The sequence below is a fragment of the Larus michahellis genome, chromosome 8 (genome assembly GCF_964199755.1).
Source record: "Larus michahellis chromosome 8, bLarMic1.1, whole genome shotgun sequence".
In the NCBI taxonomy this organism is placed as follows: Eukaryota; Metazoa; Chordata; class Aves; order Charadriiformes; family Laridae; genus Larus; species Larus michahellis.
The window spans coordinates 47,732,818-47,872,577 of NC_133903.1; the positions used below are offsets into that span (position 1 = coordinate 47,732,818).

A 139,760-nucleotide genomic window follows, 5' to 3' on the forward strand; every position below is an offset into this window, starting at 1 on the left:
CTGAAATTCATTTGCCTTGAGAGAAGCTCTGGCCCTACGGAAACCACTGGGAAAACTCTAGGAGAACACAACAGCTGAGCGTTACCAGCAGAAAAATCAGGGACCGGGAGGGTGGCAGAAAACATCTATGTACCTTTTCGTTCAGTGGATACGGCATGACAGTGTTAAACAGAAATAATCCCACGTCATAAATACAACAACCCCAAACAATCCAAAGTTAGGTAGAAGGGAAAAGAAGAAAGGGGGGAAAAAAAAAAAAAAAAGAAAATAAAAAAAGAAAAAAGAGAGAAAAAGAAAAAGTCTTAATCCTTTTAATAGTTCTTTTGCTGAGGCTATTTTTTCACCTCTTTAAAAAGATACAGTCAAAATCTCTCGGACAATGGGAAGACGTGGCCCCAGCTCCTGCTCAGACCAGTTGTATGTGCCACAGGCTGGAGAAATGCTGCGGCGCTGGCGGATTTCAGCAGTCTCCAGTGCCACGTGGAGCTGGAAAGCGTCAGTGGCCTCCACCGGCAGTGAAAGAGGAGTTTCATGTCTCAACCAGGCGACTGCTTAAAAATCGACGGTCATCAAATGGTCTGAAAACCCTCCAAACGCTGGAGAGGTGCTGGCCACGTCTCCTGCCCCTCCACAGAGTCACATCATGAGCAGTATGTACAATGAAGATGACTTCAAGGCTTTTCTTCTTTGTACGATCACGTACCTAAATGCCGAACGTCCATCTGGTTTGGTCTTGTCCTCGGCCAACGTGCCGGATGCTCCGTCCCCGGGCTGGGGAGAACGGGGAGCCCGAGCCCCCGCGGAAAGGCAGAGTCACGAATCCCACGGGCACAAGTTCCAGCATCCTCACGCTCGGGTCTCGCCTCCCCCTCGGTGCTTCAGGAGCGATGCGGAAGGTCATCACCGCTGCGCGTTGCCTTCTACGGGGAGGATGGCATGGTGCAGGCTCCGCGTGTGCTTCGAATCTAGTGTTTCGTGCTCTTCCGTGAAGCTGTCCGGGCTTGCCGCTCCGTCTAAAGAACTTCCACAGCTAGAGTTAGGAGACAACATGTCCTGCAGGAGGTCTTCCTGGACTATCCCAGAGTCTTTGTTCACTTTGCCCCTTTGGTTTCCTTCTTCCTCCTGGTCGTTGAGCAGCTTGGCCAGGAAGTTGATGTATTTCATAGCCAGGCGCAAAATCTCGTTCTTGCTCAGTTTTTTGTCAGGCGGGTGGGTGGGGATGAGCTTGCGAAGCTCTGCAAAGGCTCCGTTGACGTTCTGCTGCCTCCACCTCTCCCGGCTGTTGGTAAAAATGCGACGAACCACTTTCGTATGAGGACCTGCAATTGCAACCATGCAGAGTTAGGAGCAAGGCGTAACAGGCCATTTATTACTTTGCTGAATAAGTCATCGTTTCCCAAATTAACTAATTTAATGACATCAGCAAGGCAGTGAAACAGGAGTTTCCAGCTAACTGGAAGCTAATCTCATGAGCTGAGGTAGCCGTAATCTCTGTTCAATCCAGTGGAAGGGGAAAATGGACTTGTGTCTTTTTAGATGTCTCCTGAGACGCCTAAATTTACTTCTCCAAGGAATAAGGCTTAGAGCATGACACCTGTGCAGAAGGCTGCTATATTTTTAGGATATCTCAGCAACAAGGGTCCTATTAAAAGGCTAGGTTCCAAGATGGTTTTATTTTCTATCCCAAAAGTGTCTTAAGGACATACCATTGGGACAGGAGGAAATAAGCTTAAGCAATGGCTTTGACAACTCTAAGATCCAGAGATCTTCCCTGATGCAGGCAGGATCCAGAGTTGACAGAGAGCACAGCATTGCCACCGGCCCTCCGGGTGGTCTGTGTGAAATGAGGTGGCAGGATTCACCCCGTAGCGATGAGGACAGGTGGCAATGCCACCCCCAGAGTGAAAGCAGTGTCCTTGCTGGAAGGGTGATCACGGGTGGAGGATGAAGCGGTTTCACAGCTGGCCCGAGGACCACCTGCCCTCTGCACATTGTGGCAAAAACTCCCTGTCTGACAGCGATGGGAGAAGGCACTCTAAATTGCCAGCGGTGTCCGTTTGGCTCAGTTACATGTGAACTCCTGTTAAATCCCTGTAGTTTTATTGCCATATTCCTGACGGGCCATGTTACACAGGGTGGACTCACAAAATGCACACATTCTCACTCATTGCACATCATTCATTCAATGCACATCATTCTCACTCATCACTCACACATTCTCCTTTCAGATCATCAGGGTAACTCCTGTTGGCACGAGTGAGACATGATCTCGGCACGAGGAGAGACCCAAAAGCACGTCGACCCAAAAGTAGTGTGCTACAGGAGTAGCAGCACTGTACATCAGGACTGCGGGTCCTTGGGTCCATGGAAACCAGTTCACGTAAGGAGACACTAGCACAGCATGCTTTTATTATTACGTCCTTTCCATCCTCACCTCCGGAGACACCAACAACGGAAGGACACAGTAATCTCGTGAAACTCTGGGAGAACGACTATGGTAGAAACCCCCATAGGATGGGAAGCATCGCATAGAGTGAAAACCATCACAAAGCACGAAGCAAAGACTTGCAGATAACACATGGGTGAGCGGTACCCCAAAGGACAGGCTGCGGATATTCCCATCTGCACCATCTCTCCCCTCTAGCCCCACTCTGAGACACTTGCCTAACCAGTGGGAGCAAGTCCCTGGCCATGGTGAGCAGTTTAAGCCATAGCTCTGCCATCACCCAGCGAAACCAGCATCCTCAGAGGCATTTAAACACCATTATTCTTAGATAGCAAAGCTCTAGCGTGCTTTGACTGTGGCAGAGGTGCCGACCAGATGTGATTCTGGAGGCATCCTACTCAAGCTGCACTTTGACAGATCCCACCTAGCACAATGCAAGAAGAGGAATCCCATGTTCCATCACACTTCCCTCCCTTCAGGGAAAACTGAGCCCCTTTGGTCCAGCGCATCAGATACAATACCCCTCCCATGGCAGGGTGGCACATGGGGGTATGCATGGGGACACGCTCCCAGGCCGTCAGATTAAAGCCACCTGCTTCTCCAGCGTGCGAGCAGCCGTACAACTCACTTCTCACAACATGCTCCGGAGCAGGGAGTCCCTCAAAATCACAAAGAGCCCCTGGGATGAACTGGGCGATGTCAGAATGAGAAACTCATCTCCAACCTCTAAGATCCCGGTCTGATGCATCAATAAAGCCCGTTTTCCGCTGCCAGACAGCACATAAATACCCTTCATACGAATTGATGTCCGAGAGCTCATAGAAAAGGAAGGTTTCTTGTCCCTGATGTGCATAGCCCGCTGTGCCATGGGGTCATGGGGAAGGTGGTGGGGACTAAGGGGACCTCAACAGCGCTGGGCTGCCCGGCACTGCTAATAAGGCAGTGGAGAAGGTGCCACAACCTGCTACAATAATACAACGGTTTCAACCTTTAAATACTCTCTCCAGAGCAAACAAAGCTACCAGCCTTGAATCTAGAAGGAGATGGAACTTAAAACCTTTTTACTCCCGTGAGGGCATGAGTAAAAAAAAAACAAAAAACCTTGGGCGCTATTTATTTTCCAAAAATTCTCAAGAGACTTCCAGTCTTCACAGGCTTCAAATATGCGTCTCTGCTCACTGAAAGTTGCTGACTAAGAGGAGCCTATTCCTAAAATTTTGAAATCAGAAAAAAGACCTCTTTGTCTTCATCCGGGGGCACCCAAATCAAGCTCCACTGTATAACACAAATTCTGACACCACTCAGATTTTTTTTTTATTCCTGCATCAACCGAAGTAAACACATCTTTTAGAAAGAGATCAGGTTTTGGCCAAAACGCGTCAAGCAATGGAGAAATTTAAAATGCCCCATAGCTGTGTTATAATAGAAGAGCTTTATTTCTCATAAAGAAACTTGCCTCATAATTAATTCAAGCAGTCGGATGAAAATTTCTGCCTGAATTTTGTTCCAATTGATTGACTGATGCTTTTTTTTTTAAATTGTAATTAGAGGTCTTAGGAAAACTAGTAAAAAAAATTAGCTTCCAAAGTTACAGAATATCCTTGCAGATGTTTTTTTTTACATTTTTGTCTCCATTTATATCTACTTTTAAAGAAGATATTCACTGCACCAAACTTTCCCCAAAATGGAAAAAGAAATAGTTGCAATAAACTAGCATTTGCTTCTTTAGAGAGGAAAACAAACGCTCTCCTGCCTCTCTGCACCTCGCAGGGGCTGAGGACCGACAGGAGCGATGCTCAGAGCGATGAGCAAAGCCCAGCAGACAGCACAGATGCCTCAGGACGGGATGCATCTCTCTACAAATTACTCCTGTTTAGACAGCATCATGTAGTACCTATTTTTCCCCCAAAAAAAATTCCGAGCCTAATATCGGAAATTCACATGAGCCAGAACCTGCAGGACTGAGCCCAGTGTATACACCTGCATCACAGCCCACAGCCAAGAACGTGGTTACAACCAAATATCTCTGTAATCCTTAATACCTAATTTAGCAGCAAGTCGAAAGCTTTAGTCAGACACCGTGATTTGATGGACTTGTCGCCGTAGCCGCTAAGCCTCTGGACCGAAATCCCAGACAAAAAGACTTTTTTGTGCCGGGGGCTGAGACAACCCCCTGCCCCACGGGGCTGCCTTCTGGAGGGACCGGGCAGACGGGGATCGGGGAGAGAGGGACTGATGAAGGCAGATAACGCCCCGAGCCCCTCGTTTCGTGTTATTTCCGAGTGATGTGGATTATGATTTCATCTGATTTTAGCTTAGGCGGGGAGAAGGAAAGGGACAGCTAGCCAGAAAGAGGGAAAATTAATTGCCTGGCGATCGAAATATAGCGTTTGCAATTGCTAAAGAGAAAACACATTTCGTTTGTACGGGCTGTTTAACTGCAGATAAACGTGTCGGGCTTCCAGGCGAAAATCGTTCCTGCCTCCCGCAGCCCAAGCCGGCTGCCTGGGAGCGAGCAGCGGGATCCTGCCCTGCCTTTTCCCTGCCCTGCCTTTCTTTGGTATTATCCTGCCGGTCCAACGGGCGATCCCCGCGCCTGGGATCTCTGCTGGGACACCGCTGTCACCCTCCACATCTGCTCCCAGGTTCTGCCACCAAGAGCAGACACGGGCTATTTCTCCACGGGGCGGGCTGCAGCAGGGGGTGGGTGTGCACTGAATCGAGGTGCAGAGAAGGTGGCAAATGGGGACCGGCGGCAAAGGGACCGGCCACAACCCCACTGCGACCCCGCAGACCTCAGCCCAGGTTTAGCTCTTTGCTTCTAAGCAGTTTAGAGGCAGGTTGGATCTTTCTGCTCAAGGCTGCGGTCGGCGATAGGGGTGTCCCCTCGGCTGAAAGGGGTTTGCAACCACAGCGTGTGTCACTGCAGTGGCCCTCATCCAGCCGCTGCGCTTCAACGGGGACTTAAATTTAGTGGCTTCCTTCGGATTTAATCTCTAAGCAATTTGCAGAACAGGGATGTAATTAACCATACGCTGAACTGCTTTGCTGCGTGAAGGCAAATCCACCGAGCAGGCTGCCGGTCATTAGCCGGGACAGATCTGTACAGAGCCTTACCGGGGGGGGAGCTACCCCTCCGCCACAGGCATCCTATTTGTCCTTTTCGATTTGGGGTCTTAATCCCAGCGTGTGGCACCCTGCAGCAATTTGCCCCGCTCAGCAGATGGGGAATCCCTTCCCCCCCCAACCCCCCCCCCCCCAAAAAAAAATCAGTGCAGGGGCAAAACTCTCTCACCGTCGGTGATCTCCATCTCGTAGGGAGAGGGTCTCCTCTTCACCCGGTTGCTGCCGTACATGGAGAAGGAATCCGGTTCGCCGAAAAACCCGCTGCAAACGAAAAGGCGGAGAAGCCGTGAGGACACACCGGCATCCGCCCCGGCACGCCACGGCCCCCGCGGGGCAGGGGGAGGAGAGGGGTGGTCCGGGGGCCGGCGGGAAGCCGAGCAGCTCGGTGACCTCGCAGGGAGCTCAGGGCTCACGAAGCAGAGCCCGGGGTCGTGCGGCGACACCACACGCGGCCGCGCCGGCGACACGCACCGAGGGACGCCAGCCCTGAGTGCGCGGGGGGATGCGGGGGGCGGCCGGGCGAAAACCACCCCCCTCCCCGCGGGTTTCTGCCCCCCAGCCTCCCCCCCGGAGAGGAGGGGGCAGCGGAGGACCCCTTCCCCGCACAGACGGGACGCGCTCTGCCCCTGCCAGAGCGTTTTATGTCCCTTGCGGGACTCATCGGAGCCCGGGGAGCTCCGAGGGTCTCAACCAGCTCTCGACAAGTGCCGCGTTTACCGACGGACCCCTTTGCTCTGCACGGGGCACTTCTCCCATGATTTTTTTTTTTTTTTTCTAGGAACGACAGTTTTTCGTTTCGGGTTATTCCCGCCGCACCCCCCCCCCCGCACCCCCCGCCTTTTTCTTCCTTTGCAAAGTTGCATCCAAAACCGCGATGACTAAGCCCCGAGCGGAGGAAGGGATGATGCTGCTGCCGTCCCCCTCCCTCCCTCCACGGCACCGAGCCCCGCAGCCGAGCGGGGCCCCCCTCGGAGATCCCGGCCGGGGATGGGGTGGGAGGGGGAGACACGGACCTGTTGATGGTGGCCAGCGGCTGGCCCAGGTTGTAGAGCATGGCCCTGCCGGGGGGCTGCAGCGGGAGCGCGGGGGGGCTCAGCTGCACCATGCGGGCCTCGCAGGCGGCCTCGGCGGCGCGGCACGGCTCGGCGCCCGGCGCTCTCTGCATCGCCTCCCCCGCCGCCTCCCGGCTTTTTATGTCCAGGGAGCCCCCCCGGCGCACCAGCTCGATGACGGGGACGGGGGCGGCGGGGGGCCCGGGGGAGGGCCGGCCCGCCTCCTTGGCCGCCCCGTTGAGCAGCAGCTGGGGGTCGGCCGGCGCCTCCATGCCCCCGCGGCTGCACTCCGGCTCGCTCGTGGTCTCCGTTTCCGAGTCGTGCCGCCGGGGGGGGCGGGCATCGCGGGGGTCACTGGGGGGCGGCGGGGCGGGCGGCCTGTCCATCGTCCTGCGGAGAGAAGCAGCGGTGAGGGGCAGCCCCGGTTTGGGGGGGGTGGGTACCCCGCCCCGGGCACCGCCCCGACGGGGGAGGGCGGGGGGGGGCACTTCAGGACTCGGGCTTCGCCGGCGAGAAATGGGGGGAGGCACTAATCACCCCAAATCAATTCGAGTTTGACAGCGGGACGGCTGCGAGAGGGGAAGGGGCTGGCGGGGGGGGGGGAATCTGCAGGGCCCACGCCGCCGAACCGTGCGGCGCCGTGACGTCACGGAGCGCCCCGGCCCCGCCGTGACGTCACGGAGCCCCGCGATACGGTGCGGCTCTTTGACGTCGGGCAGAGCCCCGGTTCCGCACGACGCACCGCGCAGGGGGGTGCCGGGTCGGATCCCCCCCCCCCCCTCCTCACACCCCGCGGTGATCTCCGCGGCCAGGCGCGGAGGGCTGACACCGTGAAGGCGGCTGATGCAGCCAGAGGGGCTCGGGAGCAGCACCCGGCGCGCCGCGGTGGCCGGGTGTGAAATTATGCGGCCAAATTACGGCCGGGAGAAGGCTCAGACGCACCCCCACACACACCCGTTTGGGGGATTTCTCCCCGTTTTGGGGACCCCGGCGTTGTTTGCCGCCCCGCGGAGCCCGCCCCATCGCGGCCCGGCCTCCCGGCAGCGTCCTCAAGCCTCTCCTCCCATTTTTAATTTTTTGTTTTTAATTATTATTTTTAAACCAGCGAAATACAGCCGAAGCCACTATTTGGGGGAGAGGGGGTTAAAGCAGCCCACACCGGAGTCAATTCCCCCCGCGCATTCGCTACCGCAGGAAGGAGGAAGGGGCCCGGCGCTCGGCAGCTCCATCCGCGGCCGCGCATTGTCCCCCCCGTCTCCCGCAGAACGAATGCTGTCGCGAATGCCGAGGGCAGGCGGCGATATCGCTGTTATTGCCATGCTGTTTCTCCCACCCCTCTCCTCGTTCGTTTTTGGGCTGGTTTCCCCCCCCCCCCCGCCAATAAATAAAGGGCTTCGCAGAGCAGAGAGCTGCCACACACCGGTCTCCTCCCCATCCTTCTCGTTCCTTTGCCTTGAGTAATTTTTTAATTATTTTTTTTTCCGTTTCTGCTGGGCTTAATTGTGAAAGAAAACCCATTTTGGGGGGTCATATATCACCACCCCTCTTGGGGGGAGAAAAAAAAAAAAGCAACACACGACCAAACAACAAACCACCCAAGCTAAAGCACAACCTCTCTGCCTTCCCTCCGGCCCCCTTCCCCGCCAGCCCTGGAGAAAGAAAAATCTAATTGCCTATTCCGATATTGTATAGGAAGAGATTACTCACATGTGTCATATTTAAGTAGGGACACCGCAAGTCTCTCCTGTTTCAACAAAAGCGCTCTCAGTGTCAGGCTGAATTTACTCCTCCCACCTCAAGGTACTTACGACTTTATAGAGAGGAAGGACACCCGCATCGGGATAAAACTGCTAAATCCTGGGAGGAAGAGAAGGCGGGGGTGGGGGGGGAGAGAAAAAGAGGAGAGGGTGGATCTCGTGGGCCCGGATGGCCAGAGATCGGCGGAGAGAGGGGTGCAGGGGAGAGTGAAGGAGGGGACGGCACCCCGGGGCGGCCCCTGTTATGGGGGACAGCCGGCCACCCCCGTGGGTCCCCCCCCCCACCCCGGCCGTGTCCCCGCCGCGCAGTCGGGAGCCGCCGCCCCGCACACGGGACCACAACGCGCGGCGGCCACGGCCTGGCGTAGAAAATGTAAATAGATAAAAAAAAAACGGAGTGGAAAAAAAAAAAAGCGCCTTATATTCGGGGCGAATTGGGCGGTTTTTTGGACACACTGCAAGCCCGGTCTCCCCGGGAGGAAATCCCGGACGGGGCCGGAGACGGAGTTGTTTTTCTCCCGATGGGCTCGCAAATAACGGCGGCGGCGTTTCTCCCACGCCCGGCTGGAAAATTTAATTCCTAAAAGGGTAAATTTAATTCCTAAAAAGGCCGGTTACCGGCGGGGCTCCCGCCCGAGGTGCCGCGACGGCCAGGGCCGGGCCGCCGGCGGGGTGAGCCCGCTCCCCGCCGCCGATCAACAGGAAGGCGAGGACGGTTCCCCCCCCCGCCACCGCCGCCGCCAACGAAATCACGAAAAATAAGGCTTTCTCCTTCGTTAAAAAACGAAATAATCCCGATGGCGTCTCCTCCCGCTTTCGTTAAAAACGAAATACACAAAACCGCAAAAATACCCGCAATGTTTTGCCTTCGTTTGGGGGTGATTTCGTTTAGAAATATACGCCGGGGGGGGGGGGGGGGGGCATTAATTCCCTGCCTGCTGGTTTCTGCTCCGTAAAATCCTTTTGTTTTCCAGCCGCGGATGGGCAGGAAATTTCCAGCCCAGAAACGCACCTCTGCCGCCGGCCCTTTGTAGGGAAATTACCCCAAAGCGGAGGGGGAGCGGTATATGGGGAGGGGGGGAGAGAGACACCTCCCCCCCACCCCGGGAACAAGCGAACAGGCCCTGGCCATCGGCGGGGCCGGGTCCCGGTGCCCCCCCCCACTCCACGGTGTAAGCCGGGCCCGGCGGGCGCTCCCCCCGCCGCCGCCCGTCCCACCCGGCCCCTCGCTGCTGCGTCCCGGGGGTCCCGGGGGAGGAAGCGGGAGGGGGGGGGGAAGCGCCCCACATTTTCAAAGGGGAAAGTGCGTTCTCTTCCTCACCCACCCCGCATCAAAGAAGAAGAAGAAAAAAGATTAAAACCCAACCGCGGAAAAGACTTGGGTGGTTTTTTGCCCCTTTCACCTGTCTCTTACATGGGGTAGAAACCCCCACAAATCCCCCTGGACCCCCCCCCCAAAACCCCCCGCCCGCTGAAGGGCCGGATTCCTCTTTACTCACCATTTGCTTTTCATTGGGAAAAGTGAGTGGAGCCATTTTGTGGCCTACGCATCGCGGCTATATTTGTAGTAAGTGTTGGGTGGCTTCAGCTGGGGAGGCTCTAATTCCACATCACGTCCAGTTTCCTATTTAGTATGGAGAGCGGAACACTACTGCAATGTGGCCGAGAGAGATAAAACCCCAGCAGTGGCCCGCCTGCCCTGATAAGCTTCTAAACCCATTATTTATGAAATGATTCATTATTATTTGGCAATTTTATCGAAGGAAAGCGGAAAATTATTGCAGGGATATGCATAGGAATAACTCCGGAATGCATGCCTTCTAGCTTTTTATGTGTGTGTGCTTAGATGCTCTTAAAAAGACACTGAAAAAAAAAAAAAAAAGAGTAATAAAAAATTGCACTGTGGCTGCCCGCATCTGAATAGCAATTCTTTATTTTAGTCCTCTTGGAGGTTATTATGCCCCTGCTCTTTTTTTTTTTTTGCCTTTTTTTTTTTTTTGATTAAATATGGAACACCTACTCCGTTCTTAATTAAATTTAATGAGACAAAATAAATTGTTGGAGATGTTGAGAGAGGGAAGGGGTGTGGGCTGCTTTGGGACAAGAGGAGGTAAATAAAGCGCATCAAGAGGAGATGTTTTGGAGACAAGTGGCCCCATCCCCAGCCATCCTTTCCCCCCTCCTCACTGTGTGTTTTCGCTGAAGGGCTGAATTGGGGCGAGCTCCCCGTGTCATCTCCCGTGCTGAGGCGGGGGGAGGCCGAGCATCCCCCCCCGCCGGCCCGGGGGATGCTGGAGGACGGGGAACGGAACGGGTACCCCTCGCCCTTGGGAAATTTGGGATGAGAATGGAAAGGAGAGCTCGGGGAAAGGCCGAGCCTGGAGGAGAGGAGCTTGGGGAAGGGGAGAAAGGGCCCTGGACAGCCAGCGGGGCTCGGGGACGGGGACCGGCTGCTCGCCCCGTCGGGGCTGGGGCTCAGCCCGGCCGCGGAGGGCTCCGGGCCCGGCGGGATGGGGCCACCCCCGACCTTTGCCAAAGACGCCGTGCGAAGGGAGCGGGGGACGGGCGGGGGCGGGGGTCGGCTGCCCTGTGCGGTGCTCGGAAGGCGACGGGACGCCCCCGAAACCCTCCCCGAATTGCCAGAGGGGCCCGTCAGAAGAAAAGGGGGAGAGAGAGGGATCGCTGGGGGGTCCTGGGTGCGTTCCCCCGGACACCCACAGGTAAAGCCGTCCTAGAGGCAGCGGCGGGGAGCGGTTTTCGATAGCTCGGGGGATCGACCCGCCCGGGTAGCCGAAAACCAACGAAATTTCCACCGGAGCGGAGCGGGGAGGAGGGGGCCGCGGCTGAACCCCTCCCGGGACGCCCCCCGGTCCCTGCTGCGGGGTTGGGGCGAGGCTGCGGCCCCCCGGCCGTGCGCGGAGCCCGGAGCGAGGGGGAAGAAGCCGCGGCCCCGTCCGGCGGCGGGGCGATGCGGAGCGGCCCCCGCACCTGCCGATCGGCGAAGCCGGGGGTGCGGGGGCCGCTACCGTGTCCCCCCCCGGCCCCCGCCACCTGCACGCCCCCCCGCAAGGGGGAAATGCCGGAGCTGTTATTCTTCCTTTCACTCCTTCCCCTCAACCTCCCGGCTCTGGACGCGGCCGTGGGAGAGGTTTCCACAAACCCTCCCTCGTTCCTCCCCACCCCCGGGTCGCGGCTGGGGTCGGGTCCCCGCAGGCAGGAGCCCGCACGATGCCGGCAGCCTGCGTGGCGTGGCAGGGCAGGGGACAGTCACGACGCGGCGGAGAGAGCCCGCCGTGCCTCCCGCCAGGAAACACGACCATTTTCAAGCCGGCTCCTCTCACCAACAGGAAGCGTTAAAGATAGAACAGCCGGGGCTGGGTGGGGGAGATTAGGAAACCCGAGCATCTTCTGCGCACCGACAGCCACCGCGGAACCATTCCCACTCCCCTGACACGGGTGGGCTTCCCGGTCCTGTCCCCCTTCCACGCTCTCGCCAGGCGAAGAGGCAGCAAGCCCCGCAGTAGGGAGCACCAAAATTAAAGAGGTCAGCGATGCTCCGAGCAGGCCCAAGACCTTTTGAGCCAGCACTATAAATATCTGCCCTTTAATTATGACAAAGGACAGCTAGAAACAACAGAAGCCAAGAAGAAAACCCTCTAAATAAAGCCTTAAACCGTGCCGCCCCTCCACGTGTTGTCATTGCCCGATGGGTCCCCATCGCTCAGGGTTAACAAAGCCAGACCTGGCTTCCCGTGCGTTTTTCGACTCCCAAGTGCGGTAGATGCTTCAGGATAAATAACAAAAAAATAAATTAAAAAAAAAAAGCCAGGCATCTTGAAATTACTCAGATCTACAGTACGAAAGGAAAAGCCATTTTAGGGAAGTGTGGGGGTTTTTTGTTGTTTTGGTCAAGTAAATTCATGTTTCACTCGCCCAGAGGTTGCTGTCCAGGATTGTATGATTTGTGTAACTTAACCTTATTAACACCACACCCTTGTCCTGGGCTGTGTCTGAGTAGTTTGGCTTCTGTCTTCAAATTGTTTCTAGCCCTCGAGCATTTGAAGAAAGCCTTTAAAATATTAACCAATACAACTGTCATCTTCCTGTGTTTCCAGACATTTTACAATAGGAAACAAAGAACAAAACCCTACAACAATAGCTCAGAGGTATGAATTGCCTCATTCATCTCACTGGAATGTTCAAAAACATTAACTATTTTTTGACTGATTCAGCAGAAAACATGCTGCTAGATAATAAGCTTGTGCTTGATCCAGGGGAGATTCAGGGACTGAGAAAGGTTTTATTTTTCAGCACAGCAAAGTAGCACCTTTCCGGAAAGGAAGCAAATATTCTTGTTGATGGAAGGGGCTGCGTAAGAGGAGAGAAATTCTGACACGGCTGAAAGGGAGCCACTGCCTTCCTCCCTCTGTACGGGCTCTGAAATAGCACATGGCTTATTTCACCCCCAATTCTTAATCCACACAGGTGGTAGATACTGGAAAAGGCTCTCAATGTAATTAATTAGCAATTAGCACCCACTCAAAGGTACCATGAACCAGCAGTGCCAGGAACAACACTCCTTTGGATTTGAATGGGAAGGACCCAGGACTTCATCGTGGGGTGTTTTAAGCTCTAGTTTACCGCTTTTGGAGCAGGAAAGACAGGTCAGTACCGTAGACTGAACTTCTGTTGGGACAATGCCATCATTAAAACAAAGTTTGTTCAAACTCCCATTAAAGCATGTTGATGCGCTACAGCCAGCGAGAAAACAGATGGCTCAACCGTCATTCCGCACCATCCTCCGGTCAGGAATGGTGGGAATGGGAATGAACTGCCGCTTCCAGCACTGCTGCCTCATTTCCAAGACCAAGAGGTCAGGAGAGGTGTGTGACACCAGGGCCACCACGCTCGCTCAGCCCTGGCCTCAGACCTACTCACCAGAGGCAGCCACAGCTGTCCCAGCCACCACTGGGCACCTGGGGTTCCCAGCACCCGTGGGTTACTGGGTCACTAACACACATCACCTCAAAAATACCTGCTACACCTAGAAATTAACCAAAAAAATCAAACCCTTAAGAGAAATGGAATCCTTAGTAAGTACCTGAATTCCTCAACTTCTGGAATATTATCATCACAGAGTGATCGAAAAGGGCTCTTTCTTTAACAGACTGTAGTGCTTCATCACAGAATATTTTATGTTAATACAGAACAAACTAAAAATCAATTATTTTTGCTTACCCCACTACCCAATACTGTAATTCTTGAAGAGTTCAGTAGCAAGTGACACCCTCACACTTCCAGTTAGCCATTCTAAACAATGGCTGGGAGGTGGCAAGTGTTTTAAATAAAGGCTACATCAGACAACTGAAGATTATTTTGTTTTTAATGTAATCTTTGACCTTTATGAGCAAAATGTACTTCTTAAATAAATAGAAAACATTCATTCAGAATTAAAAAAAAAAAAAGAAAAAAATGACAAAAGTTTTAAAAGTGCTAGTTTTTCCAATTTCATTCTGAGAGTTCATGATACAGAAAGTTATATGTGCCATTTTGGCTGAATTGAAAATAATTTTATGCAAAGTAAAGCCACAGTTGTATTTCCCTTCCCACCAGACACAACCCCCCCCCAGTAATACAACCATTTCAGCAAATTTCTAGAAATTAGTGCTTTAGCTGTTACCCCTGCTCTGCCACACACAGTATCCATGGCTCACAGTTGGCACAAACGTGTAAAAGTCAGTGTTTTAAAAAAAAAAGTCAAAAGAAGAACACTTAAATAAGCATCATTGTTAAAAGTATACTAAAAGTACATCTTGGGTTCAAGTTGATTCACCTTTTAGATACTTTAAAATCACGTCTAACTGTAAACAAAAGTGCACACACACTTCACTGCTGCTCAGCACTGACTCAACCAGGCACTTGGAGGTGGTTGTTCCTGACCTGGGCTGAAAACTCAGTTCTGCAAGTTTTACGTCAGTACGACAGAGGAGTAACCTCCTCAAAGAGAACTTAATCTCTGGTTTCCTGGAGTCTTTTATGGAGAGGTCCCTCTCAGATTTGGAACAGTGGTTGCCAGCCATCCCAGAGGATGTTCAGAACAACTTTGGCAACTGCCTGAGTTGTTTCACATCAAGAATGGTGCCAACAGAATTCATGCTGTTCGACTGGTTTAATCTTTCAAGGGCTGGAGTATGCAGATTTCCAGGGAAGACCTGAATATCTCCTTCGTCTTTCCTGCCAGGTTGTTCAGTGAATTCAACCCTCCCAGGTAACAATTTCGGTTTTGATTTTAACTCCTTTAAAATCTGAACTGAGTTGTCATCTGCTTGATCTGCTCTGGGAGGAAAACTTTCATTTGTAATATTTCTTAATACGGGGCTGTTTAATTCTGTTGGAGAAGCATTAGTAGTCAACTCTCTGCTGTGACTTTTTAGATGAACAGGAAGTCTTCCATCAATTCTTTTGGATAATTCAGTCCAGTGGTTGAAGCCATCCAACACAGGGGTACAGTTTTTGTCCAGCACTCTTTCATTTTTGACAATGCCAGAATTGCCATCTTGAACCTGCAGTTCCTCTTCGTCTTCGCTACTGTCATTGCCCTGAATCAGCCCATACCGCTTCATGTACTTCTTGGTTGCAAAAGACATATTGTTTGGTGAAATTAAGCTAAGACCCACCATGCTCTTGTCCGTATTTGTATGCAACAGGTCTTGCAAACAGAAATCTGCAGGAGGATTTTGGCCGGAACGGCTGAGAGAAAGTCGGGATAACTGATTTTCACTGAGATACTTGAGTGCTATAGCGTTTGCTTCCATGCTCAGATCAACAACATTAGGAGTTAAGCCACACATGCTGACATTGGCAAACGACATATAATTTAGTCCAGGAACCACTGCTTCAGGATTTATGCACGCTAAAATGCTGAAATAAAGCATCAAGAAGTTAGTTTAGCATTACAGGAAAAGTCCACATTTCACCATATAATCTGATCATTTAATTTTGCTCGCTGTACCAATTTCTCCTTCCTTCTGAACACCACAGCTCGGTCAGGCTGACCAGTGCCGAGGTCATACGTTCCACACATACTAAAAAGCAGCTCTCCAGCTACTCACACCAACAGTATCCAAACGCCGTGTTAGAGAATTGATGGTACTCCCTTCTCATTCAATGCTAACCACAACCCTCGTATGAAGAGGAGCCTGCCTCTAGCAGGTTTCAGAGCTGGTTTTGCTTTTAAAGCAGGTTTGAGCTCTCGGTCTGTTCTCACCAGTAAATGTGACATTAATGTGTCTGATCCTAAGACTCTAGATGCTGCCATCCAACCCAAAATTTATTATCTAGATAGAAGATACAAGCCTGATGACAGAGACCAAGAACATCTCTTCCCCAATGCATGCCAATTCCATCCAGGCTTTTTACAGAAACTCTGACATAGAATCTGTTTCCAGAAGCCTGGAAGGTTCTACTTTCTGAAGGCATCCTTCAGTAAGGGAAATGCTCATTCTTTCTGTTGCTTGGTACACCAGTTTCTTGTATACATTAGGTGTTTAGTTTAAAGACTGAAAGGACAAGCTCTGGTACACTGGTAGTGGTTATAAACCACTGCATTTAGTACAAGCATCATATGCTAGTTCAAAAACCCAAACTCCTTGTGTTGAGGGTTAAGAGTCTTCCTATTTCACTGAGCACAGATTCTGAAGTTTGCCCAGAGAGAGTAAACTCCTGGCTCAGATGAACAACCACCAATTATGCTACGGAGTTGCACTGTTGTTTCCTTCTCTATTGAGGTGTAGACCTTTTCTCAGAATTATTTATCAGTCAGGAATGTGGCAGAAGGAAGAATCCCACCCCGCTCCCCAAGTTGGAAAAAAATAAAATTCCCAAGAATTCCGATTTTGTCTTATGGGTTCACTTATTAGCATATTATTGACACTAAAAGAACACCGACAGACTCTCCAGCCAGGAAGGTAGTCCAGAAATTCCAGAAAAATGCCTGATAAAATTCAAGTGAAAAGGAGAGAAAAGAGCTTAGAAACTGTATGGTTAGGAAACAGCTTTTGATACACAGCTGAAGACAACATTAATTAGAAGACGGTTAGATTTTTTTTTTTGTTTATCTAACAGTTATATACTAGTATCAAGATGACAATTAGGATGAAAATGAAGCTGTACCAGACAGTCAGCCTATGCCTAAGCAGCTACATAAGTAAATTCTTGTGCCTCAAACACCTTCTTCAGAAATTACTTCTGCTCCTCCTTCTGTTTCAAGGCTGTTTCCCTCCCCAGCCACCCTGTTTCAAGTCAAAGCGCTCAAAATAACAAGCAATTAGGACAGAACCAGTTTTGATTACGTATCAAAGCCACAATAACAATTTCACTTGTACTGGTAAAGTGCAAGACAAGGGTTAAGAAGCAGTGAAAAAATATATAGCTGCTTAATGTTCAGCCTCCCGAGTCCAGTGTTTCTCTGGAATACTTTGACATAGCCCAAAGGATTCAAATCACTCAAGCAGTTTCGTTATTATTCTAGGGAATGGTGTGCTACTGCATGCACAATACTTTAAGAATCACCAGATGCTCTAACAGCTAGAGCTACTTGTGTTATATTTAAATAATCTGCGTTTTGCTAGCAGAGCTCTTAAACCTATCTGAAATACCCATAGCATGAGCCAGTGTTTCATCTTTGCAGAAAATGTGGATCAAGTTGCCAAACAAATCCCCAGTGGCAGCGAATACAGTCCCTTCTCTTTGCTTATTGAGACAATCTTCATTTTTTGGTTGGATCTACAAATTACTACTCAAAACAACCAGTATTTTACCTGGCATTCTCCACTTTGTGTGTATTTTTCTTCTTTTTGCCAGGCGAGTCAATTGTCACTCCAAGACTCCTCAGTTGTTTGAGCGTAGCACTAATCACACTCTCTTTATCCACCACTCCCGTGTCAGTCTCTGAAGCCGTTTCTGTTCTATCAACATCCTGATACTTAGGGCCATCGCCATTAACAATTCCTGATTTTACAGGCAAGGGATCTTGCTCTTCTGAGGACTTTAAGAGGTGGTTTACTTGGCCCTATAGAAAAAGGGAGTGAGGAGAGACCACATGGACAAAAACACCATGACATGCAGGAGTTGTCGAAGATGAAAATCCTGGTTTACTCTTATGCAACTTATAATACAACTAGACGGGTTAACAGCTTATTCTGACAAAGAAGCCAAATTCAGATTCAGTTCAGATGCAATCACGTAAACTCACAGCAGTGTAGTCAAACACTGGAATATCTTACATTTCAAGCTTTCTGTAAGAGTCTGTCTGAATTTAACCACATCACATACTGATATTCTTCAAGATTAAAGTATCTGCCCTTTAAGGGACTTGAAGGTAAAATGCTGTGCTATTTTAAAGGGCACTAATTTGGGAAGTTATCAACTGACATTATCTTTGAACTAAAGAATTACTTATTAGACAGTACTCCATGTATGCATGGAATAGTGAAGCACAGAATAACCACTTACACCTTAAAAAAATGAAAAACCACAAACTTCAAACTTTTCTGTAGAGCACAACATGTGAACTTGAAAACCACAGGCAATTTTCATCCATGCCAATACCACACCATAACTACAGCAGTGTGCCGTTTTCACTGTTGCATTCAGTGCAGAATATCAAATTTAAACGAATTACCAGTAAGTCCTGGTAAAGCTTCTGATCCTCTGACGGATGTCGAGGCAGCAACGAAGCGGGTGGCTCCGAGCTTTGCTCACTTGTTACCGCCACATGGTTGCTGGCTCCCTCTGTTGGTTCTTTCTGTAAAGACACACTAATACTTTCTTCCAAGGATGAACCACGAACAAGTGCTTGGGAAACGTTTCCATTTCTGAAAGAGAACATGGAGATAGCTAGATGTTTCCTTGAAACAGAAAAAGCACAAGTACAACTACATGTGCCTTATCTTTTCATGAACATCAAAAGAGGAGAAAAATCCGAGTACTGGAAACAGATCCTAACATTTCTTGGTTTGTCTACTCCTTGAGGCTTTGCTCCTTTCTGCAGTCTTTTTCTTTCGGAAGTCATTTGAGGACTGAGGAAATACACCTCGCAGTGTGAAACTACAACAGCCTGACTAGTTTTTCAAATGATGATTTGAAAATGGCAATGGCTTCTCTGGTCTGGACTAGTCAAAACTCAATGGCACTCTACGACTTAACCTTAAAGCAGACGAAATCGAAGTTATTAAGAATCTGGAATTTGTCTTACGTTTTCAGCATTTTCATGGACACTTAAAAGCCTTTAGGACTAAGTTTCTTTCATATGTTCTGAAACATGACTTATTCAAAAAGGCGCTTTCACCAAGGTGAGTAACTAATAACAAGATTCCTCTGGTAGTTTAAGAACACTTTAAAAACTTCTCAAAGACACCACTACAAGTACACACATTCATAATGCACCCTGAGTATCGTGAACTGAGAACAAACACCTAGTTGAAATATTTCTCAATAGCAGGTGTGAAAGAGGAACCATAATCTATCCTGAGGTTTCCAGATAAAAAGCTTTAATATTCTAGAATGAGTTACAACGCAATGCTCTGCATCCCCTTCAGCCAGCTGGTGCGTGTGTCGCATAAACCTTTTGAGACCAGACATATCAATAGTACTATCATCCCAAGGAGTTCCTTAAGTGACCCTCCTCCCCTTCCCTGTTCCTCCTCAGGAGACAAGTGGAAGATAAGGGAATTTCAGAACTCAACTGATCAATTGCCTGTGTTGAAAGCGATAAGATTTAAATCACGTGACATACTAGATAGTCAATGTAGGTTATCAGTTACTGTTACACTAGCAATTATTCATCATTCCCCAAAATGTTCCCCTCCTCCTCAAAGAAATCTAGGTGATGCTCTACATTCTTACTGTAAGATACTTATACAGCAATTTTACAGGTTTATGAATCCAAGTTGAAGAGAACCTCAAGATGGCATCTCTCTAAAGTACAATGTTCAAAAGGCAGATTTGAATCAGTAACACTTATGGTAGCAACAAATGTTTGCAGATAATACTTTAATAAAGGACTATGAATATTTAAGTTATAGCTTAATTATCATAATCTTTTCCAATATGATGATTTTAGAAACCTAATTTAACTGGAAGGGTATTTGTCCTCCTTTGGCTTTTCATACCTAGAGAATATTAGATCATTAAAAGCGCTAAACTGTTGAGCTATCCCCGGTGTAAAAATAACACCTATATAGATAATTAAAAATATTTTTAAATCACTTCCCAAATTAGTCTGAGATTAGTCATTGCACTATAAAGAACCTGAGCTTAAAAACAATTGAATTAGCAGCAGTGAAGTTGTACCTGCATTCACTACACAAAGTAGTTGGTGTAAAATGCAGAGGAATTCAGGGAAGTCGTATAATTGTAAACCCCTCATCCTTGGCCCCTCAGAATTGAAAGGGCTCTGAATGCTGACAAGGAAAAGCCACTGTAGGAAAACAACCGACTACATCAGCGTCCACTTTCTCCCTCAGGATTTAAGGTAAGGAAGGGAATGCTGCCAGCCCTGTACATGCTTTTCCAAGTTAAAGGCTTTTGCCATCAGCTGCTGCTGATAGGTGAGCTAGCTAAACGTGCATGACTGATAAATGCAGACTCTAAAGGCAACTGTTTCCATGAGCTGTACAATCCGAGGCATAATTAAAAAACAAAGACGGGAAGGAACACAACAAGTGAAGTCAGGTGACTATTTAGAATTCCTGGAAAAAAAAATTATGAAAGTATAACTTAATAAAGGCAGTTCAGCTTATTCTGTGAACACAAGATATTTCTGGTCACTTACTGGAGAGTGTTCTGATTAGTTCCTTCTTCCACAAGATGAATACTGTCTACAAAGCTGGGCATGTCAACCACCTTTAAGGAAGAAGCAATGCTTGTATTACTTGCATCTTGTTCAGCATTAATTGAAATACTTATGTCTTCCTTAGAAATCTCTTCATCCTCTTTTTTCCCTTGTGGTATGGAGTCATCTTGTTTTTCCGAGGTTGTATTCCAAAATAAGCTAGCACCTAGAAGAGAATTTACTCGTTTAAGGAAAGTCATTACTAACTTCTGAGACCCTTTGGCTTTGTAAAGCTAGAGGAATCATTTCCTCACATTCATTTTTTTTTTCACCACTTTAAAAGTTATTTAGGGTTTACAACAGATAAGAGTTGCCAAAACATCACTCAAGTCCTAGTTTCTTCCACAGCATACTTGATGAAAATAAATGGTTGTATTAAAGCATACTAATGCACTGACCTTGAGCCAGTTTCAAAATTTCCTCCAGACTAACCACAATATTTCCATGGATTTTACAGGAACCAATACATTAATATGTAACTTTACAGACACAGCTGCCTAACTTGCTAAAATTAAAGCAAATACAGTCTCCTCTCCATGCATGTAAATGCACGGCTTGCAAAACCCATCAATAATATATTTAATAGAACACCAGATGGGACAGAAGGTATTACTTTTCAAAACAGTGTATTCATTCAAGAAAAGATGGGGATTTTTTCTTTCCATAAGGCACAATTTAAAAATAGAAGACCTTGCTAAAGCTATTGGAAAAATACTTCTTCCAGTGATGGCAATCACTGCCATTGCATCCCAAAGACAAAAGTAGCTCCAGCCTAAACTTGCAAACAACACCTGGAGAACTTAGCTTTTTTTGGTATCTACGTGCACGTTTGCCTATGTTCAGCATTTCTGCAAAACATTCCCTCCATGCCCAAACAAATCAAAGAAACATCCAGAAAAAGCGATGCCAGTCTCTTTTTAAAGCATTACCTGTGCTCACAGCAATGCTCACACTTTTCCTTGAGTGAGAACCCAGCAAGGGCTGTGTTTCCATAGAAACAACCTCCCCTTGCTTTTCTGGCTGCAGAGCATGGCTAGCTGCAGCTGCTTCAGAGGAACAAGCCTGACGAGCCTGTGCTTCCAATAAGCGTTGGATCTGTAACGGTTATCAGAAAGTTATAATTCATACAATAAAATATAAAGTACAATTGGCAAAAGCGAATTACTAAATTAGACTCCTCAAAGGTCTGGATTCAAATCCAGGCTGCATTGCCACAGAAGTCTGATAACCTTCCAGTTCTCAGCAGTGCACGCAGCATAAATCAATCCACCAATTCTGATGTTGGCAGAGCTAGCAAAGAAGAGGTTTTAAGCACGCTGGCAGAGCTACACCAAGACAACTTGAGTAAAGCCTATTTGCACTACACTTGTTGGAAGTATTCTCTGTCCCTTTCATTCATATACAAAGCCTATTACCGACTTACCAGTCAAGCATTTATATGCCAACTGTCCCTACACCATGCTAAACCAACTTTGTATTAATTACAAGCACTTAAATGATAAAATTAAGGTTGCCCAGGCAATCTTCACTCCAGTATTTGCATCCACCCTGTTCACCGATTAGTTCACAGCTCATAGGGAAATATCATAACAGGGAAGGCAGCATTTCTGCAATAAGGTGAGGTTTCCCTCTCTCATGCACAAACCACGCTTTGAGAACTATATCTAAGGTATACTTCAGTTGTAATTTTACAGTTTAAGCAGGAAAAATATGTATTGCGAGCAACCTTCCTATTCTTATCATTCATCACCAGCAGCAATATTTAAACTCTGGCTCTTCAGCCCCAAATCATACCCTGCAAAATACAGGGCCAGATGAAGTTTTCAAGGCAACAGCCTCAACAGCTCAGGAAGCTGCAGGCTTGAATGCGGGCAAAGCAACACACACGAACCTTCTGTGCTTCACCTGTATGCTTAAAATAATTCCAAAGTTTCCAGCCCATGCAGTAAGTTTTTTTACATATGCAAACATACATATATATATGTATATAGGAAAGCATTTATACAGAAAGCATATCTGTTTGCATTGTAAAACAGCCTGCTAAAAGGGAAACCACGTTATAGAAATACAATAAAAATAAATGCAAAATTTAATTAGGCAAGAGTCAAATAGTTTTCATTTAAGGGACACCAATTAGCAGAGCTAATCAGGACGCCCCCTCCATCCCCAAACTGCAGCTCCTATGACAGGCTCTCTTGTTCCAACAAGGACAGACAACAGTTAATTTAATTCCTTTGGCAGGGGAACTATCAAAGCATAATCACTAAGAGGGCAGAGCAGAAAGCTGCCATTTCCACAAACCTGAGCTTGAAGTAATTTGAGTTGTCTATCTTGTTCTGTAAGAACCCGGTATGCATCTGGAGATAATCCCATCATTCCATTATCTGATCCTGCTTTAGAAGTAGGCACATGCAAGCACGGTGAGTGGGCTGCACAAAACTGCGGACTAGAGGGGCTTGCACTTGAAGGCAGCCTTATTCCAGGCGATAAGCTATTGTCAAGACAAGAGTTCCCCATTTTCCCATGACATCTCACATTTATAGGGCTGCTTGTGGTATATCCTGGATTGCAGCAAATATTTGGACAAACGATATTTTGATGGAGCACGGCACACAGATTGTGTTGAACCATCTCTGATTGGATTTCCACTCCATGTTTGGGGCTCATTTTACCAATTCCTTGCCACGAGTTTATTGGATTGTATTGGAGGGAAGCAGGAAACTGACAGTTGCATGCACTGGCTGGACAGCAAGGTGGCACTTGAACCGGCATCTGCAGTTCTGGTGGTCTTCTGCAGCTCTGTGGTGAAAAAGCAGAGGTGTAGAGGACTGGCTGCGTAACAGCAGGAAGCTGCTTGGAAATGGGTATCGATGTTCTTCTAATTGGATGCTCCCCCTGCTGTGCCACTCCATCGGGATTTAATCCAAGTCTTTCTGGTGGCTTTCTGGGATGATGCACAGATGTATCCGGGGAAGGCCCACCACAGGGGGTTGAAGGAGAAGAAGATCCAGAACTTTTTCTTGATTGAGGGCACAGTTTCTTACAGTGCAACTGTTGCTGTAGTTGAGCTTGCTTTCCTCTGGAAGGCCTTGAAGTTGGAATTTTCTGGTTTAAATGGTTCGGTAATTGCCTCAAAGAGGGATCTCCCATATTAGCAGAAAAGTTTTGCTTGTCTTCAGAGTGCTGGGTGGGGTAATACGTAGATCCCAAGCACCCTTTCTTTTTATTAGGCTGATGTAGCGCTGAGGGTAGGCTTTTAGCATTTGAAGTCCCCATAGGTGTAGATGATTGTCCTGATTCTATGAAACTCCCATCCAAAACAAGTGACAGTTCAGGAACTGAAGGAAAGATCCTGGTAACCTGAAGGGACAATTACACAAACAAGTTTAAGATCATTTTAAAATTCTGTCTTTCAGCTCTTCACATGAAGAATTTCAAAGAAAATGTTTTCATTTAAAATCAGTATATGACCATTACCAGCTCCAAACCAACTACACATTGAATACTTTTCTAAAGTTTGGAGAATCCAGATATAGAAAAAGCAGCAAGATCTCTAGGATCATTCTTAGAAGACAAAATTGCTTTCATATGGCATAAACACCCATGTCTACCAAATGAATGCTCCATGTCATCCCAGAGCGTATTTCAGAGTACGGATCTTTTCCCCCTCAAGAAGTGGGCTACATGTTCCGTCTTACTACTCTTGGACCCAGTAGAGACGTGCAACAGAAAACATTTTATAATCCAAAACTGTCACATCCTTCTAGATGTATGCTGTATGAGGGCTGTTATTTCATTATATTTGTATATGATTCAGTAAAAAAGGACAGACCAGAAGATCTTGACTTCATTTACCTGGAAACGCGAAAGAAAGAGTTTGCTGCCTCTATCTTTGCCTCAGATACCACAGCTCTTCCATTTAATGGTATCAACACTCCCAAAGTAGAACCTACTACCCCTATACCCAAATCCTAGCGTATACAGGAACTAAAGTGCCTATAATCCTGGAAAAAAAGCAGGTTAACTGCAGCAGGAGTTGCAACTCTTGGTCTATTTCTTCAGTTCTGTCTTCCCTTGCTAGCACTTTGAGACAGAAGCTTTATACTCTCCAGTCCCCTTACAATGAGTTTTGCTGCTCTAAGTGTCACATCTGAGATGCCTAGAACAATTATTTACTTAGTTACCTGTTGACTCACTGGGTGAGGACTTGGAATTGGTCTGGGGGATAAATCTTCCTCTTCTACACCAGAGTCGTGATCACTTGCTGACAACTTCCTGGGTGAGCAGCCTTGGGAAGGACTAAAACCAACATAAATCAAACTAAAAACTTTTGCTTGTCAGATTTGGCAGCAGTAACATGAATCTTCATGTTTTTCACTGTGTCATCTACAGTGCAATATCAGCATCATTTTTTCAAGAAGCAGTTGCTGTACATCTCCTCCCCGGTTAGCTAGGGAGATCACACAGCAAGCAGTTCTAAGATCAGACAGTGAAAATGCAAATGCTGCTTTTGGGCAAGAAGATACGAACCCTCCCTCCCAACACCCTCAGACATACACACCTTTCAAGTGTCGTTCTAACAGTAAAGCACTGATTTATAGTAGAAAGATAGAGAGTGCTACAGTAAAGACTGTAACTTTGCTTAAAGGAAAATAAAGGCCATCTTATAGTCATAGATAAAAAAATTGATGGATACGTCAAGCTCTTAAATATCTCTAAGTTTCAACCTATCCAGGTCTCGCAGTTCTGAAAAGTCAGAAGGAAAAAGGAATTTTCACCAACTTAAGTAGATTTCAATTAGAGATTTGCTTCAAAGGACAGATCTCACAGAAAGCTTAATACAGTGAACTAGACTCCATCAGTAAGGAAGCCTTTTTAGAACCATCCACTGTATAAATTACAACCACCAGTATCAAGAGTAGAACTACAAGTAGTTTCTCTTGGAATATGGTCAGCTTGACTGTCTTACTTGAAGACTATTAAGTCGAGGAATAAACAAAAGCACATACACAGATTTTAACGTGAGAGGATCACTGTATGCACAGCTAAACTGACAACTGGCACAGCAGAAGTCAGAAAAACTTCATCCAAGAAATATTTAACTTCTGCGTATAAATGACATCTGAAAGATTTACCTTCTCATAGGAAGCGTCTTGCAAACTCTGCTGAAGAACTCAGTTTCTGCATTTTGGTTTTCTGCACTCAACTCAAAGTGGATAGGGTTCTTGTCTGAAGGTTCGACATTCTGGAATGAAATTTTCTGTATTTGTGAAGCATGAAACTTTCAACTTTTAATCACTGAGGTACTACTCCCAGAGAAATCACTTTAAGGAGGTTTATATCTAATTATTTGCTGCTTGTCCTCTACTTTCAATTCTCAATTCTTTCACCACTACAAGGAGGCAGGCAACTTCCCTTCCTGTTTAACACTGCTCCCCCTGGTACTCTAAAGTAGTTGGCCTAATTATAGCCACAAGCAGATGCTTCCTTGCTGCAACTGCTTAGACACTCTTCCACAAGCCTTCACCACTATAGGAAACAGCAACTGCAAGTTCTGGAGACAACCGAAGTGAGCCTCTGTTACTAAGAGCTTTGTCATCTTCAGAAAGCCAAGCTCTACCTAGGCTAAAGGTGGAAGGCACCCCAGAACCGAGAAATTTAGTTGGAAACAGGACACACGTTACACTAGCTGCTTCTCTACCAGAGCACAGAAGCACGTATCAAGCAGAGTTAACAATTCAACTTCAGGTTCTGCACAAGTCTAGGAAAACACATAAGAAACTGAGATTTCCTACAATTTCCTCAAACCTTATTAGTTATCTCCCAGACACTGTATCATCAAAGATGAAACTCATCTTTCAAAGAGTTACCCTGCACAAAGATAAAATTGTTCCCGCTTTGGTACTGTAGCACAGCAAGAGATCTGCAGATTAGTAACCACTGAATTCCCTTTTGCATTCAACTTCAAGCAAAGCACAAATTACCTAGCTTTGCTCTCCAGAAAGCACTGATATGCACCACCCAAGCAGTTGTCAGATGTGTCCTGCATGCACAGAGCATACCAGACTAACAAACGCTTTAGGAAATCAGACTCTCTGCTCATAAAGCCAAAAGGTCACTAGTAAGAAGGAGCACTAACCAAGTCCAACACAGCACACTACATTTTAAAAGACAGATTCTTAATGCTATTAGAAAAGCAAGCAGTTGCTGACTTTGGAGGTCATCTCTCAAATCGAGAGACAAACTCTGAATTTACAGTAATCGCTGTAAAAAGGTAGCTTTATAGAGCTACATAATTTTCAAACACTGCAGTTCCATTTGGGTCACATTATAGTGACTCCTCCTTAAAGTACTTACAGTGTAAGTACTTTAAAGTACCATGATGTAGTAGGAGACCAAGCCACTTACTTTGAAGAGGTGTACTGTTTCATTGCAAGTTAATATCTGAAACCCTAGTTCAGTCTGTCCACTGCATGGAACGCACTCATAAAATTCTGGCTCCTTGTGTGTCAATGAATAAAGCACAATAAGAAAACTCCCAGATTCCGAAAAAACCCTAGAATAGAAAAAAAAAAACCCAAACACATCTTAAAAAAAAAATTAAGAAACAGGAAGAAGGCCTCTACTTTCTCAATATACTGAGCAAAGTACCACACAGTTTAGCAAACTGGTGAATCACTGCATTTTGAGTGGTACTAAGCAGATGGACTTATGGCTGATGCCACATGCAAGAATCAAAGCAAAGTAGAGAAATTGGAATAATTAATTTACTTTCTAGTTCAAACCTTTAGGATCACTTAGTACTTTAAATGAATTCCAGGAAGACTTCAATCATACCATAGAAGAAAACATCTGTAAAAATGATATTGTAGTTTTTTGATAATTCAGTTGGAGAGGTATTATAAAGACACTCAGTGTTCCAGTTATTCCTAAGTATTCCAAAAATGCTCACTAGCAAACAGATTTTTTTTTTGAAGAAGAAAAATGATATTGAAGTTTTTTCTACAGGTTAAGAACAGTGAGTAACAACAGTCAAGATTTAACACAAAAGATCAGGATCATGAAAATAACGTGCATTTCCAGAAGAAGTTAGCACTACTTTCAGAACAATTTTTCTTTTTATAGCGTTCGTAATGCGCTTGTTTGGGGAGGAGAGAGTGGGGTGTTGTTTGTTTGTTGTTGGGGTTTTTTTAGAGTAGGATATGTGATAAAGAAAGCACTAGAAAGATGCTTGAAAAACACATTCACATACAACTTTAAAATTATACTTACAATTTAAGAGTTAAAATTGTATGATGCACAGATTAAGCGGTTAGTCTGCAGAGGTTAATTCTGTTTGCATGGTTCATCAAATCTGCCTAATCCACTTCCAAGATGGAATCGGTGAAAGTTAATGAGAGTCAAGCATCTAACTTGCCTATCTAATAATCTAATTGGGCTCTTATCTGTATTTGGGCATATTTAAATCATTAAGGGAAAAAAGCCTATTCTGTAATTACAGACACATCTGTTCACCAAATGTGGTTTTATTTCATAATTTAAAAGGAAGTGTGGTCGAGCAGAAGAAATTGTTATGCATACAGCATATTTTAAAGTTTCATTTATCTGAAGAATAGTTTTAAACTATAAACACCTGAACTCCCTCCCAGCTTTCATATAAATAGAACTTAGCAAATGTTACAAGTGAAAAGATGTAGAGAATGAGGAATTATTATCTACTAACACCACAATAAAAAAAAATAAATCAGAATGCAAAAGCTATGAAAACAGAATATTCAGCAGGAAGTCACAACAAGACAGTATTTTAGCTTTAAATCAATACGATGCAATATGTCGGTCAGATGCAATCAGGGAGAAAGCCTATGTCAACGAAAACACCCATAAAAAAATTCAAAACCAAAACCCCACCACTGTTTAAACTAGCATGTTCTGCTTGCTTGTCCTTATTTAAACTAAAATGCAGTGACCTTAATGATATTAATATTTACCCTCTTCTGCCTTTGAGATATCAGGCCAGCTTTCTAACACTTCAGTCATAGAAAATTTGTGAGAGAGAAGCCAAAACCAGAAAGAACGACTAAAACAGACAGCCCCACCTCTTATATAAATCACAGAATTCCCTCAAATATGTTTGAATGGAGCCCATGTAGCCACGCATTTCTGCGGAATGCATTTTTAGGCAGCCAATAGCTTCTATGTTTTGTAGATGGAAGTGACTTGCCTTTCTTGAATTGAAGAACTGAATAAATATCGCAAGCAACAGGCCCAGACTTGAGGACTACAGATATGAGTAACTCCACTCAGCCAACTAAAAGTAAGAAGAAATATCCAATTAGAGCCAGTTCCATTACCAAGTTTCCACTATGAAATCCCTCAAATACATCTCAATCAGTATGTGTATTAATCTGTACAAACAGAGCCAAACACTTACACTCCAACTAATGGCAAAGTATAAGCCTTGGGATCAGACTCAAGCAGCAAAAGCAATTTTCGTGTCTGGTCCATAGTAAGGTAGCTGAAACAAAGCAGAAGTTGGGGGTTTTTTTTAGCATTTTGGAAGTCAAGTCTTTCAGAAAAATCATTAAGAGACAAATACAAGTTTAGAAAATACTGTAAGAAACAAGTTTGGGAAAAAAAAAAAATGAAAACCATTCTTCCTCCACACTAACAGCAGTTCCTCAGCTTTTCATCCTCTCCCTGTGTATGAAGGAATTATCAAAGACCATATTTGCTTACTATTATGGTAGTCACAAGTCGTCCAGTATTGCAAGTCATGTTAAATTTGAAGAGTAACTTTCAGGGATGCATTCACAAGGTCCAAATAAAATGACATTCACTTGCTTCAAATTATTTCTCTGTTTGACCCTTAGTTCATCCTACTAAATTAGCTATCAGTCAGAATGATGATTTCACAATTCCATCTTATAAGCATGATTAGCAGAAAAAGCTTTGATTCCCATTCACCTGATTTTCATTCTTGAGCCAGCACTGATATTGTTTAAAAAGCTGGATGCTCTTTATATTTATTATGTTAACTAGAGTTGTGTGTCCCTGCCCCAGTAGGAAGATCCTTCTACTGAAGTCAAAAGCAAAAACTATACCTGCTAAACCAGTTACTATTTTTGCCCTACTCCATTTCCTGTTTCTCGTTAATAATGTTTTAAATTCTTCCAAGTCCAAGAAGTTGTTATTTTTATGACCGTTATTTTACTAAAAAGCAAAGCACTGGTTGAGATCTCGCCTTCCTACCTGCTTTAGGAAATGCAACAAACTGCCAGGCAACTTTAATCGCTTTAGCATAACGCTTCACTCACCCACATTTATAAGTTCCTTGAACTTGTGCAATATTCATAGGGCTATTCAAATTTCTTGCTAGGGCCGTGGGAATAATCGGGACAGACTTCACGGGGGTGTATTCCAAGATATTTGCTGCGGTAATAGAAGCCCAGTAAAAATTAAAATGTAGATTATCCAGGTTTTCTGTGAAAACAATGTGAGCTCTAACAGTGAGCAGTTTAGAAAGATCCAGTGATTCTTTACTGCACAGACTGTGCTGCAGACCCTAGAAGTAAGGGAAAAAGAAAAAAGTTAAATACACAAAAATTGTCTTCATATGACTACCATGATTCAAGTTGTATTACACTAGGAACTCAGATCACTCATCACAGCTACTGTTGCAGCACACACTGTAAAAAAAGCTGTTAACCCAGGTCTCCAAAGTTCATGGCAGTACTGAATATAATCAATAATGTAAAATACACTTGAAATTAAGCTGTGCATATCTTAGCATTGCTTTGTGATGTATTCAAAAACTTGGGGTTACTTAAATTGTATAAAAATTAATAAAATGACAAGCAACTAGAAGGCTCAAGGTGATCTACCAAAGTTTTTTTACATGCATTCAAGAAATTTGTATTTTAACATCTAGATATATCGTGATGAGAAAGTTTATACATGAAGTAAGCATTATTTTTATTACAAAATACACACAAATACTACAGGCAAACATTTCCAGGAACAGAAGGTGTATTTACTAGATTACTCTACTACAGCAGAGCACAAAAGCAACAGACATACATTTCAGCTATAACTGCTAACCTACATAGACTTTACATGCTTTCTTGCAAGTCACTTGCTTAGTACTACTTTTTAATCAACAATTGCATAAATACTGCAAATAATTTGTGATAGATTTGAAAGAAAAAGCTGTTTTTTCTTGTTGAAGTAAGTTAATTGCAATCACTGTTGTCATGCTGGGTTTGGTGGTCAGACCAGCTAAAAAACTTTGGTCAGACAGCAAGATTTTAGTCCGAGATTAAAGACTGTGTGATCCTTAAACACCTGCGAAGGCTAACTGACTTTAACAGTTTCTGATATATTTTTCCATGATGCTCGATCAGCTCATTTCAGATAACCAACTAACCAAGAGTCTTACTTCAGCCACAGCTTTGCTGTGTTTGAAATCAATGGCGGCTGGAAATCAAGCCCTGTGCATAGTTCAATGTCCTGCCTAGAAGACAATTTATTGTTTAAGAGACCCAAAAGTTGCCAAGGGCTGCTTACCTTGAAAGCCAAGCTGATATCTTCAGCACTGTGCACTATAATATTATCTGAAGAAGGTCCCCAGGTACTAACTGTACATGGAATCAAAAAGTCTCCAGGAAGAGACGCAGTTGGAATTTTGCCCGATCCACCAGCAACTTCTCGACCAGGATCAAAGCGGTCTATTGTTAGCATTATGCCTTCCCCAGCTTTAAAATAAATAAATAAAGTTAGAATCCAAGCACAACTCAGGCTCCTTGATAATGGCTTACTCAACCAACCAAACAACATTTTCTGTCACCCTGATGTTTAAAGTTACCTTCATCTACCGCAAGAGTTCCAAGTAAAAAACAGGATAATAATTTCTTTTCATTCTGCTTAGCATGGCGATAGGCAAGTCGCAAGGTTTTCTCCATCATAGATAACTTTGGGTTTCTAAAAGGAGACAATAAGCAAGTTTAAGGCCTAGGTTATTTTTAATGCTTTTTTAAAAAAGTATTCATTATATTCCAATAGCTTCCACATTTTTTGTCCTTTAAAAAGAAAATATACAGAAAGAGCCTCCAAAGAGCCAGTGGAGGCCCCTCTGAGCTGTATATAAGGGCTGTCCACACTTACATGCACACGTACGCATATACTTGCGCATATACTTGCTTTAATAACTACAGTAAGATTTTTATAACATCAATAGAATAACTACCCAGTTAAGTAATAAGGATCAATTTTTACCCTCCATTTGTTTTACAAGTCAGGCTTAGAACACCCTGCCCTAGAAATTCACAAGTGCTTCAGATTTGCCTCCAGACTCATTCTAAACAAAAAAACATCAGAACTTTTTTGCATTTTAATCCACATTCCTGAAGCAAGCAAAAGACTTAGTTTTAAGTTTTACTTGAAGCACTCTATCTGTATCCAGTTTATAAAAAATATTTTTTTCTTTGTAAATATTTAGAGACAAAGAAAAACACATTAAAGAAAACTACAAGTATGCAATTACTTTTACACTTTTCCATATGGGAAGAAAACTGAATGGGACTGTAAGTTACTTTAGACGGAGGCACCTCCAACCCACTTGACTGTGATACACCACAGAAAGGGAAACTCTCAAATCTTTCCAATGAAAATCCCTATACGCTTACAATGAACACACCGGTTGCTTTTTTTTCCTTTGTGCTTTGTCATACATGGAATCACGGAACCTTCAGAGTTGGAAGGGACCTCTAGAGATCATCTAGTCCAACTCCCCTGCTAGAGCAGGATTGCCTAAAGCACATCCCTCAGGGCTGCATCCAGGCGGGTCTTGAAAATCTCCAGAGAAGGGGACTCCACAACCTCCCTGGGCAGCCTGTTCCAGTGCTCTGTCACCCTCACTGTAAAGAAGTTTTTCCATGTATTTGAACGGAACTTCCTATGTTCTAGCTTGCGCCCATTGCCCCTTGTCCTGTCGCTGGGAACCATTGAAAAGAGCCTGGCTCCGTCCTCCTTAAACCCACCCTTTAGATACTTGTAAACATTAATCAGGTCCCCCCTCAACCTTCTCTTAACACTAGACTCTAAAGATAAAATGAGGCCTGGAATCATATAAATCTTAATTTATTTTAACCTTTGGCTGCTTAGAACAGGTTATCCATACCTGTAATAGGTGATGTGTGAGCCAATGACATCACCCATAGGGACTGGGTCCCAAAGCGCGCACTTCGCCAGAGGGAAACTGAAAGGGACCATCCTTTCAGAAACAAATCTGGGAAGAGCATAGAGATAAGAAAGGAAAATTGATTAAGCTCATTACTTTAAACAGCATTTATAAGAAGGAACAAAGGAGTAACGTTGTAAGAAAAATAAGAGGATACATAAACTGTTGGTATTTTTTTTTCAATTCCAGGCCAAAGAAGCAGAAACTTTGTCGTATGAAATTGTCAAGGATATGAACTACAGAGTCAACACAAAACTTTCTTTTTCCACCTGACAGTTCCTTCATGTAATCTTGGAAGATGTGTAGGCCAAAATAAAAGTCTGCAGATAAAGCTCAAGAAAAACCTGCTCTGGGTATATTGTAGGAAAGGAAAAAGTTATCAATCATTAGACATTCCCATGGCACACAGAATTCGTGATTTAGCAAACTTAACTTTAGATCAGCTTCCACGAGCCCTGTTTCAGTCACTTTTTAAAGTCAGCATTCAATCCTCTTAAGTTTTGAAGACTTCTGAAATAAAGCCTTGACTTAAGTCAGACAATATAGTGCAAAATTTGCAATTAGACTTCAGAGGCATGAAGAAATTAGTATGTAAACTTGTTTACACAAGCAGGATTACATTTTTTAAGAATTGCCTAAACCAAGTATACTAAGAAAAATACAAAACATTTGACAGTCCACGTCATTTGCCAAATATCTCACCGCTTTTTAACAAATAAACAAGAACTTCCTTTGGAGGTATTTGGAGCCTCAAACTTTAGCAAGGTGCTTTCTTTGTATTTCCTTAAGTTGCCAGGAAAGAACTTTCCGTATTTTTAAGGTGGTCCTGTAAGAAACTCACCAACCTCTCGTGTTCCCAGCGACAGTTAATTGATTGCCATTAAAAGCTAAACGCCCATCCAAGTAAGTCCTAATTAAGGCTTGTGAAAGGGGAAACTTTTTTTAAAGCCGCAGTTTTCACTCGGTTTTGGCAAGCAGGGATCATAAACACAACCCCACAGCTCTTTATAGCCAGAGCCGCACTGGCAGAGCGGCATCGGCCCCAGCCTGTGCCCCGACGGGCCGGCGGGCGATGCATCACCTCCCCCCCGACCCTCCCCTCGCTACCGAGGGTACACCAGACCCTCCCAGGGGCGTTTCCCCAACGGGGTACCTCAGATCCGAGCCGGGCAGAAGGGGGTCCATGAGGGGTGGCCGCAGCTCTGCCCCCTCCTCTTCTCCCTGCCGGAGGGCACCAGCCTGAGGCAGCGCCCAGGCGCAGGGCCTGCCCGCCACAGCCCCTCCCTCAGCCGGCCACCTGGAGGGGGTCTGCCGGCGTCCTCAAGGGAGGAGGGGAGCGGACAGTACCACCCCTTCCCCAAGGCCTAACGACCGCCGGGAGGCACCAGGAACCGCCTCGCCTCCCGCCGCGGCGGGACACGACCCGCTCCACAGCGTCCCGCCCCGCTCCGGCGCCTTCCTCAGCTCACCACCGACCCCCCGCCTCGTTCCCCGCGGCCGACGGCCGCCGGCCAATCAGAAGGCACAACCGGCCTCGATCCCGCCCCCGCTGCCTGCTCCGACCCAATGGGTGCGCTGTGGTGGTGGTGGTGGGGAACGCTCGACCAATCACAGCGCACCCCGGGGGAAACCAACCGCCAGCGCGCGCGCAGGGGGTTTAAAAACACCGGCGGGGCCTCGCAAACGGTCCGCGGGAGGGCGGGGAACGCGCAGGCGCAGTAGGGCTCGGCGGGGTTGCCATGGCAACGCCCCGCCGCCATCGCCGGGGCTGGGCTGGGCTGGGCTGGGCTGGGCCGGCCGGGCCGGGGCTGACAGGACGGTGGCAGCTGCCCTAGGTTTCGAAATAAACCGGCACAACCCATCCTCCTGCCTGCCCGGTCCCGCGGCAGCGTCGCTCCGGCATTGGCCTTAGCCTTTCCCAACCCGCGTGTCCCGGAGCCGCGAGCCACCCACGGCGTTCACCAGAGGACGGCGCGTCGTTAGGCCGCAGGCCGCGGCTGGCGGGGCGGCGGAGCGGAGGGCCGCCGCCTTGCGCGCCTGCCCGCCCCGCCCCTCCCCTCTCGGTCGCCGCCGGGGACCCGGAAGCACTTTTCTCTCGGCGGGGACAGCTCAGCAGCGGGTGGTGGCGGTCGCAGCTCTGCCTCGGCTGCAGCCCCGGCCTCGGCGCCCGCCCGCTTCACGACTGCCCCCTCACCGCCGCTGTCCTGCTGCTGCTCCGCCGCCGCCTCCTTCTCCTCATGAAGCCCGTCGTCGTCTTTGTCCTCGGCGGGCCCGGGGCGGGCAAGGGGACGCAGTGCGCTCGCATCGTGGAGGTGAGGGCAGCCGGTCCGCCGGGGAGCGGGGGGTTACGGGACTGTGTGTGCTGCCGGGCTCCGGCTGCGGGGGGGCTCTGCGGGCGCGGCACGCCGGGAGTTGTAGCCCCACCCGCCCCCCCCCTCCCCCCGGTAGTCTCCGTGCCTCCCCATGCGGTAGTCGCTTGGGGGAGCTTGTCCCCCTTCGCCTGATGGTCTGGGCTCTTGTCGAACCTCGATCGGCCCCTTGGAGACGATGGAGACGATAAAATAAAAATGACTGACCCGCATCTCCCCGTTAGCCGGTGAAGTGGCGGGGGCAGACACCATCCCCCCCCCGCCCGCTCCCCGTCCCGCCCCTGTCAAGTAATTTAGCCGGGAGCCGGCCTTTTTCTTTCTTCTGCCTTGTTTTCCCTCAGTACCCCACCCGGGATCCCACTCTACTGGTGGGTCTACCTGCGCTGGCACCCATCCTGGGCAGGGGGACACTCGCTTGGGGCTTGGAGGCTATCCTAGCATGGCAGCAGTTTAGCGGGAGCACTGGTTGCCCGCTGTGCCTTGTCAGAGGACCACAGCCCTCAAGAAGTTCCTGCTGCGTTGTCAGGCCAGTCTTGCAGCCCGGCTCGTGTGGGTGGCCCTGGACACGTCTGCATAGCCACGTAGGTGACTGCAGGGCTGCCACCTGCATGCCTCGGGTTTGTGGCCTGGGCGTGGAGGCAAGGTGGTTTACGTTGACTTCAAGTGTGTAGGGTCAAGGTCCTTGTCTTATGAAGCTGTCCCATAAATGTAAGAGCTGGTGCAGTAGGCATTGCAGGGTGTTGGCATTCTGACCTAGTGCCATCTCTGTAAGTTGTGAAAGTAAAATATTGTTCTATGACAGAATATGGTAGAGGTTAGAGGATGTCCTGACCCCATAGATGGTTAATCTTGCTCTCTTTTTCCAAAGAACCTCAAACTGAAAGTATAAATTGAGAAGACTTTCCGCTATATTTTTTGCATTTTCAGTTTTCCAAATACATTTTTACAGCCCTTTGACATAGAACAAGCATTTAAGAAAGAACGGTGAATGCTATGTGGTGTAGCTTTTAAAAAACAAAAGACGCGGGAGTAACTGCACTGTATTTGGGTGGATAATTACAGAAGTAGTTAAGGCAGAATGCTTCCAAACACATGTGTATGTTGGATTTGAAACAGATGCTTCTTTCTCTTTTTTTCTGAGCAGTCGCATGTATTTTTCTTGTTGAAAGGCACGTAGTATCGAAGCTGAAAGAAATGATTAACTGTAGCAATGCCCATGTTTCTGAAACTATTAGTGGAAAAAAAGAACCCACAACTCCTAGCACGTTTTGCGTGTCATCTATTCTGGTGATGCCCTGGCAGTGCTGTTACAGTTTATCCACGCTGCCATTGTATCCCAGTCCTCAGGGTTGTATAACTAAGTTATGCAGATTTGGTCCAGACTGAAAAATGCCGTTATGACTTTAGTTCTGAAGGATTTTAACCTCAAATTACAGACTCTCATTCAAACCATCTTATTCATTAAATTAAATTGTGGAATTAAAGGTTCATAGTACTCATAAAGACGTTTTGGTAAGGTCATATTCTGCCCCTAGCACATAGCAAACAAATGAGCTTAAACTGTAGGGGAATCTTGTAGGCTGTCATTAATGGCTTTCACCAGACCATTAAGGTAGCCTCAGGGCTGAAGTACCTTGTGTGGCTGCTGGCCTGTGTTTAGAAGTATAAATGCCTTTGGCTTGATAGGCTAATATAATTGGATAAAGACCACTTTATTAGGAGGAGTTCAAATGAGTTATTGCTACTCAAATTGTATTTGCAGCTAAAAATGAAAGAAGAAAGTTAACTTTGCTTGTACTGTGTTTATTTTCTTCTCTAAGTCTGGACAGGGAAGTACAAATACTAATAAATGTAAATTTGCTTTAATTCCACTAATTTTATTCACTACGTGGAAAGGAGTTTATTGAAGTCAGTGGGCTGACAGTAGAAAGCTCTTGGACCTGCTGATTGCAATGGACAGCCTTTCTGCTCGCTTGGACACCTCTACAGGAGCTGCTGGCTGAACTTTAAGGGAGAGAGGGTCTGAGGTAGTTGAAGGGAGAGTTGGAGTGATGCGAGCCTGATGGAAAACTTTAGAAAAAGGGAACACGAACAGGGAAGTGTGGATGAGGTACTGCAGAGCAGCATCCTTTTTTAAGGACGTATCCTTGGCCTGGCCCCTGGCAGCCCCCAGAGAGAGCCTTGGTGCAGGCGGTTGAATAGCCTGTATGGAGTCAATGCTGCCTTTAGGTTGAAAGTGTATTTTTGTTCGGATTTTAAACCTCATTGGCAGCTTGCTGCGGAGAAGAGGAACTGTAGCTGAGTAATAATAAACCTCATTCATCCCTGTTGTAAATGGACTGGATAATACTAGTTTACATTTGGAATGAATCTGACCCAGTATCTTGCTGTAAATCTGAAGTTTGTGCTCAACAAAAAGTCAGTATGAGCTATAAATACTTCTAGATTGCTATTCATACTAGAGATTTAGGACAGAGCACATCACATGTGGAAGAAGTCTCACTTTGCTGAGGTGAGATTTTGCATGATTTAGCATTAAATGATTCTATTAAAAAAAGCAAGGGTAGCCATAAGCGTTTTGTAGAGTAAAGGGAGTATTACATACTACCTGGGAACGATTTCTCAAAGAAGTGTTGTAATTGTTTTGCTGACTATGGTTTACATTCCCAGAAAAGGGAGATGGCTATCACATGTAGTAGGCGAAATATCTATTTCTTAAGTACTAACCTAAATCCTAACTGCTCAATATGTGTGTGCTGGAGTCCCTCATTCCGGAGAAGGCATGTATTCATGCCAAATTTGTACCAAAATGGAGAAATGATTTGAGGGAAGAAGATGCAGTAACAAGCGGAAGTGGGTATTGACATAGTGTATGAAAGGGAACAGCAGGTAAGCGATTAGGTTTCTTTATCTTCGCAGATAAGGTTGGAAGAGACAGCTGAAGCAGGCTGGTTTTCTCCGATATGGAGGGAAGACTCCTGTGTACGTTTCACAAACTCACAGAGTCGTCCCTGACATGCAAATGCAGCAGAACTGCTCTGGACCGGTTCTTCCTATTTAGGAAGGGATGAAGCAGAGTTCCCTCTTAAGTTCTTATCCGCTCCCTTCCAGCTCTGCAGATTAACTCCTGAAAGCTTCCACAGGTGTGTGAGGTGGAGTTTGCCATCACCCGAGACTGTGGTGTAGCTTATTGTGTGAGGCAGAATATTTGAGCAGGTAGTTGAATGATGTCATTTGAATGCAGGTTTTTGTAGGACAAAATGAATGTATTTTATTGCTGATTTCTGAACTTTGCTTATAAAATGCTTATGGTAAAGCCAAGGGGGGAAAAAAATACATTCTTCAAATCTGCACCATCTATGCTTTCATGTAGTTAAATTTTAAATCCTTACAACCTTTGCCTGAAATACAGAGCTCTTTGGTTTGGGGGAAGAATAATAACTAAATCATTTGTCTTTATTCCAAACAAGATTTGAGTTGTATTTATTTGTTTGTTTGTTTTGGCAAGGTGATTCTCTAGGGATTTGGAGTATGCAAGACATCCCTCTCTGTGTGTACCCAAAATATAATTCGCCTCCACCACAGCCCTCTCCTGTATGTTTGTGGTTAAATATAAAATTAATCTGACAAGGTGGGATGCTGAGCCGCCTTCTTTTATAAAAGCGTAAGTTAATATCGAAATGGAAAAGGCTGTTAAATTTCTTTGGGGTATATGATAAGGAGATTTCCTAGGGTGAAGAAAACAATGCAAAGAACTCATTGTATCAGAAACAGTCCTCTGAAAGTAGCAGTGGATTTTAGTTTTGCTGTCGTGTGTTAATTGTCTTCTGGAAGTCTGCTGAGAGGCATTAACTTCCTTGAAATAAAAACGTTTTTAAAATTGTTTGCTTTAAACTCCACTTCTGAAATATCTTTCAAGAGTGCCAAGTATTAGCCTTAAGTTCTTGTAGTTGTTCTTTGGAATGTAAGTTTATGTTTCTGAACTATTGAGCTTTTTTAAAACACAGTGAGTGATCATATAAATCCACCCCCTGCCCCCCCGAAGATTGCTTCCATTTTGCAGAACGCAGGCTCACTCACATGGCATTGAATTTTGGGCTTTCCCAAACGTACTGGGTGCCTCTTATTGAGTTGAGCATTCCTGAAGCACTGGGGTGCTCTATTTGCCCCCGCTTCCCTGGGGGCACTGTCAGTGGGATCTCCTTTGTGCATTTTGTTTTATTAATGTGTTTTTTTTGTTTGTTTCCCACCCCCCCAGGCAAGAACATATTTCAAACTAAGAAAATGTCTTTTTTTTTTTTTTTTCTTCTTATTGGAATAAGCAGACAGAAGGTCTATTACTGCATTATAGTTTATATCCCAAAGTTATAACTTCTTGTGCTAATTGCTAATAGGACAGACAAAAGCTTTTTAGGTTAAAAAAAAAAAAGAGTATGAAGGCTGCAGGCTTTACATGGTTCTATTTTTATTTTAACTAGTTCTTGAATGGTGTATCTGAGAACATGTAACAAACTTTGGTTGTTTATTAAGGTTGCCCAAGATATGACGGGTCAGAACTAGGGCAATAAAAGTTTCTATTTTATGTGTTTAGATCTTAAGCCCTTTGACTTTCATTTTCAGAGTAACAATGATAAGCCAAGATAGGAGTCAAGGTCAAAGTAGTAATTTGTGTTTCTCTTGCTTTTTCTTGGCTTCTGCTCACTTGAGGAAGTATCAAGCTGTGTGTGTAGTGGAGAGATGTGTTGCTGGACCACACAGGGCAGAATCAGAACTAAACCTTGTCCCCCTCCAAAGCTGACTGCGTAAGGAATCCCAGCAGCAGCTGCTGTACACCGCTGATCCTTTCTGACTCCTCCAGAAGATTGCTATTGCAAACTCCACCTTATTCAAGTGTGACGCAGATGTGGCTCATGTATTTTTAGTTGTATTCATCTATTTATTCTATTTACTGAAAGCAAAGCAAGTTCTGCCTGAGGAGTGGAAGTTGCAAATCCTGGCCGACGGAGGAAGGCTAGAGGTGGCTATAGGACAGGGGAGAGAAGGGCATCCCAGGGAGGCTGCAGTCTCGGGTTGTCATTTGGAGATGTGGAGCATATGGCTTGCCTGTCCCAGTTTGCCCTGCTGAATGGGGACTGATTTACTAGGTCACTGTGTGACAAACAAGCGAGGCATGATTTGCTCTGCTCTGTGCCGCACTGCTAAGTGCTCTTCTGAGTAACAGCTCTATGGTGGGACTGATGGAAACTTGAGCTTGCCTTTCCACAGCACTGTGTAATTATTTTTTTTAACACAAAGGAGGAAGATGTCTGTGGTGGGCTGAAGACAGCTGATTTTTATCTTTGTCATTCACAGTTAATGTTTGTAAGAGATGTTGATTGTGGTTTTCCAAATATAAAAAATAGTTTTAAAAATAATGAGAACTTGTATAATAGCAATTTACTGATTTAATCTTTTCTTTTCTTCTTATAGAACAGCATGCCAGTCTGCTAGTATAGCAGAAAACATTCTCTGAAATAAGTTTTAGAATAGTTAATTCTATATTTTATTTTTTTGTATTGTTTCTGTAATCTAAAAATCTGTCTGAATTTTAGGTGCTTGGCATCTGAGTATTTGGAATTATTTTTTTTAACCTAGTATCTATTTCAACTCTTTCTTTCAGTCTGACATTATGAATCTAGCATATAGGCATCCTTCAAGAACTGGAGTAACTGCTTTTTCATTGTTTGGCAGCCACAGTCCTGCTCCCTTTCTGATTTTGGAGGAGAAGAATTAGGCGGTAGTTGCAAAAAGTCACGTTCTGGGGATTGCATCAAGATGTACTTGGCAGTGCTGGAAAGTTGTGCTGGCACAATGCAAACCTTGGCAAGACGCGAGAGTGTTTTGCCCTGATTTTTTGTGCAGTTACATCACAGTGTCTTGCGAGCTTCTGGGGATGTGACAATTTTCTCCAATTCAGGATGCTCGATGACGGTTTATCTTGTCTAAGATGAAAGAAAACTTTGTGCCCTGTACGAATTGATTAAAACTGGCAAGAGTAGCGTGAGCCCCGCGTCTCTGAAGCCTTCTGCGTACGGAGCAGCAGCCAAGCCTTTCTCTGTGCTTGTTTGCATTGTTTAAACTGACGTGTTGTCTTTGGCTCTTGACTCGGTACAGTTAACAAATAAATGTTTTGCCCCTGAAGGAGAGGTTTGTTTTTCTTATTGCCTGGTTAATCCATTCTGAAGGTTACTCTAGAATAAAATTTACTATTATCTAAAACAAGTCTATTTATGCAACAGCACTTCAAAACACTTCTGTCTTTTACTTTCCTGTTCAGCTGTTAAAAAAACTATTTTAGTTTGCTGTTGCAAAAGACAGAGAATTCCAAAAACTGTATGACTCAATTTCGTTTTCATGCATGAAAAGGGAAATGCCAAGGAAAATTAAATGGTTTGGTAACCCTCTAAAACTGAAGGGATTATATTTTCCTCCTGTTTTCTCCTTCGTAGAAACTTGATGTTAAAAATATCATCATTCTTTAACTTTAGCAAGAAGAACTACATGTTAATTTAGGGTTCAGCAGAGTAAGGTTTCTTGCCTATAAGAAAAGATTTATTCTGGTTTATGGTTTTTGTAGTTCACAGTAAATATTTAGATTTGCAATTAAATAGGCATATCCAAATGCAGTGCGCATTAAAGCAGGAGTACAGTGAGCTTATAGAGGATGTCTGTGGAGCTTTTTCTTCACAGTTATTTAGAGCAAAATCTTGCTTCCTTTTTTTCCCCCATCTGTGTAGAGTTTTGGAGATTTAGGTAATTATATCCCTTCTTAAATTATGACTATGGCAAAACTAACTTTCCACACTTTTGTGAGTGAAATTGGAAAGCAACTGAAATGTTTTTAAAGTCACTTAGTGGGTTGTGTAATATTTCTCTTGTACTTAGTCCAGTAGCCAAGTTTTTAAATCCCAAGTTCACAGCCTTAAAAAGTGTATAGCCACATTATTATGCTGCTCAGACACCTTTTTTTTGAAATTTGCTTTGGATGTTGCTGCAGCCAGGCTGATAACCCTGAAGTTTTTTGCTGCTGCTTTTGTTTTGTGTAAAAACTTTAGGATGAGTATGTATAGGTGTTCTCTGTTTTGGATGTATAGCTAGCTTAGGTAATCACCAAGGAGATGTCTTTATTGCCTGGTTTTTATGGACTATATTTGGTCAAGGACCATAGTATGCTTGGTTAGTTATCTTGTGGTGTTAAATAAGCTGAGAAAATGATTGGTTTGTGCTCCGAAACTTATCACAATGCATTTCTCTGGTAAGAGCGTATGTTTGCACTAGGTGGCTATTTATCATGGCAAATGCCTGAGAAATTCAAGTGTAATAAATACTTTTCATCGGTATTTTGCATTAGCGTTAGCAACTTTTTTTTCAGATGTAGTTAGAAGTGAAAGAAAAGCGCAATGGTGTTTGCTGTTTTCCTGCATACTGGTATCAAACCGATAGATTTGGACCTGATCTCTCTGCTCTCTTTCTGTTTACTGTACGTGGCGTGACATAGGGTGGCACCAGCATATCTGTTTACCTTCATCTGCCACATCATCATTAGGAGAAGGCAGTGGCCTCCCCCAAGGGCTGCCTTCCCAGTTTGTGGTATTCGTCCCAGGGAAGGGGGGCAGGTACGCAGGGCTGGGTTTGGAGGAGTGCATGTATAGGACCATTTGCGTAGCTGCAGCGTTAGATGCAGAATTATAAGTGATTTGACCAAGGCAGAGGAGGAAGTTGGTGCCAGAACCACAGCGGGAACGTAAGGATTCCTGACTTGTGCTGTGCTTGAAACATTCCTCCAGCTCCAAAGGACCTGGAATCACCGCCTGCGCTTTTCTTTAGTAACAGCAGTAATTTGATAAAATTACAATCCAGTTGCATAAGCATAGCAAGAAAAGGCACTGTCTCAACTTTTTCACTTTGTAGATCAGGACTTGACCCAACAACTGATCATCACTTGCAATTTTTAAGTAGTTGAACTTTTAGGATGGGGTATAGCTTGTATCTGGTTTGGTGATAGTTAAATGTCTTCCTGCACAGTGTGACATTTCAGGAAGCACTTTGGGGACAGTCTATTTTCCAAACGTGACAAAATTACTCTGAAAACAGGACATAAATGCCTGACCGAAGGCCTGGTGAGCATTCTACCCAAGAATCTCTCTGCTACTGCACATACTGAGTGTGCTGTAATGTCAGATTACACACTGACAGTGGAATAGATCTGTCACTAGCAAGATGCTATTCCCTGTATTTTTCTGTTGTAATGTGTAGAATAAATGTGATTGATGCTGTTGACTGATGGTATCTTTGCATGTTTACTAATTCGAGGGAGTCTATGCCTGTCTGTTTGCACGTTTCAGAAATACGGGTACACGCACCTTTCTGCTGGTGACCTCCTTCGAGATGAACGGAAAAGGCCAGGCTCGCAGTATGGAGAACTGATTGAGAACTACATTAAGGAGGGGGAAATCGTACCGGTTGAAATAACAATCAGCTTGCTGAAGAGGGTAAGGAAAGGGCTGTTTCGTTGTTCATTCACTCCTGCAGGCTAAGCAGCAAAGCAGTGGCCATATACTGGAAGAAATGCCTTTCCTCCAGTGGGAGTAGTGTGAAATGGTGGACACATAGGTTCGTATCGCGTACTGAGCTTCTCAGCAACTACTCATGTTTCTTTCTGGCTGGTTGGAGGGCAATAGGTGATGGCCTCCATTACCTTCGGATATGTGAGAATTGGTTATTTTTAATTTATTTTTTTTTTTTTTAGTAGCTCTAGGGAAATCAGTGAGACTCTGTATTCCTCGTTTCCCTTAATTAGCTTTTGGACCTCTTGGTCAGCTCCGTCATATTTGACTGGAGGGTAGAGGCCTTAAAGGTACTAAGTTTCTGTCAGTTTTATCAAAATATATAGCCAGGTGAAGGAGACAAGCACCTGCTAATGTTCCTGTGGCAAGAAAAGCTCCAGGCTTTTTCCTTATTAGATGTCCAGGAAAACCAAAGTATCTCCTTTAAGACAGAAAAGGCTTCTGTTGCTTATGGCACTAAACTTATCTGGAGTTTTTCCATTAGAATTAACTCTAGATCAGGGATGTTTTGGCATCTTATTGCGTAATAGCGCTTTCCAGTATCTTGTAGAAAATCAACTTTTAAAGCTGGAATTGTGTGCTAGGAGATTTTGAGCTTTATGAAATGGCGAATTCAGTTTGAAATAAGGCTATATTGGTGCATTGGTGAATGAATTAGCATGCATTGAAGGTGAAACAAAAGTACATTTTGTAATTCTTCGGTAATCCTAAAATAAATGTTTCTTGACTTACCATGTCGACATTTTGGGGGTAATTTAATAAGTGGATAAATGGTTGTATGCGCAGGAGATCATTAATTGAATTGTCTTTTATCAGGCTATGGATCAAACAATGGCTGCCAATTCCCAGAAGAACAAGTTCTTGATTGATGGATTTCCCAGGAATGAAGATAATCTTCAAGGCTGGAATAAGACTATGGATGGAAAGGCGGATGTTTCTTTTGTTCTCTTTTTTGATTGTGACAATGAGGTAATGAAGTGTGTTATTCTGTAACTTCCTTTCTGTCAGGTAGTAAATGGACTAGTGTTAAGAGCAGAAGGAAAACTCGGTCTGTGAGTTTCAAGGATTTTTTGGCAAGTTGTTTTTGCAGATGAAGAAAATGCATGTCTTTGAAATAGCGGGCGGCTAATTACACTTGGTATAATCACGTGCAAATAAATTATATTAAAGTAGTACTTCAGGCAATTGCATTCTTAGGGAAAATTTATAAAAGCTTTAAATACCTTATGCAAAATTATTTGGTTAACTTTCAGAAAACATTACTGTGTTTACTCTTAGTAACCGTTGTTTAGTCCCGAATGAACTTCATAGCAATGTCTGCTTTAATTCTACAGTGTTGGGAGCAGTAGTCTTTATTTTCATAGTTATGAGCTGGGCTATAGGATAGCCAGTAATCAACATTTTATTCAGCAAGTCATTAGATTACAAGGGCATTTTGACAGTGATACATTATATTCATTTAATAAGTGCCATGATATGCTGTCTTTTTAATATGTCAGTGCCCTTGAGGGATAAAACTGCTATGAGAATCCCAGCACCTTAAGCTGACTTTCTTCCTGTTACCCTTTTCCCCAATTTCCTGAGAAACTTTATTACTTTTTTCTTTTTACTTAATTGCAATTTTTTTTTAATCTCAAAGAAAAGTGAGGGGTTACTTTTTTTTTTTCCTATTCAAAAATTTAAATAAGATGAAATGATTTTTTTCACTTGGTGGGGTGTTAATTTTGGGCTTCTAATTTTTTTACTGGATCTGAAAATAGACAAAAATGTCTACATGCGCTTCTGGATTATTTTTTTTTTTTACTATGGGTGTACTTTGTAGGAAAAAAATAATTTTTAACCATTGTCCTCTTGCATGACTAGGATAAATGTATTCATGAACTGTACGTCTGTCAGTGTTGCTTACTTAAATTTATATTTCAAAACATAGTTCATTGGGCAGCTTTTAACTGGTTAGTTCTTCAGTTTTTACTTGGATTTTGATTTATTTTTTTTTAAGTCTTCATTATAGCAATGCCAAGTAAGAACACTTTAACTTACTATAACTTATTATGTAGCCTTGCAAAATTCTTGTGAGAACATACAGTGACTTTCTTTCAGTGCAGGCATTTATTAGTAGTCTAATTTGATATGCTGCTTTTCAGAAAGTCTAAATACATCCTTGAAAATCAGGTCATTTTCTTCTTTAAACGTCTGAAGTTGGAGACCCAGTTGAACCACAGAGCTTGATGTTGCTTTTCCACTGCTTTTCCACTGATCCAAATCCCATTTTAAGAGCCCACATTTTAATAAGCTGATGAAGTGTAAAGCTGTCATCCTTTTTCTCTGGAAGAATCTAACTCTCCATGTGAATTCTGGTTATATCCACCAGATCTGGACAGAAGTTGTGTGTCAGGCCTATTTAGATTTTCAGAATTTCTGTTTTTTATTCCTGCTTTCAAGGTAGCACCTCATGTTCTTGGTCGTGATCGTCTTTTTGATGCTTTTTTGTAGATATGTATTGGCCGCTGTCTTGAAAGAGGCAAGAGCAGCGGTAGGAGTGATGATAATCGGGAGAGTCTGGAAAAGAGGTACTATCTCCAAAACTTTTCAGTTCTCTTCTGATCATATTTTACTATGTAATGCTTTTTTTTTTTTCCTCCCCTGTGTTTTCTCCTAGAATTCATACATATCTGCAGTCTACTAAGCCTATAATAGATTTGTATGAGAGAATGGGAAAAGTCAGAAAAGTGGATGCCTCTAAATCTGTTGATGAAGTAAGTATGTAAGTCAAAAAACCATGGGGATGACAGTGGCGAGTACATATTTTTGGCATTCTTCTGAGATGTGTGTGTGTGTGGTTAGGGTGCTAATTAAGCACTGATGTGTATTGCTGAGGGAGGTTGTGGAACTCTGGTTTTGACTCTTGAAGAACTGATTAAGATGTGAATAACTTTAAGAAATCAATTAGTTCTGCTTGAACGTGAGCTGGACTAAACACGTTTTCAGTGTTTCTGTGTTTAACAGTCTTGTCTCTTTCACTTTCATGAGCTTTTGCGTTTCTGAAGTAGTGTTGCTCTTCTGTCTCAGTTTCCCGGAATTGCTGCCAATTTCACTATTAAAGAATTAACGTGAATGTTCTAAGAACAACCTATACATTTTTAAAAATACTGTCAATTATTGCGTGTGCTTGTTTAACTTGCAGTAACTGTTTGACTAACACTTATAAAGTTAATATTCTTCTCTCTCTTTTTAGGTCTTTGAAAAAGTTGTACAAATTTTCGACAAAGAAGGCTAATTCCCAGCTTGGAAGTTCATTTAAACTTGTGCTTGAATCTTGCTTGAATAGCTGCTACTGCCGTCCATTCTTTGTAATTGTTTTAAAAGATTTTTTAATTGGTTTTTTTCACATATCTAATGATGATTGGAGGAGCAGTTAATTGCAAATGGGTCTGTTTTTTAAATAGGAAATCATTTCTTGCCGCTATAGTATACAAATTTCAGCGTTCTCCATTAGCACAAGTTCAGTTACTCCCATGGCGAAACCACAGTTAAAACATCTCTCCGAAGAGACTGTTTATTCTATCACAGTTCTGTGCCTATAATGGGCAGCCCTTCTTATTCCTTATTGCCATACACTTTTTTTCTTTTGTTGTTTTTTTTAAGGATCAATTAAACAGCAGCATTAAGCAATGAGGGACCCCTGTGCCCTTGTTTGTTTTTTGGATGCTTGGACCAAATTTAGCAGATTTTTTTTTTTTTCCGAGTATAATTTTGTCACAAAGTTCCCCGTAATCCCCAAACCTGAAGTCTGTAAATGAATCTACAGTTAGTTTGAGAATCTGTTTTAGCAGTCCTGACAAAACTATTTAATACACTGTTCAGCAATAGACGTACAAAGTACATTATGGAAAGTGGTGCTTTCTTTTGACTCTGGATGTAAACTGTCTCGTAAATTCTTGAGTAACTGGATGACTTGGCCCTGGGCTTTACCTTGACTTCATTTGCAAAAGGTTGAGAATATAACTTCAAAGTCAGGTCAGTATTTCCATGCTCATTTATTTTAAATGTTGGTTATATTCTTAATTACAGCATGGTGTTAACAAGACAGTAAAACTCTTAATAGTGTACAATAAACAATCTTCTAACAGTTCTGTCTTTTGTAACAAGTGGAAGGGATTTTCTGTGTTATTATTATTGAAATACTGTGTTACTGAATGCTATAAAGTTTGTTACTTGGGGAAATACTTTTATGGTTAAACTAGTGAATTTGTTTCCCTAAAATTGTATAATTTTAATAGCTGTGTGTTTGAAAAAAATGTAAATTATTGCACTTTTGTTATGATGTGGGCAACTGAGGGGGAAGATACTGGCAGAAAAACAGTTCCATTCCCTTAAACAAATTGGGTCCTGCTTCGTCACGTTCTCTCGAATTAGCCAAGTACAGTCAGCAGCAATAATTGGGATAAGCAGGTAACTGGTTGAAACAAACTGGTTTAAATGTTTGTACAGATGCGGTGTAATTCTGCCTTTTGTTTAGAGTAACCTTTTCTCTCCCCTATGTAGTATGCATAGGTCTGTGGGGCCGAACATGCATTCCTTGCATGCCCTGAGCTTTCACTGAAGAAGGTGCCAGAAGATGACTGTTTTAACTAATTTTAGTGATAGAGTGGTTCTTCCTACGTTAACTGACACTGTAATTGGTTTCTGATACGCTAATAGATGTTGCAAATTACAGGGAACTGCAGTTTGGAAATCTTGGTTTTCAGCTTTTCTTTATTGATGACTTTATTTAGGAAAAGCTTTTACATTAAGCCTAGCTTCTAATTAGAATCAGACGGGTTGGTCCTCATCCTGCAATCTGATCCGTGCAGTCAGATTCGTGTTTGCGTGAATCCTCATCTCGCTGAGGTTCTTGAGGCTGCTGGGCTGGGGCAGAGGTGGGTACAGAAACAAAGGGTAAACTACAGTATCCTTTCCGTCACGGTAGGAATTCAAACCGTGGACTGAGCACAAATAGCTGTTTACTACTGCAGAATATATGGACCATGGCTACTTCTGTGAGTGTGGGAGGCCACTGCTTTTGCTTTATGGATTTCCCCTTAAAAAAAAAAAAACTCAATCATGGCATTTAATTCTTGTTGTTACGAGTATGCTGACATAGGATAGGATCTAGGAAAACTGCATGTTTTGATATGAAGGTTAGAATCAGGATTTTTCCAAAAGGACTTCAAACAGGATGCTTTAATCTAATTAGATATAATTATGCTTTATTTCGAAGTTATTGGTTTTTACAAGTTCTGTTCAGAATAGAGTATCTGTTTTCTCTCATCATATACTTTTCTGTGTATTTAAGTGCTGAAACAAACAAACAAAAACCCTTTGGAGCAAAATTTTAGGAAAAAAAACCAATGTTTTGGCAATATTGAATTTGGAGTGGATTGTAATGTGTCTGTGCAAAGACTAGATTTTTTTTTTGTCATTTTATTTATTGAAGATGCCATTAAATGTGTTACCAATTCTTTCAAGTTGGACTTATGATTGAAATAAAGATTAAAGGCGATATGCCAGTGTGTTGTGTCCGTTTAGCAGCAAAACTGTACAAGGAATTTGAGAAGATCCAATAAACTTTGTTCTGTGACTTAATATGAGTGTTTGGCTTCCAGTTATCTGTCAGAGGGGTATTTTTCACATATATCTATCTATGAAGTGTGTATTTATTAGTGTTATATTTTGCGAGCCTGCATACACGTAGGTATGTGTATGAAAGTTTAGCTTTCACCATCAAAACTGAAGTCTTGAAGACCCTCTTAGGCACAGAATAAGATCAAGGAAATGCCTGTGGAATTGGTAGCTTTTCTTGATTTTACAGGTGTGTCAAATTACTCTCTTTGTATAGTGGTGCAGTGATGAATCATTTGGCATATCTGTGAAAGAAGGAACTTGGGAAGGCGACTAGGAAACACAAACCTATTGCACAGCGGTGGTTGGAGACGCTTCTTTTTCCCCTTGATATTTCATGCGTCCATGTTGATGCCATTCTGCTACTTTGCAGCACGTGTCTAGGTGCTGTGCTGGGGACTGTGGTCTTAAAGAAGATGGGCACAGCATAATGTTCTTCAAAAAAAAAAAAAACACCCAAAAAAAAAACAAACTGAGAGGTTGCCAGACTTATTTTAAAATAAGTCTTCATGTTTTGCATAAAGGTTTGTCACAAAAGGGGTTGTTGCTTCACACGTAGGTTTTTAGGAAACATCATGTTGAACTTGGAAACCTTCCTCTGGAAAGATTTGCCGAGCTGGCCTGCAAAGGGACGAGAAAAGCAGGGGGGGTTTCCAGCAGCAAAGGTTATCTTTCTGCTGGTGAAAGACAAACGTCTTTTTAAAACTCTTTTGTTTTTTGAAACTTCATCCTGAGGCTGTAGAGTCTCCCTGGGGACTTCCCACTCCCACGAGTGGGAGGCTTGAACTGAAAATCCCTGCCTAAAAGGTGCCAATTTTTTTGGAATGGGGGCAGGCGCAGGAGACGCTATTGTGGGGAAGACCATGACCACGCAGCTGAGGATTGCCTCAGCGTAAGATATTCCCCACTAGCAACATTTGTCCTTAATAAGAAGAAAGGGTTCGTCAGGGAGTTCCAAGGTCTTGTGTAAAATGCTACGTCTTACAACAGCGGGGACGTCTGCGTGCTGCTGCCCAGGCTGAACTGGGGAGAATGGGAGAGTTAAATGGAGAAAAACCCCTCGGTTCAGACTGGAGCTGCCAACTGTCGTTACCGGTTGGCAGTTTCTAGCTGCCAGCACTTAGGAAAGTTGCAGCTTAAGAGATTACTTTTCTGCTTAGTTTGAAGTTCAATACCGGCTGGGTCCCTGCTGTGGTGCACGTGTCTCCGAAAGCTATGATCTGTGACTGCTCGGCTGGCCTCCTGCTCGGGGCGGGGGGCAACCATTGGCCCCTTGGCAAGATCAGGTTGTTTCTTCAAGGCATGGTGCAGCAGGACACGGAGACCGGGCAGCTGGGGCTGGGCGCTCGCCCCAGTCCAAAGATCCCGGGTGAACAGCTGACGCTGAAAACTGCACGACGATGCAGAGAGGATTCAGCTCATCAGGTAACGAAGGAGACAGTAACAAAAATATTAAGGCTCGTGGTTTTTTACAGCAGGAGTTCTCACGCTCTTTTGATCTGCAGACCTTTATAAATCTTCCAGTGGAGATAGCGGGGCATAAATGAATTTAATCTTGCTGCGCTCTGCTGTTTTTCGTGGGTTGCTTAGTTTAAGGTGGTGGTTTTCAGCCTGTGGTCTGTAGAGTATTTCTGTTGGTAACAATAGACGTCTTTATTGAGTCTTCTAATCTGCTCAGCTGATGTAGTCTCGATCCTCTTTGCTTTCTGCCTTGTTGTCTTTTCCTCACCTTTCTGAATTGTGGGTGCTCTTTGGGATGGGGAAGGGGGTGCTCTCACCAACCTCTGTGTGCCTTGCAAAAGCAACTAAATCTTTAAGTGCCTTCAGCTGGAGCGATCAGATCCTCTTTCTGCCAACGAGTTTAGTGCATAATCTGCTACAAAACTGATGTAAAGCACATTGTGGGTTTTGTGTTTTTTTTTTTTTTTAACTACGGAAAATCTCGGTGTAGTACCTCTGCTCTTTTCTCCTATGCGAGTGAGATCAGATGTGTCTGTCTTGCTTCAGCAGCAGTTGCACGAAAAAAAGAAACCCCTCCTCAATCAGTAGCTGTTAAACTAGCAATGACCTGTTACGCTTCAAGGGGACTGAGACGATTGAGGAAGGGAGGAAAGACGCTCAAAGACGCTCTCAGTCCATTCTGCTTCGCTAGCCAGGCTTCAGCTTTCGTTACGTATCTATTCCGCACAGCGGCGACGCTGGTATTTAGTCCAGCGATTTCATGATTACGCTGGATGGAAATTCATACAAAAGCACGCCCTGCCTAAAAATTGCCCGTCTCCCCTCATCGCCTCTGCCACCTTGAATTCCAGGGGTTGGTGGGGGTAGGAATTTGTCTTCAGGGTAAAGCTGTAGAAGCTAAACTGGGCAGGAGGAAGACACATCGAGCCGCGCTGGTGAAGAACGAGACGCACAACTTATTTCACGGTGGGCAGCAATGCCAGGCTATTTTCTCATCCTGGTTTATAGCTGCATTCGGGCAGCAGAGCAGAAATTTTCTCTTCCCTCCTCCAGCGTTTGGCAGAAAGCTTGCTTTTGTCTAAAATGCTTCTTAAGGGCCGTGCGAACCGTTCGCTCCTAAACTAAATACCAGTTTGAGTTGTGTTTTTTCTTTCTAATTTACAAATAGGAGGGTTTGGGTTAGTTTCTTGTAATAGCTGCTGCAGCGAGACAACTCTTGGAAAATACAAGGCGCCATCCCAAAAGATATTATCTGCTTTATTCTGGAGGGCTTTTTAGCACAATGCAGTTTCTTTGTGGTGAGAAATGGCAAAGATTGCTGGATCGCTGCGCGACTACCAAAGTGTAACGATATGTGGATGGTACGTGGGAACGGTATCTTGTACAGCGGCTCTGCTTGCACAAAGCCAAACTTTTGTGCTCAGCCCGCACTTTTATTTGGTGCCATGAGCTGCAAGAAGAGATTTTTGGATAGCTTCCCAATTGGATCAAGTCGCAGGAGTGACACTTAATCTATTGTAGAGGTCTTCAGGGATTATCAGGATCTATCAAGGTATTTGGAGGACGTAATCTGCGGTGGTTGTCTTTCCTGACTGAGCACGGAGTTATCTCTTCAGGTGAGAGATCTGTTCAAGATGTTACCGTTGTTGTCTTCCAAACCAGAACCACCTGAAGTCCCCAGCTGTGGTCAACAAGTACCCTGAGGTCCACATTATGTTCTAACCCAAATACCTCTATCCTTGTCTAAATACCTCCTGTGGTTTCGTTTGGATATGACGGAAATCACCAGTGCCTTTATTTCAGGGTGAGGACTTGCACAGTCCAAAGTTAAGCTGCTGCCCCACCTCCTTCTCCGCACACACAGGCTTCTGTGGGAGGGAGATGCTCTCCTGGAGCTGTAGCGGCTTCCTTACTTCCAGTTTTCTTTCCAGGCCATGCATCCCGGATGGACAAGATTTCCCAAGGTACAGTAGTATCTCCCTGCCCCAAGAGGGGAGGTGGTAGTCGGCCCACGGGAGAAGCCCTTGGACATAGAAGACAAGGATGGCGTGAAACATCCTGGATGCATTTTTCAAAGGAAAGCATAATCAGCAACTACGTTTTTACTGGGTAATCAAAATGCCTGTGGAAAATGGGAACGGGGATAATTTTACCGTGTTCTTTCTAATTTAAAATTTTCTGCGGAAAGAAAGCGCATTTGACTGCTTCCTTGTGACAGAGCTCAGGGCTTGAAGTGCTGTTCCCGAAGCAAGCGTTGCGTTTGGCTTACCATGTGTGACTTCTTGTGAAGCTTCCCTGGGCTCTTGGATGCTGTTCTTGCCAGCGAGAGCAGATTGCTTCCAGCAATAAACATCCCACAAAATTATGTATGTTCTTTAAGAAAAGCACCGAGATTTTCTGCTAATTGCAAAAATACATAATGGATGCCTTCAGCATCTGTTATTTATTCTCTAACCAGCTTTCATCCAAAAGTAACCTTTAAACAAACATTGAGATTGGGCAGTTTAACTGTTCCAACGTGTCACACACATCTACACCCTCTGGTTTAATTATGTTTGAAACGCGTGCTTATCGTTGACTTCTAGTGAGAGGGAGAAGTTGTTTATATCTCTAGCTCGGAGATGTTCGCAACCTGGAGAAGACGATGCTGGGTGCCAGAGCTGAAAGCATGTCTCGGGCGCTTAGCTGTGCTCTTTTTGGAAGCCAAAGCCCAGCAGAGAGAGGATTTTGCTCACACAATTGCTTCAATCTACCACAAGGAGGGGTGCAAGGCTCGCAGAGGAGAGGTTGCAGCTTGTAAGTGGCATTCACGGGCTGTACATTTCCCATATATTGAAAGACCTAACTTTAAACAAAAAATAATCCTGGTTGTTTTGTTGGGGGTTTTTTGTGTTGTTTTGGTTTTTTTTGTTGGAGTTTTTTTTGTTGTTTTTTTTTTTTATAATGGTGTAAGTTAAAAAAAAGTACCCATGAAGAAACAGATATCTTTGGACGGATTTTTTTGTTGGACTGAGATCTGCTATATGGGTAACTTGGCAACAGTGAACTTGGAACAGTGCTTTTTTGTCAGTTTATTTAATTGCATCTAATGAGAACAGCTAGACGGGGCCAACTTAATTATTGTGGCTGTTCTGTGCCCCTACGTTCGTGATAGGTTTGTCATTCCCATCCTGAGCCAACAAGCCAACTTTCCGAGATTGGCTTGGGTGAGAGCTTTCCATTAGCGAAGGAGCCGCATACCTGGTACCACAGCAGAGAACTATTCCTGGTGTGTCTCCATCCCCGAGCGCCTCAGAAGGGAGATCTGGCCTGGGCTGGCAGAGGGAGCACTAAAAGGGAAGCTGCCGGGAAAAGCACCCGATTCACTTTCACAGGGGAATTTTAGAGGGAAACAGCTGTAGCTACACGGTCAAAAACCTAAATTGTTTTGTCTATTGATTGATGAGTTTTGGCAAAATCTCCTAGTTGCCCTTCTGTTATTCCTTCCAAGGGACTCTGGTGGAGAAGCATGGGGTAGTTCTCTCCTTCAGCCACGGCTGTGCAGGTACTACCTGGGCATCCTTCAGCAATAACAGCCCCATGCTTCCCAAAGGGACCTCAGGGTAAGGAAATGGGAAGAGGCAGGATGGAGCTGGCATCTTGGCTGGTGGAGGGCAGAGGAGGGGAGTCTGGAGATGCCGGCAGGGCTACATTGACAAAGTCTCGTGCTGGGGCATGGCCAGTAACTCTGAGCGTGGGGCATGAGCCGGACCAGTACCAGCAGCAGTCCCCAGTGTAGGCTCAGGAGCGGGGACTTGCAGGAAGCACCAAGTCTGAGCCGCAGGGGAAGGTGTCTTGCAGGCAGTGCAGGCATTGGAAGAAGGGACAAGAGTTGGCTTGGCTTGTGGTTTAACAGCTTGTTTTGCTTCCTGCAAAGCCTTGGTGCTGGCCAGGCTCTGAGGAGGAGCAGGAGATGAATTGGGAAGGACAGGTCTGCTGTGGTTTAGAACTTCACTGCATCAGTTCAATGAGTCAAGAGTCATTTACCCCCAGAGTTATTCCAGGTGTTTAGGTCGGGTTGTTAAACAAGTTCTGCTGTTTTCCAAAGTATTTAGGGGTGGTATTTTTTTTCCTGGGAAAATATTTTTTTCAGGGAAATTCATCAGTGCAATTTTTTAGGGCACCTGCTCATGCTGGAAGAGAAGTACCTCAAGAACAAGTTAACACAGTTGCGGGCAGACTCTGAGAACCAAAACCCGTTCAGGAGTCCAGTCCCCCTTGAGGGATATGACATCTCTCAGCAGTTGTGTCCAACCTGCTCACGTCCATCTCCGCTGCAGAATAAAAGACTAGCTAATTATGCTTCAGATGACATGTGTTTTTAAAAGTTAATAAGAACATCAGTTGATTAAAATGATAAGGCACAAGTGATGCTAATAATAATAATAATAAAAGGTGATAACCTTAATTTTGAAAATTAGTGAAAAAAATGACTGATCCATTAACTGACACTGCGGTAGGGATTACTCTGGAGAAGGGAGATCTGGAGTCCCTTTGGGAGAGCAGGTAGGTTTCTGCTGTCTGAGTAGGCACAGGGCCACCACAGCAGCTAACGGCAGTAGACAGGAGGCATATGAAGAGCCTTAATTAGCTTGGTTGTTATTCTTCCATCACAAGCAATTCATTAATTCCTGCCTTATCTACCCTGCTGTCCCCTCTCTGAACTGCACAGTCCCATAAAAATAGGAGCTCTGGGGGGAATGGGTAAAAGTGGGGAGATGGGAGCCCCCCCCAAGCAGCCCAGGAGATGCTGAAGGGCACAGAAATGGGCAGGGTCATTGGCAAAAACCCACATGTGACAGTCCTCAGTACAAACGCAGGGCAACCCTGCTGTGCTACTAATTGGTCTAATTGGCTCCAGCAGGGAACCCAGCCCAGGTGGGTGAGGACAGGCACTTGGTAACTGAGCTCCTGCTGGTCCCTACAAGTTAGTGCAGAACTGCAAACCGGAGGCCAGGACCCTGCACCCAGGGAGGGAAGCGCTGGCCCTGCAGCTCCTGCTTTGGGATCCAGGGAAGGAGCGGAGGTGAGAACTCTGGGTTTAGTTGTTACTGTGTTGGTTTGCTCAGGGGCAAAGTTGCCGGCTCCTTTGGACTGCCTGGGACTGGGCTGGGCTGTGTGAGTGGAAGGTGCTGGGGGTGTTTTTGGGTAGTGCCAGGGATGTGTGGCTGGGTAGCTTCCTTGCGTTTCATTGGGTGTCGCTGGAGGCAGAGCGGGAACTGGAGCACAAAACCTTGGGATCCCTTGGGCAGAGGTCTCCACCGGCTGTGGGGCTTTGCTGTGCTGCTTGTTGGTTCCTTTCCCCACCAGCAAATGCCCCAAAGCTCCCGACTTGCTGAGGACTTTGATATTACTCAAGGGGACTTTGATGCCCCGAAGCCTGCGTGACTGGAAAGCCTGCCAGGCACTCGGGGAGCATGAAATTTGGTTAGAAATCATCTGAAGCTTGTACTTTTTTCCTTTGCTTTCTGCTTTTTTTTTTTTTTTTTTTTTGGTTTGTTTCTGTCCCATAACCACAAGGAGTAGGAAAGTTGGTTTTCCTTTTTAAAGCAGACTCGGATTTCTGTACCACCTCCTGGAGCTTTGTTTAAAGCAGGGGCGGAGAAATCTTACCCAAGTCCCTCTAACCCCAGTATCGTCAAGCCTTAAACTGAGAAAATGAGCAAAGGCTGAGAGGTGAAAGAGAAATGCTGAAGGTCAAATGAGTGGCCAGATGCCTGCAGCAAGCCATGGAACCCCTCTTGCTGGAGGACCTGCCCTGGTTTACCAGGCTGGTGGCAAGTTCTGCCTGCTGGAGCTCAGCTGAGGAGCCAGGATACGTGGTCTTTTTTCGGCTCAGTTTTTCAGTCAGAGCAAGCTCTAAGTAACGGGGGAGTGAGCTGCAGGGGTAAACCCTGTCCCCCCCTCTGCAGGGCTGTGACATGTGTGATGGAGGTGAGACGGGAAGTCCATGCCCCCATATTGTCCCCTGCCCGCAGCAGCACTAGACCTGCTCTTGGTCTCATGTGCAGGTGATGCCATTATGGCTTTTCTGCCTCAAAAAAGTGTTTTTTAAACACTTGAGAGGAGTGACAGAAATGAGAGCTGTTTGTCACGGTGCTGAGCTGCTGCTGTGGACCTGTTGGTCCTCCGTTCTGCTGCTGTTGTGACCAGCCATGGGGACAGGCCCTCCGTTCCCCAGCAAACTCAACATTCCGGGCTTGATCCTTGGTGCTTTAAACCCTGTGACGGTGTGAGCAGAGGAAACAGGCTGTTCGTGCGCTTAAAATTGGGTGTCTGTGGGTACATGGAGGTGGAAAGGAGAGGCTGGGCAGCTGTGGGAGGAGAGGCTGCGTCAGCCTGACCCCCCTGTAGGACATGTACGTGGAGGGGAGGACACCAGTGGGGTGGCAGTACTGGGGGATGTGTTGTAGGGGTGAGAGCCTGTCTGGGGGATGGATTCATCAGGTGGGCATCCATGGGGACCTGGGACCCCCATCTGGGCTGGACACCTGGATTTTCACCCTCCCTGCACACCTAGACACTGGTGGTCCCCAAAACCTGCTCTTTTAGGGGCGATGCTACTGGTATTCCATAAGGTCTCCAGGGGTGAAGGCACTGCCATCAGGGTGAAAAAGCCTTTCTGAAGGTAAATAAAGCCTCAAGGTGTCCTATTATTGTAAAAGGAGCTGCCTCCCGCATGTGACCTTGGGGTGCGTGTTGATGGGTACCTGCCGCAAGGGTTTAGTTTGAATCTAAATCCCCTCTCCCTCTCTCCCCTGGAATGGGAGCTGTCATCGTGTTGCTCAATCTTTTAAGTCGGCCTGAATGCTGCTTGTCTCTCTTCTTTAAGAAAAAGTCTCTGGGATGCTGCATGAGGTCGTTGCTCTGTTTTAAGGTGTGCTCTCATTCATCTGTTAGTATTTGCCTCGTCTCCTCTGCCTCGTGACTTGGGTGAAGGTGCGTTCCTGATGAAAAGTTTATTTTAATGAAAGTGGGGGAGGTGGCAGCCTGCAGGTCTGTGAATAGACCTGTTGCTGAGGCCATTGTGGTCTCTTAAAATGGGCATTGGTTGGGAGGGGAGGAGCGATGGGCACCTGGGATGGATGCCCCTGTTGTCACCCCTTGCCTCCCAGGTGAGAGCATGGCCATGGGCTGGAAGAGGAAGGTGGAAATTGTGCTCTTGCTGCTCTCTGATAGAACACGCAACTGTGAAACTGCTTGAAATGCCCATCATAAGGAACACAAACCCACCAGCAGCTGACAGCAGGATGTTGGGGATGGACCAGCAGTGGGACATTTGCTGCCGAGCCCTGGCTGGGGAGCATCGGGCTGGTCTGTTGGGGAGGCATATATCTTGGGTGAGACATGATCCCTCTGCCAGGGATGAAATAAGCTCTCACAGCAGATACTTTCCCCTGCTGACTTGTGGTCTTTTTCCCTTTTTGGCCCCAGACCACAACCTGCTTGATGGGATCATCTTTAAGCAAGTCAATCAAAGGGCAGTTGTGGAGAAGAGACAGCAAACAGGAAGGGCGCAGTAGAAGGGCAAGTTTCAGAGTGACCTGATGCTGGGATGGGGACGCTAATCGCTGGACCGTGTGCTAAATGAATGGCTCCAGCAATGACATGGTCAGTCTTTTGATGAACATGGGGGGTGGGGGGGAACTGTCTGGCTCCAGGATGTTACCTGGCGACTCGCGTAGAGGAAAAGCCCTGGCACCAACCGGTGCGTGAGGCTGATGAGAGGTGATCTGGGCAGGTCATTCAGAAAATCTGGTTTGCTGGCCCCAGGGGGGACGTAATCACCTTGGCCTGATGTTATCTGGGAGGCCGAGTGTCAAGGAGGAAGCAGCGAAACAGGCAGGTAGGCGGGAGCTTCTGGCTCAGCGTCAAGCCCTGGGGTCCCAAGGAGGGCTGGTGCCTGGTGGGAGAGGGGATGTGGCTTCGCCGGTGCTGGAGAGGGATGCGAGGGGTCGGAGGAGTGCTGGCGTGAGGCTGAGCGCTGCCTTGGCTGGGTCTGGTTTAAGCCAACTCAACTTTTATCGATGTCCTCTCTGATGCTGGGTGCAATAGCTCTCAGACCTGTTTCTAAGCATGTTGTTTTAATGTGGCTGGTACTTGAGTCTCCCTCCCCGAGAATGGAATTTCAGCAAAATCTGTAATTTTAAAGAGAAGTTTCAGGTTTTTATCCGTATGTGCACCTTTGAAACTAGAAATTAATATGGTACCGATCCTGGCTGGGTGAGGGTGAGGGCTCTGGACATCACTGTGCGGTGAGGTGGTCCCAAATCCCACAAGGTCCCAAAATATGTATCTCTGTGGGAGTTGGGCATCCGGCTCCTGATGAGTTGGGCTGAAGTGACTTTCCCAAGGGTTCTGGGGCACGAAAGATCGAGGACCCCAAATCTCTCAGCCAACATTCAACTACCAAAGCATCTTGTCTACCTTAACAGGCAACAAACTCATGGGAAAACCTTGTTCGTATTGGCTGTTTTAACACTGAAATTGGTGTATTTCTAGGGTAATCACAAAGACATATTGGTTTATTATTATTTTCAGTGACATTCTTATTTTCACATGGCAATGTCATGAATAGAAGGGACCTGCTGAGTAAACAGCCGTTGCCTTTCTTTGTGAAGAGATTATGCTTTGTTGTACTTGCAGAAATGACTTCTGCTGCCATGTGTTGCCCTTTAAAAGCAAAATGATAATAAATAAGCAACAAAAAGCATGTCACTTAGATACGGTGCCTATTTGGAAGGAAAAATCAGGTTTGGTATCGTGTGCGTCGTTCAATTTATTTTATATTAATTTGATTTTTTTTTTTTTTCAGTGCAGCCTGATTAATTCCACATGTTTTCCCTCAAGGTTTGGACAGTAAAACTGCTTGTCTGAGTCATCGACTAGATAAATAATTGGCAACTTCAAGGTCCCATCTCCTAAATCATTCCACAGTTGCTCGTGGCCCTAACAGAGCTTGGTTGCTTGTGCGTTCGAGTCAGCCATAAAGTCTAATCTGGGCTTTCACTGGCCCCGGGAGACCAACAAACTGCCGATTACGGAGCCTCACGTCGGCTTGTCTTGGCACATCTGCTGGAAGAACACAGCGAGCCGCTAGGGAACGTGCGGTCGGGGTTGGTATTTATAGCCAGGGTGGAGGAACCTTCCTGAAACAGGCACCCTGGGGTGCACACCTGGCACCCACACCACCCTCCTGCAAGGAGCTGCTGTGATTCCCCGCGTGGAGGTGGCGGGGCTTGTCCTTCCTGGTGGATCTCCTCAACCTACAGCTTGGGAGGAGCCGACCTGCCATGCAGGGATGCCTGGGGATGCTGCGCTGGCCTCTGCGACTTAACAGGCTGATCCTGAAATGTGCCATCCCAGCGCCTTTATCTTCTCCAAATGCAGATATCCTAAATATAACCCCCACTCATGGATCCTGCAGAGTGGCCCATGTGGTGGGAAACGAGAAGCACAGCCACACGGGCTACATGAATATGACCCTGAACAGCCCCGTCCTTGCTGGGGTCCAGCCAGCGTGAGCATCAGGAGGTTTAAGATGGACATGTACCTGCTTCTTCATACGTGGTGGTTGGTTTATGAGAGGGACATGAGTCCACCTACTTGAATAAGAGAGAAGTTGGACTTCGGCTCTTCTGTCCCAGTGGGTTATTTCTGGCTTGGCTTATTTTTCAGGAGTGCCACTTTGAGTCTTGTGGAAATCAACCATGGTGGGTTACGCTTTGGATGTGGAGAAGTCATACTGCTGTCCTGGGACTGTAAGAGGAGCTGAACTGGATGCTCCCTTGCCTGGATAAGGTTTTTTTTCTGGGGGGGGTATGATTGCAGTTTAAAATGCAAGAAGGTGCCAAAAGCAGGATGAGAGACAGCTCAGCAGCGATCTCTGAGCTTAAGGAAAAATAGTGTAAAGCTGGAACAGACCCATTGCCTTCAGAGGTGGCTCCAGGCTTCTCAGCAGGAGAGCACAGCTTCTGCTGGATTGGAAAAATAAAGCAGCCCAAATGCCTCTCGTGAGCTGTCCTGGCCCCTTGGCTTCTATCAGGCGTGTTTGGAGCAAGTCTGGTGCCTTGGGATGAATGCCACTGAGCCCCAAGGAGGTCACTGGGGGTGGTGGGCATGGGGGGAGCAGAGCCCTGTCCTCCTTTGGATGGCATCAAGGAGATAAAGGTAAGTGAAGCTGAAGGAGAATGAATGGATTATGCTTTGCTGGAAAGAAAGCTCACTATAACACAGTGCAATGTGTGACAGTGACACCCGTGAGTGTTAAAACAGCTCATTGAGTTAAAGCTGAGCAAATCGGTGTGCTTTTGTGTACGTGTCCCAGTCACGATTTGAGCTACCTTGGCTTTTGCGGTGGCAATTTTGAACACGGGCATTTGAAGCCCACTCTAGTCCTTGTTTGACTGGTGCCTGGTTGGACACTGGGTGCAGATGCTGCCAACAGCATGGACACCGGCTTGGCTGGGGAGGTGACCAAGATCTTGTGGTTGTGCTAAGCAGGAACCATAGTGTAATCCCCCTGTTTAGTGCCTACGCTATCCCAATTAATACACTGATGAGAAACTCGATGGGCACCTTCCTGCAGAGACTAACCCCTGGTCTGCGATGGTCTGCCTTTGGTCCTCTCCACACTTCCTCTATTTTCCCAGGGAGAGGATTGCTTGCGCGGCTGAGATTTTGCTGCTTGAAGAATGGTTTCCAAAGAAAACCATTGTGTGTCCATGTACAATGTGTACCGTGGGGTGTGTGTCAGCACTGAGCTGGGGGCGGGGGGCAGGGGGGCTTCATCCTAGTCCTGGGGATGGCTGGGGGCTCCCAAGAGTTCTGTGCAAGGGGAAAGGAGCTGAGCCGGCCCCTTTGCTGGTGGATATTTCCCATGCAAATGGTTAACTCCCCTGTTCAGCCAACTTAGAGGCAGCCACCAGGTCTTGTTCTCTTCCCTAACCATCCTCTTGTACTTTAAACAGAGGCTTTCTTCCCTCTCCCTGCCCTCGTAACGTTCGGATTTGGGCCTAGGTCTAGCTGTTGCAGAGAACAGCTCTCTTCTCCATGGCTGCTCAGGCCCATCTCCTCCACCTCTTCTAGCCCAGGAAGGACTGAGCTGGTTCCTGATCTCCTTGTGGGACTAGAAGGTCCCTCCACGTACAGTGAACATTTGGTGGCGGAGAAGGGTGAAAAGCAGAGGACTGGAAGAAGCATTTTGTCAGTCAATGCAACTGGCAGAGTCAAGTTACATGTTAAAGTTTGCCAGTTGTCGGTGTGTTTAGCGTTTTGTACCATTATAAGAGTTTAGGAGCCCCAGTGCAGACTTACTGTGTTTTGTTTGTTGAGATTTGTGTGTTTTTCTTGTAGAAAGAAAGCTCGCCCGGCGATTTGCTGCATGCATTTATGCCTCTTTTTAATGTAAAGTGGAAACAAGCATCTGAAATCATTCTTCTCCTTCTGACAGCAACATCTGTAAAACCTTAACGCTGGAAGGAGGCAGGAACCGAGAGATTTATAACCCCCCGCTGAAATATTGGAACGACCTTATTTCCCGGCAATTAGCTTTGCTCAAAACATTTTTGTTTCCTATTAGAAGCAATCTACTAACATTTACATTGATGTGTTTAATAGTTGTTGGCCATCTCTGAATTCAAGCAGGCGAGGCAGGAGGAGAGGGGAGGAACAGGCTTTGTAAGCTGTGAGAACGTTTGTGTTGCGTCGTGTGTTGTGCTTGTTGATAGTGGTGAAAACATCCATCATGCTAGGCTCCAGAACGGGGAATGACATTTTTTGGGAAAGGGAAGAGAACTGGTGTTTGGCCAAAGCTTCTCTACCACTGCAGTGTATCGGGACTAGCTCCAGTGCCGTTGCTGGAGGATGGATCTTGATTCAGCTGAAACTCACGAAGAGTGGAGAGGTGAGGAGAGAAGAAGATGGAGCGGCACCTACATGGAGGCTGGTGTGGGAATGAGTGAGGGCTGTGGTGGTCAAGTGACGATGAGTTAGGGGTGGTCAAGTGGCAGTGAGTTAGGCTCAAGAGTGGGTGGATCATTCCCCTTCTTCAGTGGATGCAGCGATGCCCAGCAGAGCGAGGAGCTGGTGACAGCAGCTCCTGAGGCCTCTCTGGGGAGGTCTGGGAGAGAGTTTCTCCCAGGCCTCATCAAGAAATGAATCTTTGCTTAGGTGGCTGGATTGGGGGGGGAGGGGGTTGTGTGTGTTTAGTTTTTCTTTTTAGAGAGCGTGATGTAATGGGATGAAACTGAGAATCAGATATTTTGGGCTGAGTTGCAACGTGAGGATAGCATTGGGCTGAGCACATTGATAGCCTGGGTTGGAAGCAGCAGTGACTGTTGCGACATTATTGTTTTGTAGGAGCAGAAAAAAAGAAATGCCTATTTTCTCCTTGGCTTTAAGACCAGGAAGATAAATGTTGTATCTAGATAAGGTCCTGAGTGGGTCTGAAAAAGATTAATGGTTTAATTGTTGAAAAAACACAGTTCTAGGAATGTTGAAACAAAGTTAAACTTGAAATATTGGGGATGTTTAAGGACAGTGTCTTGTTTCTTTGTTTAGAAATTATTATCGTGCCTTGAAAATTGAGAGAACAAAAAAGTGACAATTTTGGATAGTTAACCAGCTGTGGGATGTCCCTGCGATGGAGAGCAGGGAGGAGAAGCTTTCTGGGGAAACACTGTAGCCCTGCAGGTGATGGATGGTCACCTTTGGCGTTCTACAGGGTTTTGTTGTTTATTTGCTTTCTGGAGGTTTCTTTCACCATGAGATATCATTTTGGGAGTTTGCTCCGGGATGGGCAGCAGATGATGTCAACTCAGTTTCATTTAAGTTCGTAGATGATTCACTTACTTTGGCTGAAAATGAGCTTTTCCTGGCCCAGCTCCTCTTCCAGCTATGCCACAGCTCCCCATCCCCTACGCTGAGCAGTTGGGTTTTATAAGGCTGAGCGGTTAGCTGGATAACCAAATGGTCAGGGTTAAAAACTAACCCCTTCTGAAGGTGTGGCAGTGAACTGTAGCATGGAGCCGCAGACATCAAGGATGGCCATTTCTTAATCTGGTTTTGCCTTGGGAGCCAAGGCTTTATATAATTATACGTGAATACTCAGCCATTCAGATGAACTCCCTCAGTGGAGACATCCCAGTGTCCGAGATGCTTTCCTCAGTCAGGTATGTGCTGAAATAGCCGCTTATTAGCCAAACCTAGAGATGCACTGCAGGTGAAGAGGGTCTTTTGACAACCTTGGAGAGCAAAGATGTGCGTGGCCCAGAAAAGCAATGGTTACCTGCCTTTCTACTGCCCTGGGGATGCTGTCTGGGTTCTCTGTGAGGTTTGGGGCACCTCCGCTGAATCCGCTTAGTTGCGGGGGGGGTGGGCGGAGCTTGATATATTTCTCTGAGGTATCGCAGCAAAGTCCACCCAGCCCATTAATCTCCATAGGTGGCTGGAGCATGACAACACAAGCTGAGGACTGGGACCACCGAGCCTCCACCGGTGTGTGGAGACACCACGGGCTGAGGTGAATATGTCTCCCCTGCTCTTTGCCACAAGCTCGCCGCGACGCCTGCCGCGGAGGGAGGGTGCTGCTGTCAGTCGTCAGCCTGTCTCACTCCAGGCATTCCTGGCACAAGTCTCTTCAGGCTCGCCTCTTTGTGCGCAGTCAGATAATTCCTCCTCCGAGGAGCTTATTTGTCTTTTCTTTTTCTTTCTGAGGGGCCGGGGCAGCTCCCTGCTCCCCATCCTTCCTTCCTGAGACACAGGCTGAAAAATTCCCCCCCTCTTCAGCCGCAGGCAGGGTCCCTGCCACATGCCTTGGGCTGCCCTGGATGGTCCCTGTCCCACCAGCCCCCTGCAGCAGCAGAAACACCACATCCAAGCACGGGCAGGAGCCGTGCTGTGGCTGAACACCAAGGGAGCCAGGAGGAGGAGGGATGTTTGGGAACGATGTTAGTTCCTCCAAAAAGGGATAAACTGGCCACGGATCGACTTATGCTGCTTTTAGCAGCAGAAGGTGAAGCGCTGAAGCTGGTTAATGTAGGAGCTGGTGGGAGGCAAAAGCTCAAGTGAGTTTTATGGTGGAGGTTGGCGCATTTCTGAAAAGAGCGAGCTGCCCTAAGTGGCCCTTTAATATATCTCTCCCTGTGTACTTATTTCCACAGTATCCACCCCAGACAGACTACCTCCCCCTGAAACAGTGTTGTGGTTGGAGGAGCACCACGGGGCCCTTCTTCCTGGGGATCACGTCTGTGCGTTCCCTTTCACCCCCAGACTGTGAGCGTTATCCCTACGATGCGCTGGCGCTATTGCGGGGCGGTGAGAGGACCAATCCAAGGTTGGACTGGACTCTGGTGGGTTATTTGGTTTGATCCTTGTTCCGGGAGCATCATCTGGTCACAAGGGATGTATAGCTGGGAGAAAGGATGCAAAGAGGCAAACTGGTCCCCGTGCTTAAATAGCTGGTGGGGTTTGGGGAACAGGCTGCATTCGTTTCACACGTGGCACCGAAGATTCATGCCGTGCAAAGCTGGTTTGCTCGCAGCTGGCCCAGGACAGCTTCCACACGTTCCCCTTGAGATGGAGGGTGCCCTGCCACACTCCCCGTCCACTGGACAAAGTGACTCTTCAGCAGTGGATTATTCTGGTGGAGATGCAATAATTCAAGTGTGAATTTTGACTGAAGGATGTTGCTTTGTGCTTTTGGGCATTCTTTTGTGCCAGAAACTGTCACACAATGTCTGGGAACGTCCCTTTTCTCTTTTCTTGAAAGGCAAGTTTCTTTTCACCTCCCAGCTGCAGGCAGGCTCAGCACACAGATTTATCTGGGTCTGGGGACGTGTGTGTGCACGTGGGGTTTTTTTTTGTTTTTTTTTTTTTTTTTTTTTTGAAAAGAACGATGGTATGGCGGCCGACAGCTAATCCTAAATTTGGGATACCTGACATCGTGATGAGAAAACAAACCTTCCTGCACTTAAAATGAGTGACAGGCCAGGTTTGGCCCCAGCAACCTTCAGAACTGGTTTGACCTTGCAACCAGACCTCCTGGGCTGACTGACAGCTTTTTACAGCCGCATTAGAGCTGAGCTGACCTTGTTTATCTGGGGATTCACCTGGGAGACAGCAGACATGTCCAGGGATATTAAGTCTCAAGCTGAAAATGTTTGCTCAGGTATTAGGGGGAGAGTTAATTTAGCCTGAATACCTCCTATGTGGCACCAGCCACTGCTCCAAGGGACAATGCACCCCTCGGACGATGACAGTTGGTTTAGACTTTCTTTAGAAATTGGGAGTCTCCTTCAAGTGGAGCTGTGCGGAGTCCTTCAACTTGCTCCTGATTTCCTTTCACATTTAATATTTGTGGTGTTTTGGTTTAAAAAAAAAAAAAAAGAACCCAGGTAAAGGTGCAGGTTAATCTCCCAGTGGGGCTGCTGGCACCAGAAGTGTGTTGGACTTGGTGGATTCACTTTTATTCTATAAAATGTGACACACGTGAGCTGACATCTGTCCCAAGCAGCTGTGTGGCTGGCGTCCCTTTCTCTGATACCCACCGAGCCTTTCCTTCCCACTCGGGGACGTGATCCCCCGGTCGCAGCGACTCAGGAGAGGGCTGGGGACCAGCAGTTCTTCCCCTTCCCTTGTGCGGACCCAGAACGAGAGGACCGAGCCCCGGAGCTGCCCTCCTCCCACACCCTGACGATGGACAAAAAAGGGTACCCAGCAGGTGGTGCTCGCCCTGTCTGCCACTATCTAGGCATCTGGGAACATCCAAGGGATGCTGCCTGAAGCCTGATCCCTACCGATGTCACCCAAGGAACTAGGTCGTCTCAGCAGAATAGTTTCATCTGCTACGCAGGTGGTTGCAACCTCTGATTTACACCAGCGTGCGCACGCTCTGGGCAGGTGGCACAGCCGTCTTGCAGCATTTCTGGGCTCTAGGGGAGATGATTCTGGATGCAAGGAGACCCTGGGATTTTATTTTTTTAATTCTTTCTTTGGGCTTGCTGATAACTAATGGCCCTCCACGTGTGTATGACCGCATGGGTGGTCCTGGCTGCATCCCATCCCTGGGGAGGACCAAGTTTTGCTGTTCCCTGAGGTCAGGCAGGCACCTTCGCTGCTGGTCTTCCCCAGGTTTTCCTCAGCTGCTTTTAGTGTTGTATCACTACCAATCCCTCCCTCTTTCAGATTCCTCTGAAAAGCTTCTTTTCCTCCACTGGCACCATAACCACTTTTCAGGAGTGAAGGTTTTGTGTGCTGGGATCCCACATGTGGGTGTCCAGGCTCTGCTGGATGGGGCTGGACTCGGGGGAGAGAGGCAGAGGGTGGCTTGGGGGAAATCTGGAGCTGATTCTTGGTGACAACACAGATGTCCGTGGTGTGACATCCCTCACAGATGAAAGCCCTTCCCTGGTGTTGAAGGAAAGTGAATTCCTTCCCATTTTCCGTGCTGGTATTCCCTGGTATGACCCCTTTCATTTCCTCTTCTGCTCAGGTTTCACTGCAGCCCTCCCTCTCCCCTCACTCATGCCTGTTTGGAAACGTTGGGGTAATTGTTTGCTCTCTGTATTGCTTGCTTTCACCTTGGCACTGGATTTTTGGGCCCCAGCCAGGTTGAGAAGTTAAAATGCCTGACGGGTGTGGGAGAGACAACCTTGCTAGGATCCTCACAGAAGCAGGAGAAGATGAAATCTCCAGGGAGGGAAGCCTGAAAGCAGCTTTCTCTGCAGTTTGTGGAGGCATGGCAAAGGATGCTTTTCTTTGTCTCGTAGTTTCTCAGAGATTTTGAGACCAGACAGGACGATTTGAAATCCCTTATTATTGGTTTGACTTCATTCAAATATCGCATGCTGCGCTTCAGGATGAAGTTGGTGGCTGCTCTGCAAAGGGACAACCAGCAGCCAGCCACCCGAGCGTCCTGCCTGGGACACAGCACGAGAGCTCTGTCCCTTTCCCCTGCATCACTTCTGTCTAGCTCAGGGTCTCAGGTCCCCGAGGAGCCTCCCCTGGGATACCCAAACACCCTCTCCTGAGGTCCCTAATGCCCCCACGGTGACAGATGTTGCCCAGATGGAGGAGGGAGGGAAGGAAGGCACAGGTGAAAAGCTCCCAGGGAGGAGGAGGTGGTACATCCCACAACTGAAGAAACAGCATGAGGCCCATTGGGTTATGCGAGCGCCCCAAATCCTGAATATTTGCTTCTCTTCCTGACCCACCCTGCTTTGCCTTCCTCTGTGTTGAGGTCTGGCAGGTCTCTAAAGGCAGTAAGTTCACAAGGACAGGAAAAGCCCTTCGTACCCACCCAGGAAGGATGCTCACACTAATTGACGTTCCTACACCTTCCCTCCTGGGAGCTGGTGGGAAAAATAAGCCGAAAGTGCCCTCTGGTTGCGTGGATCCTCAGCACAGTGTGTGCACTGCTGTCGGTCCCTCCTGAGCTCGTCCGCCCTCGGAAATGAGCCCAGCAAAGAGGGGAAGCGTTGAAGCAGTTTGGCCTGGAGGGCTGGAAACGCGGCTGCTGCAGCGTGAAGCCTCCCTGTGTCGGGGGAGGCTGGGATCCTGCTGCTGAGCTATTTATTTAAGAAAAAAAATATTATCATTTCAGGCGTTGGCAGCGTGGGGTGTATCGGCCATTGTATCAAAGATGTGGTTTTAATGCACTTTCCTCCGCTTAAATGCTATTTGCCTTCTCCTTCAGGCAAATGAATTTAAGAAAACTCTGGTTGCCCAGGTTTTGTTGAACAAATTGGCCCCTCTGCACACAATTCCCAGGAGGAGCCAGCTCTGCAGAAACTCTGGGAGCTGTCACTTCAGTGCATGGCTGGGACGGGCTGAACGGATTACCCAGCTCTGCATCGTCTGCTCTTTTATCTGTCTCAAAGCAATGGGAAGCCAGGAATAACCCCCTGGGGTTCCTCTGAGCCCGGCAGTTTCTGGAGCCCGGGGTCAGATGACTGTTATTGTAGCTAAAGGTGTTTAACCCCAATTGATTTTGACAAGCCCTATTAGCAGATCCCCCAATTACTTATCGGGTTTTCAGAGGAACATTGTCGATTTAAGGCTGGATGCTCTCACCCGAGCCCTGCTGACAGGACGCAACAGGTACCAAAGCCGCTTCTGCAGAAGTCGATGGAAAAACTCCGCGTCAATCTTCAGGGCCCAATTCTGACCCTTCCCCAGGACCTGGCAGCTCTCGAGGGTGTCAGAGTCACCCCTGGAGAGCAACAGGCTGGAATCAGATATATGAAGCCTCCTACCGCGCAAAGCACTGAGCATCCTTGGAGCAGCCCTGGGTTGGGCAGCTGGCAACATCCCGACACTGGGGAACGGGGCAGGAGCTGTAGGACGTGGTGCAAAGCGTAGCAGAGTCCCTGGAAAACTGCCCAGAACAGGCTGAGGGCTGTTTCTGCTCCCCTTCATAACTGATCTGTTCCCCAGCTGGGTCCCGGCTGGTGGAGACGGGAGTCTGGTACCACTGGCTGCTGCTGGTGGCTGCAGGAGAGAAGGGAGATTGTTCTGCATCTTCACGTGCTCAAAAAACGACGTTTGTCCCACGGGGTTCAATTCGGAGCCCCAAGGCCCCGGAGGCTGGAGCCGCTGCTGGGCAGGCAGAGAAACTGTGTGGGGACTTGTGTCCACAAGAAATATTGAGCGAGGCGCTCTCTAGGGCTCGTATCCCAAGGATGGTTGAGATCATTTGGACGTGAATGGCAGTTATGCGCCTCCGTAATCTCAGCGCATCTGGGCTTAATAGCATTGCTGATTTATTTTTTTTTAATTATAATTATTTTTTATTTTATAATGTAGCAACTGGGAAATAAAAGCATCGTCTAAGGAAAGAAATCACTGCGTTAGCCTGATATTTTAATGAAGTGCTGTGCTGTATCGCTGTGCTGGTGGGACGTAGGTGTTTGCAGGCAGCAGCCTGCTTGTCACCCATCCTGGGGCAGGGCAAATGTGGCCGTTAACACGTGCAAAATACAGTTTAGCCCGAAAATTGCTTTCGGGCAGCAAAACAAACAGCCTCTTGGAAGCCCTGCAAGTTTCACACTTGCTTTTGCGTCTTGGTTGCTTAGGGAGAGGAGTCGCCCGCTCGGGGAAAGCAAACGGCCGGCATCGCCTGCTTGGCTGGGGGCTCGCCCAGCGAGAGGCTGGAGCTGCTGTGAGACCGCGGCCGAGTTGAGTTTTGGTAACAAACACCTTGTAAAATGCAAATATTTGAATAGCGACGTTCGCAAGTAACGTGCCGGGCCAAGGAGCAGCCGCTCACGTTTCTTGCCGGTTGTTTGAAACTTAAGGGTTAACTTCAAGATTTTGCAGAGACAAAAACGTTGAATACGCTGTTTACAACCAATACGCTCATCCCTCAGTCAGTGGACAGGTTTATGAGCCATTTATGTAAAAGAGAAGAGACCCTAGTTAATCAGCGGTCCATTTATTGTTTCTTAATCATTTGACAGCATTTCATAACTGTGTCTTGTTTTCTATTATGGGCACAATTGCATTAAGTGTGCTCATTCCCCGTGTACTATCTCTGAAATTAATTTTCACTTTGAAGACTGCTCGTATTCTTCCAAATAAAGGGTCATATTTAAATGGAAAATATTTCTTTCAGATGATTGTTTTCAAAAGAACCAGTTTCTTGCCTTGTTTTGGGTTATTAAAGTTTTTTTTGGTTTTTATTGCAGGCATTTTTAGCTCAGCCTCCAGAAAGTCGGGCAATGGTGGAGGCTGCTGTAGGTGCCGGAAAACGCTCGAGGGTGACTTTGGTGATCGATGTCTCGTGGTTACACGAGGCTTGGTCAAGTCAATGAACGCCTAATGGTAAGGAAGCCCTTTATGTTGATATTTTGGGGGTTATTAGTTACATGACGGTGTGTCTCTGGTCTCTCTGCCTGTCTGTGGGGTGTGAATAGAGGCTGAAGGAGCCATGTTGCTCCCAGCCTCACCAGCCTGCTGTGTGCTCTGGTGGGCTCCAAGCATTACCGAAGGGACTGCTTGGTTTCATCTCCATACTGGAGCTCATCGACCTCCAGCACAGGAGATCTCATGCCCTGACCTACTTGTCTCTCATCGTGCATTTCACCTGGAGATCCCAAACCACCAAGGTGTTCGCATCCCTCCGCGGGCGCAGAAGTTGCTTCTCCTTCTCCAGGTACTTGGCTGCCCTCAGGACTCTTGATTTCCAGCCGTGCAAGTGCAAGGAGATCGAGGCATTGCCTACACCCACTGCCGAGCAGGCAGCAGAGAGCCAAGGCAGTGGCGCAGCCGGGGAGATGCTTTTGGGGTGCTCGGTAATATCCCATCGACTTCTTGGGGGCTCAGCACCAGCTTGAGTCAGGCCACTGAAGTGACCTGCAAAGCTTTGTCTTAAGTGCAGTCTCTTCTCCCACCAACTGCAATATTCAGGGGAATGCGGGTATCGATGAGAAAACTCCTGGCTATGGCTGGGGCAGAAACAAATTACTTTCCCACTAGGGAAAGGTCATCTGTGAAATTTCACGGACAGTCCCCCCCGTTCGCTAAACACCCCCTTCCCTTGGCTTTTTTTTCTTTTTTTTAATTTTATTATTATTTTTTTTTGGTGTGTGTAATTGCGTGTCAGACCAAGTGCACTCAGAATGTGAGCAGGGTCTGATACAAGGAGGGTGAAATGAGATAATCCATGTTTTCATCATCCATAGGCCTCTCTTTTCACGGGCCGTGGGCCGTACTTTATTAGGCTGAGCAGCTCTGGGCCTGCAAGAAAGAGGAGCCCTTTCTCATCCCGATGAGAATAGTGCAGTGAATGGATTCCAAGTGTTTACTCAGCATTTGTCTCGTGGTTTATCAAAGGAATGAGGAGGAGGTGCCGACAGACCTTTTGTCCCACTGATGTGTTATGACAATGTTCCATGAATATGCAGAATGGCAGAAGGGATTAGAGCCAGTACAATTCCCCTCCGGCGCTTTTTTTTTTTCTTTTTTTTCTCTTTTTTTTTTTTTTTTTTTTTTGGCCTGGGATGTTCAGGGGTTTAAAAGTGACCTGCTCACAGTCAGGGCACTAAACATCAGATTTTCCTGCAGATAGGGGTGTAAAAATCCCACACTTGTCCAAAGCTGTTAGCATCTGACTTGAAGGTTGGGCTGTCTTAGTCACTAGCTGCTCTTTATGAAATTTCGTCTGGCAGGAACTGCCTGGCTGAAAGCTTTGTGTTTTGGGAGACGTGGTGATATTGAGGCATAATTAAAACTTGAGTCAATCAGTGACACGTGAAGCCCAGGCCAGTGGTGATGTGACCGCTGGTCTCTGGTCTGACGCTGTTGGTGTAGGCTGGCAGTGGTACCTTGCTGTGTTTTTTCTGTTGCTTCCCGGAGTTCTGGTCCAGGAGTTTGGGTGTGATTCCGTAAACAGCGCTGACATCAGGCACGGATGCTCTTCATGCTCTGTGTGCCATTTTGGATGGACGGGTTAAGGAGTTAATGTTCATCACCTGCCTCAGAGATGTGCTGCAAGGCTTATCTCGGTTTTCAATGTGGGGAGACTGCAGTAGGATGGCGAGAGCAGGCACAGTGCTCCCCACCACCAGAGCGCCAGGCGTAAATCCAACCTTTCCTCTTGCGTTTCTGACCCTTTGGCTCCAAGTAACTCTGCTGAGCAATGGTCAGCAGCTACCAAGCCATTATCGAGCCTGGTAATGCGTTTCTTCTATGTAGCTGAGCAAAGGTGTCCCATCTGAGAAATTACACTCTGTTGGTTTCCTACATACCGAGGATCTTTTCTGTGCTTCTTCACAAACGATCTGCGGGGGAGCTTCCCAGATACATAAGGGGAACAATGACTTTGTGTCGTGGTTGGGTCTTACCGTGGGAAGAAGAGGGTTGGATGTGCTCATCACTGGTCTGTTTCTGCTCTGGTTCAAGTGGACAGATCAAAGTGCTGCTGAGAGCTCTTAAACCCACCTGAAATCTCCCCCGCCCCAACTGGAAAGATGAAACTATCCTGTTCTACCCTTTCTGTTTGTTTAGGGCCTTTCCAGCGTGTCCTGCCTTTCTGTTCAGGATTTTTGTTGCTTTATGGAGGATCTGGAGGACGTTTGGTCTAGGTCAGACGAGAGGTGGGATGTAGCCTGCTCTCATCAAGCTCATGGGAATCACCCTGACTGTGATGACCACAGCATCTGCTGTGGGGACATCCAGTGAATGCAGCCGCGAGAGCGGGGAAATTGCTGTCAGCTCCTCCTTTACAGGGACATTTATGCAGCGATGCGCTGAAGGTGGCCAAGGACACCGAGTTGTATGGTGCTGCCCTGCTCCTGCCACCCTGGCGTACGTGGTGTGCAGGGCTCTGGTCTGGATCTTCCGTAGAGCATCCCATGGCAGGCCTAGCCTGGGGCCACCATTGCCACTGTTTTTCCCCAGAATGGGTGGGAATGGTGGGGGTTTCTTCACAAGCATCAGTCTGAAGGGGGCCTGCAAGCCCCTTTGGGGCGTCAGGTCTCTGTTTGCAGAACAAGGTGCTTGCTGAGAATGGAGTTGCCAAGTTTGTAATTTGAGTGTATGTAGGGGAAAAAGTGAAGAAAGAGGCAGAGCTTCCTTGCAAGTCCTGGCACTGGCCATGCGGAAGTACTGCCTGCTATTGTGGCATGCTTATTCTGCTCACTAAAGTCCCTCTCCACCCACTCGGGAACATCAGCAATAATTAGGTTAATGAATTTTGATACCATTATCCCAAGCCCGAGTCTTGGCTAGTGGCTCCATGAGGGCAGTTGGCAATGGCTCCTGCTGGTGGAGGGTGTATGCTGTGATTTACCCACCGGGGAGGTTCTCAGTCAGTCTTGGGTTTGGTGGAGAAGTGACTACCTATCTCCAGAGGCCAAGGACAACCACTCCTCCACAGGGTCCGGTCAGCACTGGGGCGCGGTCCTGGCAGCTGATGATGAAGGACCCAAAGCGGCTCGGGCTGGTTACTCAGGCCAGCCAAACTCTTGAGACTGGCTTAAAAAGGAAAAGGGCATTTTTTCTCATCTGTATGCGTTCACCACCACGAGCAGCACTGTATCTTTCTCTGACCTCTGTGGGTGTGCTTAGATCATGGTTTTCACGTTGTCCTCTGCAATTGGGACTCCTCACCTGTGGTATAAGGAAAAAAAAAAAAAACAAACAGCAATTAAATGGGAATAAACCCTCCCCACTCTGAGAAACCTGTGATGAAAATGTAATGGTTGGCAGCCCTGGGAAGGAGGCCAACCTCAGTCCTACAGGACACTTACAGCACAGGCACCTGACTGTTGAAGAGGCTTTCCATCCTCCTTTGCTCAGCTTTTATCCCCTGGGATTTTGTTGACTGCTGGGGGCTGCGTCTGGCCCCCTTTTTCCTAGGGGCAGGCTAAGCAGTGGAAGAACAGACCCATGGCAGCTGCCAGCCTCTGGATTTTGTGGCTTTACAAGGCAAAGGCATTAGGACCTGCATGCAACCAAGCTAATTCTGTGGTGGAAGCTGCTGAGCTCTCTGGTGGGTGCTGGCACGCTGCTGGCTGCTCGTGGGGCTCCTCTTAGCCCCTTCAGCCCTGCAGTTAAGTACATATCTCAAATATCTCAGTGTCAATGTGCTCTTCATTTGGGACCCAAGACAGTTCTTCTCAACTGTCTGAACATGTTTGTGCCTCTTAGGACTGCTTTTTGTTGCTGTTGATGTTTTTGCTTTAAAATCTTTATGTCAGGATGCAAATGCCCAGTTCACATTGGTTGGGATGGGAGTTGTGTTCCTAAATTGCTCTTACAAACTTCTCCAAGATTCTTTATGACCAGAATTACGACCAGATCCTGACTTTTTTCTTTTTTGACACACTCCTGGGCTTGATCCAGGTTTCCTGTGTGTCTCCCCCTGCCTCAGTTTCCCTCCCTGTGTGGTGGGGGACAAGCTTCCCATTTTTGATATTTTAGGTCTTTGAAGATAGGCTGTGCCTACTGAGAGAGACACGAGGCAGGGAAATTTGTGCAAAGCTTGTACACTCCAAGTTTGGTGGAAAGAAACTGAACAATATTCAGTCATCTGAGCATCCTCCAAAGAAGAGTATGTAGCTCAGCAAACTGACCAACAAAAGGGGAAGGGAGCAGCTGATGCTCAGCTTTGTCTCCTGACTTCTCCTGTGCCTGCAGAAGTCTGGATCCAGCCCGCCCCTGTTACCTCCCGGAGACCTTCAGCTGCTGTTTTCTAGTGGATGATTTCATGCCATTTTGAAGGGGATTTCTTCCCATAGCACTAAGGCCCCCCACCTCCCTCCCAGCCTGGCTCCATCACAAAGATCTGCTGAAGTATTTCATCCAACATTTCTTCTGCAAGAACAAAACATCCTCTTGGTCATCCCTGGGAGAGAAATCCTTCCTTTCCCCTGGAATCTCACCATCTCAGGTCTCAGCTGACCTGCCGTGCTTCACAGACAGCCTTTTTTGCTGCTGGCCCCTCTCCTCTCAAACCCATCAAACGGAGCAGGCAGGGGAAAAGAAGGCAAGACAAATACCGAAGCTCCGGCTGCAGTGGAAAAGGAAGGATCTTGTGCTGTTTCACCATGGGTTTTTCATTCAGCAAAGTCCACCACGGAGTCCATTGTTTGCCCATTCGTATTCGAAAGCTAAATTACAAATGTTCAGAGGAAACTTAACCTGTATGGTTAAGCCATCAGCTCCATCCTACAGTCATGGTAAAAATGTGTTTCACGCAAACAAAAACGGAACACATGCGATACATGGAGAGTAACTCAAATAACACGATGTGTGTGGGAAAAGCTTCCAGAGACACTAATTAGACGTGTCTGCAAAGTCGACAAGAGTACGTTTCTTGGTTCCATCAGAGAGGAGTTGAACTCTGGTCCTGATGATGCCACTGGCTTGCTGCTCTACTCCAGATGAGTCAGTCCTTTATGCCCCACTTGCTATCCCCATTTAGAAACGGGCAAAATAATTTCTCACCTTCCCCAAGGGCATATTGTATTGGATGTTTTTAAAGAAGGGTGTTTGAGGTTGACACCATGTGGTCTCTGATCCATGCTCACGGGCCCTCCTTAACGCTGAGGTGTGGTGCGGGCTGAGCTCTCTTCCATGCTCATCTGGTGAGGGAAGTCAGTGTCCTCTTTTGCACCTATCCTGTTGGGTAATTGTGATCCAAGCCAGGCTGCAAGTCCAAATCCGTCTCCCGCATTGTTTATTCTCAAGGAGGCATTACCAGATGGAGTTGGCCTTATCACCAACCTTCTAGGTGAACCTTGAGACCTCTTCAGCCTGCTACGTTATCAAAAAGTTCAGTTCCTCTCCAGCATGGTATCAACCCTCATGGTCCAGGCTACAATGTGGCCTTGAGCTGTCAATGTGAATAGAGAAGAGGCAGGACCAGGAGTGTGGGTGCTTTGGACCTCTCTCAAGTCTACCCTGTGTGGACCAGCCACAAGATGGGCAAGTCAGTGATGTGCATCACAGTGCCTGGGGTAAGGACTGTGAGCAGGGAAAGTGAGTCGCAGGACAGCCCTGGGAGCTGCAGGCACGAAGACAAAAGCCAATAGAAAGAAGTATGAGGGGTTTGGAGCCCCAGCAGAGAGGTCATGGCCCTCACAGCTACCACTTCTTGGAGGGGCTGAGGAGGTATGAGTGCTACTTTGGGGGGAACCAGCCTTCCTATGTCATAGGGCTGGCCCACATATACTGCTGACTGGCATCACCTCTTCCACATCCGAACAGAAGGAATTCAGCAAAGCCCACACCTTGACTAGCCAGGATGCAGCTGGGGTACCACTGCAGAAATGGAAGTGATGTGGTGTGGTCCTCCAGAACAGCTACTGCAGCGCAACCCCAGACACTCTCCCCAGGCACTCAGCTCTGACAGAAACCACCCAGGACCTGCATGCTGGTGCCAGCTGCCTACCTGCACTGGTGTTACACTGAGATTCCTGTCTCCGCTGAAGGCCGCCAGTGTCCACAGCACTTCAGAAGTGGCAGGTGGAAATGAATTAACTGAATCTCTGCGGATCCTCAAAATAAAGAAATGTCTGGGTTGATTCTCCCAGCCCCAAGTAGCATCAACCAGGGATGGTTTTGGCGAGGAGGAATGTGAGACAAACACTGTGATTCATACCTGTCCAGTCTGATCTGAATCTGAATCATCTCTCTTGCCTTCTCACGAGGAAATGATATGATGAACCCTGTCCTGTCATGGCTGGAGACCCTTTTCCCGTACCACATGCACTTTGAAGTCATTGCATGAAATTTTAGTTATTGACCATTTGTGGACTGGTCTCAAAGGCAGATGAGGTCTTCACAACCTTGGCCAAGTTGTCTTCCCTCCAGACAATCAACTCTTCTCCACCAACACAGACATGTGGGGAGATGTCCCTGTTTTGGGCAGAAGGGCTGGGACATGGCCAGGCCACCCCCTCTATGCCTGGGGAACACGAAAATAGATGTCCTGCTCCTGGACTTGCCAGTTCTCTTGACTGGCTTTAGGATGCCCAGCAGAGGCGTAGTGCTTGGCTGCCAGCCCCTGGCTCCCCATCAGCACTGTGGGTCTTGGAGACCCCTCCCCAGGCTAGCAAGCGAGCACGTGAGCTGGGTGTGAGGATCTCTGCTCTTTTTTCCCCCCAGCTCACCATCATCATCTTGTGTCTTTGCCTCTGCACCTTGGCTGGGATGCTCTCCCCACTCCCAGCCCTGCTCCGTCCCCACCATTTCAGGAGACCCGATGTCCTACCCAGCCTCCATCCACCTGGTCCTACCAGCTCGTGGGGTGCCCTGTACCTCCTGCTGAGGTTCATGCTCTGCCTGCGCTACCAGGAGGGGATTGACAGAGGTGCTTGGCTGGGCTGGGGGGATTAAAGAACCTTTGTTTCAAAAGCATTTTAAGCGGTGAGAAAAAAACAACCTGCCAGCCTAACTGCAAGCAGATCAGGCTGAAGGTACAAGACGGAGGGAAATTTTCCATGACAGAGGTGTGCTCCTGGCCTAAGGGAAGGGAAAAGGCTATTATGGTTGGAGTGAATGAAATCAATGCTGGCAGGAGCATTAAACAGAGGAAAAAGAGAGCGGGTAGTGAGCTAGCAAGGTGGGATTTTAACCGTCTGCCTGGGCTTGCAGCTAATTGGGATGGTAGTTGGAAGAGAGCAACAAACACTCAAGGAAAACGGAAAATTTTGCAGTGAAGTCCTTGCCTGGGAGCCCTGGTGTGCAGCATTTGGGGCACTTGGGCATCGCTTCTTTGATTTCATTGAAAAACATGAGCCTCGGCAGGTTTGGGGGGCTAACTGGAGCTGTGGTGTAGGCAGGATCCGTGCAGAAGTGCCTCTCGCACGGCAGCTAGCAAGCACAGGAGCAGAGGCAGGGCTTCCCAGCGTGGGGAGGGCTCGGGCTAATGTGTGGGGTCAGGGAGGGGGAAATAGAGTAGGAATACATGAAAAAATCCTGGTGCAGTGCCTGTGTCCAGTCTAAGTTTTCCAGCCTGTTCCTGTCCCGTTCTTGTGAAGCCAGATGGATTTTCAGAGGCTTTTTGGCAGGCCCAATGGGCCACGTTCTCCCATGGACCTGGCTGCCTATGTATGTGGTGAAAGCATCAAAACTTCTTTGGGGGGGGGGTGGCCACGAACGAGCCTTGTAGGATGGCCCTGCAGGGCACTGAGCTTTAACCACTTACCTCGCGTCCTCTGAACAAAACCTGGGAAAGCCGGTCAGCGTGCATCAGCATTTTGTTGGGAAAGGACAATTTTAAGGAGAAATGGAGGTAGTCGGAAAGCAGGAGAGAGAGGTTTCTTGTGAAGGTTTGCTCTTGCAGGGATTGTCCCAGTCATTTTGTGTGGTGGTTTCTTCTGCTTGCTGCATAGCCTGGATCCTTCCAGGATAGGAAGAATGGTCAGGGGACGGTCAAAGCCGTGCCCTGCTCAAGGTGGCACGTTGCTAAGACGTGCTCACCAAGAGATGTTTTTCAGACCCGTGCTGGGGTTATATTACAATGATCATGGCAGCCCCTTCGGCTTTCTAGAGTATTTAATATTGCTTTATAAGAACAAATATTTAAATGTTCCTTACTAACCCCATGCATGACCCACGCTTTGCTCTTCTCAGTGTGTTGAAGCCACCAGGCAGGACAGCTGGGCCACCAGGGAGAGGGACCAGCTCAGCCTGGCCCTTGTGCTGGGCCTTTTCTTAGGCTTGGGTATTGGCCATGAGGTACAGACCTCGGGCAGGCAGGAATTTTGGGATTATTATTTTTTTTTTGTTCCAGGAAAAGGAAAAAAATTAAATATTTATTCACCCCAGATATTGAGGTTTGTCTTGAACAAAAAAAATGCACCAAAGTTTATAGAAGCCGAGTCGACAAAGCTCCAAACAAAATTTTGCCCCCGAATCATGGTTTTCAATAGCTCAAGTCCCTTGGCATCGTTTTTGTTTTCTTTCAAATTTAAGCAAATAGAGGCTTCTGTTAAGAATATTATTTTTAGTAAACAGACGACATGAAAGATTTTTTCTCCCATCCCCTTTATTTCCATAGGAATAAAAGAAAACTTTACAATTTTTATATCAAAATTGATCTGGGGGAGAAAATCTTGACTGGTTGTAGTGGAAAAAAAGCTTCCTACAAAGGTGAAAAATAATTTGCAAGTTTCTTTCTCTAGAAATATTTCCCTGATGTTTCCCAGTTCAGTAAATGCCTTACCTGTAATTTTTGTGAAAAAAATATTTTGCTTGGACCTTGCTGCATGATTTCCTACAAATGCATTAGTGACTCAAAGAGTTAGTTCTCAGGAAGAATTTATTTGCTTTCATTATCCGCTTCCAGTGTCTTGAAGAAATGGAATAGCTCAGCAAGGGTGTTTAGTTGTGTCTCCTTTGACCCCAGGCTGTCATTGCCCCATGTCCTGGGCTGGTTTTTGCATGGCTGCTGATCCTGTAGGTGTTCTGACACCTGCATGTGTGCTAGTTGTGGTTACAAGCCAGAATTAACCCTCCAGGCCTCCTGTTTTGTTCTTGTTGCTGTTCTCCATCACATGTTCCTCCTCTGAGAGGTGGCATCCCATGAATGAAATCTCCCAGGAGGAAAGGATTTCTCCCCACTCCCCCTAACTGTAGTCACCTCATCCTAATGTACAGAGCTCTTATGTGACAATGTGATTCACCTTCTGGTGGCGAAGCCTTCCCGTCACACAGAGTAGCTGTGGTGGAAGCATCTCTCAAACTTCTTCTGAGGGTCTCCCTCTGGGAGCTTGGAGCATGGATGGATTCAGTTAGGGATGGGCTGAGGGTGGGAATGGCCCCGGGTGCTGTTATTTCAAGGCAGTGGTACTCACACAGCTTTCAGCTAAGGAGGTCCCTGAATGTTTGGTTGTTAGTACAAAGATGGCCACGCTAAGAGCACCATCAGCAGATCTTGTGTCATTGAAGCATCCCCCAGAAGCCATTGCTGGCTTCAAAGCTGGAGGATGCTTTGGACTGCTCACTGCAGGAGTCCTTGGGAGAGGAACCAGAGAGGTCCTCATTCCCAAGGTCCCCATCCCTTCTTCTTCTTTGCACATTCCGGAGCTGGCTGAGATACCGATGTGTCTGCTTCATGACTAAGTGGGGGGCTTTGCAAACAGGGATGCACCAAACGCAGCTTTCCCCAGTGCAGATATCGAGGCTGTTGTTTTACTTAAGACAGGGCAAAACCACTGGCTCCTCAGCATGGCCACATTAAAGAATGTGAACATCCCACCAGTTACCCCCATCCTCCATATGGTTTAGTAGAAGATTGCTTTGTTTTGGGGCAAGCAAATGCACGTTTTTCTAACCCATGCGGTTGCAAAGAGCAGCTTGGAAATGTGGCCCGGGTACCAGTGACGCAATACCTGCCTGGGCACACGGGGGGCTTGGAACAGCAGCTCTCTGAGGTGCCACAGTAGCCCTGTTCCTCCGCGGTAAAGCAAGTTCAGCCTTGCTGCAAAGCGATTTGTGCGTGCGACATTTCTAAAGGAGGCTGCAGCTCCAGTGCAAAACGGTTCGGGGGCTGGAGGGAAAAGAGCAGCTGAACTCTCTCGGCGTGCTCAGTTGGAATCAACCGATGCAGAAGGCAGGAGATGCTAGCAAAGCTTACGCATACTTAATAAATGTGATTTATTCCCTCCTCGTCACCTCATTTTAAAGAGAGACCCAGATCGTATTTGTTTGGTAGCCGTCTTTATTATCATCTTCCGACGTGTTATAAAAGATCTGGGACAGAAAGAGAACCCTGAGTTATAAAGCATATGTGAGAATCGGCATCTGTCTGGTTTAGCTTTCCTTATTCAGTGGTAAAACACAGTTTGTTTCTTGTCTGTGTGCTCCTGCCCGCCTCCGTCCCGCTGTTTTACCCGTCTGTCAAAACTGGGTTGACATCTGGGTCCTAACCCAGTGAAGTTGAGAGCAATTTAAATGGTCCCGTCAGCTTTAAAGTAACTACTCACCAGCTGGAGTCTCAGCCACCCCGCAGCCCGAGACGGGGCCGGGGCTTCTCCCACCGCTTGTAAAATGACGTGAGATTAGGGCCTTGGACTATAAACACTTCACGCAGTTGGGTCTTCAAGTCCCGTTGTCCAGATGAGGCGTCTCTTCCTTTGCTAGATGTGATCTCAGGTGCAGGCAGTTCCAGCCCCAGCCATTCTGTTGGGTTTTTGCTTCCAACTCCTTTTCTGATGCTTATTCCAATAAAACAGGAGAAAGCGAGTGATAGGCAAAGGCTGTTTGATATGATGGATTAAGAAAATCAGTGTTTGATATGTTTGATTGCTGTTCCTCCTTCGCACCCCATAAGCCTTTTCCCTCCCAAACCCATTCTTGCTAGATCAGAATAGATTAAAATCCTTGCATCAACATGAAAATCTCACCAGCTAATGCCTGCAGAACTGAAGGTTTCCATGTCCCCCAGAAAGGTAATTTTCTTTGGACATCCTGGAGTGATCTTTAGTGACTCCGTTGTTGGGAGTCTGTCCTGCCACCTTCTCCAGTGACTGGAAAAATCAGATCCTCTGACTGAAATGAACTGGCCACATTCAGATACTTGCTCGGTTTAAATGCACACTTCGGGAGAAATAGGAATCTTCCCTCCTTTTTCCCCTCAGGCCTCCCAAAGTGAATGAATAGTCCCTGCCCTGCCCTTGAGTTGCTTTCCTCCCTGAAGATCTGCAGCTTCTGTGGAGAAAGGCACCTTTCTCTAAGGCCACGTTTCACCCTTTCTCACCTGCTCTCTGTCCTCCAGCCAGCACCTACACTCCGGTTATCCCCATTTGGTAGAAGGGAAATTGAGGCAGTTTGCCCCAACAGCAGCTGTTTTGCTGGACTGGACCTGACAGGGCTCTGTCAGACCCACACTTCCCTGCCTGAGCCCTGAAGAGAGCAGAAGAAGAGCCACAAGTATCTGCAGGAAAAAATAAAGCAAGAACAAACCCACATGCAGACACAAGCAGGGGAACAAGCAATGGTGGGAAATAACCTGGTCGGTGAATTTTTACTTGCAGTGTAGAACAAAACTGCAAGGAAATGCTTAAATGAAAGGGCTGAAGAGTCTTTTCCAAAAGGCTGGGTGGCACTTAAGTTTAAAAAGGAAAGGAGGAGGAGGATGATACGACCCGGTTGAGAATTACCTACTTGCCTCTGTGGAAAAAGTCTCTCATCCTGTTCTGCTACTCAGAATACTTGCAACCAAGTTACGAAGTTGAAGGCTGCGATTTTTACTCCGCTGCGGGATATGTGGAGGGATCTGCCACTGCATTAATGGCATACATTTCCACCTGTCTTCTCAGGACACAGACATGTAGCTACACGTAAAGCTGTGATCTGGCTATAGAAGTCCTCTCCGCTTGTCCAGCCCACCCTGATGCAGCAGCTCCCTTACCTGGTCTCCAGGCCGGGCTCCCCAGGGATGGGCATCTGGCTTAGAGGTGATGCTCAGCAGCAATGGGTGAGGACGGTGTGAAAGCTCATGACTTTTTTTGGTGCCGATAAAGCAGCCAGCAGCTCTAGTATCGGCATATGCCATGGAAGGGGAGCTGTGGTTCCACCCAGCTGGTTCTGGGGTGCGGGATGAGATCTGAAGAGGTTTTCCCTGAAACCCGGCAGGGCTGTCTGAATTTGGTGTCTTCCTTCAGCTTCAGCCGTGGGCTCAGCCCCTCTGCAGTGACAGAAAGACCCCCTGCTTCCCCCATCCGCCCCCAAAATGCCATCCACGTCCTTCATCCCTTGCCCGCCCCGACGGAGGCACCTGCGGGCAGCCCCGAGCTCTGTGGACCATTTTCCTCTCTCCCAGGGGAAAAGAAAAACTTCTGCTAGGATGTTTTTACTCAGGAGATCTCACCAGGCTGCAAAGTAACTAAACCGAGGGGACTGGTTTTGGGGAGAAACTCCCGGCTGCTGCCGCCGGTGCGCCTGGGGCCGCCTCTGAGCGTTTTTCCCAGGGAAAAAAAACAACGAAATCCCAGCGGTGGGGGGGTCCCGGCGGGAGGTTACCTGCTCTGCTGCCGGGAGCTGGCTGCGGCACCAAACTCGCCCTGATCTGACCGTCGGGACTCGTTTTGTTTAGTTGGTTTTTTTTTTGTTTTTTTTTTTTTTTTTTTTTTTTTCCTGCTGGGAGGAATCAGCGGTTCAAAAGCCAGCGGAGCGCCGGGGAGAACGGCCCGGGAGCGGCGCCGACCGCCGCGCTGGCACCCGGGACCCCCGGGGGAGGGACCGCTCGGGGGCATGGCTGCCAAATAAAACCCTGGGGAGAGGCTGGGGGATTTAGCCGTGGGAATCGGGACCCCTCCCCAGGGGCCTCCTCCTCCCGCCGGGGGAGAGGGGCCGGGGCGGGCCGGGCACCGCACGCCCCTCCGGGGGGGGCGACAGCCCTATATATTGCAAAGCGACTCGGGACCGACCTCCCCATCGCCGGGAGCTGCCGCGGCGCCTGCCCCCCTTCCCCTCCCTCTCCCCCCTTTCCCTCCCCTCGGGGGGGGGCTTCTTTCTCCCGCCGACCCCCCCCTCATCCTCCTCCGAGGAGGAGGAAGGCGAGGGCCGTATATGAACGCGGCCGGCTTCCCCTGCCTGCGAGGCATGTGCACGCTGCCGGCTCCTAGCCCCGCCGCCGCGGCCAGCCCCGGCTCCCCCGGGCCGCCCCGGGGGTCTCCCCCCGCCGGCCAGGCGCCGCCGGTGAAGCCGGAGCCGCGGGGCGGTGGGGGCAGCCCGCCGCCGCCGCCGCCCCCCGAGGAACCGCCGCCCCCCGCCGGAGGCCGCCGCAGGAAGCGGCCGGTGCAGCGGGGCAAACCCCCTTACTCCTACATCGCCCTCATCGCCATGGCCATCGCCAACGCCGCCGAGAGGAAGCTCACCTTGGGGGGCATCTACAAGTTCATCACCGAGCGCTTCCCCTTCTACCGGGAGAACCCCAAGAAGTGGCAGAACAGCATCCGCCACAACCTCACCCTCAACGACTGCTTCGTCAAGATCCCCCGGGAACCCGGCCACCCCGGCAAGGGCAACTACTGGACGCTGGACCCTGCCGCCGAGGACATGTTTGACAACGGGAGCTTCCTGCGCCGGAGGAAGCGCTTCAAGCGCACCGACATCACCACCTACCCTGGCTACATGCAAAACTCCAGCGCCTTCACGCCCCCGCCCGCCGGCCGCCCCACGGCACCTACAGCACCCTACTCCAACGCCCTCTGTTCGCCCGGCTACGGCCCCCAGCTCTCCGGCACTGTCTTCCACCCCTACGCAGCCGGGGCAGCACCACCGGCACAGCATCCCAGGATGTTCAGCATCGACAGCCTCATCAGTGGGCAGCAGGCCCTGCAGCCCTCACCGCCTGCCGAGCTGGGCCACCCATCGCTGGGCTTGCCCGGGGCCGAGCTGGCTCCCTCCTGCTCCGCCGGCAGCTCCGAGCCTCCCTGCTTCCAGGCACAGCCCGTCAGTCCCGGCTTGTTGGGCCGGGCCGCCCCCAACACCCTGGCTTACCCGTATGCTGCCTCACCCCCTCACCTGCCCGTGGCACAGGGCAGCTACTCGCCCGGCAGCCCACCGCTCTACGGAGCTCCCAACAGACTGGCCCTGCCGGCCATGCGGCCCCCGGCCTGCGCCGAGCACAGCGAGCAGCTCCTGGGGCTCTCCGCATCGCCCCTTGGCCAGTTCGGCTCTAGCAATGCCTACATGAGGCAGCCCAATTTCCCCACCGGCCTGGAGCGGTATATGTGATGGGGTCGGGGGGGGGCTTGGCTGGACACCCCCAGGCTCCCATCTGGGGCATCTCTGGACATGCGGACTTCTCCCTGCTGCGGGGACCGGCTGTGGTTTGGTTGGGGATCCCCAGCCTCTGGCCACGTGCGGACACACACCTGCGGGGGGGACCTAAATCCTCTCTTTCTCAGCTTATTTTTATCTGGAGGCAAGGTGATCTATTTTTCTGCCCCATCCCCTGCCAGGAAAGGTGCTCTCTGGATGCATCTGCCAGGCAGGGCTCCCCACACCCAGGGGGTGTCCCCTCCGCATGGCCTGATCCCGGGGGTGCTGTCTGCAGCAGGGCACCCCAGGACACCCCCGGGGAGAGGAGGAGCCCTCCCAGGAGGTGGGTGTGGGGTGCAACGTGCAGGAACCCAGAGAGCAGGAGGTGTCCTGCGAACGGGCTTTCTCCTCTCTTCCCTGTGTGCCTCCTCTGCGACTGGAATCAGAGTTACCCAAAAAAACGCAATTCAGTGGATTTTAAATGAATATTTAAGATGTTATTCATTTCCTTCTCCTGTAGGAAAAAAAAAATCCCAACACCCATACTACTTCTTTTTACTATTTTTAAAAATAACTTCTATTGTTAGAAAGGACTTTTTTTTAAAATAAAGCTTTTTGTTCCAACACGTCCAGTGCTGCCGTTCCTCTGGCTCCGGGCAGACCTTGACGAGAGGAAGTTATCAGTCTTGTAACCAGTGGGAGATAGGCTCATGCTGCTGTTGTGACGCTGACACGACTTGCATTGCTAGTGACACTTTCTAAGACACTACTATTTTATTATGATTTTTTTAAAAAGAGAACGGTAACTAACCACTGCCAAGCCATGCGAGGACTGCCGTAAGCTCTCTGTCACCTGGAAGCTGCAAGGTTTGCCCATGCAACTCTTACGGGGCTCGATGGTTTCCATTTGCGTGGCAGGGAACGCGGCTTCCTTCCGAGGAAGCCCTTGCAGGTGAAATTCTGATTTAGCGCATCAAATTAGGAGATTGTAGCTTTCCTTCCTAGCAACAAAATCAATTAAAATTCCAACCTGTTCACTGGCCGGGCTGCTGCTCTTTATTTACGGGACTGCCAGGTTTTGAAGGCAGAATTCCCTATCTCTGGATTTAGCTTTTCTAAATTTAAACATCCTCCAGGTAAAAATGACAATCTAGAATTTCTCTCCCATTTTTCAAGGGTATCCTCTGAAGCAGAGTAGTTTCTCCTAGTCCCTATTGCACCTTTCTCCTGCTTAAGGAGCAGTTGGGTGTCAGTTGAGCTTTGGTGCAAAACTGAGCATCTCATTCCCCGGCTGCTGGTCGTGACCAAAAGCTGGGTGTACAGGCGGGTACCCAGGGAGCCAGCTTTTACCCACATCTTGTGGCTTTTCATTCTTTTATCTCACGAGAGGGGAGGGAAGAAAATGCTTTTTTCCTCGTCCTCCTTAAAATTGGGGCTTTATCTCTCTCTAAAAACTGTCCTAGCCCTGGTCTGCTGCCTTTGGCTGAGCCGCTGGGCTCGGGGTCTCTTCCCTCGTCCTTCCAGCTTCACCTTTTGAGCTTTCACGCTGCTCCCAGCAGCTCCTGTGCTTTTCCCTTAGTGATAGTCCTGCTCGGAAAAGGGCGTTGTAAAAAAACTTTCCCTTAAAATAGTTTGGCTCTCTACAGAAAATATCTATAGACAGAGATCTTCTATCTAATGAAAGGTTGCAAAGTGCCATTCCTGTCTGCAACGTACTGTCCGTATAGATGGACTGCGGGGATGCTGAAATAGTTGCTTGCAAGGACAGTGGGTAGAAAGGACACTTGTCATAGCTCACATTCATTCCCAGGGCCTGATCCTGATGTGTTTTTCAAACAAAAGCACTTTTGAAGCCTTGCCTAAGTATCCAGGGGGTCAGAGCCAGCCACGTGCCCGAAGCCCTGGGTCTGCTGGCTTCCCTCCAGCATCACCGGGCGCCAGACTGGGGCTCTGCTGGGTTTGCACCACGAGCAGGAGAGTGTCTGAGGTGGGGGAGAACCGAGTACTGGCGTAAAAGAAAAATGGTGTTGGGTGGAGGGGGTGGGCAGGTGATACGGTGGTTCTGCCCGGGTGGGATGCACCGGGAAGAGGTGGCTGAGCCGGGACATCTCACACTCGCTCCTCCCCAGTCACCTTGGAGCCCTGCAGGAGCAGGGAGCCGGTGTTGGAAAGGGCTTTCCAAGTTCCTGGCATCTCTGCCAGGTGTTAACTCAAGTGCTGGTGGAGCCAGGGGGAGATTGGGGTACCTGAAGGGCTGGGATGTGGCTTGCTCCTGTCCCCCAGTCACTTGCGCCCTCCTGCCAGGGGGCTTTCTGGAGGGCAGCACCCAGCTCCACATCTGGGGGGGGTCTGCAGGAGACCCATCCCACCCCTGTGCCTGTGCAAGAGGGGCCTCTTCAACCAAGGGGGCTCTGGCATGAAACAAGAGTCACTGCAGTGAGCTGGATCCCCGAAAACCTGTCTCGGAGAGAGCAGACGACCCTGTCCCAGTGTGTGGGGACAATCCCTGGTGTGCAGCGTTGGGTGGCACATCTTCCCAGGCCCTGTCTGCCAGACAGCCCCAGCTCAGAGCCCCCTGCAAGCGGCAGTAAGCCACCCTCACTGCTGGCCTTCTGCTGCCAAACAAGCTGGAAAGCATGGGGAACAACCCCCTTTTCTTCTATAGACAGAATAAACCCCTTCTCCTATAGATATTAATCCTCACATGCACAAACCTCTGGCACTTATATTGCGATTGTCATTAAACTAATGCCTTAAGAGTGTCTTCTTGGTTAACTTAATGTATCCCAACTAGGCTTTTAAGCTTTCATTTCAAAGCTTTGTTTACAGTTAGGGTGAATCTAGCAAATGAGTAGGATTTAGGTGTCATGTAAAGCATGAGCCTTGCTGGGACAGAGTAGTTTTAAGCTTTGTAAAGTTTATACCTGGGCTCTTTAGTGTCTTTTCAATGTCCCTGTTTCGTGAATAAGAGGGATTTAAATGAAACAGGAGTAATTATCACCCAGATTCCAGTTGTGAAACCTGGTCTCCTTTGAAATCCTCCTCTCTTTATTTAGCTATACCCAGGGCGTTTAGGGAATATTAAGTAATGACAGTCATAACTATCCTGATCTTGCTCACACAAAAGCCAGAGGCAAAACTTTCTTTGCTCTCCAAGACTGTGGAATGAATGTCATACTTCAGGGTGATGGCAAGAGGTCCTCTGGATATCCATGGTGAGGAGACCCCTGTCTGGACCCCACAGACGCAGCAGGGCAGTTGGAGTTGATCCTGAGAACCAAAGAGATTTGGGTGGCGATCTGGGCTACCGGCAAGTCTGACTTCTTGGGCAATGTCCCCTTGCAAATCAGGCTGAATTCAGATCCCTCAGGCTGCACGATCAGAAACAAATGACCCAAATCAGCTGCCACTTTGAAAAAGATGTTTGTTTTCCTCTGGGAAATACTGTCTGCCCAGGGAGGACTGACCGAGCTGCCACATCTGTCTGCGTACGACAGCATTCTGCGTGTTTCATGCTTGTACCACCTTCCTACAGCCTCCCCACAGGTTAAAACAAGCAATAAGAAATGCTCTTTCCAGCTGATATTCCCAAGCTATAAATAGTGTTTTCCATCCGGTTGCAAACAAGCACAGCATTAGCTGAAATTGTAGTCAAAGCACGTTTCCTGAAGAACTTGTCGGTCCCTCTGGTAGTGTTAGATTTTGTCTGGATGCTGCCAGCTGTCCACTGGCAGTCCCAGTGTTGGAAATTTTATACCATAGCTAGCTTTTATTTTATGCGATGCTGTGCCCTTTGCAAATACACGGCTTGAAGACAATCAGTGTCTATTTGAGGTCAAGACTGAGTTGGTAAAGTCAGACGGTGATGGGAAGATGGGCAGTGGGTGCAGTGGAACCTGCTGAAATTGGCTTTGCCAGCTGATAATGAGTTTTTAACAAAATAGCACCTGGAAGCCAGCACTTCCCAAACTCTGAGCTGCGTCTCGGGGTATCGGGGGTCTGTCACCACCTCTGCTACTTTATATTTGGGTCCTTTATATTTGGGTCCGGGCAGGAGCGGGTGATGCAGCGGCTATGTTCGAACAGGGCCAGAGCAACCCTGCCCTGCCTCCCACCGCGTTACCCCAGGGGTGTAAGGCGCCGGCGTGGGGAGGGGGTGGCAGGGGGGATGTGTCCCGCAGTGCCAGCCGCCGTGCTCAGGCCAACACTGACCTCCAGTGGAAAGCCCTGGGAAGCCGCTCCCGGCCCCCGCCGAGGGCGCAGGGACACGGAGAGGGGCTCAGCGTGTACCGGCAGCGTCCCGGCCGCTGGGGTCCGTCCTGTTGTGGCTGCGTGGGGAATGGCAGGACATCGCAGAGGCTTGGGGTACGGTCAGGATGAGAACGAGAACGGGGTGAGGCTCATTATTAAACACAGGAGGCTGGATGTAACCTCCAGGCTGGGAAATCCCTAAAACGCCAATTACCGGTGCTGGCAAGATTTCAGAGAGAATGGGTTTCTCTGGCTTTACACTCTTTTACCCTTTGCCTAAGCGTCCACCAGACCATCACTGGAGACAGGATACAGGGCTGGGTGGCGGTGGCTGTCCCCCTGCACCTCTTCTCCCTAGAGTGGAAATAGGGAAAGAAGTGGAAGCGCAGTGAGAAGCTGGGCTTTTGATCGAAGGTGAGGGGGCAGTGATGAAGGAGCACTCGTCTGCAGCAGCCTGCCTCGTTGGCAGCCTGACTTTTTGTTTGAAATGTGCTACGCCATCTATGTGAATGGCAGAGCTGGGGGCTGGCCTGACCCTTAGAGCATCCGAGGAGCAAGGCTGCGGCTCGGCAGCAAAGCGGCAGAGCCTGAGTGTTGTCAACATAACACCTACAAGCTCTTGGGAGGTCCATTCATTTCACGGTCTTTGTACTGGGGCTGCTGAAGGGGCTACACTGCAACAGTTGGGTTTATGCATGTATTGAATCAACTGTGCCCTCCCAGCGCCAACAAGCAGCCCTGGCTCGTGGCACCTCAGGGTGCTCCATGTAGGAAGGATACACCTGAGCCAGTTACATATGTGCCTGGGAAAGTTCATTTTCCATTTGCATCAGCTCTTCTAAGTCAAAAGAAGCAGTGTACGACGTCTGCAGAGAATGGGCCCACTGTCTCAGACATTTTGAGTGCTTTCCGTCTGCATCACACACATCTCTACATGGTTTTAAAACCCCTTTTGCTAACCAGGTGTTGGAAACCAAACCAAGCCCGTAGATCCATTTTCAGGAGGTTTCAAGCAGCCTAACCTGGCTGGAGAAAACGTGTCTCAAAAAGCACAAAATTGCCCAAGCGCACTGTCACTGGCCATCCTGGCTCTTTGCTCAGAGCAGGCCATTGGTTTCAGCAGAGAAATTAATTCATCAGTACAGGTCAGGCTAACCCAGGTGTTGGTTATATCCTTTTCATATGTTCTCTGCTTGAAAGACAAGAGACTGAGTAATGCTAAGGGGACTCTGCTGTGCCACTTTATTTTCAGTTTCAAAAAGATGCTTCACATGGAGCTGTAACTCCTCTGAGCATCTCGTCCAGCACTCATCCACAACAGAGATGTGTTTGCCAGTGGGAAAACAAGAGGCTGCTGAACCAGTCTCCTCATTTGGAGTCTCTATCCTGAAGAAATCACAAGTTTCACAAGAAATCACAAGTTTCACCATCCCAAAGACATGATTAGGGAACAACTGCAAACACATCCCAGCACAGGTATACAGTCCCTACATCGTGTGGAGATGGCAAAACTGGCCACTTGGCCAAGGTGCTCCCTTCATGTCACCAGGGAAGTGATGGAAGTGGAGAATGGTTTTGCCTCCTGCACCGTAGCCAGCACCCACGAGGTGGCAGCCAGGTGACACCTTGGCCGAGACCCTGCAGCCCACCCTCAGCTCTCCTGCCCAGACCCCACCAGCCGCAGACCCTCTCCAAGCAACACTTACTCCTTGCTGGTTACTTATTGTTAGGTTTTCGGCAGTGTTGGCTTAAGCGCGTCTCCATCTTCCCCCCGGCTCGAAGCCCTTTCTTTCCAGGTTGTCTGCTGCTTGGATTCTCCTGGAGCTGATGCTCACCCTCTAAGTATAATTGCGATACAAAGTAGTTTCAGAATAGCGTGCAATAGTGGCTAATTATTTGGAACAATTATACATAACAAAGACAGAGCCAAGCAGCAAGAGGGCTTAATTGTCTGGCCAAGCATGAAATAGCACAGGATTATCGCTAACAGGGGGAGGGGAGGCAGCGGAGGAGAATTGCCCCATAGAATAGGCAAGAATCCAGGCTGCTCTGGAAGTTTATTGAAGAACTCGAAAATTCCCCTTTGAAGCATCTTCTGAGATGCCAGAGAAGACATGAAAAGGATAATGACCCAGAATATGGGCTTAAAGCACAAATCCCCGCACTGACAGACTCCAGGCCTACAGACGCTTAAGCACATGCTTAAATTTTAAGCACATGAATAGTCCCCTTTGACGGCTCACGTGCTTAGAGTTAAGCTCAGGCATAAGTGTTTGTAGGATCGGAGCCCAGATTTTTATTACAACTAGGCTCTTCTCAGTAATGACAGGAAATAAGAGACCTATAAAGCGCACAAGCTCCCAGGGCGATGCCGCGAAGCCCTTTGCTCCACGTGAGTGGCAATGGCCTGCGATGAGCCATGGGGACATCCATGCCTTCCCTCCCTGCCATGGAGTAGGGGCAACAGCAACTGTGGGTGGTGAGAGCAGCATCTCCAAGACATGGGTTAGGAGTCAGGTCTGAGAGCCCAGAGGTGTGGTGAAGAAGGTGAAGAGGGTGCAAAATGGAAACAGGATCGCCGTTAAAAGCAAAAAGGTGCTGTGGATGTTGCTGGAGTTCAGCTTTTCTTGGGAGCACCGGAGAGCAGCATCATGGGGAGCTCCTGAGATGGTGGGGAAAGCGGAAATAATCTTCATTTAAAAAAAAAAAAAGTGAAGAAAATATATTAAAAAATCCTGCAGGATATGAGCAAATCAATGCAATAGCACCTCCTCTCCAAATATTGTTCACTTAAGCATGCACCTGCTTTTTCTGCAGAATAAGTCTCTCATGTAGGATCTTCTCTGCTCTTTCTCCGTCTCCGAAGGGTTTTTTTTTTTGCAAGCCTTCCCGTTTTTACAAGAGAGCTACCTGCTGGGCCGTAGCACTTGTCCCTCTGCTTGGACCTAGATCGCTGTTTTTCAATTATCTTTAGGGCTGGAAGGATTTGGTTTTATTAGTGGGACAACAACTTTGTGCTGGTGACTGCAGGTATGCTGTTCCCTGGTAGTGGTAGTGGTAGAAAAGAAAAAGAGGAAGGCATGGGATACGGATGCTGTAGGCTTCAGTGGGCTGACTTTGACCACAGGAGAGGAGAGTATAAGACCTATGGTGCCTGCTGTCCCATGTGCTCCCACATCTCATGTCCCAGACCTAGAACCACGCCTGAAGGTTTGGATGAGGGTGCCCACGACAGCAGCAGGCATATGAGAGCAGTCCAGCCTGGGAAGTTAGCTGTGAAGGGGTTTTTTCCTCAGGAAGTGTGAGTGGAAACATGGAGGACACCTCCCTCCTTCCTATGGGAGGCCAGACCCCCATCCCCACTGCTGGACTGTACACCCCACAATCGTATCAGCCCCCCCAGGGGCTCTGCAGGGCTGTGCTCTACAGGGTGGGAGCTGCTGGTGGAGCAGGTGACCCTGCCACTGCCTCGTTAGTGCACCTAGGCCCTCACCTATGGCCCAGGGATTGGCGCCCAGAGGTCCAGGACTGCTGCTAGCAGCCACTGGAGGGCATTATACGATATATACAGCCTTCTTATCCTGCGATATGTGCAGCCTCCTTACCTTTCTCAGAGGCAGACATGGTAGAGAGCATGTACTGTGGAAACACTCGCGTTCCCTTCTCCCCCTTTACATCCAAAAGCCCATATCAGGGGGGGCAGGCAGCTGACATCGCCTAGGGGGAAAGGACAAGCCAGCGTGTGGCAGTGTGTGCCAGCGTGGGCTGAGATGGCCCTCAAGCGCTCCGGACCTTCCTGAGCCTTCCCGATGCCTCGGCGCATCGCCAGCCCCCTGCGACATGCCTCTGCAGCAGCCCGGAGCAGCAGGGCACGGCTGGAGGATTTTCTCTGAAGCCAGAGGTTAATTATGCTTTATTGGATAATTTTCATCTGCCAGTCCTGGCAATAAAGGGGATTTCCTCTAGATGGCACGCTTATCTCTGCGCTCAGAGGGAAGCCCCACCAGCCGGCTTCCCTGCAGGACCCCAGCGACGTATTTTCAGGGAGCAGAAAACTTATCCCAACGCCTCATGCCCCGTTATAACACAGTTTTAACGCTCAATATCTAGACTATGCAAAAGCAAAATACAAAAAAGGCATTTTGTAATGAGTGTCGGTGGGATCCAGTTAGCTGGGCCGTGCTGAGTATCCATCCTGCATAAATCAGGTCTTTCCAAGTAACGTAAAGGCAGATGTGAAACATCAGCCCCTCCTTCAGCAGCCCTCAGTGTCGTTTCTTCCATCCGAGTGATGCAGCGTCCTCTTCCCAGCAAGAACAAGCAGAGGCTCCCCTGCAGTCAGTGAGAGAAGGGGGGATGCGCGTGTGCATGTGAAGCTTCAACACCCCCAGAGTGGCTGGGTTAATTTTAATCTGTGTGTTGCCAGGCTTTCCCTCTCTTGCCTCCGTGCAGCTCGGGGCAGCAACTTCTTCTGGTGGTTTGAAGAAAGGGACAGGAGAAGTTCACACCAGTCTGGAGATAATGGGGATGGGTTTCTCATGTGTCCCTTTTACCTACCGTGCACTGCTATTTTATAGAGACAGAGAACTCTCCCTTGCAGCCATGCTGATGCTGCCACAAAGTCAGCCTGGGATGTGCCAGGGCTGTGTGTCCCCGTGCGCAAAGCAGGGATTAGCTTTGGGTCCTGGACCTGAAGGAAGGAGCCGCTGGGCTGTGGAAGTGCCGGAGCTGGGCTTGTGAGCGAAGCTGTGACCTGGTGGAGATGCAGTGGAGGAATCGGCATCCGCAGCTGTACAGTGGCAGGACAACGGAGCTGACATTCACCCTTGTGTGCAGATTCAGCCCCAGACTGTTACAGTGATGCCTGGTTTGATATTTTTCCTACCTGGCTGCCCTTCACCGGATAATGGGACAGGGTTAAGGGGTTTGACTCTGCCTCTGCATCACTGCATGGGTGAGATGCTTCACCTCCCTCCCCATACTTCATGTTGCAAACTTTTCTCCTCTGCTTATCCGGCTCCTTCCCAAGGTGGGAACAGTGAAAAGTGACCCTGCGCTATATTCCTGTGCAGTAGCAGCATCACAGCCTCCAGCTGCCTGAAGCATAATCTTATTTAGGTTAAGAGGCAAAATATACCTATGAACCTGTTTGTGAAGCAGATTTGCAGATATCAGCATGTATGTGCAGGGCTGATTTTTTACAAGGATACAGCAGGTTCACCCCAACCTCATCCCAGCTGGAAATTGCTGGATACTTCCAGATGCAGACTCCTGTCCCCGGCCATTTACTAAAAAAAAAAAAACCAAACACTTTTTCTCCCAGTCAAGCTATATTCCAGTAATTTTCCACCTTCTCTGTAATGTCCTCCTTTGAAGGCCCCCTCTCTGTATTGCTCCTGGTCCCCAAGCTGGGGGTCCTCAGCTGGCATTTCTGGCAGAAGTGGACTTTTGAGAACTCTGTGGGTGAGGTGGGCACTGGGGCTGCTGAACCACTGAATGCAGAGCACTTGGCACCAGGGATTTCCTGGGCACGTTTGGCATGATCAGATACTAACATGGAAAACCTGGACTCGGAAACCTCATCACGCGTTTCTACATCCTTGTGAATCTGACCATTTATTTAGGTTTTTGCACTGGTGCACCTACTTTTGGAAAATCTGATTCCCTCTCACATATCTTTCCCTCCCCCCCCCCAAAAAAAAATCGTCTTTTTTATTTTCAGGGAATTCAGGGAAGAATGAAGTGATTTAGCAGGCTTGTTTTCACAGGGATATTTTTCCTTGTGTGGTAGGCACAGTTACCAGGCTGTTCTATACGCGTTGCCATGTGCCAGAGCATAATTGCCTTCCACATGCATCGGCCTTTGGCTAATGTGTTTTTTATGGCAACCAGGAGAGCTGGATTTGGTGAGTCTCAAAAGTGCACCTGGTGGTTTATGGCTCGAAATGACTGCGTTCCTCTGAGTCATGTAAGTGTGTGTGTGTGTGTCCATCTCTTTTCATGTCAGATTGCTGAAGAACAGTACGAAAAAAAAAGTTTATACTAAGCCAGAGTTAATCAGTTGAGTGTTAAGCTGCATATGAGCTTGCCTGGTGGGCTTCAGATCCATGTGGGATAGGATCAGGCATGAATAGAGAGCAGCAAACAAAGTTTTTGGAGGGCAAGTCCAAAACCAAGGTCCTAAAGTAAGATCACAGCACCTAAATAAATGTGTGTATATGGGGGGAGAGGAGTTTCCCACTTGTTGGGAGAGTCAGAAAGACAGGGACGCTTGTTCTCCAGAGATTCATGGGGTGCCTGGGAAAAGCCTCCCTAGAAATCCAAACCTTTTTTGGTGTGGATTTTGAGACACCTATGTTTGAAAATGCAAGTCAAACAAAACCAAGCTGTCCAACATCTGAGTGCTGCGAGGATGGATATAGGCACTTGGCTCCAATGGTTTCCAAACTGGGAATTTCACACATCTCGCACTATCTGGCACCACCTTTCCCACTTACCTCCCTGTGCTGGGGAGCTCCTGGTGCGCAGGCTGCAAAGTGATCTTTGCAAGATGGGAGCTGGTGGTACGCGGCTGGAAAAAAAGGTTGAACTGCAGGGAGCACTGAAGGTCTGAGCCTTGGATATGGAAAGAAGAGAAATAATATCAAAGGAAATCGCATAAGTGGAAAAAGAGCCCCCTGGGGCAGCCCAGGCAGCAGCAGGTCTGTCTTGTTCATGTTTTCAGAGAAGTTAGAGGTCAGCCAAGCTTGATAACGAGGTAATACAGAAAAATCCATCACTGAGCCTTGGGGGACTTGTAGATGCGGTTCTCATCAGAATAAACGAATTTAGGGGCTGCTTGTCAGAGGAAACAAGAACGATTATGTATTGCAAAACCAAGGGATCGCCTGGAAGGATCTGGGAGCAACGTCGGCTGGGCTGGTGCTAAACCTCCCCAAACCTCCCAAGGCAGCGCACGGAAACGCTGCAGGGCCCGATGCTGCCCTTCCCCGGGCAGAGCGGTGCAGGATCAGGGCTTTGCCCCCCGGTAAACCCCAGCGCCGGGGGATGCTCCGGCCAGGGACGGCTCCCTTAGGCGGGGGCAGGTGCCGGGGCAGGAGCAGCGATCGCATCCCCCCCCGGCAAATAAAGGTCCCGGCGGACAGGCAGGGAACGAAATTTTCCCCGTGGAAAAAAAAAAAATGTTCCTGGTCGCTGTTGCCGTTTTGCAGGTTGCAGGGGCTCCAACCAGCTCCCACGGAGCTGCGCGGGCGGGGGCACCGAGACCCCCGGGGGAAACCCTCCTCCGGGGGGGGAATCCACCTGCTAGAGAGGTCTGCATGGTATCAAAACGCCGACCCAACGTCTCATTAAGATAGGCAGGACAGACAGTGAAAGTCAATTTAAAAGAGAAAAAAATAAAATCCTGATCGGCTGCTGGCCACTTTTTTTTTTTTTACTTTTGTTTTCTTTTTTTTGCATTGTTGAGACTTTTTGGAGAGCCTCCCCACCCCACCAACTCTCAGCCCCATGCATGTTTGATACCGCAATTTAACGTGGAATGTAAAGCAGAGTCGGGTTAAAACGGGAGATGGGAAGGGAGGCTGTCTGTAACGAAATACTTCAGAGAGGAAAGCAGAAAAATTAAAAATCTGCCCTAGGAAAAATGCTTCCCTCCCAGCCCTGAACGCCTGGGAACAGTGGGACGATGACAAGGCAATGTGTTCGGGTAGGTCGATCGGGTTTCTCTTTCGGGAGACCGCCTCATGTCTTACCCCGGCGTGCAAACCCGTGATTAAAACTCACCCCTCGCTCCGCGTGGGGATGCACGGCCGGGAGCGTGTGTGTGTGTGTGTGTGTATGTACGTGTCTGGGATCCGACCATCTGGTTTGCTTCAGTCCCGGGTTTCCCTTTGCTAAATCATTTCGGGACGGGGCTAGTTTAGGTACTTTTTCTCGTTTTGATTTGTTTCGGCAGCCCATCTCGCCCGGCAAAGCCGAGGCTAATTCCGACTGGGCGAACAGGAACCGCTCGCAGATGGAGGGACCGGGACTCCTTCCCTATCGTTTCCTTTTGGGTCGTTCCCGACTTTAACGGGTACGATATTTTTGCCTTGAAACAGGCAGGAATCGTGTCGACGGTGGCTGGTGGGGACATGTTATTTATTTCTCGATCTGCGGCGGCTCTGGATGCGCGATGCTGAAGGGGGAGGTCCCGGCGGGAGCGGGACAAGGCACCGGCAGCATCCCATCAACAGCCGCCTCCTCGCGACCCTCCTCGCCTCCCCCCAGCCCCATATTTTCGGGCTCATGGGAGTCCCGATGCCCAGGAGCATGGCGGCGAAGAGCTCCAGTGGAGCCCCCCGGGGCTCCCCCCGCGGAGGGGTGCGGGGGGCGGCGGGGCATCCTCCCCCGGGCGGTGCCACTGCCTTCAGCCCCTCACAACTCGTCATTTTGCTGTGTGTGTGCGTCCCCCCCGCAACCCTCCCCTCCGCCGCCCTGCAGAGGCACAAGGCGCAGCTCCCGGCGGTTCCTCGCTGCCATGAAATGCACCAAGTGGAAATTCAATCGCCCCGTTGTGTGTGTGGTCGAAATCTCTGGCAGCTGCTTCGGAATTTTTTATGACACTTTCGTTTATGTAGGGGAGGCATAACTATTATTTTACTTAATAAAAATGGAAAGCGGCTCGGGTCTTTTTCCCTCCCCGCTCTCCTCCATTTGTTCTTCCCATCGCCTTTCCGCGGGGCTGATGAACGGGGGAGTTTAAACAAAGTTGGAAGGAAAGATGCGGCGTCTCCGAAGATTTTCTCCGTGTTCGCTAATTATATAGATATATATAAGAAAAAAAAATGAGAAAAAATATAAATAAGAAAAAAATATATAAGTATATATAGGTGAATATATATATATGCACATATGAGAGGGAGATGTATGCGTATGTGTTGCATGTTTATCGGCATCGGAGGAGCATAAAAGTGAAAGAGCTCAGGAAAGCTCCCCCAGCCCTGCCACACGCCGGCAGGACAGACTTCCCACCTTCCTCAGCAACTCTCAGCACAAGTTATTCATCTATTTTCCCCGTAAGGTCGAGAAATCCTCCCCGATCGCAGCGTTGGCGGCGAGGGAGGAGGATGCGACCGAGTCCGCGCAGAGGCTCCTGCTCGGTAATAGGCTGCTTCAACCGGAGAAGTCCGGGCGACGCGCCGTCCGCTCCTGCCCGCTCCTCGGGGTCCCCCCGAGCTCGGCCAGCCTGTGCACCGAGTCGTTAGGGCTTGAGTAATTGTGACCGGCATTTGGAAGCGGGGCCGCGCAGCTGTTTGGCCCGGCTCCCCGGTATTAGTGCTGGAGATTTTATCACCAAATGCTCGCACCTGTTAACGGCAGCGACTGGCAATTCATCACCGCGGATTCTCACACTGCTGAGCGCGGCCCTGGGTGGGGGGAGGTCTCCCCCTGGCACCCCCTTGGAGGAAATCATCCCCTTCCTCCCTGCCCAGGCATCCTCCCCCGGGAAAGCGGCTACGGGAAAGCAGAGCGTCCAAGGGGAAAAAAAAAACCCACCCGTGCGAGCGTGGTTCAGTGTGTCCGCGGCACAGACAGGGACAACGGGTTGCCACAGCCACCCACGGGGTGTGGGGTGGGCGGCTGCAGCCGTGGCCGTGCCCCCCACCCTGCGCCTGGGTGGCCGCCCCGGCCTTATCACCCGCAGGCGGGGGAGCGGGGCTCTGCCACCCGCGGGGGCACTGCTCTGGGGGGGCCTGGGGTGCTTCTGGTTATGGGGAAACCGTCCCTCTCCAGCTGCAGCCCGCGGCAGGGTGGGTGTCCGCTGCCCACCGCCTTCTCCCTGCCAAGCCGTCGCGGGGAGAGATGGCGGGAGAGCGGCGGACAGGAGATCCCGAGGCCGGGGGAGGTTCCCTGTCCCGGAGGGTGCCTGGGGCCTGGCCGGGCTGCGGGTGGGCCACCTCGGAAAGCGGTACCCGGCCGGGCCAACCCCGTCGGGCGGGGGATGCGGGTCTCGGGTGCCGTCCCAGCATCCCGCGGACACGCACGGGCTTCGCTTTAGTTATTTCTCGCGTGGGGGGAAGCTTGACCGAACGGTTCCTCCTCGCCTTCCGCCCCGCACCTGCCGGGCGGCAGCATCCCTCGCCGCGGGTGCGGGCCCGTGAAGCCCTCGGGGGAGGCGGGTTTCCAGGCAGGGTGCTCCGGGCTCGGTGACGTGTCGGTGACGTGAGCGCGTGGAGAAGGGGAGAGGGGATCCCCAAATCCACACGACTCCTCAAGGGGGCCGAGGGCTCGGCTCTGGCGGAGCGACGGGCCCCACCGGCGAGGCTCAGCCCCCAGCCCCGGGAGTGAGCAGCCGTCGGGGGGCGAAGGAATCCTCCACTGCCCCCGGGCAGAGGGAGGCGGCCGTCGCATCCCGCAGGAATGGGCCCTGCGAGCCTCCAGCACCACGGGGTGTCAGGCGGGGGGGTCAGCTTTAGCCAGCGCCGACCCCCACTCCCGCAGCAGCCTCCTCCAGCCGTAGTCAGGGGCATCCGAGCGCCGGAGGCGCGGGCAGCGTTTTTCCTCGAAAGCATCCCCACCGGGAGTGGGGGCCGCGCTCCCCGGGGGCCCGGGCCGGGCCGGGCAGCCCCTCGCCGTGCCCTGCGGGGACTGCGGTGGGCGCCACGTGATGCCGGGGCGGCCGTATAAAGGCCTGGGGAGCGCTGGCAGGAGGCGCAGAGTGGGAGCGTTTCCACCGGGTCCCAGCTCGGGAGGGGTGTGGGGAGGGGGGAGCCGCCTTCCCAACTTCTGCCCTCCCCCCTCCCTCTTCCCCCGCCCCTCCCTCCCCCTCCCTCCCCCCACCCCAGCCAAGGAGCCGCCGCACCCCCCGTTTCCCCCCCACACTTTTTTTTTTTTCTCTCTCTCTCTCCTTTTATTATCATTATTACTATTATTTATTATCGCTGCTTCCAAGCTCCCTGCCCAGCCTCCGGGCGTCCCGTCTCTCCGCCCCCGCCCCGCGCCCCCCTCCGCCGCCCCTCCCTCCGCAGCCACCACCCCGCAGCTCTGCCGCGGCCCCGCCAGCAGCGAGCGGGGCGCGGAGCGGCGGCGGCGGGGCGCGGAGTCCCAGCGGCGGCCCGCAGCCCTCCGGCACGGCCCCGGGCCCATCCCGGGAGCCGCCGCTAGGTGGGGGGGGGAGCCCGGCCCCGGCCGCCCCGGCCGCACAACAATGACTTTGGGCAGCAGCGGCGGCGGCGGCTGCGGGATCATGTCCGAGCGCTCCCCGGAGGAAGAGCCGCTCTCCGAGGTGGAGGACGCGGATATCGACGTGGTGGGCCCGCCCCAGGATGGGGGCAAGTACAGCGAGGACGAGGAGGAGGACGACGACGACGAGGAGGAGGAGGACGAGGAGGACGGCGCCGATCCGCTGGGGCTCGCCCTGCCGCGGAGCGGGGCCGCCAAGACGCGCATGGGGGGGTCCCCGGAGCGGCTCTCCCCCGCCGGCGGCTCGGAGCCGGCCTGCGCCCGCGGCGCCGCGCCCGGGGAGAAGGCGCCCGCGGGCGGCGGCGGCGGCGGCGGCGCGGGGGGGAAGAACCCGCTGGTGAAGCCGCCCTACTCCTACATCGCCCTCATCACCATGGCCATCCTGCAGAGCCCCAAGAAGCGGCTGACGCTGAGCGAGATCTGCGAGTTCATCAGCGGGCGCTTCCCTTACTACCGGGAGAAGTTCCCCGCCTGGCAGAACAGCATCCGCCACAACCTCTCCCTCAACGACTGCTTCGTCAAGATCCCCCGGGAGCCCGGCAACCCGGGCAAGGGCAACTACTGGACGCTGGACCCCGAGTCCGCCGACATGTTCGACAACGGGAGCTTCCTGCGCCGGAGGAAGCGCTTCAAGCGGCAGCAGCAGCTGCACCCGCCGCACCCCGAGCTGCTGCTGCGGGCCGGGGCCGCCGACCCCGCCGCCTTCCTGCCCGGCTTCGCCTACGGACCCTACGGCTACAACTACGGCCTGCAGCTCCAGGGCTACCCCCCTCCCCACCACCACCACCACCACCCCGGCGGAGGCGGCGGCGGCGCCGCGGGCGCCTTCCCCTTCCCGGCGCCGCACTGCCCGTTACCGGCTCCGCCGCCTCCCGCCGCCGCCTCCGTCTTCTCCGCCGCCTCGGGGCTGCCCTCCTTCCTGGGCGGCGAGCTGAACTGCAGGAAATCCTTCTACCACCCCCAGCTGAGCCCCACCGCCCTGCCCGCCGCCCTCCTCCAGACCCTCAAGCCGGACCCCACGCCCGCCGGTGGCGGCGGCGGCGGTAGCGGCGGCGGCGGCGGCACCAACCACCCCTCCCGGCCCTCTTTTTCCATAGACAACATCATCGGGGGGGCCGTGCCCCCCCCGCCGCCCAGCACCAACCCCAGCGCCGCGCCCGCCGCGCCCTACCCCGCCGGCCAGGCGGGTCCCCCGGCGCAGGTCCTGGCCGTCCTCAGCCCCGCCTTGGCCCCGGCACAGCCCCAGGTCAGCCTGGCACACGAGCCGCTCCTCCAGCCGGCCCAGAACTTTTCCAGTAAAATCACAACCCTGAGCAGCTGTCATTTTTAAAGTGTGCTGGGGAGGTGGTGGTGGTGAGGGATATGGGGGGTGGGTGGGGGGGGAAGAGTCGCGAAGCAAACGGCCCCTTCCCAGCTCTCCCCCCCCTCCTCTGAAAATGCTCCCCTTCCCTCTCCCCGTCCCCCCCATCTCCTCCCGTTGTGTTTTAAGGTAGGAAATTTTTCCTATTTTTTTTTTAATTTTTACTTTATTTCCAGGCTCTGTGACATCCAGATCTGTTTGTGTCTCTTTGCTCGGGGGGAAAAAAAAAATAAATAAAGCGGGAGGGCGGCGGGGGTTGGGGGGGGGGGGGAGGATAACAGGATTTCGTCCCGCAAGCGCCAAAGCGTATTTATAAAGTGGCCGTAACAGAAGCTGGGACTTGGGCTGGTTGAACACGTAACGTCTTGCGGGGGGTGAGGGGGGGAATGTTAAGAAAGAAACGGTCTTAGGGTCGGAAATGTTTCCTTTGAGAGGTGCGGGTTTTCCGCGGGGTCCCCCAAATCGCCTGGGAAGGTGGCCAGTGGAGTTGGAGACGGCCCCGGTGGCAGCAAGCTCGTTTTCGTTCCTGCAAATCTCTCTCCCGGGCGGTTTTGCCATGTGTGTCTGTCTCTCCCCTGCTCTCAAAGAAAATGTTTTAATGGTTCGATCTTATTTTTAGTTTCTTTGAAGCTTCGGGCTTGGTTTTAAAAGGCACTGTTTAGGGTTTCTTTATTTTTAAGAAGAAGAAAAGTCGGTGAAACTCAGGACTGCGGTTTATTTTTTTTCCTTTTTTTTTTTTTTTTTTTTCCAATGAGACATTCAAATGCACGTTTAAAAGAAAATCCGATCCTTCAGGAAGTTTGGAGAATTCCCGTATTCCCGTACTATTTTTTTTTTTTTCGATCCCCGTTTTCCCACCCCCTCCGTGCGTGGGTTTTTTGGTGTATTGGTAATTATTTGTATATAGATTATTCGGGAGCTAATGAGCGGAGTCCAGTTAACTCTTCACTGGTTGTGCATCCGTCATATCTATTTTATTGAGAGAATCTGTGAATAATTTGATGTGCAAAAGGCAACAGAATTTTGTCCACCGTTGGTGTAAATTAATAAATGTTTGTGACCTGGTTAAAAAGAAATAATAACAATCCCAATCGTTCTTTGCGATGTCCTTTGTCACGCTGAGAGCCGAGAGCCCCGCTCGGGCCTCGGGGAAGCGAGTGGCTCCCACCCTCGGCCTTGGCGACACTCGGCCAGCTGCGGGGCTGAGCCCTCCCCTCCGCGGCCGGGCGCGCAGCCTGCGCGGGGCTGCTCCGCGCCGCCTCCCTTCCCACCGCTGCCACACCGGCCGTGCCTCCCCTGGCAAGGCCCGGGGGGGGTGTGTGGTGGTGGTGTCCCCCCGCTTTGGGTCCATGGGCCGGCAAGGGAAAGGACCCCCGTATTTTATTTTTTGTTAATTTTATTTTTTATTTCTTTGTTTGCTTTTTGGTGTCCCCCCACCCCCAAAAAAAAAACCCCAAAACCCTCTGCCTGTTTCCAGGGGGAGGGAGGTGGGGGCCGGGAGGAAGGTTCTCCCTTCTCCCTTCTCTCTCCCCTCCGCTTCCCTTTATTTTGTTTGGAAAAGTTGACACATGAGAAAATAAGTTGGAGGGTTTCCCCCCCGCACACACGTCCCCCTTGGGCCTGCAGCATTTGAATGACCGAATGAAACTTGATCTCCGCCTAAATTTTGCAACAACTTACAAAGTAAATAAACATCTTTAAGCGCTCCCTTCTCCTCCACCCCCGCCCCCCCCATTTATTTATTTCAGGGACCAAACGTGGCTCTTTGGTTTGTTTGTTGGCAGGGACCCTGATCTAAAGAATCGAGGCCTTTCTGCCCGTGCAGCCAGCTGAAGGAGAAAGAGAAAAAGAAAAAAAAAAAGCTGAGACGTACGAGGCAGGGAGCGGGGAACGGAACCGGTCCCCGGGCAAGCGGGGCTTTGTGCGGGCAGGAGCCGGGCGGTGTGCGCCGGGGACGGGGGAAGGGGGTTGTCGGCCTTTCTTCCCCCCCCCCCCTTTTTTTTTTTTTTAATTCCCCCCTCCTCTGCCCCTGTCTGTGCCACCCCGAACCTCCGCGCAGTTTGTTGATGTTGTTCCTGAACGTGCCGCCTCCCCGCAGCGAGCGGTCTCACATCTCGCCTTCACACACATTTGCTTTTGAAAAGCGATCTTCGTGTCCGGCACTTGGTTGTCTCCCTTTCATGTCCAGCTCCTACAAAAGGGGCTACAAGACTCGACATGGGAGAAAAGAGGAGGCCAATGAATCTATTTTCCAGATTGCCAAGCACATGGTTGGAAATTGAAGGGGCTTTTGTAGCATTTCCCCTTCCTCCCTCCCTCCCCGCTCCTTTTCTTTTGCTTGTGTGCAAATTGTTCAATTGCTCTGGCAGGGGTGTTCCTGACAAGCTCATTACTAGAAGGTGCCAGACCCCTCCTCTCCCTCTCCCCCGAAGTCTTTGATGAAGTTAAAATACGCTGATAGCTGCTCTCGGGGCTATCTTTGTTCAGTCTCCTTTAATAACCGAGCCTGCTTTGAGGAGACGGGATCCGAAGGAAGAAAGCGATGTGCAGCGAGGCTGGGTGGTGGTTGTGTGTCTGGAAGAAGGGGGGGCGGGTTATTTTAATATAAAGTAGCGATTTTTAATTTTTTTTTTTCATCTTGTTTGTTTGCGGAGTGGCGGAGAAAAATGAGCCAAGGGTGCCAGGAGCGGATAAGAAATAGCAGCCGGTGCCCGTGGGGATGAACGAGCGCGTCTCGCCCCTGCAGCCCCCCCTGGGTGCAGGGGGTTCTCCAAGTTGGTGGTCTCAGAGTTTTGAAGGGATGGAGGGGGGTCCTCTCTGCGGGGAAGCGGAGAGACCCCTTCCCCCACACGCTCAGGGGAGGGGACTCTGGGGGGGTTTCTGGCGCTGGGACACCTTTCCCCGGCTCCGTTCCCCTTCTTTTGCCTTGCGGAATCATTGCGGGGTTTTAAAGCCGCGGTTGGCGGCTGGCATTGAAGCTGAGCTAACTTGGGAGCGGGGGGATTTGTCCCCCCCCCCTCCCCTTAACTGGGAGTCGCGGTACCCTCCGGGCCTGCGAGCGCCGGCGCCGTTTGGTTTTTTGGGGGGTGGAAGATCCCCAAGCGGCTCTAACTCGAGATTTTTTCCCATCCCCTAAATTTCCTTCAAGAACCCGAGCTCTTTCCGTGCCCCGGTCAAACTCACGCCGCCTGCAAATACGTGCGTCGCTCGGGGAGCCTTGGTTGAGGGGGGGAATCGACGGGGACCCCCCGGGTAATCGGCTCCCACCCGTCCGCCGCGGCGAGGGGCGGCGGGGAAGGGCCCGTGGGGGGCTCCTCTGGGGTCGGGAACCCCTGGCCCGGCTCGGCTCGGGGGGTTAAGGCGAAATCTTGCCACGGCGAGGCAGGACGGATAATAGCTCCTAATTACGGGGCTGGCTGGCTCCGCAGCCCCGATCTTCACGGGACATTATTTTTAAGCGTTCAGCGAGGATCATTTTTCACGCCTCGCTGCCTAAAGGAGGGTTTTATTTATTTACTGGGGGGGGGGGGGGAGGCGGGGAGGACACCAGCAATAACCGAGCACTGAAAGGAAAATAATTAGCTGTTGCAGTCGCTGTTTGGGAGTCCCTGGCCAAAAAGGCGACCCCGGCATTTCCCTTCCCTCTCGTCCGTAGGCGAATCCTCCCTGTTCTCCGTGTTGCTTTCGGTGGTTATTTTCTCAGTGTTAAACCCCAGGCAAAGCCGGACCGGCAGCGATCCGGGGCCCGATCCTTTGCCGCAGGTTTGGGGTTTTTTTTCCCCTTTTTCCCCTTTCGCTCTAGGGCTCGGCTCGGCGGCTGTTCCCGAGCGGGGCCGGCGGAATGCGGGTTTCCCTTTCCTTTGCCTCGGTCAGATTTCTGTGGAGATGATTTTTTTTTTTCTTTTTAATTAATGTTCTCCCACTCGTCTCCTTTCTATATGTCAGATGGAGGGTTTGTAACAAAACCACGAAGCTGAGTATTTACTCCGCGGCGGTTTTCCGTGTTTGCAGAGCCCGAGGCGGAAAACGGGGTTTCTCCTCGGGTTTACCGGGGCGGGATAAAACGATCCTGCTCCGGAATATCGGGACGGCAGCGGGAAGCGGGACGGACACAATTTCTTCCTCTGCTTTCGCTTAACTAAGTCGAGCGGGTCCCTAGGAAGGAAGAGAGTGGCCCTTCAGTCGCCAGCCGGGCTCCCAGCCGCCGGCTGCGGGGTGCGGGACCTCGGCCCGGCCGGCCCTCGCCTCCTGCCTCCTCCCCTGGCACCTTCTGCTTTCCATTACTGCCGATTTGGAGAATTAGGAAAGGTCAAGATCTTACTCCTTTCCCCCGGTAGCTTTTTGGTTTTCTCTTTCTAGTTCCTCGCAGCCCCGAACAAAAATAAATCAACCCGGATTATAGAAACCACCTTTAAACATCAAGAGCATCTTTTCCAATAGCTCGGCTCTTCCTCCGGGCCTGCCTTGGCCCTTCCCTGTGACTGCACAGAAACTCCCGTTTTCACGGTGGATTTAGGATTTAATAATAACGCCCAGTCTCCCTGTGTCCCGGTGCCCGACCTGAAAACACTTTCCTGCCTAGTAACTTTGGAAAATAACTGCCCTCCAGCATCTTCTTTCCCTCCTCACTTCCCTTTCGTTTCTTTCCTTTCCCGGCACAGAAAGTAGAAAAACGAGGTTTTAAAAAAAAAAATAAAAAAAATCCATTTTCCGATCTGGGGAGGGCGGGAGGAGCTGTCGCAGCCGGCTCAGCAGCAGGAAAATTGCTTTGGAAATTAAGTTGATGCTTTCGAAATCCTCCTTGAGATGTTTGCGGTAGGTCAGGGCCCTGCGGTCGCCCCTCCGTCTGTCTGTCGGGTGAGGAGAGGGGCCGGACCCGCACTCTCCCCTCGCCTCCCGGACCGCTGCTCATCTTTCCTCCCTCCTTCTCTTCCTTGCCTTTTCTCTTTCTTGTCCTCTTTTTTTTTTCTTTCTCTTTTCTTGCTCTCCCCTCTTCTTTCTTTCTTCTTTCTTTCTTCCCCCTTTTCCTTCTTTCTTTCCTTCTTTCGTTATTTCTCTCTCTCTCCTTTTTCTCTTTCAGTCTTCTATTTACCTGTTTCTTTCCCCTTTTTTCTTTCTTTCTTTCTTTCTTTCTTTCTTTCTTTCTTTCTTTCTTTCTTTCTTTCTTTCTTTCTCTCTTTCTTTCTTTCTCTCTTTCTTTCTCTCTTTCTTTCTCTCTTTCTTTCTTTCTTTCTCTCTTTCTTTCTCTCTTTCTCTCTTTCTCTCTTTCTTTCTCTCTTTCTCTCTTTCTTTCTCTCTTTCTTTCTCTCTTTCTTTCTCTCTTTCTCTCTTTCTTTCTCTCTTTCTCTCTTTCTTTTTCTCTTTCTCTCTTTCTCTCTTTCTTTCTCTTTCTTTCTTTCTTTCTCTCTTTCTTTCTCTCTTTCTCTTTCTTTCTTTCTTTCTTTCTTTCTCTTTCTCTCTTTCTCTCTCTTTCTTTCTCTTTCTCTCTCTCTTTTTTCTCTCTTTCTCTCTTTCTCTCTTTCTTTCTCTCTTTCTCCCTCTTCCCTTTTCTCCCTCTTTCGCTTTTTCTCTCTTTCTCCATCTTTTCCTATTTAATTTTCTCCTTTTGTTGTTTTTTTTTCTTTCTCTCCTCATCTTTGTTTTCTTTCTTTTTCATTCTCTCTCCCTATTTTCATCTTTCTTTTTTTTTTTTTTCTCTTTTCTCTCCCTTTATCTTTTCTCACTTTTTCCCCTCTTTCTTTTTTCTCTCCCTGTCGGGCTCTCCAGTCTCACCCGCTCCGTCTTGGGTCCATCGAGGGCCACTCTTCCGCTCTCTCCAGGAGGTTTCCAACCCTGTCCAGCCCCGGGGATCCCTCACTCGGCGACAGCGGGGGGTGTGTGGGGGGTCTGCCCTCCTTTAAACCAGGGGAGACCCTGTCGCCCGCCCGCCCCACCCCGAGCTCGGCGGTCCCCTGCCTGTGCCTGGTGGGCTGCGGGGCAGGCCAGGGCCCGTTTCCCGTCAGCACGGCGGCGCCCCCCGGCAGCACATCCCCGTACACCCTCCGTTTCACCGGTCCGTCTGTGCTTTTACCGGGGGGGTCCGTGCGGGAGGCGGCGTACCCGGCACAGATGGGGTTGTAGGTACAAAAATGTGCCGGTCCCCGTTCCCCCCGGGCACAGACGGGGTCCGTTCGGGACCAGTTCGCATTTTATTATTTTATTAAATAAGATGCAGGTCGGCGCCCCAAGCCCGTGGCAGCAACAGGTGACGCTGCGATCCGGGACGGGAGAAAAAATACTGGCGGCAGAGTTTGATCGCGCGTTTCCAACCCTTCCTTCATCATTCAAATGATAGTGATCTCCTCGGGTGGACGGTCCCAGGATGCGCCCACCCGTCGCCCGGCAAGGGGCAGGCGGCACTGAGCATCCCGGAGCCCCGAAGCCCGGCGGCCTTTCCCAGCCGCGGGCAGGCGGGATGCCTCTCTTCCCAACCGCCCTGCCTGCCCGCATCCCTCCCCCCGGGCTCCGAATAAATTAGGTGTATGGATATAGGTATGGATATGGAGTGAGTTGTAATCGTTCATCGCTCCGTGTGCCAAAGCGGGTCCCGTAAACCCGAATGAAAGCCTGCGCGGGAGATCGTCTCCCCGGTGAGCGGGCGGGCGGGCGGGAGCCCCAAGGGGTGTAATGAGTTTGTGCGTCGGTTCCTACAGGGAAGGTTTCGTGTCGGTGCACCGGGATCTTTCTTTTTCCCCATCTGGCGATGTTTCTCCCACACCCCGATCCTTTCTGGCTATCGAGGGTCGGGCTCCATGTCGCAGCGTGGCAGAGAAGCGTTTTTTCGGGGCAGTCCGTGTCCGTTTCGATCAGTTTTCGATTTCCCCGCTTTAACTCGCCATTTAAGTGAAATTACTTTCCTCTTTTCGTTAGTACCGGGCTTTTGAAACGGGTTAAACCAACACCGGCGATTCCTTTCACTCTCGCCAAGATACTCCAGATACTCCACTTTTCTCCGCCGGCGGAGGCGAGAGAAGAGTCCTCGGAAAACCCATGTAACCTGAATGATCCCCCGGTTCCCCCCCCCCACCCCCCCCCACCCCCAAAGTCACTCCTCAGTTGTGAGAGCCGTCTGCGGGGCACACGATCGCTTTTAATTCCAGCTAGACTCCCTGCAAAATCCGTGGGAATTTTTCCCCCACCCGGACGAGATTACCTAGGGTGGCCTCCATGGTGCCCCCCCCCCCCCATCAGCCCTGGGCAGAGGGAGAGAGGGGAGGACACAGGACAAGTCCCCGCGTGTAGGAAACCCTAGAGCCGGGTGGGAGCGGAGCTGTGCTAAGGGCACCGCCAGACGCAGCTCAATCGGACCCCGGGCGGGATGGGGACGGGGGGGGACACGGGACGGGAGGCTCGCTGTTGTCGCTTTAAATTTAAATAAAGTAAGTGGAGAAGGAAAAACTTCCCTCGTTTGGGGATGGGGCCAAAAAATGCCAAGGTCCAGGCAGACGGACCCCGCTCAGACCGCGGCTCTCCCCGTCCGCGGCGGGTCCCGGCAGGGTGCGCGGGGGCGAGGGGAGGGGGATGTGAAGCGGCTGTTTGGGGCAGTGCTGAGCCCCCCCGCCCCTCGCCTGCAGCTCCCCTAGGATCTCCTCTTCCCAGGGGAGAGACGTGGCCGCAAAATAGAGGCAACAAAAGGAGCGGGCAGGGCTCGGCCGGGAGCCGGGGCCGGGCGGCAGGCCGCCCTCCGAGCCGGCGCGGGGTGTAGCGCCGAGCACCCCCCGCCGCCCCGGGGGGGGACGTGGGGCGCAGCCCCTTCCCTGAGCGAGCAGGGTCTCCCAGCGACGCTCTCCTGGAGCTGTGTCCCCCAAACGCAACTTCCCACCGCTACACCCCGAGATTTTACTGGGTTTATTTTTTAAATGCCCTTTCCTCTCCCCACCCCCGTTTTTTTTCCCCTTTCTTTTTTTTTTTTCCTTTTTCTTTTTCCTATTTAATTACTTTTCTTGCAAAACCCGAGGCCGCTGCCACCTAACACGGATCCCGCCGCTGAAATCCACGTCTCCTCTATGACTTACAACCCAAATCCCAGTCCCATGACCTTTCTCTCCCCCCCCGCCCCGGGTCCCCCACCCTCGGTCATGTGGGACACGAGTAAATTTATCCACCCTGGTGGAAAGGCCTCCCTTCTGCAGTTGCTCCGGAGAAGCCCGACACGTTTCACAAGGAGAATAATTTCGTTTTCCCACCTTTCTCTCTCTCTTTCCTTCTTCTTTTTAATTGGGTTTTAATTTCATTTTCTCCCGTGCCCCACAAGGCTCACATCTCCTCTCGGGCATGCTCCTACTCTGCGTATCTCTTTCAATAAGCCCCTGCCAAGAGGATCACTTCAGAGGGACGTTTCTGACGGCTCTTGAGCTCAGGAGATAGCCGAAAAGGGCATTTCTGGCCTTCCGGGAGCTGCGGCGAGCTGAGCCCCGCTGCGTCCCCAGCAGCCTCCCCGAGCCCCGGGGCTCCCCTCCCGTCGCACCGCGGAGGGTCCCACCCCGCCTGCGCTCTGCCCCGAGGAGATGGAGTTGTGGCTGGGGACAGGGACCCCCCGTTAGCCCCGCGGGAAGGGAGACACCCACCCGCGGTCGCCTCTCCTTCTTTCCCGCTGCTCCGGCCGGTCCTTCCCCCCCATCCCGGCCGCTCTTCCCCGCCTCAGCTCCTCGGGTCCCCTCGGGGAACGGCGGCTGGAGAAACCGCCCACCCTGGGTGTCCCCCCCACCAGGCCAAGTGCGTTTTCCAGGGGAACCTGTGGCCAGACTGCGGGATGTGTGTGTGTGTCCCCGTGTTTCCCCCTCCCCGTCTCTGCTGGGAGGTGGGTGGCATGAGGAATGGGGCACCCCCTTCTCCCGGGGGCAGCACCACAGTCGCAGCGGTTCTGTGCGAGGGAGGCAGCTCCGGAGGGTCGTGCAGCCCCTCAGGGAGGCCGGGGCAAAGCGGTGCCCCCCGGACGCTGCATCCCCAGACCCCCGGGCCCCGCCGTCCCTACCGCAGCGCGCCTCGGCCCCTTCCCCGTCCGCGACGGGCGCTCCGAGGGGGGAGCCCGGACCCCCCCGGCCTGACCCGGGGCGCTTGGCGGATGCTCGGCGTGGACGGCCGGGTGCGGGTGCCGGTGCTGGTGCCGGCAGCTCCGCCGTCGGGGCCGGCTGGAGGAAGCCGCTCCGCCGCCGCAAACCGCGTGTGACCCGGCTGCGGGCGGCTCCGGTTCGGGCTGACCCGAATTTTCCCCCTTTTGTCTTTTTTTTTTTATTTTTTGGCGCTGCCAGCCGCGGGAACGCTCCGGGTTCTGCCCGCAGGGGGGATTTATCCTAACCGCAGGCAGGTGTCGGGCATATTTTGGTGGAGGAAATGAAACCACGGGTCTGAGATGAGCTTTCTGGTCTTTTCCCTCCGTTATGGCCCGGTAAACTCCTGCTCAGGGGCTCCCATCGAAAAAAAAAAAAATGGCCCCAAACTTATAGAAACGACTCGTTTCCCGGCCGTTTCCCGGTCCCGCTCAGAAATCTGGAAAGGTATTCGGGAAAGCGTCGCGGAAATCCCAGAGAGCCCGATTTCAGGGGTTGCTATCGGCTGCCGGCGACGAAAAACGGGCAGTACATTCTCCCATATGGAAAACAGATATATTGAAGCCCCCCGACAGATACATTCATATTATAGTTGGTATTCCCAGAATTTTCCTTTTGCTTTTGCACAGTATTCTTCGGTCACTTTTTTTTTTTTTTTTTTTTAATGTGCCCGGGACAGAACAGATGGGAAATATTAATCGAGAGGGAAGGGTGTCTTGTGATAATAGGAAACACGGGTCTTTTTTTTTTTTTAAACATCTTTTCTCGCCCCAAATTTCGAGGGGAAAAATAAAAATGCGGGAAAGCAGCGTAGCGGCGCCGATGAGAAATAACAAAGGCAATTCAATCGGAAACGAACGTTTTCCCGAAGACCAAGTAGCGAAAAGTGGATTTCCAGCGCGGGGCCGGGCCGAGGGAAAGGGTCTCATCGCCCAACCCGCAGGTGCCTCCGCGGGGGCTTTATAACCCCCAGGTTTGTACCGTTTTCCCCGCTCCCGGCAGGGATCGACCCTCGCTCTTTCCCGTTCCCAAACCCCGGCCGCCTGCGCCCCTTTCCCGCGGGCGGGAGCGCCCACCGCTCCCCGCGTCCCCTCCCTCCTCGGGCTGGAAACTGACCAGAATTGGTCAATTTCACCTTCCGCGGGAGCGCAACAACCGCGCTTCTGTTGTTTTCGCTCGGCCGCTTTCCCCCGGGAAGGTTTAAATAAATCACCCCCCCCCCCCCCCCCGACACACACACACCATCACCACCACTTTGTTTGCACCTGGGTACGGGTGTTATTTCCCGGGCTGCCCCGACGGGAAAGGTGCGGGATTTTGCCGGGCTGATGCCGGTTTTCACGGAGGGAGGGAGGGCTGTGCCCGGGAGTGTGTGTGTGGGGTGGCGGCTGCCGCCTCTATTTTAATGTCATTATAGTTGCCGTGGCAACCCATTGGATCACTCCTCCTGGAATGAACCTTGTGACAATGGTTGGTTTGAGAGAAATCGGTAAATGTGCAACCGAGGGACACAGCTACATTACCGCGAACAACAGCGAGGGTTTAACATGTGACCCTTCCAATTATACTGATGATACCTCGCTGCAGCTGCCTCCGCCGCGCTGCGAAGATGCGGCTCTTTGGGGGGGGGGTTGGGGGAGGGGTCCCGGGGCTGTTTGGGGGCACAGCCTGGTGGGGATGGGGCTGCATCCCGCACGCCTCCGCCCTCCCTAAGAGGGGAACAGCACCTCTGCACCGGGATCGCGAAAGTGGTCCCAACCCCTCCGAAAAAGAAGGAAGGAAGAAAAATCTTCACCGGGGGAAAGTGGAGGGAGCTGAACATGCCGAGGGGCTGGGGCTGCGGGGCTGGGGAACAAGGACCTGCCTGGGGGGTGGGCAGGGACCCCCCCGCCCTGGCCCGCCACCCCCGGAGCACACAGTACCGGCGGCACATCTGTGGCACGGCTGCAGGGAGGAATGAACAAAATCCGCCCCCTCCCCGCAAAAAAAAAAAAAATAAAAATAGTTTGAAGCCTTAAAATATGGTTCAGAGAATTACAAGTAATCAGAGCTGCGGGGGTCAGCAGTGCAAACTTTTTAAGACTAATGTTTATTTAGAAAAGTGAGTGGTGTCTGCGTTGCTTTTCTAGTGCCCCAGCACAAAAGTCCTAATGGCTTTTGCAGACTTTCCATCACAAACTGCTGCACGGGGCGAGGGGACCACCGCCGAAAGCGACCCCGGGCCGTCCCCCTTCACAGGGAGCATTGCCACAGGGTTTTAAACCACCCCCCCGGCGTCTTTCCATGAATCAGTGACAATATTTTTCTGCACCCCCTCCCCAATTTTGCCCCGCTTTCGCGTTTGTTCGATGTAACTCGAACCCTCGATAATACTGGAGAGGAGGAATCAGGGGATGCGGCTGGCGATTCCTCCCTCCCCTCCCCAGCCCCGTCCAGTCCCGGACGGCTGCGGCCCCGCAAGCGACGCGGGGGTTCAGCCGAGCTGGAAACCTCGTTAGGAGGAACCCGGGGGCAGAGGCAGGAACCGGCGCAGGGCGGGCTGGCCGGTGGCCATCGGGGAGGCATCTCTGGCAAACCCATTCCCCCCCTGTCTCACTCTCCAGCCGCTCTCCCGTGAGCCCAGTCAACCCTGTGCAGTTTCGGGGGTCTCTGCTGAGCCCACCCCAAAATTCGGGAGATTTGACTGCCCTTGCAGAGACTGAAGTCTCCATTTCGTTTTGTTCCCAGGACTGGAGGAATAAACCTTGCAAGCCAAAACTTTGCAAGCCTTCTGGGGCAGCCTCCCCCTCGGCTTTCGACAGGAGGTAAATCCAAGGGAAACCCAGACTTGGGATCCCATTGGAAACCAGTGACACCAGTGCTAGGTACCTTGTAGCAGGGCTGGGAGAACTCAGCTGGGTTTAATTCCTCCCCACGTCACCCCCCTGCCCTTGACAGGTGGCAGGAGCTGGGGAGGGGCAGGGCAGGGGGCTCAGCTCCCTTTCCAGCAAAGCACAGCAGTTGCAGCCTGGATGTGGACTGCAACCAGCAGCAAACCCACCTCCTTCCCAGGGGCCCCAAGGGGAGGGCAGAAGGATTTGGGCTGCTCAGGAAAATGCCTGTGCTTACCCCCTCTCCCCAGCCTCTGTGACAAACAGCCCTAGGAGCTTTATGTTTACTCTCTTTCTAATCACAGACTCTTTTACTTGCCGTGAGCCCAGCTGGCAGAAGGTGGTGTGCTGCTAAAATCCTCCTGTTCCTGGCAAAGGTGAGACCAGATCTAACCCCCTAATCCGTGGGGGCTCACCTACCACCCTGGGACACCCCAGCCCTCTTCCCATCCTCTGGAGATCTTGGCAGGTTTGAATGTGTCACAGCAGAGGGACAGGGTTAGGCTGGGTGAGCAGGTCTGGGGGCTGCATCCCCCTGTGTGTCCCTGGGGAATCCCACTCAGCAGAACATCAGCTGGGAAAGGGCTGGGTGGTGGAGCCATGGGGAGTGGACACCTGGAGAGAGCCCCGTCTCTGGACTAGGCTAGTGACACCGTCCCCTCCCCCCGCTGTGTGTGTGTTGGGTCCCCAGTATGGATGCACTGGGGAGGCCCTGGCATTGCTGGGATCAGCCCTGGAGTCTGATGCCTTTGTCCGCTCTCCCGTCATTAGGGCTTGCAACTCATCATCGGGGCACCTGGGGAGGCTCTGCAGCAGGACAGTGCTCTCAGCAGTGGGATGTGCAGGAGAGAAACAGGAATGTGGTGGAAGGGGGACAGAAAGGGGATGGATCCTGCTTCCTTTCCAGCTGAGTGACTGCCTTGTCCTGTTCCAGAAAAGGTGAGCTCAGTTTAACCCTTTTTTTGGTCTGGGTAGGGAAAAAAATGTAGCTCAAACCAGAGAAGGCTGAACCAAGCAATGGCAGCTGAAGGCGTCCCTGGAAACACACACACCCCCCTGAGGCCTGATCCTGCCTTCCCCTGGCCAAGTCAGGCTCGGGTGCTCAGCTCCACCAGGACCGGGTCCAGGGCTGAGGATGCAGCCGGTGCTGCGAGGCCAAGCGTGGCGGAGGGAGGGCATTGGTATTTATAAACTGATGAAATGCGCTTGACACTTGAGGGAAGATGCTCTCTGCTCCCTCAAGGGCTTTCGTTTGAAGGGCTTGACTCTGCCCTCCGAGAAGATAAGACCTTCTGGCTCCCATTATCTCCCCAAGGGCCCTGCGTCACCCTCCTTCCTGCGTGTTGAAGCACCCAGATCACTTCGCTGTAATTGCTTGAGGAACGGAGGGTCCCCGGGCAGGACCTGGCACCTCTCCTGAGGGTCTGGCCTTCTGGTGCAAAGCCGGGCTGTGGGAAGGGGCTGGGTGGCACCAGCCCTTTGCTGTTCTGCATCCCTCCATCCCACTTACAAAGCACAAATGCTGGGAATGCCATTCAGCCCCAAATTGGGAACATTTGGGCTGAAATCTTTTGAAAGCGTTTGAAAAGGGGAGGCGGGGAGGGAGGGTGGGGAGAAGGACATGGGAAGGGGAAAGAGCTACAGCCTTGTTGGCACAAAGTTGATTTGTCTGGATCCTGTCCCTTTGTGACTGTCATCCATCACCGTACCCTGGAGATGTTGCAAACCATGTGTGGATGAAGCTCAGCCATGCGAGGAGCATTCCCACATCAGGTATCACGACACTGCACCCACCTCCCCTAGCCCCCCAAGTTTAAATCAAAGCTGTACTTCTCCCTCGCAGGGAAGCGGTGGGAATTTCAACCGGCTCCTCCTGCATCTTTGTCCTCCTCCCCAGGACCTTGCTGGGGCAGAGAGGGAGTGTCACAACGTGGGTGACGGTGCAGGTGCCAATGGGTGGCCCAGGGAGACCAGAGGCCAGTGGAGCAAAGCCCCTGCAGCCCCCGGGGGCTGGGGCCAGCCTGATGCTCCAGCGAGGTTTTTCGTCTGCCTCCGCGATGTCAGCAGAGCACAAAGGCCGGGGAGAGGTGAACCCCTCTGTTAATACACGTGTTTTAAATAACTGGTATTTTTATTTCTTCCCTTCGGTGCGGTGGGCTTGGCACGCATCTTTGTTTGCACAATTGTCCTGCCTATACGTTCTGTTGCCCAAGTAAGGAGAAAAAGATCCCGTGCGTGATCTGGAGGTGTGCTTTGCTGCTTCTGACTTGTAAATATTAATCAAGAAACAACACCAAAGAGACACAAGAGACACCCCCCCCCCCCTTGAACCCCTTCAGATCCCTTTATTGTCCTGGCAGTTGTTGCATTTGGACTGGCTTTTCGCTTTCTCCTCTCAGAGTGGCTGGCTCCAGCAACGGTCCCCAGATTCCTCAGCTACATCCTACTGAGCGAAAACATTTATTGAAGTTTTCAGATTATTGGGGAAATACATATTTCTGCTTCTTTTCCAAACTCCACCGACATGTTTTCTAAGCCAGCCCTGGGTGTCAGCGTGGGGGCAGGAGGGGCATCCTCTCGCTCTCCTCTTGCAGCTGGTGCCTCCTGCATGAACTTTCGAGTACCCAGAAACTCCATGGAGGGGGATTCCTACCACCACCTTGTGCTTCATTAGTGGGCAATAGTGGTGAGTATGTGTTTAATTTTCCTCCATAAAGCTGCACTTCAGCTCGCTCACGCCTCTGAAGAAGCAGAGGGTATGGACACACTCGTCCGGCTCCTCAGATGACCACGTTTCAGATGACCTTTGCCGAGGCAGCCTCAGTGCCTTCGTGCTGGGCGGGAGGAAGCAGAGGAGCGGGGCCCATCAAAAGCGAGAAGGAGGAAAGGTCTGGCATAAAGCTGCCCTCGCCTTGTCGGCACACGTGCCTGTGACCGAACCGCGGGTCCGCGCGCGGGTGTTGGGCCATGTCCTTGACCGGAGCATCCTTCATTGTTCCTCCCCCACGATCGTGTGAGCTGGCGGGCCCCGCTGCCTGGCGTGGCCTGTGGGTACCGAATGTGCCCAGCGCCCACCTCCTGCACCCAGGGCCGGGGAGCTCGGCACCCCCGGGGCAGCACCCCTGCCGCAGGGTGTGCGGCGCTTTCCAACAGCAGCGGGGTGTTGGCTCCGGTGGTTCCCACTACAGGCTCTGCTCTGTGTGTGCCCGTGTGTGCAGGGGGGCGTACGTGTGTGTGTGTGCAGGGGTGTGTGTGTGTGTGCACGTTTGTGCGTGTGTGTGTGTGCGCGCAGGTATGTGTGTGCAGGGGTGTGTATGTGCGCGTGCAGGTGTGTGTACATGTGTGTGCAGCTGTGTAGGTGTGTGCAGCTGTGTATGTGTGTGTGTGTGCAGGTGTGTGTACATGTGTGCAGCTGTGTAGGTGTGTGTGTGCAGACGTGTATGTATGTGTGCAGGTGTGTGTAGGGGTGTGTGTGCGCAGGTGTGAATGTCCGTGTGTGCAGGGGGGTGTGTGTTTGTGCAGGTGTGTGTGTCTGTAGATGTGAATGTGCGTGGGCAGGTGTGTCTGTGTGCAGGTGTGTATGTGTGTGTGCAGGTGTGTGTGTGCAGGTGTGTATGTGTGTGTGCAGGTGCCTGTGTGCAGGTGTGAATGTGTGTGTGCAGGCGTGAATGTGTGTGTGCAGGTGTGTGTGTCTAGATGTGAATGTGCATGTGCGCAGGTGTGTATGTGTGTGTGCAGGTGTATGTGTGTGTGCAGGTGTGTTTGTGCAGGTGTGTGTGTCTAGATGTGAATGTGTGTGTGCGCAGGTGTGTATGTGTGTCTGCAGGTGTGTGTGCAGGTGTGTGTGTCTAGATGTGAATGTGTGTGTGCGCAGGTGTGTATGTGTGTCTGCAGGTGTATGTGTGTGTGCAGGTGTGTATGTGCGTGTGCAGGTGTGTTTGTGCAGGTGTGGGTGTCTAGATGTGAATGTGCGTGGGCAGGTGTGTAATTGTGTATGTGTGCAGGTGTCTATGTGTGTTTACAGGTGTGAATGTGTGTGCAGGGGTGTGTGTGTGCAGGTGTGTGTGTGTGTCCAGGTATGTGTGTAGTTGTGTGTGCATGTGCGTGTGTGCATGTGTGTTGGTGTGTGTCTGTAGATGTGAACGTGCGTGTGCCGGTGTGTGCAGGTGTGTATGCGTGTATGTGCAGGTGTGTATGAGTCTGTGTGTGCAGGTGTGTATGTGCGTGTGCAGGAGTATATGAGGGTGTTTGTGCAGGTGTGTGTGTGCAGGGGGGTGTGTGTATGCAGGGGTGTGTGTGTGTACGTGCGTGTGTTCGTGCAGGGAGGTCTCCCTTGGCAGCACAAGGGAAGAGCCAAGTGTAAAACGCTCCGGTTCTGGCTCCGTGGATAAATTGTCTGCAAAGGGCTCTTCAACCTGTACACGCCGTGAAGGCGCATGGCACTTCTCCGGGCGAACAATGGCTGGGGCTGAGTCACAGCATTGCCGAGAAGCATCCCAGCTCTCAAGGGAGAGAGGCTTGTGTTTTACCCCAGAGACAGCTCCTCTTAATGGATCCCCGAGATCGCTGTGGGATCAGGGGTGCGGGAAAGAAGAGGAAAGGGAGAACGGGGCTGAAACGCTCGGGCTCTGCGGCTGTGGGTCGGATGCAACGCTCGCAGCAGTAAGCAGATCTACAAATGATGCTGGTCCCTTCCCAGTTGTCACCCCAAGAGCTGGGGCCGGTACCAGGGTGGGGAGGGCACAGGGAGGTGGCCCGCTGGAAGGACCAGGCAGCCCGTTTCACGTGAAGGAGAGGAAATACCTTTCCCCGGGTCTCCCCATAAAACTCACTCTGCCGTGGCTCTCATTCCGCTGGCAGCTTCTCAGATGGTAACTGCTACACGCTCGAGTTTGGAAGTGGCCTTTAGCTTCAGATGTCCTTGAAGCTTCAGCTGCCAGAGGTTGGCAGGGTGCAGCAGGGAGAGGATCGTTCTGTGCTCACTGTTTCTGATATTTTCTCTCTAAGCGGCCATCCCCAGCCGCTGCTGGAGAGGAGATACTGGAGTTTTGGATGAAATCCCACAAATTTTCATGGAAGCAGAACGGCAGGAAGGCAAACAGGAAAGAAGAGGAGTAATATACTATTCTCGGGGGCACTGGTTGCATTTCTCTGTTTGCTTTGCTGTGTTGTTTCCTTTTCCTCCAGCCACATACTGCAGGATTATGGCAAACGAATTAAGGGATTAAATCATAAGGGGGAATTAGGATCCTGCCGATTTAGAAGCAGAAGCCCAGGTGGGTTTATTGAACTCTAGAGGATGCAAGAGCATCTTGGGTAGTGCTGTGGATGTAGGCCATAGGACAATTTAGGTTGGAAGGAACCCCTGAAGGTCTCTGGTCCAACAGCCCGCCACAGAGCCAACTTAGATCAGGTTGTCCAGGGCTTTGTCCAGTCAAGTTTTGAATGTCTCCAAGGATGGAAATTCCCCCACCTGTCTGGTCCCCTGTGTGTAACCGTCCTCAGTGTGAATTTTCCCCCTAATATCTAATCAAAGCTTTCCCTTCTGCAACTCGTGTTCAACGCCTCTCCTTCTGTCACCGTGCACCTTGGGTGGATGTCCAGGTGCTTCAGGGACCAATTCAGGCCCTGTTGTACCTGCCTTGGAAGCCAAATGATTGTGCACAAGCTTCAGACACGGTCCCAGCTTAGACGGCAAGTTCTGGGCCCCCCAGGCGATCCTCTTGGACTCTGCATGTGAGTGGTCCTGGTTGGGAGGTCTCACCCCTCCATGGTGTGTCAGTACTGCTGTTGAATTGGTCTCACCTGTATAAGGACAGGGTGAGGATTTGCTATTGCTGTGACTGGAGACACCCCAAACAACATCGAAAGATTGCTCCCACAACCCATTTCCAGGGTCACCCAGGAGATGGTGGATCTGGGGAAAGTCATACAGTGGCCTTTGGTCTGCTCCATCCACATGGGGAAACAAAGGCACGGCTAAACAAGTTCAGCTGCCCACCTTCGTTGCTGGTGACTTGACCAAGCAATTCCTTCTCCCCAGTGCCCTGAGCACTCCTCCACGCTGCCGGGGGTCACATAGCATGAGGCCACGCTCAGCCATGGCTTTTGGTGACAGGGTCACAGGCGGATGGACCTCTTCCAGTACATTTTGGCAGCTGGGAGTTATCTCGGTGAAAGACAGAGCTGTGACATGTTTGGCTGTGCCTTGGAGAAGAGGAAGAGGAAGAGGAAAAGAAGAGAAGAGAGAAGGAAAAGTAAAGAAGGACAACAAATCATCTACAACACATTCCCTGGCCTGCCTTTGCTGCAGGGAATGGATGTGAGGGGTTGTTCAGGGAGGAGGTAGCCTGGCCCTGCGTAGTGAGGAAGGGAGAGGCAGAAGTCGTGAAACAGGGCTCTGTTTGGACCCAAATTCGATTTGCATGGTTAAAACTTGTTGATCCCATACAAGGGTTTCCTGGCTGGGAGCTGAACTTGGTTCCACAGCCAAGCTTTTTTCTTTTCCAGAGTCTTGAGCATAAATCAGACTTTCACAGCCGCCTTTGAGTGGAAGGAGCAAGAAATCACGTTTTGTCTCCTGTCCAGGAGCTCTGGGAGAAAGGAGCTGTCAGGAACCAGCCCAGAGCCCCTGACACGTGCTCTGTGCGTCCTTGCTGCCTGGCTCTGCCTTCCTCCGTCTGGTGTAACGGCTCCGTCAGCTCCTGTGCGCTGCCTTCCCCAGCTGAGATCCCAGCCAGGCTGCTGAGGTCCAAGTCGAGCTGTGCCCCAGGCAAGGGACACCATAAAACTTTTTGGGGGCCGGGTTATGCTCTCCCCTGCCTCTCACCCAAGCCATTCAGTGGGTTTTAACACACATCCAGATCTGGCGTGGTGCCCTGATCTCTGGAGGATCGGCCCAGGGAAGTCACCCTTCCACGTGCTTTGCTAACTCTCTTGTCACTAGTCTCACTAGGAATTATTTTGCTGATACCTGGGCAGAATTTCCCTTGCTGTGCCTTGTGTCCGTTGCCTCCCACGCACCTCCAGGAAGAGTGTGGCTCTGTTTGCTCTATAACCACCCGTTAGCCCTCTCCTCTGGCCGGACAAGCCCAGCTCCCTCCACACCTTCCAATTTAGCAAATTACTGATAATTTTTCTCGCACTGCTTCATAAGTATTTGAGGGAGAGGGGCGAGTTCCCACTAACACTACATGGGGCACCTACGCCCAAGCATCTCCCGGCAGGTCGGGAGGGTGGAGGTAGCTGGAGAAATCCTACCAGCATCTGCAGTGGAGCCGAGCAAGGGACCGAAAGCTCCGTTGCTGATCCTGTTGAAACAGAGGGTTAAAGCCTCTCTGCTGGAGCCATTCCCTGCTAGCGAGATCCATACAGTCCATTAAAATTAGGGATCTTATTATGGGCTATATAAAAAAGGTAAAGAGGAAATGAGAACCTTATGAAGGGTTTCTTATGTGCGCAGATGGCAAGGGCATCTGAGGCCAAGGAAGCCTCTCCAACAGGATTTTTCCAGGCAGAACTGCTCACTTTTCAGGCTTTCCCCTCTTTCAAAAGGAGATAAACAGGTGTGGGACTATCTTTTCTGCATAGCTCACCCTGCCGACCAGCCACACTGCCCTCAGGATGGAGAAGCAGACCCTAAACATGTGTCATGCTCTCAGGAGCATGGTCTCCTCTCCTCCTAGCAGCAAATTCAGCCTTCAAATGCACTTTTAGGTCATACTCGTGTCTCTCTCCGAACACAGAGGAGCTGACTGTGTTTGCTGCCTCCCCCAGCCTAGTTGAGGACCGGTGAGACATCCCCTGTCCATCAGTGCAGAGGAGCTATTTGAGTCTATTGAGTAGCATCAGGAGCCCTGAGAGACAGCCAAAACTGGGAATTCATCCTTCCAGCAGCGTCACTGGGCCACTGCTCTGCCTCTGTTTCAAGACAACAGAAACCAAGCACCTTAAATACGGGATGGACTTTGGGTCTGTAGCAGAACCAGAGACCCTAGGAGTCTGGGCATCCATTTGTTTGCTATGACTGCCTGCTGGGACATTTTTCCCCTTTCTCCTTCTGCCCCCACCTGCCATGTGTGGCAGCGCCAGACTGGGAGAAGGTCCCAGAGCTGCTCTCTGAGCCTGTAAGATCCTGTAGGACCTGTTGGCCACCCCCTTGGGTCGTGCCAGGGCCCCAGTGGGACTGCAGAGAGTGCAAGTGTCCGCTGAGCCATGATCCTTATTTATCTCTCTATAGAGCTGTAGGGGAGTGATTTTTGTCCCCCTGTGCAGGCTAAGAGCTGAAACACCGTGACGCTAAGTGACATGACCAAGGTCGTGGGGACAACCTGTGGCGGAGCAAGAACGGCAGCCCAGGCGTGTCATGAGCCCTTGTCACCGCTGCTCGTCACCGCTGCTCGGTGGCGGAGCTCCGGCTGCCTCGCCTCTCCCCAGCCAGCCCGCTCCTTTCTCCTCCAGGCTCTTAAAATAAGACTCGCAAAGGCTCAAGCGTGGTTTCGTTTTCACTAATAAATCCCCTCTTGCACTTGAAGCTGCTGTGCCTTTTAAAACATTATCCGTGGCTCTGATTACACTCCTGATGAAAGCAGGCATGGCCCTATTAGTTTTCACGGCAAACAGCACTGCCGCGTCCTGCTATCCTTTACGGGCTCAGTGTAACCCAAGTTCCACAGGAAAGGGAGGGGGAATAAAAAAAGACATCTTGTAAAGGCAGCGTCTGTCTCCACCTTCACTTCAGACTGGGGACATTACACACTGGAAATCCCCTCCTAGAAACAGCTTTGATTAGTCCTTGTAATTTTTTTTTTTAATTGGTGGGTTTTTTTTTATTATTATTATTATTTTAGTTGCTTCTAACAATTAACTCCTGCTCTGCAACTCCAACCTGATGCACCTGTGTCTCCAGCCCCTGCAAGGGGTTGCACCAAGGGGTGGTAATGGGCATGGGGTGGGGAGAAGGGAGATGGGAGCTACTTAAGCAGTGATGAGCAATAGCTACTCTGTAGTGGTGTCTCCTCTTCATGGTTCAGAGGAGATGTGGGTTTTTGGGGAGCAGAGTGAAGCGCCTGCAGCCAGCCAGTGTGAAAAGCCCGCTCCTCCCTGGCAACAGGTTTGGTCCGGGTCATTGATCCGGATTTGCAGGTGGGTAAACTGAGGCACAAAGGGGTTAATGCTCTCTAGTGGGAGAGGATGAGGGGAGAAGGAGAGCTCTGTTCCAAAACTCCTTCAGCTTTGTTCTGTCCTCTGGGCACTGCTTGGAGAGCTTTTTGGAAATGGGTTTGCAGCAAAAAGCAGAGAGACCATGCTCAAACAAGGCCTGCAGGCACCAAGCATGGGGATGTGGGACAGTGGTGGTGAGAAAAAGAAAGGGAAATAGAGAAAAGGGAAGGAAAGGAGGAAAAAGAAGAGAGACAGAAGAAGAAAGATAATAAGAAAAAGAGAAAGATGGAAAGAAAGGAGAGAATAAGGAGGGAAGAAGGTGAGGAAGCCCCTTTGCAGTTCCCGGGGTGTCTGGCTGCCGGAGGGTCACTCTCCCCCTCTCCCACGCTGGATCGCGCTCCACCACCTGTGTCTCAGCACACCTCCCCCCCTGCCTGCCCCCCAGAACAAGGCCAGCAGCTGTCGGAGGGGTCGGTGGCCGAGCTGCTGCTGTGGCCAGGGAAGCGCTGGCTTGGCTCGGCCACTGTGGGCACAGAGCAGCCGGGGGAGGGTGGCAGGTGAGAGAGGCAAAGTCATTACTACAACAGATGGGAGAAGCATGACATTACATGGCAGGGCTATTATTTACTGAGCGCTCATGTTTGTCATGGCTGAAGATGACATCTTATTAAGGAGTCATGACACTGGGGGATTTTTTTAAGCCTGGGGGCCAAGAAGGCTAATGAACGGGGATAGCTCTAGGAATAGATGGAGGGTGGTGCCATTTTCAGGTTGCAGGCGAAGCTGACTAACGTTTCACCAACCCCATTTCTGGGAGATTTCCAGGCTGCGGCATGTCTCCTTCCTGCTGTTTAGGGATGGGTGCTCCTTGCCGTGCCCTGATGGTGAGGGACTGGCTCGGGAGAACCTGCTGCAAGGCAGCAAAGCCTGAGCCGTGCTATCGAGAAGCTCCCACCTGTACCTAATACCCGTGGAGAGCCAAACACCGCTACTCCCGCAAACGAGGGCGCGTGGCAGGGAATGGCTTTTGGACAGGTTTCCCCAAATCCCACCTTGCAGGGGCTTGGAGGAGGGCTCTGGGGCAGTACATGCGATAGCTGGGGGAGCGTGGGAAGCGGGACCCTGCTATTGGCATAGCACTGTCACCCCACACGATGCTGGGTGGGATGGTCAGACCGAAAGCAGGGCTATTTGACCTGTTTTGTGTTCCCAACCTTCCCCGACAAGTCTTGCCCTCCTTTGCCTGAAACAAGAGCCGCTTCCCTGCAGCTCCCATGCGCCGGCTCCTTATCGCTGACCCTCTCTGTCAGTGCGGATGCTTGACTAATGTTCCCTTGTAAAATGTTGTGTTAAGCACATTCCAGCCGCTGACATTAAATACTTGGGCCAGGGCAGCGCTCAGCCTCCGGCAGCCGGAGCCCCGAGCCAGCCCCGGCCACACGCCCGATGCTGCCCAAGCCAAAACATTTGCTCTTTTCTGCCCCATCTCCGCCTCCCCCCTGCCCTCCCTCCGGCACGGGCAGCGTGGGCAAGGCGGGGGAAGGAGGCAGCGGGCAGGACCGTGGCTATCTGGCAGATGAAATAATAATTACCCCAGCCGCCTCCCGGCCTCCCTCGCATTCCTCTGTGCTAACAGCTTGGCTTATTTTGTTTTCGTCCACAAATATTGACTCGCTGGGTTCTTTTCACCTCGTGCCTATTAAAAAGGCATTGCTCATGGTATTGTTATTGAATTTGCTCTGCAGCTGCGAGAAGCATCCAGCGGCTTCAAGGAATTCAGCTGCGCCGCTAGCGCGGGCCCTGAGGGCTCTGTGCCCTCAGTAGCGCCCCCCCCCCCCCCCCCCCCAATTTGCTTTGCCTGTGGCTGCCCAAGGGACAGGACCCCGGGAGGGCTCAGCAAGAGTGTTGCCGGGCCTTTCCGCCAAGGGGCAGAGGAGGGTGGTCCTGGGGATGCTGTCTGCTCTTGGGGGATGCTGCTTTGCTGCCCCGTGCCTCAGTTTCCCTTGTTCAGCCTTGTGATTCCTGGCTGTTTTTGTAACGCCCTGTGTTCATGAAAAGACGTGCGATTTAACAGTCTGCCCTCTTGCTGCTGCAACTTGTCCCTTTATACTCAGATCAGCCTGAAAACGTGGGAGTTGTTTCCAGGTGCCTTAACCCGGCTGGGGCAATAACCAGAAAAATAAACCCCTACATTTTGCACTGAGCTGAATTATCCGGGTAATTAATGAGTGTGACAGCAATGCTCACACAGCCCCAGGGCTGTCCCCAGACCTGAGGGTTTGGGATTGCAGTTGTGGTGGGGGGCTTGATCCCTCTCCCCTGTGTGGGGACGGTTTGGGCTGCAGGAGAGGGATGTGCAATCTTCAGCCAAGGGCAGGGGCAGTGGGACAACAACGTGCTCGTGAGGAAACCCCCCCTGTTTCGGCAGCTGTGCTCAGCTTTGGCATCTCTCCCGGAATAAAATCGACTGGCACCACATTCCTGGGGACTCCCCTCTGTCCCCAGCCACCCCTCCGGGGGAAATCCCAGGGATGCCATCGCTCTGTCAGCTGGTCTTACCTGATTCCCAAATCCCGTGATGGGATGGGAATAGGGAATTGGGACAGATGAGAGAGGCTGCGGTGTTAGCAGACACCTAGGGGTGGATGTCCTCATCGAAACTCCTCCAGGTCCCCTGTGAAGTATCCCGATGTCCCCTTCTCCATCCGTGGTCTGACAGACGCTCGTTCCTGCGGGTGGGCTGGGGTGCGGGCAGCCTTGGGATCCTCTATGTGCACATCTCCTACCACCTCCGGGGGAGGGAAGGAGCCAGGGCGGCAGCTCGGGGGGGTGAAGTCCGCAGGCATGACAAGTGACAGGGCTGCCTCTCCTCCTGCCAGCTGGTCTCGCTCATCTGCGGGACAACTGAGCAGCAAATCTGCGGAAAGAGACTTTCTGTGCCGATCTGATGGACCAATCCTTCCCATCCTCCCGCAGGGCCCTTGGTTCAACTTCTTCACCCCTCTAACCTCCCATGATGTGCCTCTTTAACCTCCCCCAGCATGAAAAGAGCCAGCAGGTGAAATCCCAGCTCACCGCCCGTGCCTACGCCCCGGTGATAGCCACTAGCCAGGCGCGGGGGCTGCTGCTGTTACCGGCATCGGGCAGAGCTGTGACCCCCTCGATGGAGGGATGCTCTTTTTGGAGGGGAAGAGATGGACTGCATGCTGGTTGCCTGTCCCCTGCCTGATGGGGCCATACCTGCTGCCGCTGTGCCCTGCTCGACCCTCTCGCTTGTGGGGCTGCTGCCCTGGGGACCTCCCCGGCTCTGACGTGGGGACAGCAAAGCGCGGCAGGAGGTGTTTAATCCTGCAGAGACACCCGGGAGCATCGCCAAGGCTTGGGACGCGGTGGTGGGCTCGGAGGGAAGAGGTCCATGTGGAGGGGGTCAGCCAGGGCACACCGGGGGCGGCCGCAAAGTCACGGGGGCAGATGTGATCCCAAATGCCCCGTGTCAAGCAGGTTGTCTCCTGCCTCGTGACCAGCCTGCAAAAAATAACGTGACTGCCTCCTTCTTCCAGCGCCTGTTCGCCTGAAGCAAATGTCAGCGTTGCCATGCCCGAATGTTTATTTTGGCAACGGCCGGCGGCCTGGCCAGCGGGCGCAGGGGGATGTGGCGAGAAGGATTAGCCAGCCGGTGGCAGGTCCCACCGTGCCCCATTGAGGATGTGGGGTGGCCAGCAGGCACTTTTCTCCTGGCTTGAGGCTGCACCACATCAGGTCTGTCGTAAATACCCACCGGCCTCAGGGAGGGCATCACGCCGGGCTCTGGTGGCAAGCGAAACCTGGAGGAGGAGAAGAAGGACTTGCCTTGTGGGTACCACTGAACCCCTGGGACCCATCAGGGCACTGGCTGTGGCTGATGCCCAGGGTCATTCCAGGCATAGCAGCCCCACGTCCCTCCTGTGGGGGCGGGAAGAAAGTCATTGCTGAGGAGTGTCCTGTTCTCCTGACCTTTGCTCTCCAAATGTTTAAGATCCCACAGCGCACAGTCACAGGCCTTGTTCGGCTCCAGCGCGATGCCATTTGCCTCCTGTCTCAGCTGTCCTCAGTAATTCATCTCCCGCTTGCTGCACCGGGGACGGGGAAGACGCGCTCGCGTTACCGGGCTCCCCCGGCATGAGCGCAGGCACCAGAGCAGCCTCCGAAACCCCATCTGTCCCTCGTTCCCTGGGCCATGCGCCTTGTCACAGGCCCAGGGTGACCAGGGATGGAGGGGAGGATCCATGGGAGGACAGTCCCCTGTCCCTGGCAGGGGTCACTCTTCTCTCCCTGGTCTGCATCCTTCAAACCATCGGTGATGAGGGAGAGCCCAAGCGTGGTCAGTGACCAAACCCTGGCAAAGGGTTGGACTTTGCATTAGGGAAGGTGCTGTCAGAGTGCATCTGGGGAGAGTTAGTGTAGTAAGTAGGTGTCCACGAGCCACTGGCAAGCCGGAGAAACAATCCCAGACCCCGATATAGCCTGGTGTTTCTTGGTCAAAGGCTTGGGCTGGTGGCCATATGAATCTGTACTGCAGGTCACGTGCGTGCCATAATTCCTAGTTTGTGCACATGGCCCTGGGCAGCATCTGCAGGATCTGAGATTGCTGTCATGAGGTGGCATAAATTAAGAAGGATGCTCTTATCTCCTGGGGTGGCTGGGGTTATACAACCCCTGGTGCGTGAGTTCCTAGAGGTTTCTCTGCCCTGTGGACACTTGGAAGAGACATCTGGACGGAGGTTGGGACCTTTGGAAGAGACCACAGGAGGAGGAACCTTGTTTGGGCAAGATCATCCTCTTGGTGAAGGAGGCAGAGTGCTCAGGTGGCAACTCCTTGGGGAATGACACTGTCATTAAGCAGTAGTAACCCAAGGGTGCAGAGGAAGAAGGGCCCAGGAGGAGGATGCTGAAAGCAGGAGTGACATTTTGAAAGGGGCAATAGTAGCTGTTGGACTACTTCTGCTCCGACCATGGGTACGGCTTATTATATATATGCTAAAATCCCGGGTTTGTCCACGCTTTTGTTCCCTGTGGTTGAACATCCACTGCTTACACAGAGGACTTTCCCATTCATACTTGTCACAGTGCAAGAATAAGGACCGCTTTAGTGAAGACACCACATTAGAGCAAATGCTTTGAACGAGACAAGAGCCGTAGGGGATGTGTCCATCAGAGACCAGAAGCCCCAGATGGGCCCTGCCATTTAGAAGTCCCTTTGCTGCTGATTGCCAGGGGCTGAGGATGGCACACCCCCCCCCCCCCCAACGTGTGCGGTCTTATGATGAGTTAAACTTTATGGTGTTCCACAGGCAAAAAGTTGCTGAGTTTTTTTTAACTCTTTTAAAACGAAACTTTATGAAGCTATATTAGCACTTATTATATTTTTGTATCTTTTGATGGAATTAGAGGTGATTTTTTACTATGCTCTTTGAAACCCTGATAGGAATTCTTTTATTGTCCAGACACTACGTTTCTTAGCAAAAGCCATATTTCTGATGGTTTCCAAAAATAACAATAATTTCAACAAAAATTAACGATGAAAATAATAATAGAAAAAGTGCGTTTCAAAGCAAGTGAAATGAGAGAAAATCTGAAATTTTTTTTCTTTTTATTTTTGAGATGGATTTGCTTCCATTTCCAACCAACTTTTGATCATCCAATAATGATGTTTTCTTGAGAGAAAAGAAACTCCAAGTGACCACAGCAACACAGCTTAGATTTTCAGCCATCTCCACAGGGGCTGGCACTGTGTTGCATGGAAGGAAGATTTAGCCCTGTGTGTTTATGTGGTGTCTTCACACCCCACCGTTTCCTGCTGAAACCAGTAGCAGCGCTCCCGCCTGGACCAACAGGGCTGCGGCTGAATGGTGTAGAGCAAAAAACCCTACAGAGATAGAGAGAAAATCGTAAGCAAATGAAAAATGGAAGTTGAAAGGTGGGGTTTGAGGAGAGGAAATGACTCACGGGTTGTGAATGAGGGATGGGGTCTCGGGGAAGCTTGGCAGCTAGAGCTCCAGTGACCCCCGACTGTGAGGAGTCATGGGGAGGACGGAGGAGAGGCCAAGCATGGAGCAATGAAATGAATGGTCGAGCCCGGGGAGAGCTATGAAAACCAGGAAGACAAGCCCATGGCGGTCATGCAGAAAGCAGAGGAATATCCAGCGTTTCCAGACTGTCTGTGCTGTTTATCCTTCCCTTGGCTTTGATCCGGGGTTGTGTGAGACACGACGAGGTAGAGACCTGAGGGGAACCAGTAAAGATGATGCATCTACAGCAATGGTTTAAAGTTGCGTTCAAGCTCCTGACTCTGCATCTGATGTGCTGTGCAGGGAAAGGGCAGCAGTATTTTCTGGGCCACTGTAGCATAAAGGAATGGGGTAGTTTGTTTCAGATAGTTTGGGTATCCTCGAATGAACCCTCTGATCTTCTCCTGCAAAAGCCACCAGAACCCAGCCGAGCCACCATGTGTCCGCAGCCAGGGCTGCCTGAGTTGGGGAAGGATGTATGGATGCTGCGGCGATGCACACGTACCACATTAAGCCAGGGAAATGTGGAGGTGAGTCAGGGATCTGGTCCTCTTCCTACCACCCAGTAAATCTCTGTCTGTGTGTTTTTGCATCTGGTTGTAAAAAATGCTATTCGGACACCGGCTGCGCCTTGGCAAATGGTGCCTGAAATAACACGAAGACCTCAAAATGGGGCTGGCTCGTGAGTTGGAGAGCTTCTTGCAAAGGTGCTGCAGTGGCAGCTGGAGATCACGCCGTGTCCTCACCCACTGGTGTTCTCCACCTGTCCTAACCCCGTCTCCCCGCCGCCTGCACCCTCCTCTCCCGCTCCACACAGGTCGTGTCTCCCGTGGCATCTTCACGGCTCTGAGATCATGCGGAGGGCAAGCACAAACAGGCAGCCTTGGTCTCCTCTGACTCTGGCAACACTGAGCTGCTTTTGGCTTCATTAGAGCCTGATTGGCATAGAAGGGAAATAAATGGCCCTAATTGACTCAGTCTGGACACGGTCTTCAGAGCGATGCAATACTTAAGAGGGAGTTGTGGAGCAAAGTGTCTTCTTCTACCATTCTATGGAAAGGATAACATATTTATCTATATATGCATATATATATATATAAAAATAGTAGATATATTCTTTTGCAGGTAGATGAAGCTTTTTATTTCAGCTCATTGTAATGAAAACAGATTTTAGGCTTAGCTATAGCACCAGTTGGTGTCTTTTAATTTCTGAACATCCCAGATAAACCTCTGCCATTCCCGCATGGTTTGGCTGGAGTATTTCTAGGGGTAGAGCAGGCTGGAGACGCTGCTTTCTCAGGAGAACGCAGCCGTTGTCTGGAAACCCTGGTGGCGCCTGAGCTGCCGTGTGCCACGACACCAAGAAGATTTAATTTGGTCTGTTCCCCCAGGGTTATACAACACAGCCTCAAGGAGGTGGAGCTGAAGGAGACCCCTTTGATCTCTTGGTCCTTCTACCTTCATGTCTGATCATTGCTTCTGGGGACAGAGGAGGCAGAACCCTGTTATTTGGAACATGAAATTATTAGGTGAGCTATTGCAGCGTTCAGACGCTATATTTCTCAGTTCCTAGCACAGATGCCGAAAAGCACAGCTTTTAACGATCCCTTCTGGGTGGAAAGCCCCAGAAATACCACACAGAGCCTACCCAAAGCCCTGGCCAGGCTTCAGCCGCCGTGGGGTGGTTTCCCTGCTTGCATCCAGAAGGCTTGTGGCCAACCTAGTTTAAACTCAGTGCGGAAGGGAGAGTCGGTCAAGGTATGCTTGATGCTCCTTCCCATCTCTTCTGAAAAATCTGCAGCACTTGTGAACTAAAACCGAGCTTTTGCAGGCTGTAGCAGGGGAATTTCTCCCGCCCTTTCCTAGGCCGGCACTTGGACAATGATCGGCAAAGTTTTAGCATGGATTCATTCTACTGGGCATAATACTGGAGCCTTTAATTGTTGTAGGAGTTGGCTTGGACCCCTCTATTTCTTGAACGCCGTTGAGACAAGCATTCTGGCCAAGCAATCAGCCCAGGCACCCTCTAACTTGGAGGCAGTAGCTTGGGCCAAAAACGGCTGCAAAGCACTGAAGAGTGCTCCAGCATCCAGCCCGGCTTCGCCTTTAACGCAAAGGGCAATAGGTGACGTCGATTCGGACCGTGCGCTTTAAGAAGATGATTTAAAGAACCCAAACCCCGTGAAGCAGTGCTGCTCCAGAGCCAGGGCAATGGTGCCCCTGATGTTGTCTGTCACTGCCTGGTGGCCACCCTCTGCGTGTGTTAGCCCCAGCGCATCACAACAGGCTCCTCCTCGTCACGATAGCCCTCACCCAGTCACGACAAGCCCCACCCTCCTACAAATAGCCCTCTGTTTGCAGCAGCCTCTGCTCTGCAGCACAAGGTGCCGGGCCTGGGGAGAGGACGGAGGCGTGTGTCCTGCTTGGAGGGGAAGAAGAGGAAATTTAGGTTCCTGGCAAACCCTCTGCAAGTTTTTTTTTTTTTTTCTGCTCGTCCTCCAATTAGGCAAGCAATCTCACTCTGCCGCTCGGAAAATAATCTCTCTGATGTTCACCAGCGATGGATTTGTTGATTGTAAAATTAAAGGAGGCTTTGGGATTAGGGATCCTGACCTCGGATCTAGCTCTGCTGAGGCTGTGGACGCGGGCTGGTGTTTTAGCTGGAAAGCAGAAATTTTTGAGCTAGCGAGTAACAATAAACGGGCTTAATGTTGGTTTGTTATGCCTCTGTTAGAAGGGTTTTAAAAGTGGAGCCCTAATTGTAGAGAGAGCCAGGTTAATACTGAGTAAGGGAAGCTGGTTGGAGGGTTTTTTAATTTTGTTTTGGAAAAACTTGATTTTTTTTTTTTGGTGGGAGGAAAAAAATGTTTTACTCACTTTCTGAAGCTATTTTAAATGGAATTAAAAAAAAAAAAAGTATGAGCTGAACTTTTTGTGTGTAACTGGTATTTCCTCTTTTTCTGTCCTGAAATGGTAGGGGAAAGATAAAGCAGCTGGAGAGGAGAAAAAAAGTGATATAAAAAGATTAGCCCCTCTCCCCTCGTCTTTTTGATAAAAGTATTTATAAAACAGTTTTTATAGAATAAATATCATTCCTTCTTGAAGTACATGTGATGGGAACAGTTGTATTGCGGTGGAATGAGCCTTTCACTTTTTAAAACCGGCTTTGGCAAAATATCTGTAGTTTAACTGGAGGGTCTTAAATTGCATAATTGCATTCATCTTGCACGCTCAGAAGTCCTTCCATTACCTTCTGAAAACTATGACTTTTTTTTTTTATTTTATTTTTTTTTAGGCAGAGCAGTGGAGCAGTGCTGCTGAAGAGACATTCTTTTTTTTTTCCTGACGATCCTCCAAACCTGCCTGTGCTGTAAGTCAATGGTGAAATAACTGTAGTCTGGATAAACCTTTTAGTGCTGAGCAACGGGAATAGGGCTAAATTGTCTCCCCTCCTGGAGAAGGAAGACTCTTGTGGCCCAGTTGCTATAGCGTCAGCCAGAACTGATTTGCAAATGAAGGGTCTGCAACTCTTGCATGAGCCTATTGCTGCTCCAAGAGTTCATCCCATAATTTTCTCGGTGCTTTTGTCTGCTTTATTGCTCAGGCATATGGCCGGGCGCCAGCACTATGACAGCAAGGGGTGAGCACTGCCAGCAGATCCATTTTGGGCTTAGTTATGAGTATCCCAGGTGAAAAGTGTTAGCTAACAAAATCTGCCTGAAGTGTCAACCTTCATCTCCAGGAGGAGATGCCATCTGGGATGTCGTTAGAGAAAGGGAAGAACCTGCACTGGATTCTTCTGCCCGTTTCCAAGGAGATATGGGCTGCAGCTTTTAAGCCTCCATTACCAGGGCCATCCATGTTCCACATACCCACCAGGACTCGCTTTAGAAAGATGTTAGTGACTGACAGAATTGGACAGTTGGGGGCTGGAGGGAGAGGAATATCTTGGGCAGCTTGTGGTGAGTCTCTACTTTGCCTTCTGCCCAGGTTCCCTGGGGTGCTAACAGCTGGGATAGGTGGTCAAACAGGACAGCAGTGCCTGGCTGTAAACTTCTACCTGGATTGCAAGGTAAGGACATGGGGGAATGTTTTATTCCAGAGGAAGAGAAGCAGCGCCACCAGTTATGCTGGGCAGCCAGCTTGTCCTCTCAGCCTTATGTGTCGCCATCTGCCATGGTTTACAGATTAGAAAGATTTACTATTTTTGAAGAGATGACTCTAAAGGTGAAGCTGACTTTTGTCATATACATATATATATTGTTATTGCTCTGTTGTACCCATGTGCAGCTTATCACAACTTTACCACGTTCAAATCTGTCCCCGGTTCTCCTGTGGTGTTTCACAAGCTCATTCTGGCCAAGTTCTTTGTGATGCTGCTTAGGGCTAACTTTGTCCCTGTCTGATGAGCAGGGCTTCTCTCCTAGGTTTGAGGACTGAGATGTGACATGGGTGGCAGTTTTATTTGCATTGTCAAAGGGAAGGTTAAAAAACTTGTTTTGATGTATGTTTTGTATTCAAAAGCAAATTTTACTGGAATGTGTGGGTTTTTTGCTGCAAAGAAATGTTATTTTGTTTTGTTACATTGCATGGACCTCTAAAAACAGTGTTTGGAAGCCTTCTGAAAATAAGGGACTGGATGTATTTGCTTTGTCTGTTAAATTGTCCCAGGTAGTAACGCAGACTGGTGGGACAGGAGAAGGTCATCTGCAGAATCTGAATTTTCATGGTGAAAAAGCCTACTGAGCAATATATGTGGGTCTGCAATTTGCTTGCAATGGTCCAGAGTGGCAGAAGTAGTGTTTCACAGTATGTGAAACTGCTTTTGAAGTCTGATTTTTCTGTTTTTCTTATCCAGCCACGTTGTTTTAGGCAGGTGGGGTGATTTGCTACAGGTGTTTCTCGGGGGATGGTGAATGAGCAGTGAAGGAGATCAGGTGTAGCTGGGAGTGTAATCAAACACTAATTCAACAAACCAGGCCTTTTGGCTCCATGAAACCATGCTGAAAATATTTCTTTTCCTATTGGGGAAGGATGTGTTTGCAAGATCTGGGATTTCTGGGAATTCTTCCTTCTGGATGGGCTTAACCATAAGTAGAGCAGAAGCTGTGCTCATCTAATGTGCCAGCTCCAGGCAGAGGCTTCACCAGGTGATCCTCACGTCTGGCACAAAGTCCTGGGGCTGAGCACTGTCTAATGGCACTGAAAGAAAATAAATTTCTAATTGAAGCTACTAGATTTTTGGGGAATGCATCTGCTTCTCTTGTGAACTTCATGCTCTGATGAGATCCCCTGGCATGTTCTCATGCAGTTGTTTGTCCAGGTCCCTGGATGAGGCATTGGGCATTTTGTTTGGTAAGAAATGGAGATACATCAGCAGGACTCAAACAGACCTGGAAGGAATTTGGGCTTGCTTTCTCCCTCTCTCCCCCAGTAATTTGTCTCCTTGACTAACTCTGAGGGCCAAGATAACAGTCTGTTCAGCTTTAGGCCCAATTTTTGGATGGTTTTGGGGACCATTTAAGCCTCTAATATTTTGTTCTAAGTATAAAATTGTCATTTATTCTTCCTGTGTAAACGGGTTTTATATCAATACAGAGACAGTAATCCTAAAAAAATTCCTTTTTCCTTCAGTTAGGATTATAATCTGTATTTTAATTGCTTACTGATTGGGTGAAAAACTTTCTGCAGCTATTTCTTGACCCTGCGTTATGTCCTGGTGTCTGTTACCCGTCTTTGGCACAGTCAAAGAGCTTCAGTACAGCAGCTGAAACCAGATTCTCTAAAATGTTAAGAGTGGTATGTTTGACCTGCTGTTAATTATATGTGTCGGTGATATATAAGCAGTAGAGAGAAGGGACATGTGTCAAAGATTGGGTTTTGCTGGGCCAAGATTCAGTAGCAAAACAGAACATGGCTTTTCCAAGAGAATCCCAGTCTCTGGCAACATCAGCTCCAGGTCCTGGAAGCCAGAGCCCACAGAAACGGGCACTACTCAAGTTTGCTTTGCTTTGATGGAGGGAGGCAGCATTAGATCAGGTATTATGGGAGCTGGGTGTCTGAGCACCAATCTGACGCCCTTGGCTTTGGAGGAGAAGAGCTGAGATGATGCTCTGTGCTTAGGCAGGATGCCTCCTGCTGGGAATGAGACCATCTGCGTCACAATGTCTTGACCAGCTCTCTGATACGTGAGCTAAAGGTTGTATCTTGGAAACGCGCAGCTTAAATGGCAAGGCTGTTTCTGACCCATTTCCTGAAATGTAAGAAAATTCTGTTCTAGCAAAGGAAAATAAGGCTTTCCTGAGCAATGAATCCGGTGAAATCATTGTTGCAACCTTCACTTCTCGTCTTCTTGTCCAAAACGGTCTCTCATTTCCCTGATGTCCGAATGATTCTCTGGGCAGCAGCATGCCCAAGAGGTACCTGGTTCTGAGCTCTTTGTGGTGTTGAGCTGGTTGTATTTCCATTTTCATGGGACAGTTGAACTGCCTTTGTTTCCTTTGTCTTGAGGGACATATACTGGGCTTGCTTTCTTTTTCTCCTTTGTTTCTGCCCCCTCCCCACCCAATTCTCAGCAGCTTTATTTTTTAAATTCATTAAAGTCTAATCAAGGGGTAAAAAAAAGTGGGAGAACGGGTTCAACATTTTTAGGGGGGAATGAAGAAATCAACAGAATCCACGCATCCGTGTCTTTAGAGTTAGCTCATGAGGTTAGGAGAATAAAGTTAAATATTTTCATCTCAGATGAAATTAATGTGACTTTGTTAGTATATGGGCTGCTATCACCAGGAGAAAATGTACTAGTTAATCTCCTCGTGGGGGGTGAAGAAAAATAGCACCTGAATACCACACCTATATTCAAAGTAGAATTAGAGCACGTTCCTCTTCTTTTTTAAATAGTGAGGAGCAAGCTGCAAAAAGAAAACATGGAATCTTCATCTTTGGTCTTAAAATCAGTATGAATGTTCCCTTAGATGTCCTGTCCAATTGGAAGTTACTGGTCTCAATGCAGGAGTAACTGGGTTGAGCTCAGTTCTGGGTGTTACTTTGGAGGGTCTCGCCCGACCCTTCGCATCACCGAAATGCAACACACAAACCAGAAGATTTTACAGTAACACATCGTGTGGGGCAGGTTCCTGTGGCGGCTGGTCTAATAATCTGCATGCGTTTGCTACCCAAAAACAGTGATCAGGGAAATAACAGGGCCTCATTGAAGTTGTACCTGTCCGGAAAAAGTGAATTTGCAGTTGCTGGGACGAGGACCCATTTATGTATGAGGGTTTCTCCCTGCTGGAGTCATGGCAGGGCTTTAAAACCAGGCCGGGATAGAAGTTGGCTGCAGTGAGGGTACGGTTTGCTTGAGCTTCTTAGGTCTCCTTTTAGATTCCTTGTCTAAGGTTTTGTCTTCACTCTGTAGGCTCTTCACATGTTATTCTGCAAGTCAGTAATGAAGGTGTAGCAGGATGCAAGAAAACGTGTACCAGGAGAAGGAACATGCTGTACAAGCCTGGCTCTTGCATTATTTCTGACTCTTCTGTGGTCCTGTGGCAACTGTTGGCCAACGGATTGTACTTTGTAGCTGCTTCCAGCGTCAAAGCTGGCTTACGGAATGAGCTGGACCTTTCGTTTGGTTTCAGTGGGATAGATGCTTACTCTGTGTTTGCTCTGCACCCTATGTATAGCTTAAAATTCTCCCAGACATTTTGCGACCACAAGTTCCTCCTCAAAAATGGAACAGGACACCCTTTTTGGCTGCATTTAAACCACGGAAATTTTGCTGAGATTTTCTGCGAAGGGGGAACAATATAACCTCAACAGAGAAGTTAATTATAGCGATGGAAATTTTTCTTAAAGACTTTCTGACGTGAAGCTGGTATTGCTTTTCAGCAGGATAGAAGTCTCAGAAATGCCACTTTTAATGAAAAATGTTTTAATGGCAAATACTTTCCACAGTGTAAAGGTTATTCTTGGGTTTGTCTGAAGCCTATTGAACCTCTGTGTTTCTTTGCGGAGTTATACGTAACATGGTTTGGCTCTGCTTTTTCGCTCTTGCTCAAGTGCAGGCCTGGTCTAGGTGAGGTGGATGCCAGGGAAGTCGTGGGAACCGAATATGATAATTGTGCAACTATTTTTTAGTGTTGTACTTAGACTGTGATTTGTGTTGAACTGCTGTACGAAGTAAGGCAGTTCTGAACCTTGGACTGATGGATATTTGTTTCTGCTACCCTGGCCCCTCTAAAATCGTAGGCTTTATTCTCATCTCTGTCTTAAACTCCACCCAGCTTGAGCTATTCCTGATTTATCTGGGCTTAAATATGGGAGAATTCTCCTAAGGATTAGTCCCGCAGGCTGATTGTCAGGGAAGGACTGCCTTGGATGTCAGCAGTAGGTATCATCTCACACAGATACAATCCTAAAACAGGGTTCTGGCAACAGAACAGAATTTTTCTCTGAAATGATGATTATTTTTTTTTTTTTTTTTTGAGGAGGAGAAGGCAAAATTTTTTGTATAGCTGAGATATCCCAACTGTTCTTATCCTGTTCCACCTCTGAACAGTCTGAACTGTGCTTTATTTTCTGAGTTTGTGGTGCCAGACTTGCTGAGTTGCCCCTCTTCTCTGGAAATATCTGCAACTGTGGTTAAGGACACCTTATGCCAGCTGGGAAGGTGTGAAGCAAGTGGCCAGGCTGGGTCATGGTATCAGATTGCTGCTGGCACTAATAAAAGGACCGATAATCTAGTCATGTTCTTGAATACCGAAGCAACTTCTACGGCCTTAATAATATGGAGAGGAGGAGGGGAAGGGACTGGAGAAGGGCCTGGCCACAAACAAGTTCACCTGTAAACCTGTGAAATAAAAAAAGCCGAGAGAATTGTAGGTCACTATGGCCTTCTCTTTGGATCTTACAGAGTGATACAGTCAGAATTTAGGTACTGTGGCTGGAGCTGACACAACTCCTCCAGCACCACGCTGTGGCGTGGCAGGCGCCTGCCTTTGCTACGCCAGAGATAATAAAGTGGTGGGACTCTGCTGTTTGGTGCCATGATGACCATAAGTACAAGTGGGATAAAAGAGGATTAGACACAGTCATGAAGGACAAGCTCATCAGTGGCTGTTGATCTTGGAGATCTTTACCTCATAGGAAATTGTTCAGAAAGAGGGTCTGCACTTGAATGGACCTTTGCTCTTAAGTGCTGGGGCATCTAAAGTCTGGGACCTGCTACAGCACTGAGGCAACCCCCTTTTGGCAAAGCTGAGACCTCATCCACCCATAGGGGGGTTTTGGCTCACAGCCAAGTTTCTCATGTCTGCATCTCCTGAAGGTCTGGTAGATGTGTTTCAGGTGTGTCTAAGATCACCCTAACAGCGCTGAGTTCAGCACTAAGTACAGTCTCTCAAGGGTGTTGAGAGATGTCCTCTTCCTTCTGAGCATGTTAATGGCTAGACACGTATGTGAGAGACCTGGGGTTTTGGTGGCCCGTGGCTTCTCCTTCCAATGCTACTTTTCCATATTAACTAGTCGCTCTTGGATCCAACATAAATCTTTAGGCCTAGAACCAGAGTTCAGCACTCTTCAGATCACAGGACAAAGTCTTGTCCCTGCTTGCTTTTCTCTTTTGGGCCTTGCAGGTCTGATGTGGTAACATGGTCTGAGGGAACCCTTCACCTCTGGAAGGTGTGGATGGTGAGTACCAGCTGTAGTCCCTCCTGGCTGTGCAGTTCTCCAGGTGAGGATGGTTGGCACCAGGTGACTGTTCAAGGTCTTTGGGAACTTTCTGCTGAGCTTTGTAAGGAAGGACTTGGGTATTCTATGATCTGTGCCCAAAGGACTGTGTTAAGTTTCTACTGCAGGAACAAATTTAGGGTGAATCCTGGTTTCTGAAGCACTAGCGGAGGCCTGTTGTGGCAGAGGCATCTGTTTACTGCCTGAAAAGTCATATACTCAGCAACATGAGTTATGGAGCCTTCTCTAGCACCCATAAATCTTGGAGGAGAATCAGAGTCTTCAACCATGTACCCACCCAGGCTAATACCATTTCTTGCAGCTGGAATTAATCATGGCATTAGGCAAACAACAGGGGTTCGTTAGGACCAAAGGTGACTTTAATTTAATTGAAATATAACTTGGCAAGTAAAGAGGCGATCCAGTTCACAACACCTAATGGGAGGTCTGGGTTATATATGGAAAAGTTAATGGCCGTAAAAATATCCAAACAACATATTTGTGCACGTGTTCCAGTAAAAGTCTGAGCCAACTACTTTTTAATGGTTTGGGCTTTCAAATGTATATATTAACGTTCTTAAAATAAGAATAAGACTATATGAGCACATATAGCATTGAAATATGAGGCGGGTGGGGGTGTGAGGGAGGGGAGCCTCATGGTCAGGACAGCATCGGTGGAAGCCACGTTCCTCGTTGTCCTGGAGGAGGCTGCTAAACCTCTTTGCTCCCCAGAGAGTGCATCTGGGTAATGGATGTTGCAACCTTGCCTTTGGAGGTTGAGGAATAAAGGTTCTTACCTGTTTCTTGTGGTATTTTGGGTAAAGGTTCTATACAAATGTACCTGAAAAGGATGTTTTGGGTTTTTGGCAGTTTCATGTATTTAGATTTCGTACAATTACATGAGCCCATGAAATAAATGAAAAGCCTTCAAATGGTGATATTGGCATTCCCTTGTGAATGACCACCCACAGCCCCCCGAATAATCATATTCAAATACTAATTAAATTGGGCAGCCGGTAAATCAGTGCAGCAGCACAGCCCTTGTAACCTCCCCTCTCTCCTGCAGAACAGGCCCTCCCATTTCTGCATAAACACTGCCTCGTAAATGAACTCCTACATAAAATATTATTTATATTTTAGTGGGTAAACATATGACAGTATGCACA

The 139,760-nt window shown here is 49.5% G+C and overlaps 5 protein-coding genes and 2 long non-coding RNA genes across 10 annotated transcripts in view; 5 read left to right on the forward strand and 2 right to left on the reverse strand.

Moving 5' to 3' along the window:
- Nucleotides 1-287: 287 nt before the first annotated feature.
- On the reverse strand, nt 288-10,024 carry TAL1 (TAL bHLH transcription factor 1, erythroid differentiation factor). 3 transcript variants are annotated; one of them, XM_074597843.1, is made up of 5 exons: nt 9,881-10,006; nt 8,332-8,481; nt 6,586-7,014; nt 5,742-5,833; nt 288-1,319 (listed from the first exon to the last, which is right to left on the reverse strand). In XM_074597843.1, coding segments are annotated over exons 2-5 (942 nt in total). In that variant the 5' UTR covers nt 8,334-8,481; nt 9,881-10,006; the 3' UTR covers nt 288-900. The 3 variants fall into 3 exon arrangements, with proteins under 3 accessions (XP_074453944.1, XP_074453945.1, XP_074453943.1); XM_074597844.1 differs by having other exon boundaries at nt 8,332-8,368; nt 9,881-9,968; XM_074597842.1 differs by lacking the exon at nt 8,332-8,481 and having other exon boundaries at nt 9,881-10,024.
- A 3,723-nt stretch (nt 10,025-13,747) lies between these two features.
- Nucleotides 13,748-34,002, reverse strand: STIL (STIL centriolar assembly protein). Its single transcript, XM_074597250.1, has 16 exons — nt 33,663-34,002; nt 32,450-32,557; nt 31,136-31,251; nt 30,838-31,025; nt 29,589-29,836; nt 28,706-28,789; nt 28,496-28,582; nt 26,683-26,830; nt 25,410-25,519; nt 24,459-24,573; nt 22,576-23,634; nt 21,204-21,369; nt 20,215-20,440; nt 18,064-18,256; nt 17,201-17,451; nt 13,748-15,302 (listed from the first exon to the last, which is right to left on the reverse strand). The coding sequence occupies exons 1-16, from the start codon at nt 33,692-33,694 to the stop codon at nt 14,474-14,476; spliced, it is 3,960 nt and encodes a 1,319-aa protein (XP_074453351.1). The 5' UTR covers nt 33,695-34,002; the 3' UTR covers nt 13,748-14,473.
- A 227-nt stretch (nt 34,003-34,229) lies between these two features.
- On the forward strand, nt 34,230-49,028 carry CMPK1 (cytidine/uridine monophosphate kinase 1). Its single transcript, XM_074597251.1, has 6 exons — nt 34,230-34,821; nt 43,263-43,409; nt 44,301-44,453; nt 45,978-46,054; nt 46,144-46,240; nt 46,720-49,028. The coding sequence occupies exons 1-6, from the start codon at nt 34,747-34,749 to the stop codon at nt 46,759-46,761; spliced, it is 591 nt and encodes a 196-aa protein (XP_074453352.1). The 5' UTR covers nt 34,230-34,746; the 3' UTR covers nt 46,762-49,028.
- Nucleotides 49,029-55,568: 6,540 nt separating this feature from the next.
- LOC141747524 (uncharacterized) lies at nt 55,569-60,662 on the forward strand. The gene is made up of 2 exons (XR_012588752.1): nt 55,569-55,671; nt 59,461-60,662. It is a non-coding gene; the product is annotated as an uncharacterized LOC141747524 (long non-coding RNA).
- A 23,004-nt stretch (nt 60,663-83,666) lies between these two features.
- Nucleotides 83,667-84,836, forward strand: FOXE3 (forkhead box E3). The gene has a single exon (XM_074599409.1). It carries the CDS (start codon nt 83,667-83,669, stop codon nt 84,834-84,836), a length of 1,170 nt encoding a protein of 389 aa, XP_074455510.1.
- Nucleotides 84,837-99,942: 15,106 nt separating this feature from the next.
- On the forward strand, nt 99,943-115,736 carry FOXD2 (forkhead box D2). Its single transcript, XM_074598494.1, is given in 6 exon segments — nt 99,943-101,101; nt 101,104-101,156; nt 101,158-101,829; nt 113,965-114,036; nt 114,431-114,598; nt 115,503-115,736. Coding segments are annotated over 3 exon segments (1,362 nt in total). The 5' UTR covers nt 99,943-100,305; the 3' UTR covers nt 101,671-101,829; nt 113,965-114,036; nt 114,431-114,598; nt 115,503-115,736.
- Nucleotides 115,737-131,255: 15,519 nt separating this feature from the next.
- The window catches only part of LOC141747347 (uncharacterized), a 12,649-nt gene continuing 4,144 nt past the window's right edge, over nt 131,256-139,760 (forward strand). For both annotated transcript variants that reach the window (XR_012588682.1, XR_012588683.1), the window contains exons 1-2: nt 131,256-132,238; nt 132,859-132,940. This is a non-coding gene — a long non-coding RNA (uncharacterized LOC141747347). The remainder of the gene's footprint in view (nt 132,239-132,858; nt 132,941-139,760) is intronic.

Excerpts from the sequence above, each read along its gene's own strand:
- FOXE3 (XM_074599409.1), top strand. The coding sequence starts at position 83,667 with ATGAACGCGGCCGGCTTCCCCTGCCTGCGAGGCATGTGCACGCTGCCG.
- TAL1 (XM_074597842.1), bottom strand. Across the intron at positions 5,834-6,585 it reads CCGCTGGCCACCATCAACAG|CGGGTTTTTCGGCGAACCGG; the intron begins GTCCGTGTCTCC and ends TTTCGTTTGCAG. Across the intron at positions 1,320-5,741 it reads CGAGATGGAGATCACCGACG|GTCCTCATACGAAAGTGGTT; the intron begins GTGAGAGAGTTT and ends TTGCAATTGCAG.
- CMPK1 (XM_074597251.1), top strand. The coding sequence starts at position 34,747 with ATGAAGCCCGTCGTCGTCTTTGTCCTCGGCGGGCCCGGGGCGGGCAAG. Across the intron at positions 43,410-44,300 it reads CAATCAGCTTGCTGAAGAGG|GCTATGGATCAAACAATGGC; the intron begins GTAAGGAAAGGG and ends GTCTTTTATCAG. Across the intron at positions 46,055-46,143 it reads CGGGAGAGTCTGGAAAAGAG|AATTCATACATATCTGCAGT; the intron begins GTACTATCTCCA and ends GTTTTCTCCTAG.
- STIL (XM_074597250.1), bottom strand. The coding sequence starts at position 33,694 with ATGGACCCCCTTCTGCCCGGCTCGGATCTGAG. Across the intron at positions 31,252-32,449 it reads TCACACATCACCTATTACAG|AAACCCAAAGTTATCTATGA; the intron begins GTATGGATAACC and ends GTCTCCTTTTAG. Across the intron at positions 29,837-30,837 it reads ATATCAGCTTGGCTTTCAAG|GGTCTGCAGCACAGTCTGTG; the intron begins GTAAGCAGCCCT and ends CCTTACTTCTAG.